Raw genomic sequence first — 118,378 nt, 5'->3', positions numbered from 1 at the left:
TTGGTCCCGCCCTGTTCAGCTCCCTCGCCCATTCTCGCATCGCCCAACGGTCCCCCGCCCACTTTGCTTCTTTCATTGAAAATGAATGAGCTTCCGTTGTTTCATCGCCCCCAATGTGTTATGTGGATCTCTTATGTGAGCTTACACGATTCTTGCCATTCTCCTTCTACCTCTCTCATCAACGAGCTGTTTTCGCCCACAGGACTGCCGCTGACCGGACGTTTTTTTTGTTTGTCACAGCGTTCTCGGTAAATCCTAGACACTGTTGCACGTGAAAATCCCAGGAGGCCGTTTCTGAGATACGGGATCTGACGCACCGATGATCATACCGCGCTCAAAATCGCTTAGGTCACTGGTTTTGCCCATTCTTACATTCAACCAAACAGTAACTGAATGCTTCAATGCCTGTTTGCCTGCTTTATATAGCAAGCCACTCCCATGTGACTCACTGTAAGAGTGATCCAGTTTTGTACCTAATAAACTGTCTGGTGAGTGTATATTCTTGTTCATAACAATTATGTAAAAGGTGAATTAATGATCCACGGGATGCAGGTTAGAACTCCCACTGTGGTGTTGGTTGGTTGCTGGAAGAGACATTCCAAACCTCTTATAATAGCGCTGACAAGATGTGCTGCAATAAAAGTGACTACTTTGTAACAATTGATGTTCCAGTATAGTTTGCAAGTGCTTTCTCAGTTAAAAAAAAGAACACACAAAAAAACATTTTGTTTGTCTGAGCACGTTTGAAAATGACTGTTCCAGACTTCAATACTTCTAGTGTGCCAAATTGTATTCAATGAATTCTGACTTTTCTTCTTTCTCATAATTATCTGTAATTAAAACCCAGGAAAAAAGCCAATAACACTATTCCATGCTCAATGGTGTAAAAGTACATCTATGTCCTGTCTGCGCCAGATGTGGGGCAGCTCTCCAATCTCTCTGCCGAGACCAACATGAGGTGATGATTTCATTATGTGGTTCGCAGTGGAGGGTGAGGGATAATGATTGGGGGACTAGCTTCTTGTTTACTCAATGTCATTGCAGTTAGTAATGTCATCTTACGCACGGTGCCACCTGGCTCTGTGGTCTCTAGAGGCTTTACAGGTGTGTGTGTGTGTGTGTGTGTGTGTGTGTGTGTGTGTGTGTGTGTGTGTGTGTGTGTGTGTGTGTGTGTGTGTGTGTGTGTGTGTGTGTGTGTGTGTGTGTGTGATTTCTATTTCAGACAAAGTCAGGGTTTTATATTCCCACACCTGTTTTATTATTCAGCTCTCTGTGGGTGTGAACGTCTGTTCAGGAGTTGTCTCTGCCGAGTCCCTAACAACCAGATGTTCCGGTTTTCAGGGGAAATGGAAAGAGAGCCTTTGACATGACTTCTGCTTTTGGACCTAAGCAAGGCGACACTCCATCTTACCTCCTCTCCACATTTACTGGATTGGTTGAATAGTGCAGAATACTTTTTGTTGTTGTTGTTCTAGTCAAGACCAGTATGTAGGGGATCTAGTTTCAGGTGTTTCTATTACACCTGCTATGTTACGTTCGTTTAGGAGTAGCTGTTTGTGCACTTTAGCTCAAAGACGTCCTTTGAGGGGCTCTGGGTGTTAAAGTAATGGAAGAGTTACTCCTGACATGTTCTAGCTTACTCCTGTAGTAGGATGTATGTTGAGGAGGTGCTTAGTAATATATGTGTAACAGTATAACTTTAGACCGTCCCCTCGCCCATACCGGGGCGCGAACCAGGGACCCTCTGTACACATAACCCACTAAGCATCGTTACCCATCGCTCCACAAAAGCCACGGCCCTTGCAGAGCAAGGGGAACCACTACTTCAAGGTCTCAGAGCAAGTGACGTCACCAATTGAAACACTATTTAGCACGCACCACCGCTAACTAAGCTAGCGGTTCACATCCGTTACATATGCCATTTAGCAGATGCTTTTATTCAAAGAAACTTACATGCATACATTTTACACATGGGTGGCCCCAGGAGTCAAACCAACAATCGTGGCATTGAAAGCACCATGCTCTATCAACTGAGCCATTAAATTAGATCATTTTTTCATGATTTTGATCATTGTCCTGCAACAGCACGTTGCTGATGAGATGAGTGTTATGTTGTCCTGTCCGTATTGAAAGGTGGCATACTAGGCAGCATAGAATGGGTAAAAGTCACTGACAAACCAGCAAATCAGTTGTAGCCTTGTGTGTCTATTGTGGCCTTATGGTTCAATAGTATTTTCCCCGGATGTTTATGACCGCGTGCGCGCGCAAACACACACACACACACACCAATAATCTTTGTGATGTGCAGAGAAAGCCCCAGCATAATGTGCTTAACCCTGCTGGCAGAGGAGCACTCTGGTGGGGTTCTTGTGGGGCTTGTAGTCCAGGCCTGGCCAGTCAAAGCTGACCAGTCAACCAGAGAAGCCAGACCTCAGATCTTACATCTGGATGCCTCCAATCCAAAATCTACGGTCACATACAGGGCTGTTATCTGTTTGGACATATGCCTTTTGGCAGCCTGGAGGCAAGCAGCTGCAGAAGCTTCCATCCACAAACCCAAGACAAAGGAGTAACAGATAGTGATATCACATCAGTTCCCTCCATCAGTATAGAATGATGTGTTTGCTCATAACAATTCCCCAAATCAAATAGAGATTATAAACTGGGTCGTTCGAGCCCTGAATGCTGATTGGCTGACATCCGTGGTATATCAAACCGTATACCTCGGGTACGACAAAACATTTATTTGAACTCTTCTAGTTATGTTGGTAACTAGTTTATAATAGCAATAAGGCACCTCAGGGGTTTGTGATATATGGTCAATACACCACGGCTAAGGGCCGTATCCATGCACTCCACGTTGCATGCACTCCCTTAGCCATTGTATATTAGCCATATACCACAGCCCCTCGGGCCTTATTTTTGTTAAATGTAGCCGTTCTTTAACTAGGCAAGTCAGTTAAGAACAAATTGTTATTTACAATGATGGCCAACCCCAGCCAAACCTGGACAATGATGGGACAGTTGTGCGCCGCCCTATGGGACTCCCAATCATGGCCAGATGTGCTACATCCTAGATTCAAACCAGGGACTGTAGTGATGCCTCTTGCACTGAGATGCAATGCCTAAAACAACTGCGCCACTCAGAAGCTCTTATATCTTAATTGAACAAGTGTTTCCATAACATAAACACGTTATGGGATAACTTCATATTGATATATTCTTGATTTAATGTGCAATTACATTATTGTAATGAATGCAGGAATATTCTGTGCTTCACATGAAATGGCTTCCGTGTTGGGCGGTAGACAGCTATGATGACAATGACAACTTGGTTTAATTACAGTAAACTGCTCCCTGTCGTTCCCTCTATCTTTACCAAAGTCATTTACATGGAGACTAAAGGGGTTTGTGTGTAGTACCAAAAGGCTCTATATCATGTAAACGGTCTTTTTGGAAAGAATCCTCTCCTAAAGTGCTAGGCTAGAATATGATGTAGACAGAAGTTGACAGAAGTTGTCTTTGGAGAAAGAGAACACTGGAAAAACAGGAGGGGAGAAGAGAAAGAGAACACTGGACGAACAGGAGGGGAGAAGAGAAAGAGAACACTAGACGAACAGGAGGGGAGAAGAGAAAGAGAACACTGGACGAACAGGAGGGGAGAAGAGAAAGAGAACACTGGACGAACAGGAGGGGAGAAGAGAAAGAGAACACTGGACGAACAGGAGGGGAGAAGAGAAAGAGAACACTGGACGAACAGGAGGGGAGAAGAGAAAGAGAACACTGGACGAACAGGAGGGGAGAAGAGAAAGAGAACACTGGACGAACAGGAGGAGAGAAGAGAAAGAGAACACTGGACGAACAGGAGGGGAGAAGAGAAAGAGAACACTGGAAGAACAGGAGGGGAGAAGAGAAAGAGAACACTGGAAGAAGAGGAGGGGAGAAGAGAAAGAGAGCACTGGAAGAAAAATAAGGAAGAAAGAACTGCGAGGTTAGCAGTGTGTGTAGAAGTAGGACTTGACCCTCTGGGCCCATGCTTTATTGACTCTCTGGGCCCAGGCTTTATTGATTAAAATGGGTTTGTCTCCCTGGGCCCAGAGGACACAGCTGTAGGATGATGTGTGGCTGTTCTATTTCAACAGCTACAGGAAGGGACAAAAGTCAGATTCATAGACTACAGGGACCTTGTGTTTCCCCCCTACTACACCATGACCCTGGAGAGAACAGATACATGCCAGGATATCCCCCCTACTACAACATGACCCTGGAGAGAACAGAGACATGCCAGGATCACTCCCCTACTACACCATGACCCTGGAGAGACCAGAAACATGTCAGGATATTCCCCCTACTACACCATGACCCTGGAGAGACCAGAGATATGTCAGGATCACCTCCTACTACACCATGACCCTGGAGAGACAAGAGACATGTCAGGATATCCCCCCTACTACACCATGACCCTGGAGAGACCAGAGACATGCCAGGACCACCTCCTACTACACCATGACCCTGGAGAGACAAGAGACATGTCAGGATATCCCCCCTACTACACCATGACCCTGGAGAGACCAGAGACATGCCAGGACCACCTCCTACTACATCATGACCCTGGAGAAGATGGCTGGGACATGCTAGGATTTGTTTTCATGTTACAAAATTTGATCTGAAAAAGGGCCAAGATGTCACAGACAGCTACACTCTGTGGTGACAAATTGACACTTACTTCCAGACAAGGACAACAGAAAAAAATAGAGAGTCTTGTGCCTGGATTTAGTCACGATGTGCTAGATGCCAAGAGTGAGTGCATATACTCACGCATAAAAGCAGTGTGACTGCCGCCTCTCTCTGTGTAAAGAGGCAATTTGCTCTCCCCTAAAACTCCTTCCTCTAGCGGTATGGCTCTGGGTATTTGTCTGACACTGGCCCCCACTGGTGATAACAGGTTCCGTTTCTTTGTTTTGAACCCTGCTGGTCTATACCAACATGGGTGCTCTGAGAAATACAACTCTTGAGAGCTGTACTTTTGCTCCTCTGACTTTCACAACTAAAGCCATTTCTCATGTCTCACTGTTTAAATATCAAATTACAGTTAATTATGTGAAGGAGACTTAAGAAGCTGTTAATGGCTATTAAATATAGATATAGAGTGAAATTGAGCTAAAAACGCAAGGCCTGTATGTCCATTTAGCATGAAAGGAGTACAACCATGTCAAAGCTAGGTAGCGTGACAACTGGCTTCAGGATTTAGCTGTCAACTGGATGAGGAGCCACTTTAGTCCACAGGGGGGCACTGTTGTCCTTTGCTCCTCAAGCAGAAATCTTTTGCTACATTTTCATGATTTTTCCCCCAGATAATATTTGACACAAAATGACAATATGTTTATTCCTATTCCTATTCCTTGGTTGAATTTAGCACCATGGTATGGGGAATCATTTATTGTCTCTGTGTGTGTTTTAGCGCATAATGGTCTGTTAATTTCATAGCTCAGTGGTAAGGCATTCATTATCTGAGAATGGGCATCTACAATGGTTCATTCTCCAGGGAAGGATTTCAAACAGAGGAGAAAATAATGCTATGGGCAAAATGCACCAAAACACAAACAGCCGTTAGACACTGCTACTACATGTTCTGTCATCTTTCTAAAACAGCAGTTAGACACTGCTACTACATGTTCTGTCATCTTTCTAAAACAGCAGTTAGACACTGCTACAGCATGTTCTGTCATCTTTCTAAAACAGCAGTTAGACACTGCTACTACATGTTCTGTCATCTTTCCAAAACAGCAGTTAGACACTGCTACTACATGTTCTGTCATCTTTCCAAAACAGCAGTTAGACACTGCTACTACATGTTCTGTCATCTTTCCAAAACAGCAGTTAGACACTGTTATTACATGTTCTGTCATCTTTCCAAAACAGCAGTGGTGATTTTGGTTCCCTCCAAAAAACAGTTCAAATTCAACTTGATCGTTTTTTGGGGTTTGCCATACTGGTTTAAAATGAGATTGCTGAACAGAGCAATTACATGGACAATCCTTTGTGAGGCTCATACTTGGCTAAATGCAATGAGAATGTCTGACTGCAGTCAGAGTGTGATGGCTGGTAGTCACAATTAATTATTGTTGGTAATTACTACTTTGGTTTCAAAGCAGCTTATGGCAAAGTAGTCTGTAGTGAAGATAAAGTCATCTGCAACATCAAAGGAAGAAAATAAGGGAATTTCAGTGCAGGAAACGTGACGTTTTGACTAAGAAACAGAGAGATCAGTGTCTTCAGAAAGTATTCATACCCCTTCCCCTTTTCCATATTTTGTAACGTTACAGCCTTATTCTAAAATGTATTAATTAAAAAAGGATTTTGAACAACAACAAAAAAGTAATGCCTAATTTACATAAGTATTCAGACCCTTTGCTCTGAGACTCGAAATTGAGCTCAGGTGCATCCTGTTTCGATTGATCATCCTTGAGATGTTTCTACAACTTGATTTGAATCCATCTGTGGTTAATTCAATTGATTGGACATGATATATAAGGTTCCACAGTTGACAGCGCATGTCAGAGCAAAAACCAAGCCATGAGGTCGAAGGAATCGTGCGTAGAGCTCCGAGACCGGATTGTGTCAAGGCACAGATCTGGGGAAGGGTACCAAACAATTTATGCAGCATTGAAGGTCCCCAAGAACACAGTGGCCTCCATTATTCTTAAATGGAAGAAGTTTGGAACCACCAAGACTCTTCCTAGACCAGGCCGCTCGGCCAAACTGAGCAATCTGGGGAGAAGGGCCTTTGTCAGGGAGGTGACCAAGAACCCGATATCAGACTGAGAAAACTCCAGAGTTCCTCTGTGGAGATAGGATAACCTTCCAGAAGGACAACCATCTTTGTAGCACTCAACCAATCAGGCCTTTATGGTATAGTGACCAGACGGAAGCCACTACAACGTAAAAGGCACATGACAGTCCGCTTGGAGTTTGCCAAAAGGCACCTAAAGGACTCTCAGACCATGAGAAACATGATTCTCTGGTCTGATAAAACCAAGATTAAACTCATGTCTGGAGGAAACCTGGCACCATCCCTACGGTGAAGCATGGTGGTGACAGCATTATGCTGTGGGGATGTTTTTCAGCGACAGGGACTAGGAGACTAGTCAGGATCGAGGGAAAGATGAATGGAGAAAAGTACAGAGAGATCCTTGATGAAAACCTGCTTCAGCGCGCTCAGGACCTCGGACTGGGGCGAAGGTTCATCTTCCAACAGGACCACGACCCTAAGTATACAGCCAAGACAACCAGGAATGGCTTTGGACAAGTCTCTGAATGTCCTTGAGTGGCCCAGCCAGAGCCCGGACTTGAACCCGATCTAACATCTCTGGAGAGAACAGAAAATAACAGAAAATAACCAACCGGACAGCGCTTGAGAGGATCTACAGAGAAGAATGGAAGAAACTCCCCAAATACAGGTGTGCCAAGCTTGTAGCTTCATACCCAAGAAGACTCAAGGCTGTCATTGGTGCTTCAACAAAGTACTGACTAAAGTGTCTGAATACTTATGTAAATGTGATATTTATTTATTTATTTATTTTTAACTAATTTGCAAAAATGTCTAAAAACCTGTTTTTGCTTTGTCCTTATGGGGTATTGTGTGTAGATGAATGAGGGGGGAATAAACAATTTAATACATTTTAGAATAAGGCTGTGACGTAACAAAATGTTGAAAAGTCCGGGGGTTTGAATACTTTCCAAATGCACTGTATGGTTATTAAGATCGTCTTCCGCTGCCAAGCTTTGATTCATAGTACCATAGAGAGACTCACTGTAACTTAAATGTGTCAACCTTTCTCTGTGAGGCTCAGAAGGCTAATATCCCCTCTGCCCTTCCATCAAAACCGGCCCTCTACTCCAGCATGACTCAGTTCTAAGGCAGCGACCTGACTGCATAGTGCTGCAGAGAGCAAGACCATTGGAATATGAACTGGTGGCAATGTGGCACTGCTGTAACCATATATTTGCCTATACTGTCTGGAAATGTAGATGATAAGTAGATCTGCCTGGTGCCTGGTCCAAGCTAATGATTATGAACTTACGTCAGAAATTGGCCTCCCCTTTGCCTGAATTCATCAGACCTGAGTGGAGAGGAATGCAGCTGTACCACATGTCACAGTCCCTCAAAGCTGCTCCTCAGGAACGGCTGATTATGCTAAACCCACCTCCAGCTGTAACTATTCACCATATCAACATCTTTAATACAATTTAATAGTTTAGATCAGTAGAAAAGGGAGGTGAAGTCTTCATGTCATGGCCTTGGATTAAGTATTTATGTGATTCAAAATATGGACATTCGGCTCCACAGAGAGAGACATCAACAGAGGAGAAAGATGTCAACAGAGGAGAGAAGTCTATCAAAGGAGAACATATATTTTCAAACAGGAAAACTGTCAGGAAAAATTTGGAGGAGGCAATTCAATAAAAACAAATGCCTTCTATGAGCCTTGTGTTTGGCCATTATTGCCTCTGACAGTTACCATCATCCTCCATTAACGGCAAACATCAAAAGGCATCATTTTTCTCAGTGATGCACACTTCACCTTGTCAATCGATTTTCTTCCTCCTACAGGAACGCATTATATATAAATAAATATATATTATAGAATTTTATAGAACCCCCCCACAGTCCCCTCCGAGGACCTCCTACTCCATTCCCCCTCTCCAAACCCCCCCCCCCCCCCCCCATCTCCACCCCCTCCGAGCCACCATCCCCATCCAACCTAGCCAAACAACTACCCACCCGATGTGCGAACGACCAATAAAAAATGTAAAACTGAGAAAAAGAGACAAGAACAAATAAAAACAACAACAAACAAAACAACAATGTAAAACAAAAGGTTTCAAGGATAATAAAAACAGCATTTTGGGTTACCAATGCGAAACCATTCAGTTGAAAATGTTGTGACATTTGCAATTTGATTTCCAGACTGCATAGTATGTGAACAGCACTTTTTAGAAAATGGGACATAGAATGGTTCAACTTTATCTCGATACAATCAGCAAACCCCTGGCCGAGTTCGAGAAGGGGGCGGTTGGTTTGACTTTGACGTGACATTTTGTTTGTCGGGCATGACCACATCTGTGCTGGAGACCTCTTCTGGGGTTGAAGTTGTTGATAGTGGAGCTGTGTTTGAATACAAACCTGGAGTTCACCCTTGGAAGGGCCTGCCCTCCACTCGGCCACTCCTCTATACCTCCATATGCCGGAGTGCATACATGGGCTGAGGGGAGAGCGAGTGCCCCGGGCAACAACTCACTTTGAGTTATTAAAACAGTATATAACCTGCTGATAACGTTAAATATCATTTTATTATGATAATACATTATCGATATGTCTGTCACCTCTCAGAACGTCATGGCTCACCCACTCTTCTGAATCAGTAGTCAATGTCTGTCAGTCAGTAAGTCAGGCAATGTCAGTCAGTGTTCAATGTCAGTCAATGTCAGTCAAAATTCAATTTCAGTCAGTTAATGTCAGTCAATAGTCAATGTCAGTCAGTCAGACAGAAGTTAATGTCAGTCAGTCCGTTAGTCAATGTCAGTCAATGACAGTCAATGTCAGTCAATGTAAGTCATTGTCAGTCAATGACAGTCACAATCAGTCAGTCAATGTCAGTCAATGTCAGTCAGTCAATGTCAGTCAATTTCAGTCTGTCAATCAGTCAGTCAGTCAGTCAGTCAATGACAGTGAGTCAGTCAATGTCAGTCGATGTCAGTCTGTCAGTCAGTCAGTAGTCAATGTCAGTCAGTCAGTCAATGTCTGTCAATCTGTCAGTCAGTCAGTAGTCAATGTCAGTCGGTCAGTCAGTAGTCAATGTCAGTCTGTCAGTCAGTCATTCAGTCAATGTCAGTCAGTCAATGTTCGTCAATGTCAGTCTGTCAATCTGTCAGTAGGTCAGTCAATGTCAATGTCATTCAGTCAGTCAATGTCAATGTCAGTCAGTCAATATCAATCAGTCAGTCAGTGAGTCAGTGAGTCAGTTAGTCAGTCAGTCAGTCAGTCAATGGCAGTCAGTCAGTCAGTAGTGAATGTCAGTCAGTCAGTCAATGTCCATCAGCATCAGTCAATGACAGTCAGTCAGTCAGTCAGTAGTCAATGTTAGTCAGTGAGGCAATGTCAGTCAGTCAGTCTGTCAATCTGTCAGTCAGCCAGTCAACGACAGTCAGTCAGTCAGTAGTCAATGGCAGTCAGTCAATGTCAGTCAATGTCAGTCAGTCAGTCAATGTCAGTCTGGCAATCTGTCTGTCAGTCAGTCAATGTCAGTCATTCAGTGAGTCATTCAATCAATGGTGTCATGACGTTGCCCTCTTTGGGTACAGCAAGCCCCATCCCCCTCTCCCTGCCTCCCCCTTGCCTCCTTCAACTAGGCTGCTGTGGTCAGAGAGGTCGTAAATTCCTGAGGAGAAGACCCTGCCTCATGGCCACACAGTAAAACGACAGATTGAATTTTCATAGAGAACAAAGGAATTTCTTCCACCTCACAGAACTTGAGGTCCGAACAACATTTATGTTCCGGAGAAGGTATAAAAGATCGGTGAAGAATCCAGCTACTTGTTACATTTTGGTGAGGCTCATGGGAGACGGTGTGGCCACATTACCATAACTAACGCTGTTTATATAATAGCATCAGATATGAGGTGTACATCTAATTGTTGTATAAGATTGAGTATGATACAGTTTGTAAAATTGTGTAATGTGATTTTGGACTGTTTAATGAATTCCATTTTGAGTTGAACTAAATCAGAGGACCGCTGATGAGCCTAGGTCAGGCATCCTGGGAAGGCCCCTTTTCTGCCATTCCAAATAAAACCCCAACTTTGAGAAGTTCTCAGTAGACCATGTTTTTCTCCATTACGAGGGGACAAATGTTGTAGAGGTATTGCTAAATCCTTTTAACCATGGGTCCCGGTTGCGATGGAGCCTGGGCGCGAACCCAGAGTCTCTGGTGGCACAGCTGGCGCTGCAGTACCTGGGAGGCCCCCTCCTATGATTTCTTGTAACCATATTTACTTTGTGTATTTGTTTGTTTATGCATTTCTGTGAATTACTTAGTTAGTAAATAAATGATTTAAGACAATTGATGTATGGATGACTCATAGTGAAGACTGGGTTCATGCAGATAACCAACAATTTACGACGTTTGGAATGAGACTAACGTGAGGTAAAGTAAATAATTCATTAATCAGAAGACTATTGATCAGACATGAAAATATCTGAAAGGTTATATTAGGAAATTATAACTTTGTAATCTGAATATTTTCCTTGGTGCCCCGACTTCCTAGTTAATTACAGTTACATGATTAATCAGTTTAATCGCGTAATACTAATTACAGAGAATCTTTGATAAAAACTAAAAGTCTTCATTTAATGATAGTAAAGACACGACAATGTCCATCAGCTAGTCATTCAGTAGTCAATATCAGTCAGACAGTAAGCAATGTCAGTCAGTCAATTTCAGTCAGTCAGTCATTCTCAGTCAATCTGTCAGGCAGTCAACAGTCAGTCAGTCAGTCAGTCAATCAGTCAATGTCAGTCAGTCAGTAGTCATTGTCAGTCAGTCAATGTCAGTCAGTCTGTCAATGTTTGTCAGCGTCAGTCAATGTCAGTTAGTCAGTCAGTCAATGTTCGGCAATGTCAGTCTGTCAATCTGCCAGTCAGTCAGTTAGTCAGTAAATGTCAGTCAATTTGTCAGTCAGTCAATGTAATTCAGTCAATGTCAGTCAGTCAATGTCCATCAATGTCAGTCTGTCAATCTGTCAGTCAGTCAGTCAGTCAATGTTTGTCAATGTCAGTCTGTCAGTAGGTCAGTCAATGTCAATGTCATTCAGTCAGTCAGTCAATGTCAATGTCAGTCAGTCATTCAGTCAATGTCAGTCAATCTGTCAGTCAGTCAGTCAATGTCAGTCAATATCAGTCAGTCAGTCAATATCAGTCAATCAGTCAGTCAGTCAATGGCAGTCAGTCAGTCAGTAGTGAATGTCAGTCAGTCAGTCATTCAATGCCCGTCAGCGTCAGTCAATGACAATCAATCAGTCAGTCAGTAGTCAATGTCAGTCAGTGAGGCAATGTCAGTCAGTCAGTCAATGTTCGCCAATGTCAGTCTGTCAATCTGTCAGTAAGTCAATAACAGTCAGTCAGTGAGTAGTCAATGCCAGTCAATGTCAGTCAGTCAGTCAATGTCAGTCTGTCAATCTGTCAGTCAGTCAATGACAGTCAGTCAGTCAGTAGTCAATGACAGTCAATGTCAGTCAGTCAGTCAATGTCAGTCATTCAGTCAGTCATTCAATGTCCGTCAGCGTCAGTCAATGACAGTCAATCAGTCAGTCAGTAGTCAATGTCAGTCAGTGAGGCAATGTCAGTCTGTCAATCTGTCAGTCAGTCAATGACAGTCAGTCAGTCAGTAGTCAATGACAGTCAATGTCAGTCAGTCAGTCAATGTCAGTCAATGTCAGTCAGTCAGTAGGCAATGCCAGTCAGTCAATGTCAGTCAGTCAGTCAGTCAGTCAGTCAGTCAGTCAGTTGATGTTCGCCAATGTCAGTCTGTCAATCTGTCAGTCAGTCAGTCAGTCAGTCCATGACAGTCAGTCAGTAGTCAATGGCATTCAGTCAGTCAATGTCTGTCAATGTCAGTCAATGGCAGTCAATGTCTGTCAATCTGTCAGTCAGTCAGTCAGTCAGTCAATGTCAGTCGGTCAGTCAGTCAGTCAGCCAATGTCAGTCTGTCAATCTGTCAGTCAGTCAGTCCATGACAGTCAGTCAGTAGTCAATGGCAGTCAGTCAATCTGTCAGTCAGTCAATCAGTCAATGTCAGTCTGTCAATATGTCAGTCAGTCAGTCAATGTCAGTCTGTCAGACAGTCAATGTCAGTCTGTCAGTCAATAGTCAATGTCAACCAGTCAATGTCAGTCAGTCAATGTCAGGCAATATCAGTCAGTCAGTCAGTCAGTCAGTCAGTCCATGACAGTCAGTCAGTAGTCAATGGCAGTCAGTCAATCTGTCAGTCAGTCAATCAGTCAATGTCAGTCTGTCAATATGTCAGTCAGTCAGTCAATGTCAGTCTGTCAGACAGTCAATGTCAGTCTGTCAGTCAATAGTCAATGTCAACCAGTCAATGTCAGTCAGTCAATGTCAGGCAATATCAGTCAGTCAGTCAGTCAGTCAGTTAGTCAGTCAGTTAGTGGTCGCGTCAATTCTGGATGACATACTTTTTTCCAGTATTTTGGTTTTGCAGACCACTTTAATATTTTCTCAAAGTTCATTAATATTATTTGCAGCCATGGTTATTATCTGACTCTTAACAGCAGGACATAAATAACGACCCCCGACAGTGCAAGTTTGCTGGAGCAGCAAAATACTACATTTTACAGTAATTGATGAAGCACCAGTGTACAGTATTTCATATCCTGGGTAATTTTCTAATTGGTCGAGAGGTTGGCTATTAAAGCGATGGCCTGTAGCATGTTCAGAAGGAAACTCTTACTCATTAGTGCATTAGTCTTAGTTTGACTTAAAAACATATGTAGTTGTGTGAATCCAAAAGCTACTTACTGTTTTTCATGGAAAGGTTTTGATTTCTTTTTAAAAGACTTGATGAACTACTTGCTTGCATGAGGCTTTGAATTAGTGATGCAGTTTATTGAGGTTGGCCTTCAAAGACTTCTCAGTCATTACCCAATGCTGCAGTCCTCCTGGAATATGTAAAGGCATGTAAATATGATTAGATATTTCTGAAGCGTCTCTGATGCAGGAGGTTTTGTACAGTATGTATATATCCACAGAGATAATGTAGAGACCACTCTCTTACTTTATTACCCCCCTTTCTATTCCAAGGAAAACAAAAAAAACTCTGGGTTTCCGTTAGGATGGTTAGGAAAATATGGTGCTGTACAATGTGACGGTCGGGAGCACAGTACTGGGCTATTTAGCTAAACAATCCAGTGCTCTGCGGGAGACCGGGGTTCAATTCCCTGATGGGGAGGATGGAATAGGCTGTCCTTGTAAATAAGAATTTGTTCTTAACTGACTTGCCTTGTTAAATAAAGGTTAAACTAAGAGCATAACATTTCTAAACCCTAATTTTCTAACCTAACCAATACCCAAACGAAGATTCAGTGAAAATAAAAATCTCATTGATTTATCAAGACCAGCCCCCATGCTTGTCTCAGAGCAGCGTGAAAAGGTGCTATAATAGTTGTAGGCTATTGCTTCTATCTTCAATATGCTCTTTAAATAAATAAGACCTACATCATTTTTAACAGCACATTACTCAACACTAGTGAGACTCATGTTGCCTACGGTAGGCCTACAGTATATTGAAAAATATGACATGACTCTCCGCCAATAATTACATATTGAGGATTGGGCGATTGGAGGATATTTCTGTAATTGAGTTATATTTATTCCCATAGTAAATCGTTATGGATCCATAACTAAATAAACAGTGGCATTTTGAAAGAGTATTTTTATCATTATTTTATTAATGAAAGCATAAAGATGCCATTATTAGTTACATTGTTTTAGTTTGAACGTGAGAGACTGGCACTAAGAACAGAGCAGCGAGAACGTTTCCCTAGTCAGCGCCATTATCAGTGCAATGCCCCTTAAAGAAGATTTCCTTTTCAAATAACGTAAAATGAGCAAGAAAAAGACCATTCTTAAACATGGGGTGAGACATTGTTACTAATTTGTAAATAAAGGCAGTTTGTTGTTTAGAATGATTTATTTCTGTTTTTAGAGGGAGAAAAACCTAGTCATCTCATGGGTCTCCAAGTCAAGGACAACACGGGTATTGAACCTGCATCTGTAGCAACAAAGCTTGCACTGCGATGCAGTGTCTTAGACCGTTGCACCACTCAGGCACTGCACAATGTTACTGGTCGGGAGTGTTCTACAGTACTACAGTAAGAGCAAAATAAAATAATGAAAACCTTAGTATAACAACAGTTTTATTACATGTAAGTAATACTGAAGTCATGCACAATTATCAGTTTCTATTTAGGTTTATGTCGCCCATTCATTGTCAGTTAGAGACACAGTAGGACCCAAAAGCATAATCAGTGTTCTAACTCCCCCTTGCTGGTCTGGAGCAATGAAGATATGACGCAGGGTACCGTACTAAACCACAAATTACCTCTTAAGTCCTGCAGCGTAAGCTCACCATTTTTAAAGGACGAACCACTGTATGATGGTAACATTATCATTAATAAATAAACAAACGTAAAAAAATATATACAGTGCCTTGCGAAAGTATTCGGCCCCCTTGAACTTTGCGACCTTTTGCCACATTTCAGGCTTCAAACATAAAGATATAAAACTGTATTGTTTTGTGAAGAATCAACAACAAGTGGGACACAATCATGAAGTGGAACGACATTTATTGGATATTTCAAACTTTTTTAACAAAGCAAAAACTGAAAAATTGGGGGTGCAAAATTATTCAGTTAATACTTTGTAGCGCCACCTTTTGCTGCGATTACAGCTGTAAGTCGCTTGGGGTATGTCTCTATCAGTTTTGCACATCGAGAGACTGACATTTTTTCCCATTCCTCCTTGCAAAACAGCTCGAGCTCAGTGAGGTTGGATGGAGAGCATTTGTGAACAGCAGTTTTCAGTTCTTTCCACAGATTCTCGATTGGATTCAGGTCTGGACTTTGACTTGGCCATTCTAACACCTGGATATGTTTATTTTTGAACCATTCCATTGTAGATTTTGCTTTATGTTTTGGATCATTGTCTTGTTGGAAGAAAAATCTCCATCCCAGTCTCAGGTCTTTTGCAGACTCCATCAGGTTTTCTTCCAGAATGGTCCTGTATTTGGCTCCATCCATCTTCCCATCAATTTTAACCATCTTCCCTGTCCCTGCTGAAGAAAAGCAGGCCCAAACCATGATGCTGCCACCACCATGTTTGAGAGTGGGGATGGTGTTCAGGGTGATGAGCTGTGTTGCTTTTACGCCAAACATAACGTTTTGCATTGTTGCCAAAAAGTTCAATTTTGGTTTCATCTGACCAGAGCACCTTCTTCCACATGTTTGGTGTGTCTCCCAGGTGGCTTGTGGCAAACTTTAAACTACACTTTTTATGGATATCTTTAAGAAATGGCTTTCTTCTTGCCACTCTTCCATAAAGGCCAGATATGTGCAATATACGACTGATTGTTGTCCTATGGACAGAGTCTCCCACCTCAGCTGTAGATCTCTGCAGTTCATACAGAGTGATCATGGGCCTCTTGGCTGCATCTCTGATCAGTCTTCTCCTTGTATGAGCTGAAAGTTTCGAGGGACGGCCAGGTCTTGGTAGATTTGCAGTGGTCTGATACTCCTTCCTCAATATTATCGCTTGCACAGTGCTCCTTGAGATGTTTAAAGCTTGGGAAATCTTTTTGTATCCTAATCCGGCTTTAAACTTCTTCACAACAGTATCTCGGACCTGCCTGGTGTGTTCCTTGTTCTTCATGATGCTCTCTGTGCTTTTAACGGACCTCTGAGACTATCACAGTGCAGGTGCATTTATACGGAGACTTGATTACACACAGGTGGATTGTATTTATCATCATTAGTCATTTAGGTCAACATTGGATCATTCAGAGATCCTCACTGAACTTCTGGAGAGAGTTTGCTGCACTGAAAGTAAAGGGGCTGAATAATTTTGCACGCCCAATTTTTCAATTTTTTATTTGTTAAAAAAGTTTGAAATATCCAATAAATGTCGTTCCACTTCATGATTGTGTCCCACTTGTTGTTGATTCCTCACAAAAAAATACAGTTTTATATCTTTGTTTGAAGCCTGAAATGTGGCAAAAGGTCGCAAAGTTCAAGGGGGCCGAATACTTTCGCAAGGCACTGTACATACGGTATATATTTGAGTTTTTTGTTGGTCTGTTTCGCTATGAAGAGGGCTTGGGTCATCTAACACAGTTTGGAATGTTCATGCGAAAAAAAATACAAAATAAATCCTGGATACCTATAACCCAAATCCCACTGTAGATATCACCACTGGCAGTTGGCATAATTAATGTTTAACTATGTTTACACCATGAGCAGTCCAAGTGCTGGGAAAGGAGCTGAATAATGAGTGTCAACACATTCTGTCACCATCTGAACGATTAGAGTGGATCTTTGCCTGGTCTCTCAAAGTAAGATGGGAGCATTATAGCATGTGGTCCTCCATTGATCAATAAATAGCAAATGTCTCATTCTTGCAAACACATGGCAAGCTTTTGCATTCAAGATAACTAGACCTGTCATGTGGATTTTCTCCACTGTCTCCTTTGTGCACCCTCTTTCTCTCTCCATTAGAGATGAAAGCTATTCTCATGGCTATGGCACATAGAATTCCAATCTGTATTGTGTTCAGAATTCCAATATATTTAATATTTACTTATTAAGATTACTTATTAAGATAAACTTTGGGTGAGCTGGTTTAGATTCTCTTCCCTTTAAATACAAAATAAACTCTGTCCTCTTGATGTATTCTATTTCTATGCTTAATTGTTTATCCATTTGGGTTGTTTCCTTCTGTATGTGGAGGTTCAATTGCGGAATGGCCATCTGGCATTTCGGGCAAATCCTTTTTTAGCCCAGTGGGACTGTCTCTGTCAGGTGCGTGAATGAGGACCCAAAAGCGAATTAACAAACAGAGTTTCTTTAATGATGAACACACGTGGGCTCAGATGGACAGGTAGATTCCGACAGGACAGGACAAGGTTGCAGCAAACACGATGATAGTCTGGTTCAGGCATGAGACACACAAACAAGAATCCGACAAAGACAGGAGCAGAAACAGAGAGAGATATAGGGACCTAATCAGAGGGAAAAAGGGAACAGGTGGGAAAAGGGGTGAATGAGGTAGTCAGAGAAGACAAGGAACAGCTGGGGGAAAGAGGGACAGAAACGGTAACCTAGTACGACCAGCAGAGGGAGACAGGGTGAAAGGAAAGGACAGAAAGACACAACATGACAATACATGACAGTCTCACTTGTTTTTTTTTGTGTGCAAAATGATCATTATTTAGCTAATAATGTTGAAAGAATAGCGTACAACAGATGGTGCCGACGGAGAAGAAAGCTTATACTATTATCACATATGTGACCCGATTCAGGAAACTAGGCATATGTCACAAGTCACGACTTCACAGGAGAGTCGTTTGAACATAAAAAAATATTTTTTTAATCAAAATGCGTTTTTGCGTAGAAATGCCTTTTCAGGAACATGTGAACTTTCATGTGCGTAAAAACAAATACAATTGTTGAATTGCTTGTTGGTTTAGCCACAGATAAAGGGAACAACCTTCCTGCTAGCCATGATTGGCTGAGATAATGACTGGGCTGGACATGCCAAGAGATAAGTTTTGATTAGTCTGCAGTGTAGCATCTGGTGTCTACAAAATGAGCTGCTCATAATGCATAGATAATATTTTCAACTGCAGTTTTTTCGATAGATATAATGTTAGCCATGGAGAACTGCAAATATATTGCTACTGCTCTCAATAACATTGCTGCCCTGAATTTATCCGGCGCTATCGACAAAGGTCCGTGGGAAGAATTTATGATGGACTACTTTCTGGAGGATGATCGTGCCATGACGGTTTGCTAGGGGTTGCAGTCTGCCATGAAGCTTTCATCCATGTATACAGGTAAGAATCTAACATTGAACCTATTTGGTTAACTTTAGCTAGCTATGACAATCGGGTTTGTATTGCTAGTTAAAGCTTACTGTTAGCTAGCCAACTGGACTTCGATTACTGGCTTGCTAACGTTACTCTATGAATTGGGATTTGAGTTAATTTTTTAGCTAACTAACGTTAACGTTATATGTCTAAAAAAAATACCCCAAGTTAAAGCTTGCTGTTTGCTAACGTTAGCGGAGGTTATATTGCTGGCTTGCTAGCTAACATTGAAACTATTTGGTTAACTTTAACTTTGCTAGTTAATTATGAATTGCTTTTGAAGGACTGGCACACATCAACACCATCATCCCAAACAACCTGGATCCCCAACAATTCGCATACCGCCCCAACCGATCGACAGATGACGCAATCTTAATTGCACTTCACACTGCCCTCCTCCTCCTGGATAAGAGGGAAATAACTATGTGAGAATGCTGTTCATAGACCTCAGCTCAGCATTTAACACCATAGCTCATCACCAAGCTGGGGACCCGGGGACTGAACACCTCCCTCTGCAACTGGATCCTGGACTTCCAGATGAGCCGGCCCTAGGTGGTGAGTGTAGGGAACAACACCTACACCATGCAGATCCTCAACCAACGGCGATGAGAGCCTACAGGGGAAAGTCAGAGACGGAGCAGTGTGGTGCCGGGACAACAACCTCTCCCTCAACATCAGTAAGACCAAGGAGCTGATCGTGGACTACAGGAGAAAGAGGTTAGACCACATCCCCATCCAAATTGACAGAGCTCTAGTGGAGCTCTAATTGAAATCCATTCCAGGTGACTACCTCATGAAGCTGGTTGAGGGATTGTCAAGAGTGTGCAAAGCTGTCATCAAGGCAAAGGGTGGCTACTTTGAATAATCTCAAATATAAAATATATTTTGATTTGTTTAACACTTCTTTGGTTACTACATTATTCCATTTGTGTTATTTCATAGTTTGATGTCTTCACTATTATTCTACAATGTAGAAAATAGTAAAAAAATAAAGAAAAAACACTGAATGACACAACATTTTGACTGGTACTGTATGTGAATGTTTTGGGGTTTTGTGTGAGTGAGTGAGTGAGTATATAGTGTGTACTGTATATATAGTCTTGTGTGCATAGAGTCAGTGCAAGATAGGGTCAGTGCAGATAGTCTGGTTAAGGGGTAACCAATTAATTAATTATTCATTGTAGCAGTCTGTATGGCTAATTAGTGTTCCGGTACCGTTTGTTGTATGATAGTAAGAGTCAACAGTCTATGGCTTGGGTGGCTGGAATCTTTGGCAAGTTTTCAGGCCTTCCTCTGACACCGCCCGATATAGAGGTCCTGGATGGCACGGAGCTCTGCCCCAGTGATGTACTGGGCTGTACACATAACCCACTGTAGTGCTGTAGTAGGGAGGTGCATTTGCCATAATAAGCGGTGATGCAGGAAGTCAAGATGCTCTCGATAGTGCAGCTGTAGAACGTTTTGAGGATACGAGGGTCCATGCCAAATCTTTATAACCTCTTGAGGGGGAAGAGGAGCTGCCGTGCCCTCTTCATGACTGTGTGGGGGTGTGTGGACCATGTTAAGTATTTAGTGATGTGGATGGATACCATGCAACTTGAAGCTTTTTTGGTTACTACATGATTCCATATGTGTTATTTCATAGTTTTGATGTCTTCACTATTATTCTACAATGTAGAAATTAGTAATAATAAAGAAAATCCCTTGAATGAGTAGGTGTGGAGCAAGTTCTGGCCTAACTAACAGCTACACATCCATATGCCCGGTTCTTGCCTCTGTCACCTTGGCTTGATCTTTGGGAAGTTAATTACCCAGGTTGTTCTTCAATACCTTGTAGGAATTGCATTTGTAAAGAGCACTGTACAAATACACTTTAGGTTGATTTGATTCAATTGGAATGTTCTCTGGAAAAACCGTATCAAATATTAGGAAACACTGTGTGTGCAAATGAAATATCATAAGTTCCCTAGCAGCCAGCACTTTAGGGGAAGCCCTCCACTGGTTACAGAGACAAAGCCACAACAGCAGTGTGTAATAAAACCACAACAGCTGTGAGAGACCAAGATCCCATCACCAAAAGAGTACAATTTTGTTTCAGATGTTCAGCTTTGGAGATGATGGCTCCATCAATAACCATCCCCGATGTGAAAGACAGGGAGTGGCGATGACGCAGTCACACTCAGACGGCATAGCAGAATCTATATAATTGCTTTAGAGCTTCTCTTTCCAATAGAAATGTCCAGACTTTCTTCAACGGAGCAGGGAATTACATCTCAAGTAGGGTGGTTCAATAGCTCTGTCCACTCCCCTGACAACACAGTTGCTTACTTAAAGGGATAGTTCATGCAAAATCTATATTTGGGTACAATTACCCTTACTTTGAGTTGTGTCTAAAGGCCCATGGTAACAGAATCCACAATAATCCATGATTTACTTTTGGCTACAGCCTGGAGTTAGCATATTAGCACTGTCAGATTTCATGAAAGATAACAGCAATGTTAGTAAAGCTGCATTTCCTGAAAAACACTTCAAACTAAATTGTTGGTGGAGTTATTGGGGAATATTTTTATCGTGCAAACGGCTGAAATAATCTCCGGAATATGGTTACTCAGAACTGGAACTATTACTTCACGTAGCCACACCACAGGGCAGCTGTATGCGTCTTGCAGTGATATTGTCATCCCCCTGGGGCAGGCACTTAGACGAGGATTGCTTTTCAGGTGTGATCAAAACTGACCGGTAAAAATAGGAAGTATCAGAGCGTTAGAACATTTGAATTTTATTGCAAAAATGACAACATTCTCGCGGGGAAGAAAACATGGACAGGTATCGACGCTACCAAACTTAGTTTGAAGTGTTTAAGCACCTTTCGGCTTGCAGTGCGGCTTTGAAAACATTAGTTCAGCTGTTTCCATTCATGAAATCTGACGATGCAGGCTGTAGCCAGGAGTAAATAATCAATTATTGGGGATTCTGTCATTGTGGGCCTTCAGACACAGCTCAAGGTAAGGGTAATTTGACAAAAACATAGATTTTGCATGAACTATCCTTTAAGAAAAGGCTCAGAGGGTTTTTGATTTTCTATTACTTTTTTCTCTTACCCAACTATGCTCAATTTACAAATTTAACCCTTTACAAAAAAGCCAGACTGTTCTTGACTTATGAGGCAGGCAGTTAAAAATTAAATTAAATAAAGATCAAGGGTAAAATTACAAAAATGAATGTGCACATGCAGCCTCAGTGCTCAATATGTGTGGAATATAGAGTATCAACAGTACCTTTGGGAAAATGTGCTTCATTTCCTCCTTTCCAATAACCTGCCTTGCATTTCCACTGTGGCTCTGCAAGAGCCATATACTGTATATAGAGAATTGGGCCAATGCAGTTTTTCTGCATTATGATGCATTTACATGACACTTCAATATTCTATGGCAGCCATGTTAGCTCCCTATTAGCATTACATGGGGAATATTTCTAAGTCGGCCTAACTCTCTCCATAGTCTATACAGTGCCTTCGTAAAGTATTCAGACACCTTGACTTTTTCACATTTTGTTAGGTTACAGCCTTATTCTAAAATGTATTTAATATCCCCCCCCCCCCCCCCATCAATCTACACACAATACCCATTAATGACAAAGCAAAACCAGGTTTTAAGAAATTTTTACTAATTTATAAACTAAACTAAAATATAACATTTAAATAAGAATTCAGACCCTTTACTCAGTACTTTGTTGAAGCACCTCTGGCAGCGATTACAGCCTCGATTCTTATTGGGTATCTAGGTTCCTAGGTTCCTGCCTTTCAAGGGAGTTTTTCCTAGCCACCATGCTTCTACATCTGCCCTGCTTGCTATTTGGGGTTTTAGGCTGGGTTTCTGTATAACACTTTGTGACATCGGCTGATGTAAAAAGGGCATTATAAAAACATTTGATTGATCGATTGATTGATGACGCTACAAGCTTGGCACACCTGTATTTGGGAAGTTTCTCCCATTCTTCTCTGCAGATCCTCTCACGCTCTATCATGACACCAAACATACCCTTGTAAAACTGAATATCCTACAGATCCTTGACTTTAGTGATCTCATTTACAAAAGAACCCCCAACACTCTACTCAGCAAACTGGATGTAGTCTATCACAGTGTCATCCGTTTTGTCACCAAAGCCCCATATATTACCCACTACTGCGACCTGTATGCTCTCGTTGGCTGGCCCTCACTACATATCCGTCACCAAACCCACTGGCTCCAGGTCATCTATAAGTCTTTGCTAGGTAAAGCGTCGCCTTATCTCAGCTCACTGGTCACCATAGCAACACCCACCTGTAGCATGCACTACAGCAGGTATATTGCACTGGTCATCCCCAAAGCCAACACGTACTTTGGCCGCCTTTCCTTACAGTTCTCTGCTGCCAATGTCTGGAACGAATTGCAAAAATCTCTGGAGCTGGAGTCTTATATCTCCCTCTAACTTTAAGCATCAGCTGTCTGAGCAGCTTACCGATCACTGTACCTGTAAATAGCCCATCTGTAAATAGCACACCCGACTACGTCATCCTCAAAGTATTACTTACCGTCTTGCTCTTTTGCACCCCAGTATCTCTACTTGCACATCATCATCTGCACATCTATCACTCCAGTGTTAATGCTAAATTGTAATTATTTTCACATCTAGGGCCTATTTATTTCCTTACCTCCCTACTCTTCTACATTTGCACACACCGTACATAGATTTTTCTATTTTTCTTTTATTTTATGTTAATGACTGTACATTTGTTTATGTGTAACTCTGTGTTGTTGTTTTTGTCACACTGCTTTGTGGATATAAAAAAAACTGTGGATATAGATACTTTGTACCTGTTTCCTCCAGCATCTTCACAAGGTCCTTTGCTGTTGTTCTGGGATTGATTTGCACTTTTCACACCAAAGTACGTTCATCTCTAGGAGACAGTATGCATCTCCTTCCTGAGCAGTATGATAGCTGCATGGTCCCATGGTGTTTATACTTCCGTACTATTGTTTGTACAGATGAATGTGGTACCTTCAGGCGTTTGGAAATTGCTCCCAAGGATGAACTACACTTGTGGAGGCCTACAATTTTTTTTCTGAGGTCTTGACTGATTTCTTTTGATTTTCCCATGATGTCAAGCAAAGAGCATTTAGTTTGAAGGTAGTCCTTAAAATACATCCACATGTACACCTCCAATTGACTCAAATTATGTAAATTAGCCTATCAGAAGCTTCTAAAGCCATTACATCATTTTCTGGACATTTCCAAGCTGTTTAAAGGCACAGTCAACTTAATGTATCTAAACTTCTGACCCACTGGAATTGTGATACAGTGAAATATAAGTTAAATAATCTGTCTGTAAACAATTGTTGGAAAAAGTACTTGTGTCATGCACAAAGTAGATGTCCTAATCGACTTGTCAAAACTATAGTTTTTAACAAGAAATTTGTGGAGTGGTTGAAAACGTGTTTTATTGACTCCAACCTAAGTGTTTGTAAACTTCTGACTTCAACTGTATGCCAACCCCTACACAAATGTCCATTAATTGTAACACACACAATAATTCACATTTCTTTTTTCTGCATGATTATTTTCCTCCTGTAGCAAACTAGCTCAAATTAAGATCCTACATCTTTATGATGTTCAGTGTTTCACAGTGACCCCCTCATGGTGTGAAACAAATCACACCAACCATGCCAAAGAGAAAACAGTCACACAGGCAGGTGTCACTGAAACAAGTGGAATTATGGGAAGGAAGTGGAGCTGTCTCTGATTGGAGGATCCCCAGTCTGGTAAACCTTACTGCTCTCACCAACATGTGCAGAGTGTTGATAAGAAACATCATCCCACTGGCTCATTAATCAAGTGTGAACGCACACCAACCTGCCGCTTTCTTATTTTCCCGTGCCCCCCCCCCCCCCCCCCCACCCCGGACTCCAGCCGCATCTTTATAAAACCGCACCTCTAGCACATTCCTGCTTTGAGATCTCGCACACACAGACATGCACACAAACACACATGCACACACACACAAGCACAATTTTGCCTCTCACACAACTTTCCTTCTCACTCTTTCAATCACTTATACACTCATACACACAGGTAACCATGACATCCCATCTTCGAGTTCTCCGCCTCTCTCCTTATTTAAGCTGCCACACGTGATGTATTTATTGTTTGGAACTACTTTGTGTGCAGTCTTTGTTTTCAGGGTTTTCAGTCTTCACTTCTATTGAGTGGTCATGTTTGCAGTAATAATTTTCTAAATTGTTTAGTTTTGTGTGAATCTTTCAGCATAAATTTAAGTTAACTGTATAAGAAATGCTGAAACCCCAATTTACCCTTTTACCCGGACCTACACTGTGTGAGGGGTGAATTGTGATCAGTTATATATTTACATTACTACATGACAAAACTCTTAATTTATCTCATGCATTTGATTGGCTTCATAGGAGGCCAGAGCCAATATTGTAATCAATTATAGACCGCGCGTCATGATGTCATTTGCAAGACTCAGCTACAAACTGACCAATCCAAAAAAAAGATTCATTGGGGAAAAAACTCAACACAGCAGAATGTGCAGCAGCAATAAACTGAGAGTATTTATAGACACCTCTGTTGGAACAGTCCAATGGAAACAGAAGGGTTCAATCCCAGGCATTTATGTAGTCAAATATTGATCTGATGGCTTGTGTTGTTTCGACATAAATCCATTTGAATGATTCCTTTGGTAAAGCGTCACTATGTGTTGCAATATCCCATGAGCTGGAGAATGTGGTACAATAGGTAAGGCCACATGTATTTGCACTGTACAAAGGACACTACAATACACTCAGGCAATGACTTTCCAAGCAAATGGAGCTAATTTAATTTCATCCCTCTATACATTATATTTGACTATGATCTGAACCTGTATAGACAAAAATAAATACAAATAACAAAGGCATACAACCAGTATCATTGGCAACTTTTTTCTTCATAGGTCGCAATTGTAAATGAGAACTTGTTCTCAACTTGCCTACCTGGTTAAATAAAGGTGAAATAAAAATAAATAAAAAATAAATAAAATAGACAGTGCCAACTTTGCCCTCAAAATTTGTTCTGCGTACTCAACAATACAGTGCTGTCATATCGCCTTGACCATAAGGTAAAACCAATAGGTAAAATTGGTTAATTGAAAGAAAACAGTTTATTTTTATACAGGTTCATTGAAAGAAAAGTTTATTTTTTACAGGTCGATTGAAAGAAAGCAGTTTATTTTATACAGGTTAATTGAAAGAAACGAGTTTATTTTATATTGGTTGATTGAAAGAAAACAGTTTGTTATATACACAGACGGTGTGGATATTTACTCTAACTCATTATCAACAATAAGAACCAGTTAACATTGTGTTTCATTTTTTTGTCTGCTGAAAAAATAGATAATGTTCACCGTTACTATACCAACATGGATACACTGAGTTGAATTTTAATTTAGGGCCGATTCAATCAGATCCGCTTCAGCCGACATCCGCATGGCTGATGTTTTGATGGTGTCAGAGGTGGAACTGTGTTACAGCTGTCATTGCCATTGGCTGCACAGAGTCACGTTAATATAAATCACATGCAGCCTTGTTTATAAGTTGGAACACTGGAATGTGAGATGTAATTTACATCTTCATTAGGCTGATAGAAATCCTCAGTATTTAGTTTAATGATTTTCAATTTGAGAGTAAATATATCTATATAGCCTACACTTTCTCGTTCTGAACTTCTAACGTGAGTGGGACATATGTGGGACATATGTGACTTCGTGACCATGATCACAAGAGCTCTAACGCAGTTCTACCTCCAACATGGCCAAAACCACAGCTATGCTATCACTGGTTAATGCTTGATCTGATTGAATCTAGGCCTTACACTTTTGAAAAGACACAAATATCATAATTCTTCTGTGTCTGCAAGTAATGGAAACAAAGTTTGAGGTTTGTCCCTTTAAAAAGGCAAGCACTGTTTCAAGAGGAAAACGCGTGACAGACAGCATAGCTCTCTCTCCTCTCTCTCTTTCCATTTCCATCTCTCACGCTCTCTCTCTTTCACTCTCTCGCTCTGTCTTTCTCGCTCTCCTCTTTGTCATGACAGCAGTGCAGAAGTCTTTGACATGATACTTTGAGTCTTTGTCAGTGTTACTGATGGGAAGACAGCCACTGCCAACGGCCACTGAGGCTTCACCACGATAAGGGTCCATAAGCCATTTTCTTGATCATAGTGGTCCTCAAAACCCAAAATGTTACATCAAATAAATAATATTTCAGTTTATCTCAGATTGTGTTCTCTCTGCCTCTCCTTTTTGAAATAGCATGACAATGCCTGGGAGAAAGAAAAAAACATCCTCGAACAAGCATCTGTGTTGGGGATCAGCTTGTTGGTCACCGACAACCCACGGGGAGGTTTATAGGGCATAGTTGGCCACGGCGGCGGTCAGGCTGAGCAGCAGCGCCCAGACACTGGCACAGACACAGGGTGACCCGTCTTCAGGAGGACCCTTGGGTCTGGTCAGGCCATCGTAACCACTGCTGGGCTCCAGTAAAGCCTGAGTGGAGGACAACATGTGGAAAGGTTAGCAATGACTCAGTGAATCCAAGTGTTGTGTTTTATACAGAACGGGTAAAACACTGAACCACAGCCACTCCAAGTGAATAAAAACATGAACACATTTGTGGCACATATGAAATATGTTGAAAGAGACTGTTTTTGCAGTCTTTTGGGTGCACTCTCTGCTTTTCCATGTATTGGCACAGTGCAGAGCTAAGGCTTCCTTCTCAATCCCCTTTAGGTAACGCCAGCTTAAACGTTTTAACCATTAGTTTCAAGGAAAGCACAAGCTATAGTACAGGCATAGCACATATGGGTTACTAATCTGCTTCTTAGCTATTTGGATATGTTTATTTCTGTACAATATTAGTCACATCGCTACGTGAAGACAGGACATTCAGTCATTTCACCATGGACAACAGCAGGCAATGTGAAAGGCAACTACAGTATGTTGTACAGTACATTAGAAGAAAGTATAGAAGCAACATGTTCTAGATATTGTACACCCCAGAGAGTTACTCAGTAATGCCCATTCTACTATGGCCTTATTATGTGCTTTTCCATAACATTGTAAGCATTTTGAATGTGTTTTCAATTTGCTCTCATTCCTGCAACACCTACTGTAGCAAACCTTTTGCCTTCAAGTACAGTGCCATCAGAAAGTATTCATACCCCTTGATATATTTCACATTTAGTTGTGTTACAGCCTGAATTCAAAATGGATTCAATCATTTTTTTTCTCACCCATCTACACACAATATCCCATAATGACAAAGGGAAAACATGTTTTTAGAAATGTTGGCAAATTTATAGAAAGTCAAATACAGAAATACAGTCTCTAATTTAAACTTAAGTATTCACACCCCTGACTCATATTCACGTATTCACACCCCTGGTCTTTCTGGGTAAGTCTCTAAGAGCTTTCCATACCTGGATTGAGTTAAAGTTGCCCATTTATTATTTTCTAAATTCTTCAAGCTCTGTCAAATTGGTTGTTGATCATTGCTAGACAACCATTTTCAGGTCTTGCCATAGATTTTCAAGTAGATTTAAGTCAAAACTGTAACTCGGCAACTCAGGAACAGTCACTGTCTTCTTGGTAACCATCTCCAGTGTAGATTTTGCCTGTTTTAGGTTATTACTGTTTTAGGTTATTGTCCTGCTGAAAGGTGAAATTATCTCCCAGTGTTTGGTGGAAAGCAAACTGAGCCAGGTTTTCCTCAAGGACTGTGCTTAGCTCTATTCTGTTTATTTTTATCCAAAAACACTAGCCAGTCCTTAACAATTACAACTAGGGATGATAGTGTCTACTTGGTAGTGGAAATAGAGCCTAGTTGGTAGTGTGTACTGTACCAGGGCTCGAGGTGCTCGACCAGTCAGCGAAAGCCAACATCATCCACGACAGAGAATGGCTGATTGTCAAAGGGCAATGAATTCCCTTATTTTGGTGTTAATGGATTACGCCTTTGAGTTGTCTTGCTGACATTTTCTTACTCTTTCAAATGACTGCTCAATTTGTTGACTGCTCGATCCACACAGCAGACATTGTGGGCTAGGTTAGGAATGCTGTGTTGCACGTGTAGCTCTATATTTTTTGCCGCGTCATTACGTCATCTACCTACGTTATATAGGTATGCACGTCATCTACCTACGTTATATAGGTATGCACGTCATCTACCTACGTTATATAGGTATGCACGTCATCTACCTACGTTATATAGGTACGCACGTCATCTACCTACGTTATATAGGTATGCACATCAGCTTTGACATCGGTTTTGCACATCGGCGGTAAACTAGACATTGGGCTGATGCCGATGTTGGAATTTTCAGCTAATATCGGCCGATTTCGCTATGCTTACCGATATATCGTGCATCCCTTATTACAACCATACCCATAACATGATGCAGCCACCACTATGCTTGAAAATATGGAGAGTGGTACTCAGTAATGTGTTGTAATGGATTTGCCCCAAATATAACACTTGGTATTCAAGACAAAAAGTGAATTGCTTTGCCAATATTTTTGCAGTATTACTTGAGTGCCTTGTTTCAAACAGGATGCATGTTTTGGAATAGTTTTATTCTGTACAGGCTTCCTTTTTTTCACTCAAATACGTTAGTATTGTGGAGTAACTACAATGTTGTTGATCCATCCTCAGTTTTCTCCTACCACAGCCATTAAACTCTGTAACTGTTTTAAAGTCACCATTGGCCTCATGGTGAAATCCCTGAGCGGTTTCCTTCCTCTCCGGTAACTGAGTTAGGAAGGATGCCTGTATCTTTGTGGTGACTGGGTGTATTGATATACCAATCAAAGTGTAATTAATAACTTCACCATGATCAAAGGCAAATTCAATGTCTGCTTCTTTTTTTTTTACCTCCCTGGTCAATGCAACTTATTATCTGTCTTGTTAAGCACATTTTTACTCCTGAGCTGATTTAGGTTTGCTATAACAAAAGGATTGAATACGAGTGGTTCAAGGACCAGTAACTGAAAGGTTGCTGGATCTAATCCCCAAGCTGACAAGGTAAAAATCTGTCGTTCAGCCCCTGAGCAAGGCAGTTAACCCACTGTTCCCTGGGCACCGAAGACGTGGATGTCGATTATGGCAGCCCCCCGCACCTCTCAGATTCAGAGGGGTTGGGTTAAATGCAGAAGACACATTTCAGTTGAATGCATTCAGCACTACAACTGACTTGGTATCCCCCTTTCCCCCTTACTGACTAGAGAGTTTTCATTTGTAAAGATTTTGAAAAACATAATTTCACTTCAACATTATGGGGTATTGTGTGTAGAACGGTGACAAAAAAAAAGTATGTCTGTAACACAACAAAATGTGGAATAAGTCAAGGGGTGTGAATACTTAATGAAGGCTCTGTAAGTGCAGCTTCCTCGGTTTACAGAGGCGCCATTTCCCCCTGCAAAACCATAGCACATCAACAGAAACATGAAATATTCCCTCCTTACTTACCTCATCTCCACCAATGTAGCCTTTTGAGAGATTCCACTTTGGTACATTTCCCTGTACACAGAGAAAAACATGGTCAGATGTTATCTTCCAACTCCTCATGTTCTAACAGCAGTATATACAAAACAAGGCAACACAACATGGCCAAACTGTTTTAGAAAAATACAATAATAATAATAAATAGTAAATGGTCAAGTTATATAAGCACTGAGAGATGTTTTTGTGTGGGCTTTAGGTGAAAAGAAAGGTTGTATTTATTAAGGAAGAGCTTGGTTTCAAATGTGTGACTGTACAGAGAAATGGTTAAACGACAGTTGCCAAAAAAGCAATCTTTGCTTGACAATGCAGCAAACACATCCGCAACTAAAAGCCAATTAATTAGCAGGTGCAGTGATGTGTGGCAGCAGTCTGTTGACATCGGTCCAGATCTTTGTCTGCAGCCAATATTTTTACACACACACATAGACATGCACGCACACACGCATGCACACACAGATACTCACACAGCCACACACAACATGTTTTTGGGGATAACAGGATATTATTCATTTTGTTTTGAAAAAGTAGCTAAACATGTAGCAGGAGTACGTTTTACAATTGATCAGAGCTTTGTCGAACAGTAATGTTCAGATGTGTTTTTCAGGGCTGGTTATTAGGTAACCCAGGGTTGGTCCACAATCAATTACATTCAATTGAGTTGAAAATCAACACAATGTACTGTACCGTCAAGGGCACAAAAGCTGAAATTGACTCTGAAGAGGGGGCTAATTCTCACTTATACAATGGTCCACTTACATAACACGACTATCCAAAAAGAATACAAAAAGGCATTATTTTCCTGATTAAAAAACCTGTTAAGATGTGTCATTTAAATTACAATCCGGTTTCTGCAGGAACATAGACACAGAAAAACAATATGTGGAACTCCCATTCCGTGAGTGCTACAAAGACATCATAGTGAGTTTGTCATTTTCTGAGTCACTTGTACATAGGCAGACAATTACAACGGAACATTTAAAACACCTTTTGATCCCCATTTACAAACAGCTGAAATGGCAGTGACATTAGGGGCTCTATTCTACACACAGCACCGCCAGGCAGTGAGCAATGACTAGGGCAACGACAGAGTTGGTATTTTCAGGTCGTGTTAAAGTGCTCGCACATATCTATGCAAAGGCTGCACCAACATAGTATTTACAACTATTGGACCACACATTTATCCCAATGGTTACGGCACAATGGATTCTTAAATAGATCTGAACACACTGAAACGCTTACAAAACTGTTGTGGAAAAATACAGAAGTAGAGAACGTTAGTAGAATCAATATAGTAATTCATATAATATAATAACATGTTCAATGGGAAATGTTTTTTTTGCTTATCCTACTTCCTCTTGTAGGCTAAATGGAATTATTTTACTAAACTAAATTACGTTTCATTTAGTGAAATGCTTCTTCCCAAACCTCTCCATTAATAAATGTTAGCACCACTCTTAAGGCCTGTCCACTGAATTAATTGAAATCCTGATTGGTAGGGAAAATGGCATCTTATCCACATTATTCATTCCCTCATACATTCAACAGCCCTCAACAGTTTCACTTCCTGAAACTTTCCAGAGGGTTGAAAATACAGAAGTTGTTAACAGCGATAAGACAAAGTGATATGTCACCTAGATATCTCCTCTCCTTCGATCTTTTGAGAACACATTTTGAGCACATAGTTATTGACTGAATAAGCTAGAATTTCCAGGACATTAGGCCATAGCTAACATTATTAAAGGAAGAATAAAGCTTTACAAGTCAACAAACTCACATAGCACAATTGACCTGTTACTGGTGATACCGAATACAGGGAAATTGACTTGAGAGGGAATTAAGCTTGAGCAGCACAGCCCAATTGGGTGTAATTCTCCACGGGCCTCATTTATCAATCAAAACTTCAGATTACTTATCAAATGTCTGGGAAAGCCTGTCCAGACATCAAACAGATAGCAGATTACGCAATTTCCTTTGCATAACAATTCCACTAACTGGACACCAGCATGCGTGTGGTCCTGCGCACACATGAGATTTACAAGGCGAGACAGCCAGTCTTTTTCCAAGAGGAGTCATATCAGCATTCCCCCAGCTAATCTACGATGGAAGTTTGACAAGTTTTAATTGCCAAGCATAGTTGCTGCAGAATGAAGGGCCACCCAAAATGTCCCCACCGGCTCCCTCTCTAATTATAAACTTCCTGCTTGAGTAATCACACGTCTTATTGTTTCCTAATTACCATTTTTACAATAAATTAAGCATTGCACTGCAGCGAGAGAGGCACAGAGCGGTGCATCAATACTGACATACATACAGAACCTTTGGAGAAAGCAATTCAACCGCTCCCCTCTACCTCCTACTGTTAATGTTATCGGTGTGGCTTATTCATTCATTCTCTCCCTCACACCATTTTTAAGGTATTAATTTGCTGTCTTTATCACAATGTGGGTTATGTACAGAACAGTGTAAGAGATGACCATTTAATGGATGTGAAAGACTTAAATTGCTCAGCATTCAACATCTTTATAGGAGTCTTTCCATATATAATAATGATGCCAAAACTATGTTGTTTCTCAGCCATGCATGAAACATGGAATTATAAATATCCCTATATAACTCATGTAATAAAACCAATTACTTTTCTTGTTTAAAGCCGTACCAAGGTCCCAATTCAGAATTCGATCAAACACAGTAACTGGGTCTATGGGATAGGTCAAAAACATCTTCATGCGCACATTTGGATTTATATACTCCACAGCAAATATGACTGACATGATTCTGTTTAATGTAGAACAGCAATTATTGTCAGCTCTATGAAATATCTGCAACATTCAAAATATTTCACCCCACTGAATATACCCATGTTTACCAGTTTTCATTGAATCTATAGCAAGGTGATAAATGGGTCACGTTCATTAGGCACCTAAAGGATTTATTTTTACTGAACAGGGAGAGACATCCTGGTATTGTCCATTAAAAAACATTCATTCGTTTTCAGTTACAAAATGCTTTTAAACGTTTTCTGTTGCATGCCCTAATAATGAACATGACCCTGGTAATTGGAATGTGGCAGCAGGTGCCATAGTAGCTGGTAATTTACCGTCCCGTTGGCCTCATCCTCAGGCTGGACATCATTGGGGTTATCTAGAGGCTCTGAGGTGCTGATTGAGGTCTCTAATCCAGGCTTCATGGAGGGGGTCGATGGGACAGACTCAGCTTTGTGGGAGAGACTGTCTGTTCCATAACCAAATGCTTGAATTGCATTTCCTGTGGGGACAAAGAGATAAAGTAATTTGTCTTGACTGTCTTCCCAGTGTTGGGGCAGCTAACAGTCAGCTCTAAGTCAACTTTTTGGTCCTTTGCCCAATTTTGGGTGTGGGCGTTGATCAACCTATTTTTTGGTCAGTTAGTCCATGTGCAGTTCCTTAACAAGCAAGGTAACAGTGTTTTGTCAGTTGACTATTTAGCTTAACTTTGTTTTTTTGAGAGTGCCAAAGCTAAGTATTTAGCTGGCTTAGTTTTTTATTGGAGCTTACCTACATCTCTCTACATCATCTGATTTTCACCGTATCATTTTGGATAACATCTTAGAGCGGAGAGAAAATATCAGCCACATGCAGGATGTTCATCCACAGACACCATGGCCAAAGCCCTTGACTCATAAGGGAACTCACTTGAACCTTTTTTTTTATCAATTTACAACAACAACATGACCTACTACTCCTGTGTTTGTTTGTCAGTAATGTCCAGCAGAAAGGCACCCCATGAGATGGAGTCTTTTAAAAGCAAATGAATGAACACAAAATACTTTCAGGGGGAGGGAGACAAATACATCTCCAGTCAGCTTTTCTGATGGGTGGGGGTAAACCAGGACAAAGTACCTTTTCATTCTGCTTGTCCATTTTAACAGAACACGTGTTTATTTCTGTTCAGGCAGAAAGAAAGCAAACCGTGTAATTGCTTGGCAACCACCTCCATTATAAGGTCACCACACAAAGATGACTTTGAATAGATTTGTGACTGATCAGACTCAGAACATTCTCAGACAAAGCAAAAACTGCACACATACCCCGACACATACAACATCACACACACACCGACACATACACCCTTACCCCGACACATACACCCTCACGCGCACCCCGACACACACACACTCACGCACACCCCGACACATACACCCCCACACGCACCCCAACTCATACACCCCCACACACACCCCCCCACACACACACCCACGCGCCCCCCGACACACACGCCCTCAAACTCACCTGACACACATGCACACATACTGTACACACACAGCATGTTGTAAAGACATATTGACTTCAGAAGACATTCCATGGGTGCTCGGATATCTTGGCCTTGGGTCGGTTACAATACAAATCTAGGAGGAATGGCAAATCTGTGAAGAATATAATGCTTGTGATTTCTGAAAGCCTAGTAAAGTATCTTAAGGTCTGTAATAAGATGCTGGTCAAGTCAAGAGAAGAGTGTTGTTTTCATGCATCTGCTTGCCGGGGTGGTAAGATCACCCAGAGAGGTGCTGGTGGAATAAAAATATAAATCACCAAAGTTGGCTAGAGGGCTCCTTCAGCGGATGCTTTACTGCACCCAAATGTTCCACCGAGACATTAAGCTCACTGCCGACAGCAATTCAATTTTTTAATGACTTCAGATACGTTGTTTTAACCCTATTGCTATTGCCTGCAGGGAGGAGGCTGACTACGATTAGCTTGTTATCTAATTTTACATAATACGTACCGTCTCTGTGGACTGTTATGTCCCCCCACTTAGTGTATAAGAGCAACGCTTAATCTATTTCACTTTATCTTCTCCAGTTCCTTTTGAATGCAAAGAGGAGATGCTGCATGTTGTATTATTTTCCAAGACGCCTCCTCAACAACAAGCCTCATCCCTCATCTTGCAGACTCAGCTAAAAGTGCACCATGGCAATCTATTGAAATGGTCTGAAAGCATTATCCACACAATGGAACATGTTAAAAGCAATGGTATCTTGTAATTCTGATGACATTGTATGGTATATCATAATGGTGAGGCGGTACCCCTGACATTTGACTACTAAATTGTGCCGTTAGGATGCTTTTCCTATTCTTTCGCATTCCCATGACAAGTTTTTTCATTAGATTATATTTTTTTCATAGACTGATAAACACTAATATCTAACGTAAAATGTGGAAATGACATGAAAATAATGGCCTTATCCCATAATCTGTAGAACAATTTGTATCCAAATGTTGGGGTATTGAGGTGTACTGGCTTTAGAGGTATCTTGTTATTTCAAACCAAACACAATAAGTGGTCAAAGAGGTTTGGTTGGTTTGTTATCAGACTTAGAAATTGATTCTAACAATGAGCTGTGGAAAGAAAGGACCATTGATCTAATATGAATGAAATAACTGCTACAAGACCAGCCAGTCAATATTACCCATACACCACACACCTCAGAGTGCTGCGAGACATCGCCTTTAAAAAAACAAAACACAGACCCCAAATCTGAAATCTAACTCAGAACAATTAAAATACATCAGATGTGACAGTTCACTTTCAGTTTCGAGGGAAACACACTGCCGATTTGAACGGTGGTTATTTTCAAATCAAATCAGTGGTGGTCTTGTATGTGTTACAATTTGTTTTTTAAATGCAAGTGTGACTCACTCAAGCACATGTTCTCTGTGAAGTCCTTCAGAAAGCTCTGACACTCCTCTTCCTGGTTCCCACTTCCTTTACAGGTGCACCATGGGGAGACAGTCCAGTTGGTGAAACTGGCGTCCACGTAATTGGGAGTCATATCTGTCCCTATAAAAGATGAGAATAACGCTACAGTTGCAGATCATTCACAGGCCACCAATGGATAATAATGGACTATATTTACTATAAAGAGTAACACTACAGTTACAGATCATTCACAGGCCACTAATGGATAATAATGGACTATATTTACTATAAAGAGTAACACTACAGTTACAGATCATTCACAGGCCACTAATGGATAATAATGGACTACATTTACTATAAAGAGTAACGCTTACAGTATGTTACTCATGGCAACAGGGACTATTGTACCATGGAGGCAGAGGTAAGATGAAGCCAGCTAACAGTAGTATGCTGATTGATTCTTGTTTCAGACGTGGAGTGTCCATCTGGAATGAGCTAGTCATATTAGTTTAGAAAGATGGAACCAAAAACAGCAATTCTGTCCGATAATGCCTTCAGGAGAGGAGTGCTTTATTTGTGGAAAGACACCTCATACTGTGTAGTCCAGAAGCACTAGCAAGGGTAATGGAATGTCTGTTTATTTACTTATTTATTTAACCTTTAATTAACTAAGCAAGTCAGTTAAGAACTAATTCTTATTTACAATGACGGCCTAACAAGTCCAAGCCGGACAATGCTTGCTTTTTATGGAAAGGTCTGCCTACCCATGTCAGAGACCCAAACTCGGCCTCAACCTTTAAGTCTTTACTGAAGACTCATCTCTTCAGTGGGTAATATGATTGAGTGTAGTCTGGCCCAGGAGTGGGAAGGTGAACGGAAAGGCTCTGGAGCAACGAACCGCCCTTGCTGTCTCTGCCTGGCCGGTTCCCCTCTTTCCACTGGGATTCTCTGCCTCTAACCCTATTACAGGGGCTGAGTCACTGGCTTACTGGGGCTCTCTCATGCCGTCCCTGGAGGGGGTGCGTCACCTGAGTGGGTTGATTCACTGATGTGGTCATCCTGTCTGGGTTGGCGCCCCCCCCCCCTTGGGTTGTGCCGTGACAGAGATCTTTGTGGGCTATACTCAGCCTTTTCTCAGGATGGTAAGTTGGTGGTTGAAGATATCCCTCTAGTGGTGTGGGGGCTGTGCTTTGGCAAAGTGGGTGGGGTTATATCCTTCCTGTTTGACCATGTCCGGGGGTGTCCTCGGATGGGGCCACAGTGTCTCCTGACCCCTCCTGTCTCAGCCTCCAGTATTTATGCTGCAGTAGTTTATGTGTCGGGGGGCTGGGGTCAGTTTGTTATATCTGGAGTACTTCTCCTGTCCTATTCGGTGTCCTGTGTGAATCCAAGTGTGCGTTCTCTAATTCTCTCCTTCTCTCTTTCTTTCTCTCTCTCGGAGGACCTGAGCCCTAGGACCATGCCCCAGGACTACCTGACATGATGACTCCTTGCTGTCCCCAGTCCACCTGGCCGTGCTGCTGCTCCAGTTTCAACTGACCTGAGCCCTAGGACCATGCCCCAGGACTACCTGACATGATGACTCCTTGCTGTCCCCAGTCCACCTGACCGTGCTGCTGCTCCAGTTTCAACTGTTCTGCCTTATTATTATTCGACCATGCTGGTCATTTATGAACATTTGAACATCTTGGCCATGTTCTGTTATAATCTCCACCCGGCACAGCCAGAAGAGGACTGGCCACCCCACATTGCCTGGTTCCTCTCTAGGTTTCTTCCTAGGTTTTGGCCTTTCTAGGGAGTTTTTCCTAGCCACCGTGCTTCTACACCTGGGTTTCTGTACAGCACTTTGAGATATCAGCTGATGTACGAAGGGCTATTAGAGTGGGTCAGCGCCTTAGACCGCTGACCCACTCGGAAGCAAACCCAGGGAGTTTGTAGGTTCACTCAAAGTAGTCAAAAAAGAACTCCTTTTGTCTACCTCATTGATCGTACTGAATAGTGTCAACTCATTTCCAAGGTGCTATCAAATGTCTACCGGTATGGAAGAATGTCTTTGCTGCACCAATTTTTCTTGTTCTATTTGAAGAACATTACTATATGTGTCATTAAATGTTTAAATGAACTAAACACTCTCTTACATCATCACCTCCATTTAGCCATTGAGCTGCAATGTGTTTGGGGGGGAGAATAAGAGGAGCGGTATGCGTATCACTTTACCTAAAGTATGCAGGTATAGTGCATTATAATGTGGTTATAATGAATTATTAGACTAGTCATGAGCATGTTTTAACACCCGAAAATGTATTATGTCTTAAGCCTTAAAATAATCCACTATACAAGCTCATACATGCTTATAATAACTAATAAAGCACTATTCCTCCACGGGGTATGTATAGATAAAAGTCCCATGCACTCACCAATGAGGCCGGCGTAGGAGGCCAGACAGGCCTGGTAGTTGTCCTCATTTGGGCAGCTGCTGACCGTATGCTGAGACACCATACAGTTCATGTGGAAATCTGCCAGTCTAGACCTGAACACAAACACAGTTGACTACATCAACAACACACACCCTGGAAGTGTGATATTTCCAATGAACTGATTCACTCATAGTTCAACAGCAGACTACTACGTGTACATTTGAGCATATATGCTGAATAAATGTCCAATTAGCTAAAGAAACATCTAATAAAATGTCACATTTTCACTTATCCCCACATGAGGGTGCATCATTCACATTGTTGGCACACAACATCAGACCTGGGTTCAAATGCTATTTGAGGTATTTAAACTACTTTCAAAGACATTGGAATTAAGTATTTGGATATTTCTTATTTGAAAACACTATTGGAATGTATTTGGAAATACACTTGGAAAGAGTTGGCACGTATTTGAAAATACTTAAAAATACATACTCCAATACATTTGAACCCAGGTCTGTTTGATATTTAAAATCATTTATTTGGAATTAAATATTTTCATAGGAATTTATTTGAAAAGAATTTAAAATACTTCCAATAGAAGCTGATTCGGGCCATATTATTAGAAAATACTCAAATACAGAGAAAATACAGTGCCTTCAGATAACCTTTTCCACATTTTGTTTGTGTTAAAGGGAATTTAAAATGGATTACATTTAGATTTTGTGTCTCTGATCCACACACAATACAGTGCCTTGCGAAAGTATTCGGCCCCCTTGAACTTTGCGACCTTTTGCCACATTTCAGGCTTCAAACATAAACCATTTTGCACGCCCAATTTTTCAGTTTTTGATTTGTTAAAAAAGTTTGAAATATCCAATAAATGTCGTTCCAGTTCATGATTGTGTCCCACTTGTTGTTGATTCTTCACAAAAAAATACAGTTTTATATCTTTATGTTTGAAGCCTGAAATGTGGCAAAAGGTCACAAAGTTCAAGGGGGCCGAATACTTTCGCAAGGCACTGTACCCCATAATCTCCAAGTGGAATTTGAAAAGCTGAAAGGTCTTCAGACATTCAATCCCTTTATTATGGCAAGCCTAAATATGTCCAGGAGTAAAAATGTGCTTAACAAATCACATCATACATTGCATGGACTCATTCTGTTTTCAATAATAGTGATAAAAAATGTTTTTGATGACTACCTCATCTCTGTACCCTACACATACAATTATCTGTAAGGTCCCTCAATCAAGTAGTGAATGTCAAGCACAGATTTAACCACAAAGACCAGGGAGGTTTTCAATGCCTCACAAAGGGCACTGATTGATGGATGTGTAAAAAAAACGTGACTGAATATCCCTCGGAGCATGGTGAAGTTATTAATTAGGCTTTGGGTGGTGTATAAATAAACCCAGTCACTACAAAGATAAAGGTGTCTTTCCTAACTCAGTTGCCAGAGAGGAAGGAAACTGATCAGAGAGTTCCCCATGAGGCCAATGGTGATTTTAAAACAGTTACAGAGTTTAATAGTTGTGATATGAGAGAACTGAGGATGGATCAACAACATTGTAGTTACTCCACAATACTAACTTAAATGACTGAATGAAAAGACGGAGGCCTGTGCAGAATATAAATATTCATCCTATTTGCAGCAAGGTACTTAAATCCATTTGAATCCCACTTTGTAACACAAGAACATGTGGAAAAAGTCAAGGGGAGTTAAAAAAAGTCACTGTAAGTATATAAATAACAAATAGTCAAATAGTAATGTATTTTAACCTGTGATTCAATCTATTTGCACATTGTCGACAATGCAGCTTTTAAGGGTAATTTCCAATTGAGACGGTTATCATGGTCATCTCAAGTGCTACCCAACTTGGCTCTTAACTGATAAAAATAGTGTGTTTTTGTTAATGTGTGTTTATCATAAATGCTTAAATGTATTCATACCTGGAGGGTGGCATCACTAATCCAGTTAAGTAGGTTTATTGGAGAAGCGTGTGCACAGTTGTCCTGTATTTCCAAAACACTGACACCCACTAAGATGGAGTGATTCACTAGCCCTCATGCCCTCCCTATCTAACATGGACTTATTCATGTTACCCTGCCCCGACCCTTCTTTTTTATTTCACCTTTATTTAACCAGGTAGGCCAGTTGAGAACAAGTTCTCATTTACAACTGCGACCTGGCCAAAGACTAAGCAAAGCAGTGCGACAAAAACAACAACACAGGGTTGCACATGGGATAAACAAACGTACAGTCAATAACACAATAATGGCTTGAAGGCCAAAGGTAATTTTATTTATTTAACTAGGCAAGTCAGTTAAGAATAAATTCTTATTTACAATAACAGCCTACCGGGGAACAGTGGGTTAACTGCCTTGTTCAGGGGCAGAACAACAGATTTTTACCTTGTCAGCTCATGGATTCGATCCAGCAACCTTTCGGTTACTGGCCCAACACTAACCACTAGGATACCTGCCGCCCCAATGATTTTGACTATGCAGCCCTTGCTCCACACCCTTGCAGCATAACAAAGTTGTTTCAGAATACTGTTTACTGCGGAATCTTAAGCAGAAGGTGAGATGTTTCTGGGACTTGAGATGGTTGAGGGGTGTTGGAATCCATCTCATATCCCTGTTAATGAATAATCAAAGAATACAGGACAACAACAGTCCCATGCTTATTATATTCTGTCCTCCACATCTCAATGAGAAGTGCAGAGGCTGAGGATTTGTCTGGAGGAAATGATCAGGTAACACTCTCTGCAGCCTGGATGCACAGAATAGGCCCACGAGCAAACCCACTCTTCCTCACTTCATTACTCTGGCTCCATCTCCTTCCGCTCCCTATCAAATCACGCAGAGTGGCTCTCAAAGTGACATGTTGCGAACATCACATCTAAGCCTTGTTTCAGGGACAAGGGCTTTGTGCACCTCTTCCCCCCTCTTCTCTACAGAAAGCCTCTCATCTTCTTCCTCTCTGACTGGAACAAATTGCTTGTTCCCTATAACATCCCATCACAGCCTTTGATAAAGAGAAACTGAGGTGTGTGGAGACTGAGGGACTTCTCAGCCTAGCCATAACGCATCCTCTCTGTTCTACATCTGCAAAAACGAACAGTCATCACTAACACTTTCCATGTGGATGTTTCCATGGACAACCTGTTCATTGCTCAAAAACACTTTGGACAATAATATGTGTCTGCACCAGGTGTAGAGGCTGTGGAGACGGACGGCATGTTTTTATTTTAAAAACAGTCATTTCAAGTTTAGAAAGGCGTCCGGAGTGTTTGGACAATAGTGTTCCAACATCGAGATGCAGCACATTTTATGGCTGCCACAGCTTTTCCATTATACCTTGGCAGACAGCTCACTACTGAAATGACAGGCTGTCTGCCTCTCAGATTGTTATGGCCATTTCAGACACTCAGCCCTGGGAAGTGGCAAAGGGAGCTCCCGTAGAGGTAGACTCCTTTGAAAAAGATTTGACGCTTTAAACACAGTAATTCAGTCAGTGTTGAGTGCCTATCCATCTTGCTCAACCGTAATAGAAAACTAATGGCTTTTAACATGGAATTGTATTCCTTATCGCCAACGATGACTAACATTGAGTCAAATCAGATGAATGTCTAAAAACCATTTCCTCATGAAGGAAGGGAAAATGTAAATTATCAACTGCTAAGACGTGGTGGCTATAATAGCCTCTCAAATATCTTGGGGAAATTATATCTTTGGAAAACATCCTCTCTACATTTGCTGACATGTTTGACCATTTCAGTAATATTGGACATATTATTTTTGATTTCCTGGATAAGCACTACCATTATCATTTTACATACCTTGATATAACACTCATTTTAAGTGTATTGCTCATAGATAACTCCCCCATCCTGGCTCTAGCCTTCATTTAGGTCTAGCGACGATAAATCAAACAATTTGACATTGAATGGGCACATGATTGCAGATGTGTCTTTGCTGAGTCATAGAAACAGGGTGATAAACTTGCTCTGTGCCTTTGTGCAAACTCACAGTTAGGAAATTTGACCTAAACTTTATCAATGGCAAAGGTCATTGGTCTTTTGTCAATTCATCAGTGTTAAATGCTGATTGAAATAATAGAAGCTGACAATAGATGGGTTGATGGAAACTGACCCCTCCTGTCTCAGCCTCCAGTATTTATGCTGCAGTAGTTTATGTGTCGGGGGGCTGGGGTCAGTTTGTTATATCTGGAGTACTTCTCCTGTCCTATTCGGTGTCCTGTGTGAATCTAAGTGTGCGTTCTCTAATTCTCTCCTTCTCTCTTTCTTTCTCTCTCTCGGAGGACCTGAGCCTTAGGACCATGCCCCAGGACTATCTGACATGATGACTCCTTGCTGTCCCCAGTCCACCTGGCCGTGCTGCTGCTCCAGTTTCAACTGACCTGAGCCCTAGGACCATGCCCCAGGACTACCTGACATGATGACTCCTTGCTGTCCCCAGTCCACCTGACCGTGCTGCTGCTCCAGTTTCAACTCTTCTGCCTTATTATTATTCGACCATGCTGGTCATTTATGAACATTTAAACATCTTGGCCATGTTCTGTTATAATCTCCACCCGGCACAGCCAGAAGAGGACTGGCCACCCCACATAGCCTAGTTCCTCTCTAGGTTTCTTCCTAGGTTTTGGCCTTTCTATGGAGTTTTTCCTAGCCACCGTGCTTCTACACCTGCATTGCTTGCTGTTTGGGGTTTTAGGCTGGGTTTCTGTACAGCACTTTGAGATATCAGCTGATATCTGTACGAAGGGCTATATAAATACATTTGATTTGATTTGATTTGTTCTCCATTCCATTTTTTCTTTATCTGGTGTACTGCATATGGACTATTCAACCTACAAAAGGATGAAGCATGCACATCTACAATGATGGAAAAGTCCAAAAATAAAGCATTTCAACCATATCATAACTGTCCATTTTCTTCTCAGTAAAATAAGCTTCTTCAAAAATATATGTCATTGTCTCAAAGTCCTGTGTTACAAGCCATTCTTGCATTGCCTTTTAGCTGGTTGCTGTTGTCCCTGGCCTTCTCTATTTAATCAGTGTCAGTGGACAGTTTCACAGCAGCTTCGGGCAATTGTCCTTTGATGGAACATCAAGAGGGCCCATTTATTTGGAAACACAAGGCTATTTGACTACATATTCATTGGGACAAGTTCTCAAGACTAAAAGGACATTTGGGCATGTGGCTTTCAGTCAAAGGCACTGCTGTGTTGCTGCAGTTCACTAAAGTTGCCTGTGCACTATAAGTACTGCTTGCAGAGAAATCAAAGTAATGAGGCTAACCATTTGATTTGACTTTATTTAATTAATCCTTTTTAATTTGGTGCTCTTCAAGTCTGATTAAACATTTATTTTGTGGTGACCAGGAAATCACAGGCAGTTCAACCTTTGTTTTCCTTCTCCCTCTGTTCGTTACTGACATCCTGCAACCCCCATATATTGTGATGTCATGAATGAATGCTAAATTAACTGTCACAAAACGCAGCAACGGCTAAGCTATTTGGTGAGGGTAAGTAGATTACTCAAGGTTATTGGCACTAATAGTCTCCAAACAAGGTAAACAAAACACTTAAACTTGGGTAAACAAATCTATTAATATATGAACTGTCCCTGAAATACAAAAGGGAGTTACACAGAATAATGATTATGAATAATTAAATAATTATCCAACACTTTAACAACATTCCTCAGTTAGGGCCCGATTCCGACCCGAGTTATGAGCACGTAAATGGAATGTAATTCCTTTTATACACTTTTCTCTCTATGCGTATTCTGATCTTGAACTTAAGCATGAGAATATTGTACTATTCACCTGCTATTCGTTTTGGGTGGAGATTGAATAAATGAAGGTGCCACAACTTCCACCGAAGGTGGCTCCTCTCCCTGTTCGGGCGGCACTCGGCGGTCGTCGTCGCCGGCTTACTAGCTGCCACTGTCTGTCTTGTGTTCACCTGTGTCTAGTTTGGCTAATCAGTGGGGTATTTAATCTCGCCCTACCCGCTAGGTTTTGTGCGGGATTGTTTGTGTTACTGTCGTTGGTTTGGGTTGCGTTTTTTTTACTGTTAAGCAGGTTTATTTTCGGGACTGTTTTTCCCTCACGTTAGTTTAGTAGAGGAGTGTTTCTCCTTTGTTTTTTTACTGGACTGCGTTGCTGTTTTCTTGTGGCTCCTTTTGTGGTCCTGTACCTGTTGTGTTCGTGGACCAGTAATAAAACGCCCTTCTTGGAATTCTTGCTCTCCTGCGTCTGACTCCACACCCACCTCTCCTCGGGAGATTCTGACAGCAGGTGTGGCGGATGTGTGTTTACAGATACCCCGTATTCTGACCTTGACTTCATTCCCTAATAATTCCACCACCATGTGTGAGGAAACCATGAATAAGGTCTAGTGAACCTACAGTACCGGTTCCAAGTGGAAAAAGCATCAACTTTCTTTTTTTCTGATAGAAATAACAGCATTCTCCAGGCACTGTAATTTACAACTTATAACAGCTATTGATAAGAGCTCGGTAAATGAGTAATCCGTTTGGATAAAGGTAATTGTAAATACAAATTATACTTGTTTTAGATATATTTTTCCTTATAATCGCTGGAGACAAATGTAAAACCATGTCAACTTTCCCACAGTAAAGTTTATGAAAAGCTGTGCCATTATGCAGAATTTCAATTGTACAGCCTTTTAACTTGCAGGGATGGGCACTCTCGAATGTCTACCTCGACTTTCTCTATTTCATATTTCTATCATGATAAATATTAGCCACTATCATTTTCGACCGTCAGTAGGGCTAATAACCACACATATTCAACTGTCAATTTACTGTTAGTCCCCTTCAGTTGGTATAGCCTACATTTTTATTCCATTGTTTCGTTTACCTTCATTTGCCTTCTTTATAAACGCCGTCACAGCCGTGTGTTTGTTGCTGAGGATCATTAGTAACAGATGATAATATAAAAAAGAGACCGTCTAATTAAATTGTTCTGGAGTGGAGCGCAGACCAAGCCATAAGAGTTTGAACCCGACAAATGGTACAATACTTGGCTGTGTCATCACAGCTCCATGGTTAGTGCAGGCAATAGAGGAGGATATATAATAGTGTACAATAGTTGGCTATGTACATTAATCTTCCAACATTACCATGGGTTAAAGAATTGAATGTTGAAATATTCAGAATTAATCAAACCACCGTTTTCTTTCTTTCATGGATAAAGCTTTCAAACCTGTTTTTTTATGATTCATAAATACTTTTCTAACCCTAAATAATCTACAAAATCAGAGTATTTATTAATCTATCAATTGGTGGTGAAACGGAGACGAATTAGCATATATTGAGATGTATTTCTTTCATTGGGCCCTAATATTCTGAACCTGTTCTCTCGCGGCAGGGTAGCCTAGTGGTTAGAGTGTTAGACTAGTAACTGGAAGGTTGCAAGTTCAAACCCCTGTCGTTCTGCCCCTGAACAGGCAGTTAACCCATTGTTCCTAGGCCTTCATTGAAAATAAGAATTTGTTCTTAACGGACTTGCCTAGTTAAATAAAGGTAAAAAAATATATATATATTCTAGTGAGTCTTGTCAAAATTCCAACTAAAAAGGTACACTGTATTTAAAGGGATGCCTTAAGATAAATGTACTGAAAACCCTACTGAATGAAAACTCCAGGAGAAAATCTGTTGGCCAGCAAGTGGGAGGGTTTTCAGCAGTTGAATTACATGTATTCAGAGCACGCAAGGGAACCACGCCTGCAAAGCACGTTACACACCTGCATAAGGTAAGAGTCGTGCTTAAGAAAGGTGTCATTTCCGAATTCCGAATTTGGCCCTTATAGAAGAGGTACTTTGAGTCAGGCTTAATCACCTTATTCCCCACGTGTACTATTTACATGAAGTTTTGGAAGCATAAATATTATATACAATTTCTACCATGACGATGAGACTGTGGGGGTGGCTTGGCCTGTAATGATTGTAGCTTTCTCTATCCGTTCCCTCAGCGATTACAGTACACTAACTGGGAATACGGTAATCCATGTATTGAAATGATCTGCACAGCTCTCTCCTGCCCTCTCTCCAATTCCTGCTCTTATGTACAGCCAACAAGCAGAGCACGTCCTAGCTTTTGCAGAGATCTGATTAAAGCAGTGTACTGCTGTATATGAGTCATTTGTTTGCCGTGCTTGTGCAAGCCAACATTTACAGTATTACAAGTAGGTGTACTTGATTGCTTTCGTCACTTCTCATTTTAGGTAAGGCAAAGATAGAAATGTGTCCAAGCAATACACAAAGGCCTTTAAAGCTAGTGGAGAACTAAGAAAAATGCTGCCTGTGTCCTGAACAGTCTTCTGAAATGCCATCTGGGCCAATCACTTTCCTGGTTTTGATTCCCCCTCAGTGGAAACCTCTGTTGTCCTATAAAGCAGAGCTGGCCTTTTCAGTTGGATGTTGAGGTGGGGTGGGGGCCTGATGTATTGTAAGCAAAGTCCCGAGATGTACAGTATCTGGGTCAGGCTAACTGTTCAGTGATCGATAATCTCTCAGCTCCCTGCTTTGAAACCTATTGGCCAAATAACTCAATCAAAGAGCACACAGTAAAGCAAGAGGAACAGAGGAAATAAATCAAATATAGAAGTGTTGCATTGATTGTTTGGCCAATCAATAGTGTACATACAAGACTCACTGAGCTCTGCAGGGCCTACTGTTCTGGACCTAGTGTACACAGCGCACATCCAAATATAACTATCGTCACTCAGCAGACACGGCAGAGTAAACACTGTATCCATCAGCAAGGCCGAGGCAACACAGGAGGAATGCTCTGTTTGTGCAGACTGATGAAAAAACATCCGCAATGGAACTAAAGCCAGGTGTGAGAGCAGGAAACAGTCAATGCCTAGTTCTTGTACAAAGCTCTTCAGCTCTACGTAGCTCCCCCAAAGATCCGACTATGCTGGTACTGGATGTCTGTTGGCCTCTGAAGACAGGTTAGACAATTATTGCATCTGAGCTCCTAGAGTGTGTGGCTCTCCTTTTCTTTTTAAAGTGTTCTCCTCCTCTAGCCAGCACCTCACCTACACATGTGTGCATTTCTTTCGCCTCCAGATTAGCCTCTGAAGACATGGCTGGAGATCTATACCGCTGTGGCCAAACCACTGGCCTCTCCTGCCGTAGCTACAGCAGGATTGATTCTCTATCCCCACCCGTCAACTTTCAGATGAAATGGGGCTGCTCATGTATCATGTTTGGAATCAGGCAGCACTCTTGGAAGTCTGTAGTTCAATGATACACTCCTTCCATCCTGTATCCACCCATCCTTGGTATGGGGAGGCAGGAAACAGCCAATGCCTAGTTCTTGTTCACAGTGAAGAGGGCTTGAGATATTCAATGATGTAAAGAGGCTAGGACGAGTGCGATGGCAGGGCTGCTTTACAACTGTCTTTACTTGCAGATTAATGCATATTATCTATTTTTATTAGGAACCCCATTAGCTACTATTTTATTAGCTACTATTTAATTTATTTAATTTATTAGTACTATTTTATTAGGAACCCCATTAGCTACTGCTAAAGCAGCAGCTACTCTTCCTGGGGTCGACACAAAACATAAAACATGACATAATACAGAACATTAATAAACAATAACATCTCAAAGGACAGAAGTGCATACATTTAAAATAATAATACACACATTCAAATGTTTATACCATAAAGTTCCATGCATCATACACTCATAATCATCATCAATGTTAAAGGCAATACTGCAGCCATTTACTTCCCCAATGCTTTATCTAAGCTGGCCCTGATCTCACAGCTTCAGGAAGTCCCACGATAAAATAACAGCAACAATCCCTGTCCTTGGTCCTTGTACCTTCAGCAGTCTGAAGCCAATATTGTCAGCAGATATCAAAGCTGATTTGAAAAATTAGAGTCTAAGATCCTAAACCGAGCACAAACAGGTCATGTGCAAATTAGATGGATCAAAACACAGGCATAGTACAGATGGGTAGGTGGGTAGAGATAGAGGTGACAGATCTGCCACTACCAGAATGCCTTACCGTGTGGCCAATTTGTATGGACACAAGGTTGAAATAAACAATGGGAATATTCAGTAAGACTGACTAATTGAATGAGCATCTTAGTGTCATGCTCTTGCATATCAGACATATTTTTCTTAGTAAGGGCATTGCACCCTTGTCCAGTATCTTATTATGGTCACACTGACCCACTCCTATCTTATTTCCACACATTGCACTATTGACCTCCATAGGGCGTACAACAGGGGAAGATAATAACCTCTAACAGAGTATTTCATACGCGTCACAATAAGGAAGTGCACAGCAGACACATGGGGGGTGAAAAGGTCACCCAGAGCAACTTCACCTGACCATAGATTACACAAAGCTGACGAAAAGCAATTATGAAGACAATCATAAATCGGAGGAGAGACGATGGACCTTCCACACACTAATAACACACTGCATGGATTTACTGTAAGAAAAGGGATTGGGAGTTTTTTTCTATTACGACTGAGCCTGGGAGGCCAGGAACCTCTATTCAAGTAGAATGAATGTAAAGTGACATTTCAAAATTGGACACTGCCAATTGGACACTGACAATAGTTTGAAACAGTAAACTTGAGCTAAACACAGAGGCATCATGCAAACTAACACTAAAGAGTTAAACAGCATGCCAAACTATGAATCTAACACAAATATTCTAGACTTTCAGGTACTCAACAAGAAGGTCTGATTTCATTACTACTAAAACAGGACTCAGGCGGTAAGCATAAATATCCAGTCCATTTCAAAAACTGGAGGCCTCTAACACTTCAATGTTTTGATGCGAAAATCCTGGCAAAATTCATAGCACATAGAATGAAAAAAGGTTTTTACCAGATGTTATTCAAACTGATCAGACAGGTTTTTCACATGGACAATATATTGGAGATAATATACGACAATTACTTGAAACAATTGAACATTATGAAACACCGAAGATACCAGAACTGGACTTCATAGCAAATTTAGAAAAGGCATTTGATAAAGTACAACTGGAATTTATATATAAATGCCTGGATTACTTTAAATTGAGTTGAATCTCTTATACAATGGGTTAAAGTTATGTACAGCAACCCCAGATGTAAAATAGTAAATAATGGTTACTTCTCAGAAAGTATTGAGCTTTTAAGAGGAGTAAAACAAGGCTATCCGTTGTCTGCATATCTATTTATTATGGCCATTGAAATGCTAGCTATTAAAATTACATCCAACAAGAACATTAAGGGGTTAGAAACAAAAGTGTCACCTCCCGGGTGGCACAGTGGTTAAGGGCGCTGTACTGCAGCGCCAGCTGCGCCACCAGAGACTCTGGGTTCGCGCCCAGGCTCTGTCGCGACCGGGAGGTCTGTGGGGCGACGCACAATTGGCCTAGCGTCGTCCGGGTTAGGGAGGGTTTGGCCGGTAGGAAAATCCTTGTCTCATCACGCACCAGTGACTCCTGTGGCGGGCTGGGTGCAGTGCGCGCTAGCCAAGGCTGCATGGTGTTTCCTCCGACACATTGGTGTGGCTGGCTTCCGGGTTGGATGCGCGCTGTGTTAAGAAGCAGTGCGGCTTGTGTATCAGAGGACACATGACTTTCAACTTTTGTCTCTCCCGAGCCTGAGTTGTAGCGATGAGACAAGATAGTAGCTACTAAAACAATTGGTTACCACGAAATTGGGGAGAATAAAGGGTAAAAACAACAATAATTGTGTCAATGTATGCCGATGACTCTAGTTTTTGTGTAGGGATCCGCAATCTGGATCCCTACACAGTCTCATTGAAGATCTTGATCACTATTCTAGCCTAATTACGACAATACATATTGTATTGTTAAAAAAAGTGTTTACATTACCTTGTAGTTTACCAATAAAATGGGCGAAAAAATATAAACTAACTTACCACAATTCATTTCAATAGAAAGTTGGCAAAAATAGATAAGATTCTGCAACCATGGAGAGGTTCTGCAAACATGTCTATTTATGGAAAAATCACATTGATTAATTAATTATTTGGTCTGTTCACAGTTTACTTACTTACTTACTTACTACTGCCTACTCCAGATGACTCTTTAAAAAAAAAAAATATTAGCAAAACATATTTCATTTTAATTGGAATGTAAAACCAGAAAAAATGTGCCTTTTTATATAATGAATATGAGTTTGGGGGGCTAAAACTATTAAATATTAAAGCTTTAAACCTCTCACTAAAATCTTCCCTCATACATAAGTTATACTTGAACCCAAAACCGTTCTCCGGTAGATTATTAAGAAAGGCTCATACTTTGTTCAAAAATTGCATTTTTGCCTTTATACAGATTACAACTGAAATGTTGTTTAAAGGATCGCCCTTTCTTAAACAAGCCATACAAGCTGGTGACAATTTCAGTTTAATCCTCCAGAAAAGATAGAACAAATATTACAATTAATGTTATGGTTAAACTCAAATATACTGATTAATACAAAAACATTCTTTATGGAAAAAGTGTTTAAAAATTGTATTATATTTGTTAATGATATTATGAATAGAAATGGAGGAGTTGTGTCACATATGCAGTTATTGAAAATATACGGGAATATCTGCTCAATCCAACTTGACAACCAACTGATTGCAGCACTACCACAAGCTCCTGATGAGGTGGTGGAGGGTCTCCTGAGGGATCTCCTCCCAGACCTGGACTAAAGCATCCGCCAACTCCTGGACAGTCTGTGGTGCAACGTGGCGTTGGTGGATGGAGCGAGACATGATGTCCCAGATGTGCTCAATTGGATTCAGGTCTGGGGTACGGGCAGGCCAGTCCAAAACATCAATGCCTTCCTCTTGCAGGAACTGCTGACACACTCCAGCCACATGAGGTCTAGCATTGTCTTGCATTAGGAGGAACCCAGGGCCAACCGCACCAACATATGATCTCACAAGGGGTCTGAGGATCTCATCTCGGTACCTAATGGCAGTCAGGCTACCTCTGGCGAGCACATGGAGGGCTGTGCGGCCCCCCAAAGACATGCCACCCCACACCATGACTGACCCACCGCCAAACCGGTCATGCTGGAGGATGTTGCAGGCAGCAGAACGTTCTCCACGGCGTCTCCAGACTGTCGCGTCTGTCACATGTGCTCAGTGTGAACCGGCTTTCATCTGTGAAGAGCACAGGGCGCCAGTGGCTAATTTGCCAATCTTGGTGTTCTCTGGCAAATGCCAAACGTCCTGCACGGTGTTGGGCTGTAAGCACAACCCCCAGCTGTGGACGTCGGGCCCTCATACCACCCTCATGGAGTCTGTTTCTGACCGTTTGAGCAGACACATGCACATTTGTGGCCTGCTGGAGGTCATTTTGCAGGGCTCTGGCAGTGCTCCTACTGCTCCTCCTTGCACAAAGGCGGAGGTAGAGGTCCTGCTGCTGGGTTGATGCCCTCCTACGGCCTCCTCCACGTCTCCTGATGTACTGGCCTGTCTCCTGGTAGCGCCTCCATGCTCTGGACACTACGCTGACAGACACAGCAAACCTTCTTGCCACAGCTCGCATTGATGTGCCATCCTGGATGAGCTGCACTACCTGAGCCACTTGTGTGGGTTGTAGACTCCGTCTCATGCTACCACTAGAGTGAAAGCATCGCCAGCATTCAAAAGTGACCAAAACATCAGCCAGGAAGCATAGGAACTGAGAAGTGGTCTGTAGTCACCACCTGCAGAACCACTCCGTTATTGGGGGTGTCTTGCTAATTGCCTATAATTTCCACCTGTTGTTTATTCCATTTGCATAACAGCATGTGACATGTATTGTCAATCACTGTTGCTTCCTAAGTGGACAGTTTGATTTCACAGAAGTGTGATTGACTTGGAGTTACATTGTGTTGTTTAAGTGTTCCCTTTATTTTTTGAGCAGTGTACATTTAAACTCAGTTTTAAACAATTCCTGACATTTAATCCTAGTAAAAATTCCCTGTCTCAGTTCAGTTAGGATCACCACTTAATTTTATGAATGTGAAATGTCAAAATAATAGTAGAGAGAATGATTTATTTCGGCTTTTATTTCTTTCATCACATTCCCAGTGGGTCAGAAGTTTACATACACTCAATTAGCATTTGGTAGCATTGCCTTTAAACTGTTAACTTGGCTACCCGGAACGTTTGACACTTCCACAAGCTTCCCACAATAAGTTGGTTGAATTTTGGCCCATTCCTCCTGAAAGAGCTGGCCTCCTTGCTCGCACACAAATGTTCAGTTCTGCCCACAAATTTGTGACATCTTCCTTGCTGAGTGGCCTTTCAGAATATGTCGATATAGGACTCGTTTTACTGTGGATATAGATACTTTTGTACCTGTTTCCTCCAGCACTTGAAGACACTTAAAGTTCTTGACATTTTCTGGATTGACGGACCTTCATGTCTTAAAGTAATGATGGGCTGTCGTTTCTCTTTGCTTATTTGAGCTGTTTTTGCCATCATTTGGACTTGGTCTTTTACCAAATAGGGCTATCTTCTGTATACCACCCCTACCCTGTCACAACACAATTCATTGGCTCAAACACGTTAAGAAGGAAAGAAATTCCACTATTTAACTTATAACAAGGCATACCTGTTAATTGAAATGCATTCCAGGTGACTACCTCATGAAAGTGGTTGAAAGAATGCCAAGAGTGTGCAAAGCTGTCATCAAGGCAAAGGGTGGCTTCTTTGAAGAATCTCAAATATAAAATATATTTGGATTTGTTTAACACTTTTTTGGTTACTACATGATTCCATATGTGTAATTTCATAGATGTGGTGTCTTCAATATTATTCTGCAATGTAGAAAATAGTAAAAACAAAGAAAAAACCCTCAATGAGTAGGTGTGTCCAAACTTTTGACTGGTACTGTATTTGGTCAAGGATAGTGTGGTTTCATGAGTTAAGTGCTGTGAAAAAGTATTTGCCCCCTTTCTAATGTTCTCTTCTTTTGCATATTTTTTATACTGAATGTTCAGATCTTCCGATTTTCAACTAAAACCTAATATTAGATAATGGGTACCTGAGTGAAAAAATAACACAATTACATATTTATTTCATTAACAAAATTATACAACACCCAATGTCCATGTGTGAAAAAGCAATTGCCAGATTTTACTGCAATGACTCAAACCAAACACTTCCTGTAGTTGTTGATCAGTGTTTCATGTCGCTGGGGAGGAATTTTGGCCGACTATTCCATGCAGAACAGCTGTAACTCAGCAAAAGGTGTGGATTTTCAAGCATGAACTGCTCGTTGCAAGTCCTGCCACAACATCTCATTTGGGATTAGGTCTTGACTTCCAAAACGTAAAATTAGTACATTTTTTGCCATTTTCATGTAGATTTGATTGTGTGTTTTGGATCATTGTCTTGCTGCATGACCCAGCTTCAGCTCACAGACAGATGGCCTGACATTCTCCTGTAAAATTCTCTGATACAGAGCAGAATTCATGGTTCCTTCTATTAAGGCAAGTCATCCAGGTCCTGAGGCAGCAAAGCAGCCCCAACCCATCACACCACCATGCTTGACTGTTGGTATGAGGTATTATTGTGGAATACAGTTTTTGGTTTTCGCCTGGCATAATGGGACCCATGTCGAAAAAAAATATGTGTTTGTTTTCTTCCAGACCCCCCAAAAAAAGGTATTCTGATGTGATTTAATCATTGACATGGACTCAGAACATCCAATTTCGTTGTTTCTCTATGAACAATTGTACAAACTTCAAACCAAGAAAAATTAAAAACTGAGAACATAATTTGGGAAAAGAAAAACCATAGTGCACTACTTTCTCTTGTACACTAAGGACCCAGGGAAGAGTTGGAGGGGAGAGGAGCTCTGTCAAGTTCTGTCAAGGGTCATGTCAGGATGAGCCTGCAGGAAGGGTACCACATGAGGGAGGAGGATGTCTTCCCTGTAACACACAGCATTGAGATTGCCTGCAATGACAACAAGCCCAGTCCGATGATGCTGTGACACACCGTCCCAGACCATGACGGACCCTCCACCTCCAAATCGATCCCGCTCCAGAGTACAGGCCTCGGTGTAACGCTCATTCCTTCGACGATAAACGCAAATCTGACCATCACCCCTGGTGAGAGAAAACCGCAACTCGTCAGTGAAGAGCACTTTTTGCCAGTCCTGTCTGGTTCAGCGACGGTGGGTTTGTGCCCATAGATGACATTGTTGCCGGTGATGTCTGGTGAAGACGTGCCTTACAACAGGCCTACAAGCCCTCAATCCAGCCTCTCTCTGCCTATTGCGGACAGTCTGAGCACTGATGGAGGGATTGTGTGTTCCTGGTGTAACTCAGGCATTTGTTGTTGCCATCCTGTACCTGTCCCGCAGGTGTGATGTTCGGATGTGCCGATCCTGTGCAGGTGTTGTTACACGTGGTCTGCCACTGTGAGGATGATCAGGTTTCCGTCCTGTCTCCTTGTAGTGCTGTCTTAGGCATCTCACGTACAGACATTGCAATGTATTGCTCTGGCCACATCTGCAGTCCTCATGCCTCCTTGCAGCATGTCTAAGATGCAATAAAACTGTCCTTCTTTAGACTAGTTGAGTATCTGGAGCATCAGTATTTGTAGGTTCGATTACAGGCTCAAAATATCCAGAAACAAATACTTTTCTTCTGAAAATCGTCAGCCTATTCCTGCTCTCAGAAATTAAGGCTCTTCCATGCGAGAAATCGCCAAGAAACTGAAGATCTTGTACACACCGCTGTGTACTACACCCTTCACAGAACAGCGCAAACTGGCTCTAACCAGAATAGAAAGAGGAGTTGGAGGCCCCGGTGCATAACTGAGCAAGAGGACAAGTACATTAGAGTGTCTAGTTTTAGAAACAAATGCCTCACAAGTCCTCAACTGGCAGCTTCATTAAATAGTACCCACAAAACACCAGTCTCAACATCAACTTAAGGCGATGCTGAACACTGAAATCTAAAGTTTAGGATGTCACAGGAGGAGATTGCAGTCCAACATTCTTTATCTGATCTTCTTTTCCTATTTACCATATATAAGGGTATATAAGAGTATGATAAATTCATTTCAGCAATACCTGCATTTGGCCAATAGCTCGCTCACTGAGGCACGTACGCACATATGCATGTAGGGCAGCAGATAGCCTAGTGGTTAGAGCGTTGGGCTTGTCAAACAAAAGGTAACTAGTTCAAATACCTGAATCGACAAAGTGAAAACCCTGACAATGTGCCAGTGAGGAATGCACTTAACCCTAATTTGTTTCAGGGGTGCTGTATTACTATGACTTACAACACATTTCCCTGCACCTATTTGGTGTGTGATAATGAAAACATATGTTTTGATAAGTGGACGCTGCACCCCTCAAACACATTAAATAGATGCCTGAAAAAGACAGATCCTCTGGTGGGTGGGGCATGTGCGCTGCTAGTTTATACTGTTGTGGGGCAGGCCAGTAACCAGAGGGTTGCCCGTTCAAAAAGCTAGGCTGACGGCTGCACCCTTGAACAAGTCACTTAACCCCTAACCTGCTCCAGAGGCGCTGCTCTTCGGCTGCTCCTATGCTTCTTTCAGCTTTGTGTGTCATGTCGTGTCTGGACGATTGGCAATTAAAGAACAAAAATAAACCTTTCAGTTTTTAATGGACAACAAAGTTGTACCAGTATGTTAACATTTGTTGATGTTACACTTTAAGATACAGTGCCTTCAGAAAGTATTCACACCCCTTGACTTTTTTTGTGTTGTTTTGTTACAAGGTGGGATTAAAACTTATTTAATTGTCATTTTTTTTGTAAACGATCTACACAAAATACTCTGTAATGTCAAAGTGGAAGAAAAATTCTAATGTTTGTAAAAAAATATATATGAAAAATAAAACACTAATATATTTTGATTACAAAACTTTCAACCTTCTGAGTCAATACTTTTTTTATATGGAAGTATGGACACACACACACAGACAAATCCCCACTCATAAAACTATTACCTGCAGAGGGGGTCTTGGCGGCAGTTCTTCCTTAGCTCCAGGCAGTAGGGTTTGACTTTGTCCTCGAAGGAGCAGAGGGGCACGATGGTCTGCCTCCTCCGTTCAGCACAGCCCAGGTCCTGGCAGGGGCAGAAGAGCAGCTGGTGGCTGTAGTCGGTGGGCACACGGTCCAGGAACTGCCTCAGGGCCTTGTGGCAGCGCTTACGGTTACACGGTTCCCCTTTGCTGCAAGTGGCAATGTAGGTGGAGCGCTGTTTCTTACAGGTGTTGTTGAGGTTGCAGGCCTTCGCTGCGTCCAGGCACGGGTTACAAGTCTTGCTGGGGTCAGAGCAGGTGTTGGCTTTAGGGGTGACAGTGTGCATCCCTGCAGAGAAGGGGGAAGGGGAGCATTGGAAAAATAATATGCACTTAACTACAATGCCTTGCGAAAGTATTCGGCCCCCTTGAACTTTGCGACCTTTTGCCACATTTCAGGCTTCAAACATAAAGATATAAAACTGTATTTTTTTGTGAAGAATCAACAACAAGTGGGACACAATCATGAAGTGGAACAACATTTATTGGATATTTCAAACTTTTTTAACAAATCAAAAACTGAAAAATTGGGCGTGCAAAATTATTCAGCCCCTTTACTTTCAGTGCAGCAAACTCTCTCCAGAAGTTCAGTGAGGATCTCTGAATGATCCAATGTTGACCTAAATGACTAATGATGATAAATACAATCCACCTGTGTGTAATCAAGTCTCCGTATAAATGCACCTGCACTGTGATAGTCTCAGAGGTCCGTTAAAAGCGCAGAGAGCATCATGAAGAACAAGGAACACACCAGGCAGGTCCGAGATACTGTTGTGAAGAAGTTTAAAGCCGGATTTGGATACAAAAAGATTTCCCAAGCTTTAAACATCCCAAGGAGCACTGTGCAAGCGATAATATTGAAATGGAAGGAGTATCAGACCACTGCAAATCTACCAAGACCTGGCCTTCCCTCTAAACTTTCAGCTCATACAAGGAGAAGACTGATCAGAGATGCAGCCAAGAGGCCCATGATCACTCTGGATGAACTGCAGAGATCTACAGCTGAGGTGGGAGACTCTGTCCATAGGACAACAATCAGTCGTATATTGCACAAATCTGGCCTTTATGGAAGAGTGGCAAGAAGAAAGACATTTCTTAAAGATATACATAAAAAGTGTTGTTTAAAGTTTGCCACAAGCCACCTGGGAGACACACCAAACATGTGGAAGAAGGTGCTCTGGTCAGATGAAACCAAAATTGAACTTTTTGGCAACAATGCAAAACGTTATGTTTGGCGTAAAAGCAACACAGCTGAACACACCATCCCCACTGTCAAACATGGTGGTGGCAGCATCATGGTTTGGGCCTGCTTTTCTTCAGCAGGGACAGGGAAGATGGTTAAAATTGATGGGAAGATGGATGGAGCCAAATACAGGACCATTCTGGAAGAAAACCTGATGGAGTCTGCAAAAGACCTGAGACTGGGACGGAGATTTGTCTTCCAACAAGACAATGATCCAAAACATAAAGCAAAATCTACAATGGAATGGTTCAAAAATAAACATATCCAGGTGTTAGAATGGCCAAGTCAAAGTCCAGACCTGAATCCAATCGAGAATCTGTGGAAAGAACTGAAAACTGCTGTTTACAAATGCTCTCCATCCAACCTCACTGAGCTCGAGCTGTTTTGCAAGGAGGAATGGGAAAAAATGTCAGTCTCTCGATGTGCAAAACTGATAGAGGCATACCCCAAGCGACTTACAGCTGTAATCGCAGCAAAAGGTGGCGCTACAAAGTATTAACTTAAGGGGGCTGAATAATTTTGCACGCCCAATTTTTCAGTTTTTGATTTGTTAAAAAAAGTTTGAAATATCCAATAAATGTCGTTCCACTTCATGATTGTGTCCCACTTGTTGTTGATTCTTCACAAAAAAATACAGTTTTATATCTTTATGTTTGAAGCCTGAAATGTGGCAAAGGGACGCAAAGTTCAAGGGGGCCGAATACTTTCGCAAGGCACTGTATCTATTGCAAAGCTGTGTTGTTATTACGAGTCTGACCTATAGCATTTCTTAACTGGCTCGTGACAAAATTATTTGGACACCATCATGATATCACATAACACAAGTTAAATTGATGTGCTCCGACTACTTATGACCATTTATGTTGTCAAGTTTGTGAGTGCTGAAAGTGGGCTTCATGATGATGGTCTTAGTGCTCTCCCTATGCTAGGGGTTATTCAATATCATATATTTTTTCCAAGCCAACGCCAAGCCATCTGAGACTTGGATAGCTCACCTATATCCATTCTTACTGAATAATTGATTTGGAGAGGCCTTGAGTGAAATGTGAATGAATAAAGTTGATTCTGCTCATGTGATTGCTTCATGTCTCCCTGGATTCTTCCCACCACTAAGAAAGAACATGATGTACCACTGTAACTAAACACCATGACACAGACCTTGATACTGTTTACAACATGTGAATTAGATGTCTTGTTGCTTATTGACATGTGTAATTGGTTTGTGAGTATGGAATATTAAACCCAGGAGCTCAAGGACATGGGAAAGGCTCACTGTGCTGCAGTATTGTGGCCTATTGGACAGTTTAAGTGGCAGATGAACCATTTCCTTTACTTACTGTGATCACACCATGTCATCTAGATATTGTAGAAAACAGAAGTCAATAAATGTGCATAGTCTGAGAGCAGTTTGGACTGGTGGTGGTGGTACATGCCCATCTGCTTTTGAGATATCACTAATAAAAGAGTATCACACTCACTCACATTCCGCTTCCCTTGTACTTAGACTGTATCAGAGAACATAACCTCCCTCTTCCTGTAGATTATGGTATTTCAGAGGGTGCGCTGGCTTGGTGACATCCAGGGAGATTCATCTCTTATTCAACAGAACCAATCTCACTCTGTGTCTATCACGCAGCAATGAGGAAAAACCTTTCCGATGGACTGCATGAGCAGCTGTACTGTCTGTAAGTGGTGAATCACAGATGATCAATCCTAGAAATGCCATGCACAGAATCGACATCACACAAACACGGAGCATTTATATCCAGGATTAACCACATGTTTTACCCAAAAGGCTCAGGTTTTTCTGTTTCCATCTAAGCAGGCTGGCACCCGTGTCTCACTGGACCTGCTCTCACCTGGGGCCAACGCCAGGCCACTGGTACATTCCAGCTTGCATTTACATAACAATGACTAACTTTAACACCTTCTCACAAAGCAACCATTTTGATTATGCAGAGGTTGTTGTCACCCCTAGCTATGGAAACACAATTTCATTAGTATAACTTATAACATCAAATCAAATTGTATTAGTCACATGCGCAGAATACAACAGGTGCAGTAGACCTTACAGTGAAATGCTTACTTACGAGACCCTATCCAACAATGCAGTTTCAAAAAAATACAGATAAGAATAAGAGATAAAAGAAACAATTAAAGAGCAGCAGTGAAATAACAATGAGACTATATACATGGGGGTACCGATACAGAGTCAATGTGAAGGGGGCACCGGTTATTGGAAGTAGTATGTACATGTAGGTAGAGTTATTAAAGTGACTATGCATAGATGACAACAGGGGTGAGTGGGGGGGGGGGGGGGGGGGGGGGGGGGGGGTTCACTACAAATAGTCAGGGTAGCCATTTGACTAGATTTTCAGCAGTCTTATGGCTTGGCGGTAGAAGCTGTTTAGAAGCCTCTTGGACCTAGACTTGGCACTCTGGTACCGCTTGCCGTGTGGTACTAGAGAGAACAGTCTATGACTTGGGTGGCTGGAGTCTTTGACAATTTTTAGAGCCTTCCTCTGACACCGCCTGGTATAGAGGTCCTGGATGGCAGGATGCTTGGCCCCGGTGATGTACTGGGCCATTCGCACTACCCTCTGTAGTGACTTGCGGTCGGAGGTCGAGCAGTTGCCATACCAGGCAGTGATGCAACCAGTCAGCTCTCGATGTGTATAGAGTGTATACACTAGTGGAACAGGTGTTACAGTCAAAAGAGCAACAGAACCCCAAAAAAGCAAATTCTCTTTTTCAACCACATGGACACAACTTCCTGTCGATAGGGGGAAAATGAAAAGGGGGATTCCATTTAGTAAAGATTGGAAAACATTTTTGCTTTGTTAGCTTCGTCTTTATCCCTCATTCACCAAGGCTGCCCCCAGGAGGAGAACATGCTAGGTCAAGGGCTGTGGGATGATCTGTGATGATCTTTATGTACGCCCATGAATCAACATCATACACATCAGCTACCACAGCAAGAGAAATCACTGCAACACTTAACAAAGAGCTACTGTCAGTTTTAGAATGGATTATTAGTAGTAAGTGATAAATAACAAACTAAAAGCATTGTATTTGGGACAAATCATTAGTTAAACCCTAAACCTCATCTAAATCTAGTAAAGTATAATGTTCCGATTGAGCAAGTTGAGGAGAATAAACTGCTTGGTGTGTAACTCTCAATTGTAAGCTAACATTGTCAAAACATATTGATTCAACAGTTGCTAAAATATGGAGAGGTCTGTCCAAGATAATGTGCTGCTCTGCTTTCTTGACATCACAATCAACCAAACAAGTCCCATAGGCTGGACTACTGCCCACTTATATGGTCAAGTGCTGCAACAAAGGACATAGGCAAATTACAGTTGGCCCAGAACAGAGCACGGGGGGCTAATATCAACAACATGCATATCAATTTCTTCTGGCTCAAACTAGAGTAGAGATTGGCTGCATCATTGCAGGTCTTTGTAAGAGGTATTGACGTACCGAACTGTCTGTTCAATCGCAGCTCAGACACACATACATAACCCACAAGACTTGCCACCAGAGGTCTCTTCACAGTCCCCAAGTCCAGAACAGAGGCTAGGAAGCACACTGTAATATAGAGCCATGACTATATGTAACTGTCTTCCACCTCAGGTAATTCAAGCTAGCAGTAAAATCGGAATTTAAAAAAACAGATAAAACAACACCTCACAGCACAATGCGGACTGTGAGAGACGCACACTAACACACATACTCTAAAACACCCACTCTACACGCACCCACACATTATTCTTAGTAATGTAATGTAGTATTGAAATGTAAGAATGGAGCAATGTACATTTGTATAATGCACAATGGTTTGTATAATGTTTTATCTCTGTTTGGACCCCAGGAAGAGTAGCTGCTACCTTGGCAACAGCTAATAGGGATCCTAATAAAATACTAATACTAAATACTAGATTGGACTCCAAAGAAATGCTGATATTAGCAGCAGGGAATGAGGCCAAACTGGGCCAAACCTGGCCAAAGCGGTCCAGAACCAGGCCAGTCCAGCTGGAGGGGTGTTTTGGGGGTGCTGTCCAAAGGCGCTACACATAACAGTGATGGATTGCAGCACCTAAATCTCCTCTGGCCATCTGCAGCCTGTAATGTGGGGCACAGGGGTTCCAGGATAAAAACTAAATAAGAGAAGGAAGAGGCACAAATATTTATTTATTTATCTGACCAAGCAGTGAGGTTTTACTTTTTCTGATTGGGGAGAAGAGATTGAATTGGGTACTCAAAGCAGAGAGATATCCTGACACAAAGGTCCTCTACATATAATCAGAGAGAGTAGCTGGATGGAAGATATATTGTTACAGAAAAATAAAAAATGTCTAGTGCATTATGAAAGGTTTTGCCTATACACCTTTCAGTAATGCAAGAAGGGTGATTCTGATATCTCTTTCGGTGTAGTCCCATTGCTGCACACAGCAGATACAGCCAGTCTTGGGAAACCTCTTGGAATGGCCTCACCATCACAATACCCAGAGCCTTCTGCTGTATTAAGTCCAGTATTAAGTCCAGTTCATCGAAGATATTCACTGTGGGACAACAACTGTTTATCTGCATGTTGCTGCATTGAAATAAACCTTTGTTGGTGGTGACTGTTACAATGTGGCTCGGTTGATGCATCTTTGCATGCAAGTCAGAGGCATGTTTATCATGCAGTGCAGGCTATGTAGCAACATGTGTGACTTTAATTGGTTTTTGGCAAGCACAAAAATATACACTGAATTTCTTTTATGATATCCCCGCTCTTTGACTGGGCTATAAACAGGGTTATAATAGGGCGTTCGTCCACAGTGCTCATAAATTAAAACTATGTGATGGCCATCTCCTGAAAAGCACAGTGCAGTAAGTACAGCCCAGTCAAGGGATCTGGATTTACACATTTTCCAGAGTAAGGGATCTTCCTTCCACAGTAATTGCTCTCTCTCTCCATTATTTGAAACCTGCATTTCATATATCATCCTGGACTCCGGGGAGCAGGAGTTCAGTACAGGTTAGAGTGGGGCTCTTGGCTTCAGGTATGCTCACTGTAATTAGGATGGGTGCCAAAGTTTGGATTTAATATAGCCCTTGGTGAGTGTGCAGGGGCTTGCTAGAAAGTCTTTAGTCCATACCCCTGGGAGCATGTCAAGCATTTCCATGTCAAAGGATTCATCCGTGTTTTAGCTCAGGCTTGTGTCACAGCAAGGTTTCCAGTGGCCAGGGATTGCCTTGACTACACACTACTACATTTGCCTACAGAAAGCCTGACTGCCCATGTTTGGGATCTGCTATGGTATCAGTAGGAAAGCTGTTTTATAAGATGTATTATGTGCTCTAAGAAGATAATGGCTGCTTTACCAGTTCAGAAATGTTTCCCAAATTTGACAATCATTCATATCAAACCTGAGACAAATATCATTGCAGCAGAAATATGCAAGTTAGTCGATTCACGTATTCCCCAAACATTAGTGTAGAATGTCTAATTGTACCAACAAAACCGACTAATGAGGGTTGCCAGGCCTTTGTTTGGAGGATTATTCAGTATTCTATTTAATACCACCTTCTTAGAATAAAGCTGACTGCACAAACAACTAATACGTTACCCTTAGACCCCCAACACTCATTAAGTGTCCATGGAGAAAACAAAGAGGCAACTGTGAGCTAATTGTAAATGTAAACGGATTATAACTACACATAGTACAGCAGCGGAACAACGACAGTACTCTAGCACACATCAGGGCAACATTGTCTTTGACAATGAAACAGTCATTGTTATGAGGGTAAAGTGAGGACGTCTAGCATTGGGCTGCATGCTGATCCTTTTTCCCCAGCTGTAGAAATAGGTTTCTGAACTGAATTAGTTGATGGGCATGTGGAACAGAGAGGTGAGAGGATTATTAGGCCGAGTAAGAAGGTCTAACTAAGGGGAGTCAAACTCAACTTCTGGAGGGCCGGTGTGGGCTGCTTTTTTTTTAATCCTGGAATCTGCACAGAAAAGTGAATTAACTCAAAATTGGGTCACAAGGACAGAGTAATTTGTGTACAATAAAATAGAAATTACATTCAATTATATACTTGTATGCTATGGGATATTTCATAATATGACAATCATTTTCATCTGGGCTTTGATTAGGGGCCAACCGGTTGAGGTGGAAAAATGATACGAGTGCTATCCAATATCCATCACAATGCCCAAGAGTAAGACTATGTTCTTGTACAACTTGAAGTAAGAAAATGGTGGACTTGTGAGAGTTGACTTGGTAAAGCAGACTGGCATTCTCCTCTCTGTCAGTCGCTTTGTTGCTTTGCCCTGTGTTCATTTGGAGATACAGTGGAGTGGTTTTTTTTCTCATCAATGTTTTCCCCCCTTATCTCTCTCACTATAAACTCTTGAAGTTGTAGAGATTATTTTTCAATTTTCTAACCTTCCTCCTGGAGAGTGTTTTTCACCATCCTCATCAACACAGCAAGATATCACATTCCCTGAGCTTCGGTTCAGTTTACCGTTTTATACGTGATTAAGCACACTTTTGTGCAGTTGAAATCAAAGGGAAAAGTATTTCAGAGAACAACTGTGTAATTACTTATATGTTTGCCAATGGGCTTTTACCACTACCACAATCAATGATTTTGTCCTCAAATGATAAATAATAAGTAACCTAGGGCTAGAGGCTAAATGGATTTAGGAGAGCAAATCAGATTTTTCACCTTTGAAAGAGTGTAGGAAACATTTGTAACAAAAATTGACATATTAATGAGTCTCAGACACATTTTAACATGTTTCAAATGAGCTGAAAAATAACCAAGACGTAAGCTACCTGAGCTCCAACAATTTTAGTACTATAGAGTAAAGAAAAGCAGATGGCCTTCTTAACAATCTAAAACGCCAAGGTATTCAAAGCAACTTCCAATTTATATTTTGTCTGGTGCTCTCCTTTTTTGATATATCAAACCAGTATATTTTCAAACAACCATGTCATTTGCTGACTTCAAGCTAAAGGGATTATGCAAAAAGCATGTCTTTCTTGTACCTCCAAGATATGAAACAAAGCATGAGGCATCGGCCAGGAAAAGCAAATGTGGCATCTCTGCTGTATACTGCTTTTGGCAAATGAGGCTGGATCATCCTCTGGCAATTTCTGTAGGAACTGGATGAAAGAAAATGATTGGATTTTCAAGTGACTATATCCTATATCTCCTATAGCTGTGGCAATGGCCCTGCGATCCTCCAATCTAACCTTCATTTTTTTTTTGCTATGTCTTATAATAAGATCTGCATTGATTAGTAATGCCCTCTCAGTAACAACCAGTTAATTAAATGTGAGCAATAGTTCCCATGCTGAATAATTGCTTTGTAATTAGTAAACCAAATAGGAAATCAAACTGAAAGGAAAATCTATAGATGGGAATATGGAGGCAAATACATGGGTTTATGTAAGCAAGACCCCCCCTTGGAGAACCAAGGAATATAAAGAGGATAAAAGCCTTAAAGAGGCTGAATGGAACTTTTGGCTTTGGGGCTGTTGAGACAGAAAGGAGTCGCCCAAATGGACAAAAAATGTTATCCATAAAATACCTAATTGGAGAGAAACGGGCAAACCGCTTCCCTCAGCCATGAGCAATTTTTTTTTCTTCATGAAATAAGAAATCCTTCCTGTTCTATCTTTTATCTTTAAGAGTATTAGTGTTGTAATTATACTTATTACATGTCATTGTATTTTTATAGTCTTTTCATATGGCATAGTCATTTAGTTTTACATAAAATGGTCGCTCTTACCTGAGATAATGGAAGCGAGACGGAATGCATCAGGGTGGCGAACAGGCATCACAGGTTCATAAGGGGATGTTTCATAAAACTCTCGACCTGGGAAAACAGTCAAGTTCAAGTTTAATTTGTCACATGCATAACTACAGTGAAGTGCTTAACTTGCAAGCCCTATCCAACAGTGGAGTATTCAATATAAAATATTATAACTAATAAAAATAAGAAATGAAAAAAGGAGAAATAAGAGAGGAAGCCAGCCACTGCTCATGACCTGGCTTATACCATCCCTACGGTGAAGCATGGTGGTGGCAGCATCATGCTGTGGGGATGTTTTTCAGCAGCAGGGACTGGGAGACTAGTCAGGATCAGGGAAAGATGAACAGAATGCATTCGGAAATTATTGAGACCCCTTCACTTTTCTACAATTTGTTACGTTACAGCCTTATTCTAAAATGTAAGAAAAAAATCCTCATCAATCAACACACAAACCCCCCTAACGATGAAGCAAAAAATTATTTTTAGAAATGTTTGCAAATTTATTAAAGATAAAAAACAGATAAACCTAATTTACATAAGTATTCAGACCCTTTGGTATGAGACTCGAAATTGAGCTCAGGTGAATCCTGTTTCTATTGACCATCCTTGAGATGTTTCTACAACTTGATTGGAGTCCACCTGTGGTAAATGTAATTGATTGGACATGATTTGGAAACCTGTCTATATAAGGTCCCAAAGTTGACAGTGCATGTCAGAGCAAAAACCATGAGGTCAAAGGAATTGTCCTTAGAGCTCAGAGACAGGTTTGTGTCGAGGCACAGATCTGGGGAAGGATACCAAAATATTTCTGCAGCATTGAAGGTCCCCAAGAATACAGTGGCCTCCATCATTCTTAAATGGAAGAAGCTTGGAATCACTAACACTCTTCCTAAAGCTGGTAGCCCGGCCAAACTTAGTAATCAGGGGAGAAGGACCTTGGCCGATGGTTTCTCTGACAGAGCTCTAGAGTTCCTCGACCCTAAGCACACAGCAAAGACAATGCATAAATGGCTTCAGGACAAGTCTCTGAATGTCCTTGAGTGGCCCAGCCAAAGCCCGGACTTGAACCCGATCGAACATCTCTGGAGAGACCTGAAAATAGCTGTGCAGCGACGTTCCCTATCCAACCTTTCAGAGCTTGAGAGGATCTGCAGAGAAGAATGGGAGAAACTCCCCAAATACAGGTGTGCCAACCTTGTAGCGTTATACCCAAGAAGACTTGAGGCTGTAATCGCTGCCAAAGGTGCTTAAACAAAGTACTGAGTAAAGGATCTGAACACTTATGTAAATGTGACATACACATTTTTTTGCAAACATTTCTAAAAACCTGTTTTTGCTTTGTCATCATGGGGTATTGTGTGTAGATTGATGAGGTAAAAAAACAATTGAATCAATTTTAGAATAAGGCTGTAACATAAAATGTGGAAAAAGTCAAGGGGTCTGAATACTTTCCGAATTCACTGTATAGGGTCAGTGCCAGTACCAAATGTACAATGTGCAGGGATACTGGAGTATTTGAGGTAGATATGTTCATGTAGGCAGGGATTAGGAGAAAGTGACTAGAAGCCGGATATATTTTTTTCATAAAATAATAATAAACAGTATGATGAAAAAGTTTTTGATAACACTGAAAATGAAAGTATGCTCACACCCACATAATATAGTGGCACATGAATTACAGGGTATGTGTAGAGGTGCATTAAATAAAGGAATATGCAGACACAGTATGATCTCAAAATATATAAAAAGTTGTTGACCTTCACATGTTTCTAAGGCAAGGAGTCATGGTTTTAGAATCATTGCACAGGATAATACCAGTTTTTTTGTGCTATAGCAATGAGCAATTATCTACTGTATAGTGTACCTAAAATGTTAATAACAGAAACCAGTGAAGGTTGAATTCTACAGATGTTGTCAACTTGAGTTTTTGGCTCTTAATTGGTCTGTCTGACCAATAACACATTTTACACCCTGAAGATTTCAATAGTGTGAACAGTTGGCCAATTTTGTGATATGCAAAGCAGATCGTTCACCACGGTCAGATAATTTCCTTTTGGAAAGAACATTTGGCCATGGTGTTCTGTGGTTTGGGTCAGGCAGCCTCCAACGCTGAACTGCCAGGGCTATGTTTGTAAAAAATGTCAAATTAGCACTCAACTGACTGCACTACTCCCCTGTGACTCTCTCTCAGAAGCCCCTAATCCTGCGTTTAAAATTCACAGCCATTCGGTGTGATTCAGACAAACCCTCCAGTGTGTAATAGCTTTTGCATTTTGATCTTAACAGAAACACAGCAAGGCTGTTGTGGGACAGACAGGGAGCCCACCGCAGCAAATGAGAAAATCAAAAATCTGTGGGGAGATGTGAAGCTCAGTGGATAACCCTCCAATCAATAGATATCACAATTTTGTTTATCACACCGCTCCGTGCTGATGCTACTTCAATGGAAGGTAGTGTGTGCTTCACTTATGTATGCATGCACTACTGTAAGTTGCTCTGGATAAGAGTGTCTGCGAAATGACTGATGTAATTGTATAATGTGTTGATCATGTTATACACTACGGTGCATATTTCATTATCAGGCTGCGGATCAGGCGGAATAAAAAACATAGCCTTGAAAATGTCACTTACATTTTTATTTTACCTTTATTTAGGCAAGTCAGTTAAGAACAAATTCTTATTTTCAATGACGGCCTAGGAACAGTGGGATAACTGCCTGCTCAGGGGCAGAACGACAGATTTGTACATTGTCAGCTCGGGGGTTTGAATTTGCAACCTTCCGGTAACTAGTCAAACACTCTAACCACTAAGCTACCCTGCCGCCCCAATTAATAACACAGTCTTATGTGGGTTCACAGTACGTTTGTTGAAAGCAAAACCGAGGCATTGTATTACGATACGTTATCTTAGTATCCTAAAGAACAAAGGGAGAAACTACAGTAAAACAGCTATGGAAATACATCCCTTTATAGAAGTCAAACTAAAGATGGTTTACAATAATGCCAAATGTCTAAAAGACAGGGGTGGAAGTCACGCAACGCCATCTCCTCCCAAGGAGCCATCGTTAGTAGACACGAGGAGTTGCTTCGCGGTCTGATAGAAGGGTTCCAGGATGTGGCCAAACGTCACGACCTAACAATGGACGCATTGTGGGAAAAATTCTGTGTGTTTCCTACCATGCAGCCTACCACGACTGAAACCTCCCAGCCCCTCAGTAACCCAACTGGGAGCAGCGCCATCACCCCGGTTTTCCGGGAACCCTGCTTACCTCCCTCGGAGCGCTACGATGGTGATTCCAGAACCTGCCTGGCCTTTCTCTCCCAGTGCTCCCTCGTTTTCGAGCTGCAGCCTTCTTCATTCCCCTCGGACTGCTCGAAGATAGCGTACATTATCACGCGGATGCCCGGGAGGACACTCGCTCCCACACCGCCGTGGCCCAGGCAACAATCTGCCATCTGCCTCAGTTTGGAGATATTCGTGGCGGAGGTGAGAAGTTTGACGCTCCGGTGTCCGGGAGAGAGGCTGCCTGGAAGATACTCCAGCTTTGGCAGGACTCCCTCAGTGTGGCAGAATATGTGGTGGGGTTCCGCACGCTAGCAGAGGATGGTACTTGGAACCCGGAAGCGCTGTTCAACACGTTCCTGCATGAATTATCGGAGGAGGTAAAGGATGAGCTGGCAGCCCGAGAACTTCCGACTGATCTCGACTCACTGATCACTTTAACCATCCGGATCGATGGTTGGCTATGGGAACGTAGGAGGGAGAAGAGGTCCGATTGTGGTCCCAATCGCTCACTCAAGGATCCCACCTTGCATTTGAACTAAGGAAGTCCCCGGCGTCTACGTCCTCGAGAGGATCCGAACTTACCCAAGTCCCTCCAAGAGCCTCCGGAGACTGCAGATTCAGCTCTTCCTAAGCCGATGCAGCTCAGCAGGGCTAGGCTGTCTCCAGCTGAACGGGTACGCAGACTTGAGACCCAGAGTTGTCTATACTGCAGTACTGCCAGTCACTATGTGTCTGCCTGTCCCTTCAACAGACCTAGCTCATTCGTTGGAGTGAGTACTCTGGTGGGCATCACAGATAATTTTTAATCTCCCCTAGCTCACTCCCCTCTCCATGCCATACTGCGGTGGGGCGGCCAGTCCAAGGTACTCATCGACATGGGGGCCGAAGTGAGTCTCATGGACCTTACCCTGCATCCGAACTGGGCATCCCCACTCAACCCCTCTTCATTCCCATGACTGAATGCCCCTTGTATCCGGTTTCCAGGCCCACCCCTCTCCCCAATCTCATTGACGGACGACCGGAGCACATGGTGAGATGTCTCCTGAGGGTTCGACCTCGGGGCAGGGGATTCCAGTACCTGGTTGACTGGGAGGGTTATGGCCCAGAGAGAGGAGAGATGCTGAGTCTCTGTTAGGTACATCCTGGACCCAGGCCTCATCTCTGAGTTCCAGCGCCGGCACCCTGCTCAACCAGGTATGCGCCCAAGTAGGATGCCAGGTGACGTCCCTAGAGGGGTGGTACCGTCACGCCCTGATCTGTTTCACCTGTCCTTGTGCTTCTCTCCACCCCCCTCCAGGTGTCGCCCATCTTCCCCACTTATCCCCTGGGTATTTATACCTGTTTTCTGTCTATGCCAGTTCGTCTTGTTTGTTCAAGCCTACCAGCGTTTTGTGTCTCAGCTCCTGCTTTTTCCAGTCTCTCTTTTCTCACCATCTTGGTTTTGAGCTCTGCCTGTCCTGACTCTGTGCCCGCCTGCCTGACCATCCTGCCTGACCCTGAGCCTGCCTGCCGTTCTGTACCTTTGCCCCTACTCTGGATTACCGACCCAAGCCTGCCTTGACCTATCGTTTGCCTGCCCGTTACAATAAACATTGTTACTTCTACACCGTCTGCACTTGGGTCTTACCTGAAACCTGATACACCTGCTCTTTCCATGACTGACCAGGTGAATCTTTGTGAAAGCAGTGAGCACTTATTGATGTCACTTGTTAAATCCATTTCAATCAGTGTAGATGAAGGAGAGAAGATTTAAGCCTTGAGACAATTGAGACATGGATTGTGTATGTACAGTGACTTGCGAAAGTATTCGGCCCCCTTGAACTTTGCGACCTTTTGCCACATTTCAGGCTTCAAACAAAGATATAAAACTGTATTTTTTTGTGAAGAATCAACAACAAGTGGGACACAATCATGAAGTGGAACGACATTTATTGGATATTTCAAACTTTTTTAACAAATCAAAAACTAAAAAATTGCGCGTATCAAAATTATTCAGCCCCTTTACTTTCAGTGCAGCAAACTCTCTCCAGAAGTTCAGTGAGGATCTCTGAATGATCCAATGTTGACCTAAATGACTGATGATGATAAATACAATCCACCTGTGTGTAATCAAGTCTCCGTATAAATGCACCTGCACTGTGATAGTCTCAGAGGTCCGTTAAAAGCGCAGAGAGCATCATGAAGAACAAGGAACACACCAGGCAGGTCCGAGATACTGTTGTGAAGAAGTTTAAAGCCGGATTTGGATACAAAAAGATTTCCCAAGCTTTAAACATCCCAAGGAGCACTGTGCAAGCGATAATATTGAAATGGAAGGAGTATCAGGCCTTTATGGAAGAGTGGCAAGAAGAAAGCCATTTCTTAAAGAAATCCATAAAAAGTGTTGTTTAAAGTTTGCCACAAGCCACCTGGGAGACACACCAAACATGTGGAAGAAGGTGCTCTGGTCAGATGAAAACAAAATTGAACTTTTTGGCAACAATGCAAAACGTTATGTTTGGCGTAAAAGCAACACAGCTGACACCATCCCCACTGTCAAACATGGTGGTGGCAGCATCATGGTTTGGGCCTGCTTTTCTTCAGCAGGGACAGGGAAGATGGTTAAAATTGATGGGAAGATGGATGGAGCCAAATACAGGACCATTCTGGAAGAAAACCTGATGGAGTCTGCAAAAGACCTGAGACTGGGACGGAGATTTGTCTTCCAACAAGACAATGATCCAAAACATAAAGCAAAATCTACAATGGAATGGTTCAATAATAAAACATATCCAGGTGTTAGAATGGCCAAGTCAAAGTCCAGACCTGAATCCAATCGAGAATCTGTGGAAAGAACTGAAAACTGCTGTTCACAAATGCTCTCCATCCAACCTCACTGAGCTCGAGCTGTTTTGCAAGGAGGAACGGGAAAAAATTTCAGTCTCTCGATGTGCAAAACTGATAGAGACATACCCCAAGCGACTTACAGCTGTAATCACAGCAAAAGGTGGCGCTACAAAGTATTAACTTAAGGGGGCTGAATAATTTTGCACGCCCAATTTTTCAGTTTTTGATTTGTTAAAAAAGTTTGAAATATCCAATAAATGTCGTTCCACTTCATGATTGTGTCCCACTTGTTGTTGATTCTTCACAAAAAAATACAGTTTTATATCTTTATGTTTGAAGCCTGAAATGTGGCAAAAGGTCGCAAAGTTCAAGGGGGCCGAATACTTCCGCAAGGCACTGTATGTCATTCAGAGGTTGAATGGGCAAGACAAAAGCTTTAAGTGCCTTTGAACGGGGTATGGTAGTAGTTGTCAGGTACACCAATTTCAGTGTGTCAAGAACTGCAATGCTGCCGGGTTTCTCACACTCAACAGGGGTTTGGACCTGACCATGGAACCAAGTAAAACTGAAATGATAACTTAACACAAAATATAAATATTCATTAATATTCATTAACAAACTTATAGCTTATTAGACACATTTCCACTTCCTGAACACATATTACTTAAATAAAAAGCATACATCAGACAAAAGTATGTGGACAGACATTCAAATGACTGGATTTGGCTATTTTAGCCACACCCGTTGCTGATAGGTGTATAAAATCGAGCACTCCGCCATGCAATCTCCGAAAACAAACATTGTCAGCAGAATGGCCTCACTTCCTACGCCGACAGAGATGGCTGCCTCGCTTCACGTTCCTAGGAAACTATGCAGTATTCAGTTTTTATACGTGTTATTTCTTACTTTGGTACCCCAGGTAATCTTAGGTTTCATTACATACAGTCGGGAGGAACTATTGGGCATAAGGGCAACGTCAACTCACCATCATTACGACCAGGAATACAACTTACCTGAAGCTGATCCTCTGTTTTTCCCACCACAATGGATCGGATCCCAGCCGGCGAACCAAAACAACGTAAAAGGGGCAGACGAAGCGGTCTTCTGTTCAGGCTCCAGAGACGGGCACATCGCGCACCGCTCCCGAGCATACCACTCGCCAATGTCCAGTCTCTTGACAACAAGGTAGATGAAATCCGAGCAAGGGTTGCATTCCAGAGAGACATAAGAGACTAACGTTCTTTGCTTCACGGAAACATGGCTCACTCGAGACATGCTATCGGAGTCGGTACAGCCAGCTGGTTTCTTCACGCATTGCGCCGACAGAAACAAGCATCTTTCCGGTAAGAAGAAGGGCGGGGGTGTATGTCTTATGATTAACGAGACGCGGTGTGATCATAACAACATACAGGAACTCAAGTCCTTCTGTTCACCTGACTTAGAATTCGTCACAATCAAATGTCGACCGCATTATCTACCAAGAGAATTCTCTTCGATTATAATCTCAGCCGCATATATTCCCCCCCAAGCAGACACATCGATGGCCCTGAACGAACTTCAATTTGACTCTGTGTAAACTGGAAACCACATATCCTGAGGCTGCATTCATTGTAGCTGGGGATTTTAACAATGCTAATCTGAAAACAACATCAGCATATCGATTGTGCAACCAGGGCTGGTAAAACCCTGGATCATTGTTATTCTAACTTCCGCGACACATATAAGGCCCTCCCCCGCCCTCCTTTCGGAAAAGCTGACCACGACTCCATTTTGTTGCTCCCAGCCTATAGACAGAAACTAAAAAAGGAAGCTCACACGCTCAGGTCTGTTCAAACCTGGTCCGACCAATCTGATTCCACTCTTCAAGATTGCGTCGATCACGTGGACTGGGATATGTTCCGCATTGCGTCAAACAACAGACGAATACGCTGATTTGGTGAGCGAGTTTATTAGCAAGAGCATTGGCGATGTCGTACACACAGCAACTATTAGCGTCCTCAGAGCATGCGCAGACCAGCTGGCTGGTGTGTTTATTGACATATTCAATCAATCCTTATCCCAGTCTGCTGTTCCCACATGCTTCAAGAGGGCCACCATTGTTCCTGTTCCCAAGAAAGCTAAAGTAACTGAGCTAAACGACTATCGCCCTGTAGCACTCACTTCCGTCATCATGAAGTGCTTTGAGAGACTAATCAAGGACCATATCACCTCCACCCTACCTGACACCCTAGACCCACTCCAATTTGCTTACCGCCCCAATAGGTCCCCCCTACCCCCCTGTCCACATTGACGGGACAGTAGTGGAGAGGGTAGTAAGTTTTAAGTTCCTCGGCGTACACATCACGGACCAACTGAATTGGTCCACCCACACAGACAGCATGGTGAAGAAGGCGCAGCAGCACCTCTTCAACCTCAGGAGGATGAAGAAATTCAGCTTGTCACCAAAAGCACACAAACTTTTACAGATGCACAATCGAGAGCATCCTGGACACCTACACACGATGTCACAGGAAGGCCATAAAGATCATCAAGGACAACAACCACCCGAGCCTGTTCACCCCGCTATCATCCAGAAGGCGAGGTCAGTACAGGTGCATCAAAGCAGGGACCGAGAGACTGAAAAACAGCTTCTATCTCAAGGCCATCAGACTGTTAAACAGCCACCACTAACATTGAGTGGCTGCTGCCAACATACTGACTCAACTCCAGCCACTTTAATAATGTAAAAATGTATGAAAAATGTATCACTAGCCACTTTTAACAATGCCACTTCATATAATGTTTACATACCCTACATTACTCATCTCATATGTATATAATGTACTCTATACCATCTACTGCATCTTGCCATCTTGATGTAATACATATATCACTAGCCACTTTAAACAATGCTACTTCATATAATGTTTACATACCCTACATTTGTAGCGGTTGTTATCGGGAGAAGGAGAATAGGACCAAAGAGCAGCGTGGTACATATTCATAATGATATTTTAATAAAGATGAATACTGGAACAAAAACAACAAACAAACAGTTCTGCAAGGTGCAACAAAAACACTAAACAGAAAATAACTACCCACACTCATAGTGGACAAACAGGCTGCCTAAGTATGGTTCTCAATCAGAGACAACATTTGCCAGCTGCCTCTGATTGGGAACCATACCAGGCCAAACACATAGAAATAGAAAACATAGAACACAAAAAATAGAATGCCCACCCCAACTCACGCCCTGACCAAACTAAAATAGAGACAATAAAAAGGACGTGGTCAGGACGTGACAACATTACTCATCTCATATGTATATACTGTACTCGATACCATCTACTGCATCTTGCCTATGCCGTTCTGTACCATCACTCATTCATATATTTTTATGTACATATTCTTCATCCCTTTACATGTATAAGGTAGTTGATGTGAAATTGTTAGGTTAGATTACTCGTTGGTTATTAGTGCATTGTCGGAACTTGAAGCACAAGCATTTCGCTACACTCGCATTAACATCTGCTAACCATGTGTATGTGACAAATAAAATTTGATTTGAAGAGCTCAGTGACTTTCAACGTGGCACAGTCATACTGTAGGATGCCACCTTTCCAACAAATCAGTTCATCAAATTTCTGCCCTGCTAGAGCTGCCCCGGTAAACTGTAAGTGCTGTTATTGTGAAGTGGAAACGTCTAGGAGCAGCAACGGCTCAGCCGCAAAGTGGTAAGCCAGACAATCTCACAGAATAGGACCGCCGAGTGCTGAAGCGTGTAGCATGTAAAAAATGTTGTCCTTGGTTGCAACACTCACTACCGAGGTCCAAACTACCTCTGGAAGCAAAGTAAGCACAATAACTGTTCATCAGGAGCTTCGTGAAATGGGTTTCCATGGCCGAGCAGCCGCACACAATCCTAAGATCACCATGCGTAATGGCAATCATGGAGTGGTGTAAAGCTCGCCGCTGTTGAACTCTGGAGCAGTGGAAACGCGTTCTCTGGAGGGATTAATCATTCTTCACCATCTGGCAGTCCGACAGACAAATTTGGGTTTGGCGGATGCCAGGAGAACACTACCTGCCCCAATGCATAGTGCCAACTGTAAAGCTTGGTGGGTGAGGAATAATGGTCTGGGGCTGTTTTTCATGGTTCAGACTAGGCCCCTTAGTTCCAGTGAAGGGAAATCTTAACGCTACAGCATACAATGACGTTCTAGACAATTCTGTGCTTCCAACTTTGTAGCAACAGTTTGGGAAGGCCCTTTCCTGTTTCAGCATGACAATGCCCATGTGCACAAAGCAAGGTCCATACAGAAATGTTCTGTTGAGATCGGTGAACTTGACTGACTTGCACAGAGCCCTGACCTCAACCCCATCGAACACCTTTTGGATGAATAGGAAAGCCGACTGCGAGCCAGACCTAATCGCCCAACATCAGTGCCCAATCTCACTAATGCTCTTGTGGGTGAATCGAAGCAAGTCCCCACAGAAATGTTCCAACATCTAATGGGTAGCCTTCCCAGAAGATTTGAGGCTGTTATAGCAGCAAAGGGGGGACCAACTCCATATTAATAGCCATGATTTTGGAATGAGATGTTCGACGAGAAGGTGTACACATACCTTTGGTCATGTAGTGTACATTGCTATGGGAAAGTGGTCAACCTGTTGTAAGGTGTTGCAGAGATGTGCCAGCAGTCATACCACCCTACATCCCATTGCTTGCTTGTCCCTGAAACTAAGCCTGGTCAATACTTGGATAGGAGACTAGAATATGCTGGATGAGACGGAGACCCAGTGTGCGGGTCTCAATCTCTTCCAGTATTGTCAGTTGTGATACTGGCGTACCTGGAACGACACTATTTGGTATAAACGGTGTTAAAGAGCGCAGACAGACTCCTATGCTTTCTAAGAATAGAATATGCTAAATGTGGAGTTGGAGGGCAATAATACGGTACTTGTCCCTCTGGGAAAGGGAGTTCTTGATGAAACTACACAGCATAAGCTGCCCTCCTTCAGATGAGACATTAAATGGGATGCCCTGAATCTCTGTGATCATTAAAATAGCCATGGCATTTGTCACAAAAGTAGGAGGTTATGCCCAGTGTCTGGGCTAGTAAAAAGTTAAGCCCAGTGTCTGGGCTAGTAGAAGGTTAACCCCAGTGTCTGAGCTATTAGGAGGTTAACCCCAGTGTCTGGGCTAGTAAAAGATTAACCCCAGTGTCTTGGCTAGCAAAAGGTTAACCCCAGTGTCTGGGCCAGTAAGAGGCTAACCCCAGTGTCTTGGCTAGTAGAAGGTTAACCCCAGTGTCTGGGCTAGTAGGAGGTTAACCCCAGTGTCTGGGCTAGTAGGAGGTTAACCCCAGTGTCTGGGCTAGTAGGAGGCTAACCCCAGTGTCTGGGCCAGTAGGAGGTTAACCCCAGTGTTTGGGCTAGTAGGAGGCTAACCCCAGTGTCTGGGCCAGAAGGAGGCTAACCCCAGTTTCTGGGCTAGTAGGAGGTTAACCCCAGTGTCTGGGCCAGTAGGAGGCTATCCCCAGTGTATGGGCTAGTAGGAGGTTAACCCCAGTGTCTGGGCTAGTAGGAGGCTAACCCCAGTGTCTGGGCTAGTAGGAGGTTAACCGAAGTGTCTGGGCTAGCGGAAGGTTAACCCCAGTGGCTGGGTTAGTAGAAGGTTAACCCCAGTGTCTGGGCTAGTAAAAGGTTAACCCCAGTGTCTGGGCTAGGAGAAGGTTAACCCCAGTGGCTGGGCTAGGAGAAGGTTAACCCCAGTGGCTGGGCTAGTAAAAGGTTAACCCCAGTGGCTGGGCTAGGAGAAGGTTAACCCCAGCGGCTGGGCTAGTAAAAGGTTAACCCCAGTGGCTGGGCTAGGAAAAGGTTAACCCCAGTGTCTGGGCTAGGAGAAGGTTAACCCCAGTGTCTGGGCTCGTAGAAGGTTAACCCCAGTGTCTGTGCTAGTAGAAGATTAACCCCAGTGTGTGGGCTAGTAGAATATTAACCCCAGTGTCTGGGCTAGTAGAATATTAACCCCAGTGTCTGGGCTAGTAGAATATTAACCCCAGTGTCTGGGCTAGTAGAATATTAACTCCAGTGTCTGGGCTAGTAGAAGGTTAACCCCAGTGTCTGGGCTCGTAGAAGGTTAACCCCAGTGTCTGTGCTAGTAGAAGATTAACCCCAGTGTCTGGGCTAGTAGAATATTAACCCCAGTGTCTGGGCTAGTAGAATATTAACTCCAGTGTCTGGGCTAGTAGAATATTAACTCCAGTGTCTGGGCTTCCTGACAGACATCAGATTCTGCAACACACTCTGTTTTTCTGAGACATGATTTATCTCAACATCTAAACAGATGCTATACAAGCAGCGGGTTTTACAGTTCATCGAGCGAATAGGAAGCGGGCTCTCTCTGGCAAGTACAAAGGCGGTGGTGTCTGCTCCATGACCAATACCAAGTGGTACGATCGGGGATACACAATTTGCGAGCTTCTCCTCTTCCGACTTGGAATATTTTGTCATTAATGATCTCCTTTTTTACATTCCAAGAGTTCTCAGGGATTATCACCACAGCTATGTAAATCCCTCCCCAAGTCGACATCAAAAATGCTCTCAATGATCTTCATTGGACCCTGAACAAACTGGAGACTGCGCACCTGAGGGCGACATTAGTTGTTGCGGGGGTACTTGTAACAAAAGGTCCGTGCTCCCGAATTACTATAAACACGCAGCTCACAAGTGGCGCAGCGGTTTAAGGCACTGCATCTCAGCGCTAGGGGTGTCATTTTACACCCTGGTTCAATCCCGTGTTGTATCACAACTGGCTGTGATCGGGCGGCGCACAGCATCGTTAGGGGAGGGTTTGGCTGGGGTACGCCGTCATCGTAAAATAAGAATGTGTTCTTAAGTGATTTGCATGGTTAAATTAAGGTTAAAACAAAACACTGACTGTCCAACTCATGAAATTTCCACTCTTGACCACTGCTACACACCTTTTTAACAAGGGTATAAGGTCCTCCTTTTGGCAAATTTGACCACGACTCCTGACTTTTTCAGCCCTGCCTATAAACAAAGATTCAAGGGGGAAATTTCGGTGGTCAGGTCAGTACAATGCTGGTCTGACCAATTAGAATTCCAAGACTGTTTTGACCATGTGGACTGGAATATGTTCCGGGGCACTACTGGGGATAACATCAATGAATACACCGACTCAGTCACCGTATTCATAAAAAAATGTATAGATGATATGATACCGATGGTGTCTTTCAAAACTTACCCGAATCAAAAACAGTGGATTCATGGAAGCCTTGAAGGGAAACTGAAGGAGAGAGATGCTGCTTATAAAAACGACAAGGAGACCAGGGACAATTGTATGGTTAAACAGTACAGTACGCTGCCCTACCGGATGAGCTAAAGCCCTTTTTTTAAGGGTTGAGCATAACGACACTGAGCTGCCCGAGGAAAGGTTCTGAAGATAACAAGGGCTATGGGCTTATGGTCTCCACAGAGGACGTATGTATTTCATTCAATCATGTTAACCCTCGCCCGGCTGCTGGCCAAGACGGCATCCCTAGCCGCACCCTCAGAGCATGTGCAGACCAGCTAGCTGCTGTGTTTTCTGACATTGTGTTATCCCCACCTGCTTCAAGATGTCCACTATTATCCCGTGCTCAAAAATGGGAAAGTAACTGAACTGAATAACCACTGACCCGTAGCACTCACTTCCGTCACCATGAAGTTCTTTGACAGGCTAGTCAAAGACCACATCCCTTCCTCCCTCCCCGACACACTCAACCCTCTTCAAATCGCCTACCACCCGACAGATCCAATGACAACGCAATCGCCATTGCACTGCAAACTGACCTCACAATGCAAACTGCCCTCACCCACCTGGACAGACAGAATGAATACAGTAGAAGTCGGAAGTTTACGTAAACCTTCGCCAAATACATTTAAATTCTGTTTTTCACAATTCCTGACATTTAATCCTAGTAAAAATTCCCTGTTTTAGGTCATTTTAAGAATGTGAAATGTCAGAATAATAGTAGAGAATTATTTATTTCAGCTTTTATTTCATTCATCACATTCCCAGTGGGTCAGAAGTTTACATGCACTCAATTAGCATTTGGTAGCATTGCCTTTAAATTGTTTAACTTGGGTCAAACCTTTTGGGTAGCCTTCCACAAGCTTCCCACAAAAAGTTCGGTGAATTTTGGCCCATTGCTCCTGACAGAGTGTAACAATGTGCTGGGTTCGTTGTCTGAGTCAGGCGCAGGACACAGGTTTGAGGAACAACACAAAAGTCTTTACTCAAAATATTAATACAAAAAAACCCGGAATATCTCCAACAAGGAAACATCACGTATAGAGAGAACCCTCCAACACACACGGTAACACAATACAGAAAGGTCGACGAGAGATTAAATAAGGAACATAATAAGGGAATAGAAATCAGGTGTGCGTAACCAAGACAAAACAAAAGGAAAAAGGAAACATGGATCAGTGATGACTAGAAAGCCGGGGATGTCGACCGCCGAACGCCGCCCGAACAAGGAGAGGAGCCGACCTCAGCCGAAGTCGTGACACAGAGCTGGTGTAACTGAGTCAGGTTTGTAGGCCTCCTTGCTCGCACACGCTTTTTCAGTTCTGCCCTCAAATTTTCTATAGGATTGAGGTCAGGGCTTTGTGATGGCCACTCCAATACCTTGACTATGTTGTCCTTACGCCATTTTGCCACAACTTTGGAAGTATGCTTGGGGTTAATGGCCATTTTGAAGACCCATTTGTGACCAAGCTTTAACTTCCTGACTGATGTCTTGAGATGTTGCTTCAATATAACCACATAATTTCTATACCTCATGATGCCATCTATTTTGTGAAGTGCACCTGTCCCTCCTGCAGCAAAGCTCCCCGACAACATGATGCTGCCACCCGTGTGCTTCATGGTTGGGATGGTGTTCTTCGGCTTGCAAGCCTCCCCTTTTTCCTCCAAACATAATGATGGTCATTATGGCCAAACAGTTATATTTTTGTTTCATCAGACAAGAGGACATTTCTCCAAAAAGTACAATCTTTGTCCCCATGTGCAGTTGCAAACCGTAGTCTAGCTTTTTAATGGCGGTTTTGGAGCAGTGGATTCTTCCTTGCTGAGTGGCCTTTCAGGTTATGTCGATATAGGACTCGTTTTACTATGGATCTGTCTGTAAAAATGTTTGGGAAAAATGACTTGTGTCACACACAAAGTAGATGTCCTAACCGACTTGCCAGAACTATAGTTTGTTAACAAGAAATTTGTGGAGTGGGTGAAAAACGAGTTTTAATGACTCCAACCTAAGTGTATGTAAACTTCCGACTTCAACTGTATGTGAGGACCCCCCCATTAAAGGTTGCTTTGCTATTCCTAGACAGCGGAATGACCATTGCCTCCCTCCAGCCCTGAGGGTACACACCGTCTTCTTGGTTTAAATTGAAGATGTGGCCAACAGGAGTCGCAATGTATTCCGCTACCAACCTCAGCAATTTACCATCCAGGTTGTCGGTAACAGGTGGCTTCTCCTTATATATAAATAGCAAACAAAATCCCTCTTCTGCACCAACATTGCGGAACTCAAAAGTACAGTGCTTGTGTTTCATTACTTGGTCCGATATTCATGAATATGAAGGCTCAGCGTTTGTTGTTTGCATGTCATGCCAAAGTTAGCTAATCTTGTCAACAGAAAAGTTATTAAAGTGTTTGGCAATATCAAAGGGTTATGTTATGAACAAGCCATCTGCCTCAATGGGTAGTAGAAGGTTAACCCCAATGTCTGGGCTACTAAAAGGATAACCCCAGTGTCCAGGCTAGTAGGAGGTTACCCCAGTACGGGATAGTAGGGGGTTACCCCAGTATCCGTTCTAAATTCTAGCTTCTCATACTAAAGTGTGGCCACCTTATCCTCCCTAGCTTCCAAATGACTCATTCAACCCCTCTCGGATATCATGGATATATTGAAACTAGTGGATATATGGAGGCTTAAATATCCTGACTTAGTGAGATATACATGGTGGAGGCTTATGGTGGAAATTCAATCAAATCCTATTGGATGATAACTTGTTTTTAACTAGGACAGAAAAATTAGCATAGGTACAGCAGATCCCCTTATTGTATGGGACACTTTTAAATCACACAATTTAGTAGTCATTTCTAAAACAAAAGCAATTTAGGTCAAAAGAGTCCATATTAACAAAGGAAATGGAAGGACTAACAGTACAGATCGATAGCAACAAAAACTGTACCATAGAGGCACAGAATAAGTTAGATGAAAGCTCAAGTATAACATACATTACCATTCATTGGGCTTGGGGTCACTTAGAAATGTCCTTGTTTTTGTCCATTAAAATAACATCACATTGATCAGAAATACAGTGTAGACATTGTTAATGTTGTAAATGTCTATTGTAGCTGGAAACTGATGATTTTTAATGGAATATCTACATAGGCATACAGAGGACCATTATCAGCAACCATCACTCCTGTGTTCCAATGCACGTTGTGTTAGCTAATCCAAGTTAATCATTTTAAAAAGCTAATTGATCATTAGAAAACCCTTTAGCAAGTATGTTAGCACAGCTGAAAAATGTTGTGCTCATTAAAGAAGCAATAAAACTGGCATTTTTAGACTAGTTGAGTATCTGGAGCATCAGCATTTGTGGGTTCGATTACAGGCTCAAAATAGCTAGAAAGAAATAACTTTCTTCTGAAGCTCGTCAGTCTATTCTTGTTCTGAGAAATGAAAGCTAGTCCATGTGAGAATTTCTAAGAAACTGAAGATCTCGTACAACGCTGTGTACTATTCACTTCACAGAACAGCGCAAACTGGCTCTAACCAGAATAAAAAGTGGAGTGGGAGGCCACGGTGCACAACTGAGCAAGAGGACAAGTCCGTTTTATTTAATCCGTTTTAGAATAGGGCTGTAATGTAACAAAATGTGGGAAAAGTCAAGGGGTCTGAATACTTTCTGAAGGCACTGTATGTAGTGAGAAAGCAAAGACAGCCAGACAAACATAGTATACTCTGTCCCTCAGCATGCCCATGTACAACAATTTCCCATTTTACAAGTGCTTGGAAATCTCAGGGGAACTACAGATACTACTGAGAAAGGTTATTTTCCCAGAGACTTGCCATGAAGTATGTTTATCCATCCTAACTGGACATTGTAAAATAGTGTAATCTTCAAACAAAGCCAAATGTTCTAGCATTGAAAGTGTTGTGGCCAGTCTCCGGGACAGCTTACAGAGGATCATGGATGATGAAGCTCTATTCTATATCTGTGGGGACTGTGGGGAAGTTGAGGGATCCAAACCATTTCAGTTTAACCCAAGCGGCCGAGAAAAAAGTGTACCTGCCTCTCATACAAGTAGAAAATCATGTAGCCTCATCCACATATAATAATTAAATCAAATCAAATTGTATAGGTCACATACACATGGTTAGCAGATGTTATTGTGAGTGTAGCAAAATGCATGTGCTTATAGTTCTGACAGTGCAATAATATCTAACAAGTAATCTAACAATTCTAAAACAACTACCTAAAACACACAAATCTAAGTAAAGGGATGGAATAATAATATATAGATATAAATATATGGATGAGCGAAGACCGAGCGGCATAGGCAAGATACAATAGAGGGTATTTACATAAGGGATGAGTAATGCAAGATATGTATACATCATTATTAAAGTGTAATTGTTATAGTGACTATTGATCTACAGTGGGGCAAAAAAGTATTTAGTCAGCCACCAATTGTGCAAGTTCCATAATTTGCAAATAAATTCATTAAAAATCCTACAGTGTGATTTTCTGGATTTTTTTTCTCATTTGGTCTGTCACAGTTGAACTGTACCTATGATGAAAATTACAGGCCTCTCTAATATTTTTAAGTGGGAGAACATGCACAATTGGTGGCTGACTAAATACTTTTTTTGCCCCACCATATTTGTTAAAGTGGCCAATGATTTCAAGTCTGTATGTAGGCAGCAGCCTGTCTGTGTTAGTGATGGCTGTTTAACAGTCTGATGGCCTAGAGATAGAAGCTATTTGTCAGTCTCTCGGTCCCAGCTTTGATGCACCTGTACTGACCTCGCCTTCTGGATGATAGCGGGGTGAACAGGCAGTGGCTCGGGTGGTTGTTGTCCTTGATTATCTTTTTGGCCTTCCTGTGACAATGGGTGCTGTAGGTGTCCTGGAGGGCAGGTAGTTTGTCCCCGGTGATGCAGTGTGCAGAGGTTGTTGGCGTATACGGTTGCCGTACCAAGCAGTGATACAGCCCAACAGGATATTCTCAATTTTGCATCTGTAAAAGTTTGTGAGGGTTTTTGGTGACAAGCTCGAATTTCTTCAGCCTCCTGAGGTTTTTATTGGCGCTGTTGCACCTTCTTCACCACACTGTCTGTGTGGGTGGAACAGTTCACTTTGTCCGTGATGTGTGCTCAGAGGAACTTAAAACTTTCCACATTCTCCACTGCTGTCCCGTTGACGTGGATAGGGGGGTGCTCCCTCTGCTGTTTCCTGAAGTCCCCAATCATCTCCTTTGTTTTGTTGACGGTGAGTGAGAGGTTGTTTTCCTGACACCATACTCCGAGTGCCCTCGCCTCCTCCCTACAGGCTGTCTCGTCGTTGTTGGTTATCAAGCCTACTACTGTTGTGTAGTAATAACAGTGCATCTTAATGTAAGTCAAAGAGGAAGTAATACTGCATTAACAATAATATTGTCAAACATAAAACGATAGCGTGAACAAAGTTAGTGAATTAATTTTGAAAGTGTTTTACAATGTTATCACATGCCATACAGAATTAGAACTGCACAAATACAGCGTAATTGTACTCTCGCTTGAGGGTTAAAAGATTCACATTGGCAACACATTCGCCATGCCACTCTGTTTTTCAAGAACTATGCTATTTGACAGTCACCCAATCAATTATGCATTAATCAAGTAATACAAATTCTTCCCAGCTGTTTAGTGTACGATTGTTTGCCAGAGGGCAACAACTTATTGTGGTAATTAGGACTATTTGACTTCCTTTGTTCTGACAGTGTTGCGCATGGCGAGAGTGGCACAGACAATCAGGCCTCCCTTGTAGGGGATTCTGCTCTTCAGTGGATTCGGGGATGACTGCCTAAGGGTTTTAAACTGTACAGAATCTCAAATCCATAACGTATTCATTATCAATAGGAGTACATTCCTGAGGTGATGGAAGCGTCCTATGGATTTTCCGGTCTTGGTAAACAGCTTATGGCTTGAAGCAAAGTCAATTTTAATAGCTGTCATTCATCTTATTTGTTTAAAGGTGGCCTAGTCTATTTGCATAAATGTAGAATATTGATTCCGTATTTCTCGTTAGTTGAGGACTATCTGTGGAGAAGAAAATTGCACAGGCTTTGATAGCTAGTCCACTCCCATGATTTCAAACATGCACATTCAATCATCCTAAAACCTTCGTGGCAGGACAAATCCAAATCCCAACATGCCCGTATTAAGAAGGCAAAACAGGCTGTCTCTTCCTGCCTGGGTAAGAGTGGAGAATTTCCCAACAATAGCTGCCACACTGGGTGTCATTTTAGTAATATTGAAAACTGTTTGGTGGATCTTCAGATATAGTAAAGGAAATCATTAGAGGGATTTGAAAGGACATAGAGAACCATCACTGTCATCATATTTCACTGATCCTTTTCACAAGTTTTGGGGGACCTGAAAAGATTTTGATCTGTTCCAGAAAAATATTGACAGGTCTTCTTCCTTGGATGATGAAGCACCCACCTAGTGAGCGTGGTCAGATCAGGAAAAATAGAGTACACATTCAGCATGCAGAGGCAAACTCCCATTGCCTCAGAGGACAGTGGATGGCTTAGGTAATGGCCAGTGACTACTACCATAGCTCATGGTAATGATGGGTTCACTGAGGAATACTGTGTACCTCTGTAACCCCATGTATGTTCTCCTTTTAACTCTGCTTGGGTCCCCAGTATAACATACTCAAGCTGGCATAAGGTTCCTATTTCCCCCTCTCTAAATTAGCTGCCTAGCGATATTATCATAGAATACTGACAAATTCGGCTCCTGACCTTTAAGAATGCTGGCATTCATAAAAATGGAGGGGAATAAATAATTTAAAAAAAAATTGATTCTTTGGTTATTTCATGTAAGATCTCCCAATGGCCTGAGACAGACTCACGTATTCTCCCTGCTGTAGAAGTCTGTTCTACTAATTAAACTGCAAGGAAACCGCCCACATAAAGGCTTTCAATTCTCTTTGCTATCTGCTCAAATCACTTTCAATTTAAAGAACAAACCAGCGATATGTGAGGAATGGGACTTACTGTTAACTGACTGGTTGGAACTGCCTCAAACCCTGGTGCTCTCCCCATGAGGTTTAAGGCCCAATCGAAAGAGAAATGCAGCTGCCTTTATGTTTTTAAAGAGCATGCTCCCACACATGCCTTTTGTAGATTCAGACTCTTAACCCCAGTTGTCCGACAGTGAAAATGACCTATTCAAAAGGCGAGCCATTACCCGCCAAAGACAGGTACATTGACACATTGAATTCAGCTGGCATTTATTTTAAAACTTCAATTAATGGGTCACATTTACGACTGCCAAAGACGGAGCGTGAGTAGCCCAACAAAAGCTTGTCCTTTTCACAGCGGCACCACCCTTGACTGTGCCACCTAAACTATCCTATGCACAGCGAAACAGTCTAAGCACTCACCAAATTACCTTGGAAAACAGCAAATTGGCCGGCTTATTCCAAAGTGCACATTACAAAAATAAGAGCAAATTCATTAGCAATGTGAAGGCTGCTACTGGGTTGGATGTGCGATTATCCTTGCACTAGGAGTGTACGCCCTTATCCCTACATTACACTCAGAACATTTCATTATTGAAAATTCACATACTGTATCAAAATAGAAGATGAATAACATACAAGGACATGTAGGCTACTTACAGACGATTTTTACCTTCGCTTTTGTTTTGTCATATTTAAATTCTACACTTGCATGACATGTATACTTGTTGCTCCTGTCTCTTTCACTATACTCCACCCATATGTTGTGCTCAACTCTTAAACCTGCCTACAATACATTATGAAAAATGCCTAGAACTGCAATTGTTGCAATTAAGCACATACAAACCTTTAAAATGGCCATGCAGTCAAAATTCAGTTTTGACCCAATAACAAAGAGTTCCAAACCTCTGCCAATAACAGCTAGTTAAGGTTACATATCATTCATTACATTAGGCCTCTCCAATTAGGTGCCTCATTCAGACCACTCCTAGCAAAATACATTTGAGAAATTATTTTTGCTGAAAAGCAATGAAAAAAATATATACAGTGCATTCGGAATGTAGACAGACCCCTTGAATTTTTCCACATTTTGTTACGTTACAGACCCATTTTTATCCTCATCTACACACAGTACTCCATAATGACAAAGCAAAAACAGATTAACATTTTTGAAATGTATCAAAAAAATAAATGAAATATCACATTTACTTAAGTATTCACACTTTACTCAGTACTTTGTTGAAGCACCTTTGGCAGAGACTACAGCCTCGAGTCTTCTTGGGTATGACACTACAAGCTTGGCACACTTGTATTTGGGTAGTTTCTCCCATTCTTCTCAGCAGATCCTCTCAAGCTCTGTCTGGTTGGATAGGGAGCCTCGCTGCACAGCTACTTTCAAGTCTCTCCAGAGATTTTTTGATCGGGTTCAAGCTCGAGCTTTGGCTGAGCCACACGAGGACATTCAGAGACTTGTCCCAAAGCCACTCCTGTGTTGTCTTGGCTGTGTGCTTAGGGTCGTTGTTCTGTTGGAAGGTGAACCCTCAATTGAATTTACCACAGGTGGACTCCAATAAAGTTGTAGAAACAGCTCAAGGATGATCAATGGAAACATGATGAACCTGAGCTCAATTTTGAGTCTCATAGCAAAGGGTCTGAATACCTATGTAAATAAGCTATTTCTGTTTTTTATTTGTAATACATTTGCAAAAAAATATAAAAAACCTGTTTTCACTTTGTCGTTATGGGTTTAGATCGTTGAGGAACATGTTTGATTTCATCCATTTTAGAATAAGGCTGTGACGTAACAAAATGTGGCAAAAGGGAAAGGGTCTGAATACTTTCCGAATGCACTGTATACCATTTTAATGGGAAATTATTACAGTAAGGTACATAATTGTTACCCAGAAATGATTTGATATTGAAAAAAATGGGTTGCGATGGGCCTTTAATAAATCTGCCCCAAAGTTCCTTAATGACTTGCCACTTTAGTCAACAGCAACACAGGCGGGCTCTTAGGATTTATCTACATAGCCCGTAGACATCTCCCTATCTGCTGAGAAAACCTTTCAAAGCTGGTGATCTTCCTACAATATCCCAACTTTTTCCAGTTTTTGTCCACAACAATTTTTTAAGTGGGTTGCAGCGTTTTTGAGGGTCTGTGGGGAATCAGCCCTTGTGTTTGTTTCCAAAAAAACAATGTTATACACAGATTTTTACCAGTTAACAAAAGCCTGGTTGACTGCACAATGGATCGTGATCAGATTAAAGCTGCACTGTAAGAACTCTGGCATCCATTAAGGCCCGTTTTATCTCCCTGGACAGTGCCTAAATGGGACAGTTGCATTCTTCGGTTAAGTATCCTCAGTGAAGGACACACGGGAGGTCTGTATTTGTCCAAACAACTTATTGAGGCGTAATGTATCATAAAATGTTAACTCTGTTCAAGAAGGTCTGCTTCAGTGTTCTAACATTCCACTTAAACCTTCTATCATAAAGCATAGAGCTTAGAGACTGACATCTCCAACTGCGGTTGACATTTTTATTTGACCTTTATTTAACTAGGCAAGTCAGTTAAGAACAAATTCTTATTTTCAGTGACGGCCTAGGAACACTGGGTTAACGCCTGTTCAGGGGCAGAACGACAGGTTTTTACCTTGACAGCTCTGGGATTTTATCTTGCAGCCTTTCAGTTACAAGTCCAATGCTCTAACCACTAGGCTACCTGCTGCCCAATAGCATATGAAATGTCAAACGTTTTGACTACATTAGATCTTATGATCTGATTTGACATCAGCTGCAGGGATGTTTTAAGATATTCATCATACCACGTTTATGACAATGTAAAGTAGCCTTTTGAAGGGTTAAGGTTTAAGTGAAACATTACCTCCTGCACTGTACAGTGCAAGTGGCCGGCTCCAGGTCATTGAACGGTGGGTTTATAACCTAATAATATGGAACTCTTGTGGTGAAAACCAATAGTGCTCTCATAACAGGTCTCGCTGCTGTAATTTCATTATTGCTCCATTATTTCACAGAGAATGGAAAGCATATATTTTTCATCAGGGGTTTCAGGGTATCACTATATCCTGTAGCAGATACAGCATAGAATGCATGAGAAATTATTTCCATATGTTCTGCATATTGTACAGAGACCTGCATGATCACTATCTGATGATGTTTGTTTTTTATCAATGTGATATAGGTACAATTCATAATAGCAGAGTCATCTTTGCACATAACAGCAGTTCTCAATTTGTAAGTATCTCTCTAGCTGAGTATGTTGCACCAGACACAAACAGGAATTCATTGATTTCAGTCTCACCTTCAGTCAGGCCCATGTGGATGCTCCAGTAGCTCTGCAGACACTGCAGCTCTTTCTTCATGCCCCTTTTACAGCGACAGTCATACAGCGGGCTGACCAGCAGCACCTCCAGGGCAGCCTGGCACTCCCTGTTGGCCAGCATGGTGTCCCTTTCTCTGCCCACCAGGCACTGCCGCATCACCCGGTAGCGGGAGCTGCACTGGGGGTTCTGGTTGCACATGTCACTGGCCCTCACGCAATCCACCCAGCCATGGGCACCCGTCGCAGCCAGGCCCGAATAGGAACCGCCCGAGGAGTACGTAACTCCGTCTGAGGGAGAGAAAGGAGGCTCTCTCATTCGTCTAACTGAATAGAGTTACACATGCATGGACATATTTGATGGATTTGCTGTAAATACCACTGGTGCTGTATAAACATTTCACATGGTGTAAGGTAGTGTTTCCAAAACCTCTCCTTGAGTACCCCCAGCTGTTCCATGTGTTTGATATATTACAGAATTAGCACACGCAACATTTTTGACAACTACACCAAGGATCCACAAGTTGGTGGCACCTTAATTGTGTGTGTGTGCGTGTGTGTGTGGAGGTGGGGGGGGGGGCTTGTGGTAATGGCTGGAGTGTGAATAAGTGGAATGATATCCAATACATCCATGTGTTTGATGCCATTCCATTCGCGCCGTTTCAGCCATTTTTATGAGCCGTCCACCCTTCAGCAGCCTCCACTGCCAGGAACAGATCCAAATATGTTAGACTTGTTTGACAATATAGGTTCATAGCACACACACATTTGGCACATCCCCTAGTTATGAGATATTATTCAGTCAATTATCTGTTATGCTTCATGGTCATTGATCTCAATGCACTTACCTTGGGAATATTAACGTTGTACCATATTGTTACTGTACATGACAGTAAAATCAATAAAACCAAACTATTGAAGGCAAAATAAAGGCTTCTCTCTTGAATGGAGTAGACAAACACAAACTCCAATATAGGTGGAAAGAGTGATATGAGCAAAACCTTCAGTTTGTTCTAAACCTGCAAACTGCTGAAGGGGGATATTGCTAGAGACTTTGCAATAAAGTAGAGGGAGTATGCAGTAAAACTAAATTATGCAAATAACCATTATCCTAACAGATAAATTTAACATTTTCTACCACATGCAGATCATCCTCATCATCATGTTTAGGCTATTCCTTCATTTTATGTGGGTTATTTGACTATCTCAATCTTAATCAAATAAACAGATGAGAATGAGATGCCAAGAGACAATACATATCTGCTCTAAAAACAATTTGGAGTAGGTAAAATGTTGCACCTAATAAACTCTAACATGCACACTATGGGTAATTACGGAAATAATGTCAATGTAATTTAATGACACTAAAATGTAAGATTGATTTCATAATGAGTAGGCTATAGTCGAAATAGCATTAAATGAAAGAGCCTACTGAATGTATTATGTTCAGAACAATTACTAAACTATCCACACCCATGTAATGTTATGGAATTAATGGTTTTATCTAATTTTAAACTTAAGAAACATAAAAATATGAATGTCTCACCTAATAGAAAAAGAACGAAGTAGAAATAAATCCACATCACGACGAATTAAAAGCCTTTTTAGATTCAGAGTCAAGAATCTGTAAAAGTGGGGATCCGATTTAATTATCTTCCTCTTGTAAACGTGTGGTAAATCCCTTTCCAAATGTTTTATTCCGGCGTAACTAAGTGTGAGAATTTGAATATCCTCTGAAAAAACTCCAGTTATTACCGAACTCGGCTTTACAATTTCCACGTCTCAATAATCCATCAATTTCAAAACACAAAAAATAAAATGTCAAAATCCTCTTGGAAAAGGAATTCAAATCCCTTTAAGAAATGATTTCAGGTATAAACTGTACATATCGAGTGGCATCTCTCCGCATCAAGATCTCTACTGATCCAGTTCGGAGCTCCCTGGCTTGAAACGAGATGCAAGGAAAATTATTCGGCAACGATATTGATGTCAAATAACTTTTCACATTGACATTTCTCTGGAGGTTTATGGAAACTACAGCTACTAGCCTACGCAGGAGGGTCCCTGGTGAGTGCAGACTTGACCAGACTTGACTCTCCAAAAGCCGCGCGCGTCTGACTTTAGTGCGAGTCTCTGCGCTTCATTTTGAGTGTTCTGGAATCACTGGAGTTCATTTAATGAGCTTCGGAAAACCAGAAGAGGGCGATGCTGACTCACTCGTTTACTGAAAAACTATTAACACCGCTATCTTTGCAATAATGGTTTCTCTCAAATGATTATGAGAGTCCATCTTCCTGTTGACACAGCTCGATTAGGTCTACTCTGTTATAGTCTGCACATGGAAATAATGTTCAGTGGATTGTGACATTTCGGAATCGGTATTTTATGTTGTGCTTCCACAATCTGCTAGCTCATTCACTATAAAACGAATGTCCTCTTTTAAAGTCAAGGCAGGACATGTGCCTTTTCCTTCACATCGCTAAATGCGTAATAAATGTTGATTTATTTGTCAGTTACTTTCATGAGATCACATTTTTACCCTACGTTTTCTATGTCAATGCCAGCTCATAACGTGTAGGGCTACACATTAAACTAATGCAGGCCTACCAGTCAAACAGATATGAAATGCAGACTTGTCATATAGCAGAGATGATAACAAAAGCGTCATTCATTTCAGCTATATCCCATAATTTCATTTCATGTCGCATTAGAATGTTGGTCTCAAACATAGAGGGTTAAGGGACACAATGTATTGTATTGTGCCAATGCCAAGGATGCCATGAAGTAAACGTTGATGCTCCATTTTTCTAAATATTCGAATTTTCAAGTCTTTCAAAGATATGACTTGGTTGTGCTTCATTGCTTAAATAGGCCCTGGCCATCATACATGTTTTTTTTTTTTTTAATTTACAAATCTTGAAAACAAAGTCTCTATTTAGAGACATGCACACTGACAAACTGCATAGCCAGTGCCTAGTAATGATGGTAAACTGTCAGGTAGGCTAATATCCCAGAAAGAATAGGCTGTGTTATCTGAGAATCAGGTTCATTTTGACCTGTTGGCAAGGCTGATCTCCTTTCAGAGCTTTATTCCACTTCCAGTGGTGTGATGTGGATTAGCCCCACATTGCAAATCAGTGACTTAGCCCCACATTGCAAATCAGTGACTTAGCCCCACATTGCAAATCAGTGACTTAGCCCCACATTGCAAATCAGTGACTTAGCCCCACATTGCAAATCAGTGACTTAGCCCCACAATGCAAATCAGTGACTTAGCCCCACATTGCAAATCAGTGACTTAGCCCCACAATGCAAATCAGTGACTTAGCCCCAAAACTGTGAATGATCTTTTCTCTCATAAATTATCAATTTCTAATGCTGCACACACAAATCCTTTTCATGCAGTGCTCTGTCAGGCTGTCAGACTCCTTAGTGGGAGTTGGTTCTTGTTGACATGGTACACCATGGCTATCTCCATGGGTATATAATTGCTCTGTAGCATCGCAAAACATCTGCAGTGTGTACAATTAGAGAAAACAGAGTTATACTAGATGTTGCCTAGTTTTCCAGACTTATAGGCTAGCTTTCCCATAACACGACCAGGAACATTACTACACAGGCCATAAATCAAACTCAATTGCTGAAGGGTGGATGGTCTGTGAGTTCACTCCTCCCTTGTACATTATTGATCAATTAATGTCACTAATTAGTTAGACAACCAGGTAAGGGGAGTTCCTAAGTCTAATGCTGTGTTCATAACCAAGAGGGAAGGAGCTAATTTCCAGTTGTGAAGTAGTAAATGCGAGTTGGATGCATTCATATGCTTTGAACTCATTGAGAAATGCTTATTGGCTAATGGCAAACAAGCTGCATCAACAATAAGCTAAACATAGCTATCATGCTCGCAAACAAATTAAAGTGTTCAAAAACCATATTAATAGATTGCTTTTAATAAATAATGTTTTGTTGTTGCATTTAACTGCTGAAAATGCTGTTTTCGAGGTAATTTCCTTAGTAGGTGATGTCAGAGGTCAGCATGTGGGAGAAGTTGGAGCTCAGATAGAGGAGTTTCACACTAGTAATTATCAGTTCGAGGGGCACTCAAGTGGATTTTTCTCAGCTGTACGTGGTAAATACCACCTTCCCACTTGGTTAAGAATGCAGGGTAAATTGGCACACGAATCGAAAGGAAATAACGAAAACCAGGAGACACATGGCCTTCCAGAAATTGAGTTTGACACCCCTGCATTAAATGTATCTAATTATGAGAATGAGTAATATTTCTCAAACTTTTCTCCACCACAAAGTGTGAGTGATATAAAATGAACATGGGGGTGTTTCGTAAATATTATTCACAAAATCCAACCATTTGACAATATGCAAATTAGTGCCACATTTATTCAAATGTCGATACAGGCGGTCCCTGGCGGCCTCCCCTCATACCAATGTTCCTGCCCTTTGGATAGACCACTAATTAATTTGAATATTTGAGTACAAAGAGTAGTTAAGCATGACTGATTAGATTAGGAATTATGGGGTAATTAATAAGTAACCTAGGGAGACCTGGCTTGAATGGAAAATATTATTAAATAGGCAGCCGTTTGCTACTTCCACTGCTCTTTCAGTCTTACTGCTCTCACTAATGTGTGTGCAACCCTCTGGACTACATTCCCTTCAGTGATCCAGCTAGCAGCTAAATTATGACAGTGACAATGAGAATTATAAAGTATTGAGAAACTAATATAGATTTGCAATGCATTCTACAGTTGTATTGTAACAATTAAATCTGTTTCAGTCTATGAAAATAATGTATTTGTAAGTCACCCTTACAGTGGGCCATGACAATGGGATAAAATCCAATCTGAGTTGTCAATGTGACCTTCCTTTGGCTCTCAGTGGTGGCTATTGAATGCTGAAAGCCATTTGTTTTACTGGCATTTTAGACCATGTCCATTTTATATCACATTACTTAAACTGAAATGACATTTCCTGGAGGCATTTTCATGTTTTGTAAGTGCACTGCACGGCTATGGGACTATAGTATTTCAAATGCGTACATGTTATGAAACACTTTGAAGATCGGAAATTAAACAAGTAAAACTCATTTCACTTCAGAGCCTCAGTTGACTTCTTGTAATTTGCTGTAGAGAAAATGAGTTGCCGCAGAAATATTTGATCAAATATTGACACTGATTGTGAACACCAAAGTAGTGAAAAGCCATCCCAAGTTTTAGTCTAAGGTCTACAGTTAATGTCCATGAAAAAACACCAGATCAGTCACCAACATCAACATTTACTTTACAAAGCAGAGGGCACCTTCTGATAAGGATATGACATAGATAGATGTGTCTACAGACTGACATTTTAAAAGGGTCTGAGGAACTGGTTATCCTCAGTTCTGTGTTATCAATAAATCAATTAGATGTATTTATAAAGCCTTTCTACCTTAGCAGTTGGTACAAAATACTTCATAGTGCTGTAAAAATCCAATGTATTACTTCATTATTATTGTTATTATTATTATAGAACCCGAGCCTAGACCCCAAATAGCAAGCAGCAGAAGTACAGCCAGCGGCAGGGGAAAACTCCCTAGAAGGAACAAACCTCGAGAGTCTTAGCCTCAAGAGGAACAAGACTCAGAGGAGTGGGCCTTCCTCCTCTGGCTGTACCAAAAATGCTCCAAGAGTACTGCAGTAGTTAGAGATGTTATCTTAACAGCTTTAGAAAATACATACATGGACGGAGTAATTTCATAAGCAGAATTCTGAAGGGGTTGTGACGTTAGCATTTTCATTGCATCTCATTGAACACTCCATGAGTTCCAAATGGAATGTTGACTGGAACCTCTGCCCGGCCCAGCTCCGTGAAAGTCTTGGCATCCAGAACCAGCAGGAACGTGCTTTTCTCCTGGAAACAGAAATATAGAGATTATTATACAATGTTGTGTCAAAGGTAATTAATCAATGGTGAATATACATTTTTGTTGTTGTTGTTGATTATGTCGTTGTTGTTGTTTACAGTTCTGGGTGTGATGATGATGGACATGACCACACCATCGTCCTCCTCTGTTGCGTTGGGCGCAGGAACAAACACAGGCTCAGATGGGAAGAGACCAGGGTGACGCCATGCCTACACAGAGAAAATGTCAACATGTCCTTAAAATTAGACACAGCAGTAGGTCACTAAAAGCAGGCCTAGCAGTCTAGCTGATTCACCATTGACTCTGAAGGTGCTATTGAGCTGTGGATAATTGGAGAGTTAGAAAAATAAAAACCTTAAGTTTCTTGGTCTCCAGATCCATCTTCAGCAGGGAGTCGCTGAACAGGTGTCCGAAGCCGCATGCGTAGTAGTAGCGGTAAGGACGCGCATTGTAATGGGCATAGTTGATCTGTGGGAACTCCAGGCCACCGTACTGGAACAGCTCTTCATCATAGAGTTCCTCGTGTGTACAAAGCACCTGCAGCACACCCCAAAGAGAGTCATGTCAGGTAGCCATGACAACAAAAACACATTTTCTTTTCATCAGCCAGAACACATGCGTCACAATGCCAGGGGTTAGCATTAGCAGACGTAGTTGCCATTTACAGAATTATGAGTAAAGGGTTGCTGGTTCAATTGTGCTTGAGTGCTGTGCTTCCCCTCTGGGAGCAACAATACTGAGTTTGTGTTTCAGCCTAAACAGCAAGCCCATCACTTAGGGCCCTATTCAATCCGCATCGCGGAAGTTCAACACTAAAGCCCAATTCAAATTTTAAGGCAATGTTCCCGTGTTGGCGGAGACTGCATTTACGGTAAACGCTGCATATTTCGGCTTAATCGGAAATTGCTCTTACATTTCAATCGTACAATCTGAAACGCTTCAGCAATACAGAAAATAATATAGCCCTTAGTTTGCTATAAAAAGACTGGTATGAACATGTCAATAAAACATCAATGGAGTAAAACAATAGTATATATAGTGTCATAAGATAAGACAGTTGTACTAAGCTCATCAATTGATGTTATATTCTTCAAGAATCAATGGTTGTATCATTAATTGAAATTACAATTCATTGAACAGCAGGAAATATCCCACATTTATTCATGCATAAATACACACACACACACATATACACACCTTTCCACACCCAGTCTTGACCGCTGTTGCTTGACAGAAAGGCAGAGTGACAAGGTTTTGGTCACTGGGTGTGTCATCAGTTACGGTCAGGGGTAGGACGTATCTCCGTGGAAGGTTTCTGCACATGGAGTTATAAAACTGACATAGCAAAAAACAAAACAGACATTTTACAAAACAAAACCAATTGCCTATAATGAATTATTCTTCACATATCGGTCAGCAGCTGTAGTAAGATAAATGAACTTAAAGTAACAACGAACCACAGTATGTGTGAACAGCATGTCAGCTAATCTGTTGCATATGTTCGCAGTGGGCAGGATATCATTGTGAAATGTTCTTGTAGTTTTATATCTACTCAGTGGTTGAGATCTAGTGCAAATCAAAGCAAATCAAATTGTATTTGTCACATGCTTCGTAAACAACAGGTGTCAACGAACATTGAAATGGTTACTTACGGGCACTTCCCAACAATGCAGAGAGAAAGAAAATAGAGAACTAATAGAGAAGTAAAACATGTAATAATAAAAGTAATAATAAATACACAACGAGTAAAGATAACTTGGCTAAATAAAAAGTTGAATCAAATGTTATTTGTCAGATTAGCCGAATAGAACAGGTGTTTCACCTTACAGTGAAATGCTTCCTTTACAAGCCCTTAACCAACCATGCAGATTAAGAAATAGAGTTAATAAAATATTTACAAAAAAAACTGAGGTAAAACCATTCTAATCCATCTCAAGGTAACACAAGAAATGTACATAACAATAACGAGGCTATGTACAGGGGATACCGGTACCAAGTCAATATGCAGGGGTACAGGTTAGTCGAGGTCATTTGTAAAGTGACTTTGCATAGATAAACAGTGAGTAGCAGCAGTGTAAAAAAAAATGGGGAGGGGGGGGGGGGGGGTCAATGTAAATAGTCATTTGATTAGTTTAGCTGTTCAGCAGTCTTATGGCTCAAGTCTATGACTTGGGTGACTGGAGTCTTTGACAATTTTATGGGCCTTCCACTGACACCGCCTAAAATATAGGTCCTGGATGTCAGGAAGCTTGGCCCCAGTGATGTACTGTGCTGTATGCACTACCCTCTATAGCGCCTTCCGGTAAGATGCTGAGCAGTTCCCATACCTGATGGTAATGCAACCGGGCAGGATTCTCTCAATGGTGCAGCTATAGAACTTTTTCAGGATCTGGGGACCCATGCCAAATCGTTTCAGTCTCCTGAGGGGGAAAAGGGGTTGTCATGCCCTCTTTACAACTGTCTTGGTGTGTTTGGACCATAATAGTTTGTTGGTGATGTGGACACCAAGGAAATCTTGGCCCTCTCCACTTTTGTCCCGTTGATGTTAATGAGGGCCTGTTCGGCCTTCCCTTACCTATAGTCCACGATCAGTTTCACATTGAGAGGTTGTTGCCCTGGCACCACACTGCCAGGTCTCTGACCTCCTCCCTGTAGGCTGTCTCATTGTTTCGGTGACCAGGCCTACAACTGTTGTGTCATCAGCAAACTTGATGGTGTTTGAGTTGGGTTCACCGACGACTGCGTGGCCAAGCAGGTAGTGCAGGAGGGGACCAAGCATGCACCCCTGAGGGGCCCCAGTTTTGAGGATCATCGTGGCAGATGTGCTGTTGACTACCCTTACCACCTGGAGGCGGCCCGTCAGGAAGTCCAGGATTCAGCTGCAGAGGGAGGTGTTTAGTCCCAGGATCCTTAGCTTAGTGATGAGCTTAGTGGGCACTATGGTGTTGAATGCTGAGCTGTAGTCAATGAACAGCATTCTCACATAGGTGTTCTTGTTGTCCAGGTGGGAAAGGGCAGTGTGGAGTGCGATTGAGATTGTGTCATCTGTGGATCTGTTGGGGCGGCATGCGAATTGGAGTGGGTCTAGGGTTTCTGGCATGATGGTGTTGATGTGGTAGGATATTCTTAATAGTAGATCGTCCAGTTTGTTTTCCAATGATTGCACATTGACCAATAATACAGAGGGTAGTGGTGGTTTACTCACTCGCCGACAAATTCTCACAAGTTACCCAGGCTTCCGCCCTCTGTATTTCCGTCTTTTCTTCAAGTGAATGACTGGATGAGAGCCTGGTCTCCGGGAAGCAATATATATCCTTCGCATCAGACTCATGAAAGAAAAAATATAATATAATCGCTGTTCTGATGTCCTGAAGCTCTTTTCAGTCATAAGAGACGGTAGCGGCAACATTATGTGTAAAATTAGTTACAATTTACACATTTTTACAAACTAAATAGCAAATAGGATATGTACAGCTTACGTTGCTCGTAATAATGATGGTCGGACCAAGGCGCAGTGTACGTAGAGTTGCACATAATTTTAATGAATAAAGTGAAACTTAAGCAAATACAAAACAAATATAAGAAGAATACAAGAATAAACTAACCGTGACGACAATGCAGTACTAACAGACAACTAAACATAAACAATATCCCATTACCCACAGGTGGACAAAATGCTACTTAAGTATGATCCCCAATTAGAGACAACGATAACCAGCTGCCTCTAATTGGGAATCATACAAATCACCAACATAGAAAATATAAACTAGAACAATCCCCCAGTCACGCCTTGACCTACTCTACCATAGAAAATAAAAGCTTTCTATGGTCAGGACGTGACAACTATTTATTTTCTGAAGGCACTGTATTTTATTAAATCCCCAAAACTAGGTTTTAATTTGCTAAGTTAAATTAGGGCTGGTGAAAAGCATCAAAAGTACTATAGCTATGTTGGTCTACTGCCCTTCAAGCCACATGTATTTACCACTGTTTCAAACAACCTACTTTTACACAGAGTACCAGTATAATATAGTATATTTGTGTGTGTTTGTGTACAGTTGAAGTCGGAACTTTACACACATTTAGGTTGGAGTCATTAAAACTCGTTTTTCAACCACTCCACAAATTTCTTGTTAACAAACTATAGTTTTGGCAAGTCGGTTAGGACATCTACTTTGTGCATGATATTAGTAATTTTTCCAACAATTGTTTACAGACAGATTATTTCACTTAGGTTCAGGTTCAGAAGTTTACATACACAAAGTTGACTGTGCCTTTAAACAGCTTGTAAAATTCCAGAAAATGATGTCATGGCTTTAGAAGCTTCTGATAGGCTAATTGACATCATTTGAGTCAATTGGAGGTGTACCTGTGGATATATTTCAAGGCTTACCTTCAAACTCAGTGCCTCTTTGCTTGACATGATGGGAAAATCAAAAGAAATCAGCCCAGACCTCAGAAACAAATTGTGGACCTCCACAAGTCTGGTTCATCCTTGGGAGCATTTTCCAAACGCCTGAGGGTACCACGTTCATCTGTACAAACACTAGTACGCAAGTATAAACACCATGGGACCATGCAGCCGTCATACCGCTCAGGAAGGAGACGTGTTCTGTCTCCTAGAGATTAAAGTACTTTGGTGCGAAAAGTGCAAATCAATCCCAGAACAACAGCAAAGGATCAGATACTGGAGGAAACAGGTACAAAAGTATCTATATCCACAGTAAAATGAGTCCTATATCAACATAACCTGAAAGTCCGCTCAGCCAGGAAAGAATCCACTGCCAGACTACGGTTTGCAACTGCACATGGGGACAAAGATCGTACTTTTTGGAGAAATGTCCTCGTCTGATGAAACAAAAACAGAACTGTTTGGCCATGATGAACATCGTTATGTTTTGGAGGAAAAAGGGGGAGGCTTGCAAGCCGAAGAACACCATCCCACTATGAAGCACGGGGTGGCAGCATCATGTTGTGGGGGTGCTTTGCTGCAGGAGGGACTGGTGCACTTTACAAAATAGATGGCATCATGAGGTAGGGAAATTATGTGGATATATTGAAGCAACATCTCAAGACGTCAGTCAGGAAGTTAAAGCTTGGTCACAAATGGGTCTTCCAAATTGACAATGACCCCAAGCATATGTAACGGATGTGAAACGCTAGCTTAGTTAGCGATGGTGCGCGCTAAATAGTGTTTCAATCGGTGACGTCACTTGCTCTGAGACCTTGAAGTAGTAGTTCCCCTTGCTCTGCAAGGGCCGCGGCTTTTGTGGAGCGATGGGTAACGATGCTTCGTGGGTGACTGTTGTTGATATGTGCAGAGGGTCCTTGGTTCGCGCCCGGGTATGGGCGAGGGGACGGTCTAAAGTTATACTGTTACACATACTTCCAAAGTTGTGGCAAATGGCTTAAGGGCAACAAAGTCAAGGTATTGGAGTGGCCATCACAAAGCCCTGACCTCAAACCTATAGAAAATTTGTGGGCAGAACTGAAAAAGTGTGTGCGAGCAAGGAGGCCTACAAACCTGACTCAGTTACACCAGCTCTGTCAGGAGGAATGGGCCAAAATTCACCCAACTTATTGTGGGAAGCTTGTGGAAGGCTACCCGAAACATTTGACCCAAGTTAAACAATTTAAAGGCAATGCTACCAAATACTAAAAGAGTGTATGTAAACTTCTGACCCACTGGGAATGTGATGAAAGAAATAAAAGCTGAAATAAATCATTATCTCTATTATTCTGACATTTCACATTCTAAAAATGAAGTGGTGAACCTAACGGACCTAAAACAGGGGATTTTTTTTACTAGGATTAAAGTCAGGAATTGTGAATAATTGAGTTTAATTGTATTTGGCTAAGGTGTATGTAACTTCAACTGTGTGTGTGTGTGTGTGTGTGTGTGTGTGTTCGTTGTACCAACAAACCTTGTCCATCTCTTCCCCTGGACCCCTTCGAAGGTTCTCTAGTGTGAAGTCTCCAATGACGTCCCCATCGTCCCCGCAGCACATGTCCATTACAAGGAACCCTTTGTCCTCGTAGGCGTTGATCTGGTGAAGGGTGAACATGGGTGGGGCGCTGTACTTTACCTTGCTTTGCTATTGGATGAAACAGACCAAAAAGTCTTTAGACATATTGGTGACAAACAAGCCAATTAGAGATGAAATGGGCTGGTCCTATATGTACAAATGCTCCTGGAAATGTGTAAAATCTGGAAAAATTATGGATTTCCTTGATAAATCTATACATTCCCTGTCGCACTGGTTAATGTACAGATATTCCACAGAATCTATACATTTACCAGTGCTTTGGGGATTGAGTCGATTTCCTGGGTAATGCATAGATTTCCTTATTTTATAAATTTACTGTAACCACGTAGATTGTTTGGGTCATTAACACACACCTCGCCTGTGTGTCTGTGCACCACGTGGAAGATGGTGTCATACTGTGGCTCCCAGGTCATGACCTTGTCGAAGCTCTTGCCCTGGATCCTGAACAGCATAAACTTGAGCAGGTCCAGCTTGATGGGCTGCTCTATGAACACCACATAGTTCTCTGACATGGCTGCAGTCACACAACACAGGGATAGAGGTAGAGCTGAGGGTATTATGGCTGCAGTCACACAACACAGGGATAAAGGTAGAGCTGAGGGTATTATGGCTGCAGTCACACAACACAGGGATAGAGGTAGAGCTGAGGTTATTATGGCTGCAGTCACACAACACAGGGATAGAGGTAGAGCTGAGGGTATTATGGCTGCAGTCACACATCACAGGGATAGAGGTAGAGCTGAGGGTATTATGGCTACAGTCACACAACACAGGGATAGAGGTAGAGCTGAGGGTATTATGGCTACAGTCACACAACACAGGGATAGAGGTAGAGCTGAGGGTATTATGGCTGCAGTCACACAACACAGGGATAGAGGTAGAGCTGAGGGTAATGGCTGCAGTCACACATCACAGGGATAGAGGTAGAGCTGAGGGTATTATGGCTGCAGTCACACAACACAGGGATAGAGGTAGAGCTGAGGGTATTATGGCTGCAGTCACACAACACAGGGATAGAGGTAGAGCTGAGGGTAATGGCTGCAGTCACACAACACAGGGATAGAGGTAGAGCTGAGGGTATTATGGCTGCAGTCACACAACACAGGGATAGAGGTAGAGCTGAGGGTATTATGGCTACAGTCACACAACACAGGGATAGAGGTAGAGCTGAGGGTATTATGGCTACAGTCACACAACACAGGGATAGAGGTAGAGCTGAGGGTATTATGGCTGCAGTCACACAACACAGGGATAGAGGTAGAGCTGAGGGTATTATGGCTGCAGTCACACAACACAGGGATAGAGGTAGAGCTGAGGGTATTATGGCTGCAGTCACACAACACAGGGATAGAGGTAGAGCTGAGGGTAATGGCTGCAGTCACATCACAGGGATAAAGGTAGAGCTGAGGGTATTATGGCTACAGTCACACAACACAGGGATAGAGGTAGAGCTGAGGGTATTATGGCTGCAGTCACACAACACAGGGATAGAGGTAGAGCTGAGGGTAATGGCTGCAGTCACACAACACAGGGATAGAGGTAGAGCTGAGGGTAATGGCTGCAGTCACACATCACAGGGATAGAGGTAGAGCTGAAGGTATTATGGCTGCAGTCACACAACACAGGGATAGAGGTAGAGCTGAGGGTAATGGCTGCAGTCACACAACACAGGGATAGAGGTAGAGCTGAGGGTAATGGCTGCAGTCACACATCACAGGGATAGAGGTAGAGCTGAAGGTATTATGGCTGCAGTCACACAACACAGGGATAGAGGTAGAGCTGAGGGTAATGGCTGCAGTCACACATCACAGGGATAGAGGTAGAGCTGAAGGTATTATGGCTGCAGTCACACAACACAGGGATAGAGGTAGAGCTGAGGGTATTATGGCTGCAGTCACACAACACAGGGATAGAGGTAGAGCTGAGGGTATTATGGCTGCAGTCACACAACACAGGGATAGAGGTAGAGCTGAGGTTATTATGGCTGCAGTCACACAACACAGGGATAGAGGTAGAGCTGAGGGTAATGGCTGCAGTCACACATCACAGGGATAGAGGTAGAGCTGAGGGTATTATGGCTGCAGTCACACAACACAGGGATAGAGGTAGAGCTGAGGGTATTATGGCTGCAGTCACACAACACAGGGATAGAGGTAGAGCTGAGGGTAATGGCTGCAGTCACACAACACAGGGATAAAGGTAGAGCTGAAGGTATTATGGCTGCAGTCACACAACACAGGGATAGAGGTAGAGCTGAAGGTATTATGGCTGCAGTCACACAACACAGGGATAGAGGTAGAGCTGAGGGTAATGGCTGCAGTCACACAACACAGGGATAGAGGTAGAGCTGAGGGTAATGGCTGCAGTCACATCACAGGGATAGAGGTAGAGCTGAAGGTATTATGGCTGCAGTCACACAACACAGGGATAGAGGTAGAGCTGAGGGTAATGGCTGCAGTCACATCACAGGGATAGAGGTAGAGCTGAGGGTATTATGGCTACAGTCACACAACACAGGGATAGAGGTAGAGCTGAGGGTATTATGGCTGCAGTCACACAACACAGGGATAGAGGTAGAGCTGAGGTTATTATGGCTACAGTCACACAACACAGGGATAGAGGTAGAGCTGAGAATATTATGGCTGCAGTCACACAACACAGGGATAGAGGTAGAGCTGAGGTTATTATGGCTACAGTCACACAACACAGGGATAGAGGTAGAGCTGAGGGTATTATGGCTGCAGTCACACAACACAGGGATAGAGGTAGAGCTGAGGGTATTATGGCTACAGTCACACATCACAGGGATAGAGGTAGAGCTGAGGGTATTATGGCTACAGTCACACATCACAGGGATAGAGGTAGAGCTGAGGGTAATGGCTGCAGTCACAACACAGGGATAGAGGTAGAGCTGAGGGTATTATGGCTGCAGTCACACAACACAGGGATAGAGGTAGAGCTGAGGGTATTATGGCTACAGTCACACAACACAGGGATAGAGGTAGAGCTGAGGGTATTATGGCTGCAGTCACACAACACAGGGATAGAGGTAGAGCTGAGGGTATTATGGCTGCAGTCACACAACACAGGGATAGAGGTAGAGCTGAGGGTATTATGGCTGCAGTCACACAACACAGGGATAGAGGTAGAGCTGAGGGTAATGGCTGCAGTCACACAACACAGGGATAGAGGTAGAGCTGAGGGTATTATGGCTGCAGTCACACAACACAGGGATAGAGGTAGAGCTGAGGGTATTATGTGTAGCTAAAAATACTGGCCTCCAACCGGCAACATACATTATCTCCTGGGCAGGTAACATACAATACAGTGCCTTCAGAAAGTATTCACACCTCTTGACCTTTTCCACATTTTGTGTGTTACAGCCGGCTTGAAAAGATGATTCTAACATTTATTAACTCAGGGGTGTGAATATTTATGTAAAGTATATATTTATCTTTGCAAAAATGTCTAAAAACTTGTTTTCACTTTGTTATTATGGGGTATTGTGTGTTGATGGGTGAAAAAAAATCATATTTAATCCATTTTGAATTCAGGCTGTAACACAACAATGACTTATGTGGAAAAAGTCAAGGGCTGTGAATACTTTCTGAATACACTGTATTTTATTAAATCCCCAAAACTAGGTTTTAATTTGCTAAGTTATATTAGGGCTGGTAAAAAGCATCAAAAGTACTCTAGCTATGCTGGTCTACTGCCCTTCAAGCCACATGTATTCACCACTGTTTCAAACAGCCTACTTCACATTGTGAGCGAATAGATTTTACCTCCAATAACGTGCTCAGACAGACAGACAGACGGACAGACGGACGGACAGACAGACGCATGCACACACACACATGCATGCACAGACAGACAGACAAACACACATATACACACAACCACTGAAACACACACATGCATAGAGCACACAAACCAACCTCCACAATTTCTCACTTGGAGAAACAGTCAGAGAGAGGGACATACAGATGGAGATAATACAACCATCATGGAGATGTTTTAGCTGAGGTAGTAAAGAAAGAGGAAGTTAGGAGAGTGAGAACCAGTCATTGAAATTCAGCACCGCTGTTGTAGAGGGAGAAAGATACAGGGGGAGGTGGAGGGAGGAGATTGATGGATACTGACCGAAGCTGTGGTAGTAGGATGGTTTCCTGGAGTCAGAGGCTGGGATGGAACAGAGGACCTGAGCTCCACTGAAATCAGCCTTGTCTTCCCCCGCTACCTTCTCAGGCGGGGGCACACGGATGATGTTGTAGAAAAAGCCTGGGGTGAGACACAACGATGGGCCAATAGAGGGTCAATTTACATTACCAATCAACATATCAGAGGTATCATACATGATAATAGTGTTTATCATTAAAGTGGCCAAAGCAGCCATCCTGCCACTGATTTGGTAAACAGTTGAGGGATGGGGCTATAGAGTCATACTGAGACCAATGTCTCTTTTGCACATGAATTACAAAAAAAGTATTAAAATGTATTCAGTCACTACTGTAGGTTGCTACACAGTGTTTGTTTACAGACATTGGAGGAATGATGGGGCATGACAGTTGAACTAAGATCTTTAGGTATTTATAAGTTATATTCTTCAAGAATCAATGGATATATACAGTCAGTTCCAAAATTGTTGGCACCCTTGATAAAGATTAGAAAAATATATAAATAAATCATACAAATACTGAGCTATTTGTATGCTAAACAAAATCGGGAAATTATATTATTTTATACTAATACAGTTGCTAAAAAATATGATTTTGTTTAACAAGTACTAAAAAAATGATTGCATTAAGTGCATTGGCACATGGATTGGAACTGGTGCTATGGTCAGATGACACGAAAATAAAGCTATTTGGCCACGCACACCAGTGGGGGGTTTGGCATCGATTTAGGGATTCGTATGCAGAAACGTACCTTATCCCTACTGTAAAATATGGTTGTGGATCTTTGATGTTATGGGGCTGTTTGGTTCCACTGGTTCTGCAGCCCTTGTTAATAAGGTCGACGGCATCATGAACTCTACCAAGCACCAGGACATGTCAGCCAAAAACCTGGTTGCTGCTGCCAGGAGGCTGAAACTCTATCCTCGCAAGGGGAGGGTGTCGGAGTATTGAAGACAGGGGTGGCAAGAATTTTGACAACTTTTTTAGATGTATTTTTGTGTCATTTGTTAAACAACATCTCTTTCTCTGAGCAGATGTATTAGTATAAAATAATATAATTTTGTAAAAAATGTAATAGCTCAATATTTGTATTATTTATTTTATAGTCTTTTTTGCTCATTTTTATCAAGGGTGTCAATAACTTTGAACCTGACAGTATATATAATTCATTTCAAAGTAAAACATGTCTTAAGCAATCATAGATTGCCGCTTTAGATAATAATTATTATTATTAAATCAAGTGATTAAATTATTGTGAAACATTTGTGTTTGTATTACCGTAGTTCATCAGCATGTATAAAATGTGCAAATTTGGTTTGATAATAAGCCGACAAACCGACAGTAAGTAAGTAGGTAGGTACAGTTGAAGTCAGAAGTTTCCATACACTTACAGTAGGTTGGAGTCATTAAAACTCGTTTTTCAACCACTCCACAAATTTCTTGTTAAAGACACAGTCAATTTAGTGTATGTAAACTTCTGACCCACTGGAATTGTGATGCAGTGAATTATAAGTGAAATAATCTGTAAACAATTGTTGGAAAGATTACTTGTTTCATGCACAAAGTAGATGTCCTAACCGACTTGCCAAAACTATAGTTTGTTAAACAGCTTGGAAAATTCCAGAAAATTATGTAATGGATTTAGAAGCTTTTGATAGGCTAATTGACATAATTTGAGTCAATTGGAGGTCTACCTGTGGATGTATTTCAAGGCCTACCTTCAAACTCAGTGCCTCTTTGCTTGACATGATGGGAAAATCAAAAGAAATCAGCCCAGACCTCAGAAAAAAATTGTGGACCTCCACAAGTCTGGTTCATCCTTGGGAGCAATTTCCAAACGCCTGAGGGTACCACGTTAATCTGTACAAACACTAGTACACAAGTGTAAACACCATGGGACCACGCAGCCGTCATACCGCTCAGGAATGTGACGTGTTCTGTCTCCTATAGATGAAAGTACTTTGGTGCGAAAAGTGCAAATCAATCCCAGACCAACAGCAAAGGGCCTTGTGAAGATGCTGGAGGCAACAGGTACAAAAGTATCTATATCCACAGTAAAACGAGTCCTATATCGACATAACCTGAAAGGCCGCTCAGCAAGGAAGAACCCATAAAAAAAGCCAGACTACGGTTTGCAACTGCACATGAGGACAAAGATCGTGCGTTTTGGAGAAATGTCCTCTGGTCAGATGAAACAAAAATAGAACTGTTTGGCCATGATGACCATCATTATGTTTGGAGCAAAAAGGGGGAGGCTTGCAAGCCTAAGAACACCATCCCAACCGTGAAGCACGGGGGTGGCAGCATCATGTTGTGGGGGTGCTTTGCTGCAGGAGGGACTGGTCCACCTTACAAAATAGATGGCATCATGAGGTAATTATTAAATTATGTGGATATATTGAAGCAACATCTCAAGACATCAGTCAGGAAGTTAAAGCTTGGTCACAAATGGGTCTTCTAAATGGATAATGACCCGAAGCATACTTCCAAAGTTGTGGCAAAATGGCTTAAGAACAACAAACATCAAAAAGTCCTGACCACACTCCTATTGAAAATTTGTGGGCAGACCTGAAAAAGTGTGTGCGAGCAAGGAGGCCTACAAACCTGACTCAGTAACACCATCTCTGTCAGTAGAAATGGGCCAAAATTCACCCAACTTATTGTGGGAAGCTTGTGGAAGGCTTCTCGAAACATTTGACCCAAGTTAAACAATTTAAAGGCAATGCTACCAAATGCTATTTGAGTGTATGTAAACTTCTGACCCACTGGGAATGTGATGAAAGAAATAAATAAATAATTCTCCACTATTATTCTGACATTTAACCTTCTTAAAATAAAGTGGTGATCCTAACTGACCTAAGACAGGGAATTTTTACATGGATTAAATATCAGGAATATTTAGGTGTATGTAAACTTCCAACTTCAACTGTAGGTAGGTAAGTAGGTAGATAAGTAGGTAGGTAGGTATGTAGGTAAGCAGCTAAGTTGGTAGGTAGGGGTAGGTAGGGAGGGAGGTAGGTAGGTAAGTTGGTTAGTAGGGGTAGATAGGTAGGTACATAGCTAGGTAGGTACGTAAGTAGGTAGATAACATACCGCCTTTGCCATAGGAGTTGCCCATGTTGTACGAGGCCCCTTCACGGTCATAATGAGGATGGGCTGTGGCGGAGTTTACTGCAATGTATTCAGACCAGTCCACCTATGAACATAAGGACACACATCATCATTATAGTCACTATATTCATCATCATCACTGCAAACATCCTCATAACAGTAAGATCAGGCTCCCGAGTGGCGCAGCGGTCTAAGGAACTGCATCTCCCCCACACCCCCCCCTGAATTCTGTAAAATATGTTCAACTCCATCCTTGGTGTGATAGTTGTCATAGACAATAGCTGTACCTTCTCCTTGGTCTCCAGGCTCTGTGGATCCACCCGCCGCATGTAGTTGGTCTCCGTGCTTACGTAATAGTCACCCTTGTACTTCACAAAGTTCACACTGGCATTGTCTGTGGCCTCTGTTAACAAATCCAGATATCAGGACTGGAGCATACAGAACATGTTGCCAATCAGCTGTTGTTTCTCAGTGATCACAATAATATGTGTAGAGAAACTATACAGCATCCTATTGCAGCAACACCTTCCAATACTTTTCAATATGTTTTTTTTTGTTGGTTAGTACAGGACACAATGTTCACGTGTCAATTTCCTTTTAGGTCAGGCTAAGCTAGAAATCACACTCATCTAAACAGGAAGGAGGGGACACAGACATTGTGTGACTATTAAAGTAACTTGTTGTGGCACAAGTATCTGTGGACTTGCCCCAGTATCTGTGCGTTAGAGATTTCTCTAATGCCCAGGAAGTGCCGATTCTGACTCCCATTAGACAGCTAAGTGTTTTATTGTCAAATATGGGGTTTCGCTGAGCAACTAAACTTAAAGACAGACCATATAAACAATATACGGCAGTACAATAATGACAAGATGAACATTCAATTCTTATAGACCTTTTTTGGAAGTACATACCGGCTGTAAGAGGAGTAAATGAAGAAACCCCATATTTGGTGAGTAACTAACGTATTTTGACATTAAAACGCTTGCAGAGCTGTCTAATAGGAGTTTGAATCAAAGCTTGCTGGGCATTAGAGAGGAGACCTGTCATACTCATCATCGACATCTCTAACACACAGATACTGGGGCAGTGCTAGTGGAGGGTGCTGAGGGGAGGGCCACAAACACTCTTGAGTCTTCAGAAATGTGGTGTGTTATAATGATGCTATTTTTTCTATTGACCCTAATCTCACTGTGCTGGTTTACAATCGGTTATGCTTTGAAGCAGCAAAATACTTCTCTAGATCAATGTTTAAGGCTCTTCAGTTTAGTTACAGAAATGGTTGAATACTGAGCTTTTAAAAGTCAGCCGTTTCTCTGTCTCTCTCTTTCTCGTTCTATCTGCTCAGGTAGCCCACACAACAATCTGCTCTCCTGATCGCTAAGCATTGCTACACTCAGAGAAACATGCACTAGGTTTCAACCATCATATTTATAATCTCAACACAATACATACATTGTGAGCAACACAATGCATACAGTCAACAGCCCTGGCCAATGCCACCAGCCGCAACCAGAACAACGGGGAATGTACTGTACTGCACACAGAGGGGCACAACTCTGAAGACACTTACTGGGAATCTTGAAGCGGGATAAGAATCGAGAAAAGAAGTTCTTGCAGGGGTCAGGCATGGCCATGGTTCCAAACTCACACACCACAATGCGGTCTTTCTCAGAATTACGCACGTAGGAGTCGCTGCGCAGGAAGCGGCTGCTGTAGGTCACCTCACCGTCATGGATGTAGAAGCGGTGCATCAAGGCCATTCCGTCAAACCAGTGGTTGAAGCTGAGGACAGAGACAAAGACAAATGGGTGTAAGGGTGAGTCTATGGGTGTATGAGTGGGTCTATGGGTGTAAGGGTGAGCCAATGGGTGTAAGGGTGAGTCTATGGGTGTAAGGGTGAGTCTATGGGTGTAAGGTTGAGTCTATGGGTGTAAGGGTGAGTGTCTGTGCATATGAGTGTGTGTATGTTATTTGTGTGTGTGTGTGTATGTGTTGATTATAAGTGGTGTGTGTATACAATGTATTAATTTTATTTTGTACTTGTCTTTTCCGAACTCAAACTTTCCGGGCCCATTCCGCAGGAAGCTTCCATTGATCCAGGATGGGATATTCCCCTTGATCACCGTGGTGATGGGCTCAGGGATCTCCTCAACAGTGCGCACCAGGGGGGCAATGTCCTCCAGCCCCATGGCCAAGGGGCACTTCTTCTTGGATGCTTCCATGGAGAGAGAAGACAAATGTTCAAGCTTTCTGATATCACAGATCCTAAATGGCATTTTTACATGTTTGGAGGAAGAGATAGGTTATCCACTCAGTCAATCAACACACACAGGGTTCGATCTTGCGTTCACATCAACATTTGGTCTTGAAGTCGACACTTCAGGTCTCAGAGAATGTGACGTCATTGCACGATGGGTTATTACATGCTATACACAAGCACAAGGGGCACGTTCCTCTGTTCAGACTTTGCTGACACATGGCAGATCCTACAACGCCTGGATAGGTATTTTACGTATTAGCTAACCACATCATATGTTATACCAATCTAGTGCCCGATTGTGCAGTCGATGATGTGGCACACAACCATTGGTTGGTGCATGCATGGTGTGAACAGGGGAACGTGACCTCACCATTGCCTCCGCTCCTGTTGTTGAGTTGTTTGGTGCTGCTCATGGCTGGGCTGCAGTGTTGAGCCTGGTGGTGCAGTGTTGAGCCTGGTGGTGCAGTGTTGAGCCTGGTGGTGCAGTGTTGTAGCTGTGGGGCAGTGTTGTAGCTGTGGGGCAGTGTTGAGCCTGAGTTTGCTAGAGGAAGACACAGACCAACCAGAATTTATACAGTTGTGCTCACACATAGGACACACACGCACACACACACACACACACACACACACACACAGAGGATGTTGAATCATCTGATGTTTTATGGCTACATGGGTCTTTGGATGAGTATGAATCCGTCGAGTTGAGAAATAGGTCAGGGAATATCATTATATAAGGTTGTCATCGGTAGTGGCTGTACAGTACATCATGACTGTGAACTCGTATCAGACATGGTAATCCAACAGGCTAACATAAATATATATATATATATTTTAATTTATTTAACCTTTATTTAACTAGGCAAGTCGGTTAAGAACAAATTCTCATTTACAATGACAGGATATCAGCTACATATCACTTGTTATAAACTGGGTGGGTCGAGCCCTGAATGCTGATTGGCTGACAGCTGTGGTATATCAGACCGTATACCACGGGTATGACATTTATAAACATTTATTTTTACTGCTCTAATTACGTTGGTAACCAGTTTATAATAGCAATAAGGAACCTTGGGGTTTGGTGATATATGGTCAACATACAATTTTTTTAACTAGGCAAGTCAAATTCTTATTTTCATTGATGGCCTAGGAACAGTGGGCTAACTGCCTGTTCAGGGGCAGAATGACAGATTTGTACCTTGTCAGCTCGGGGATTTGAACTTGCAACCTTCCGGTTACTAGTCCAACGCTCTAACCACTAGGTTACCCTGCCGCCCCATGGCTAAGGGCTGTGTCCAGGCACTCTGCGTTGTGTCATGCGTAGGAACAGCCCTTAGCCGTGGTATATTGGTCATATACCACACCTCCTCGGGCCTTATTGCTTGAATATACCACATCTCCTCTGGCCTTATTGCTTAAGTTAACAATTCAATTATGATAGTTCAAAAAGCATGTGAAACATTAGCACCCCCTTAGACAGGAATGCTCTGCTGGGGTTATGTTTACACAGCATTTTTCTTAAATCCGATTTATGTCTGACTGTCCACACTCAGTTTGAAATGAGACCCATGTCAGAGTTGCGTATTCACACTGATGTTGTCTCTGAAATAACACACAGACACAATGATCATTTACTGTCAGTGTTCCTTTAAATATTTGCTGGGTAGGCACTTGTTTTTTTAAGATGAGTTTTTTCTGTTTTATTCCTAACCATTGCCCTAACCTTAACCATAATGAATGAATGTCCTCAAGGTCCTGGCGTCCTAGAAGTAATCATTTTGAAGACTTAATAAATAAAGAGTGAAAAGGGTGCTTAGGTTGCAGCAGATTGTGACAGTTTGAAAGATATTGGCGGCGGCTTCTTAAAACAAAGTATTAGAGAGCTTTGCTTAGAATTCGATAAGCAGTCGTAATGGGTTTGCTTAGAATGCGACGTGCGGTTGTAATTCTGGAGTTTGCATAACATTTCAGGGGTGGTTGTCATGGAAACGGAAGGATGTGTGTGTGTGTGTGAGTTTGCCTGGCTGGTGAGAGAGAGACTAGCAATGGAAAAAAGTTGACTCTAGCAATGGAAACAAACTGATCTTATATCCAGACTCGCATGCAGAGCACCGTAATTGTATTGGATTTTAGAACCAAATACTAATGTTACAAATTAAAACTCCAAAGATCAGATTCAATGTAGTTGTTTTGTTGTTTATACGTTTGGGAAAAAAGAAGGGATCTGTATCTGATTGGCCAAATAATCTGAATTGAGCTGGCTGTGTAAATGGGCACTTTAGCTCTACTACCTTTAGTAGGTCACTTATACAAGAGATTGTAGAACCAAGAGAAAGTAACAAAGGTCTTTACACAAGAGCACTCATTACATAACTGTCTTCAGGTATCGTGAGGTGATCCCCTGACGGTGATATTGGTGGTGGAGACATACTCCTCCATCTGTGTTGTCTTATTTAACACATATAGGTGTGAGAGTATCAACAGGTACAGAGGCCATAATCTATCGATAATGAGGACAGTAATAGCGAGTGATTATTAGGTGCCAAACAGAAGACAACGGTATACAGTATACAACACAGTATACAACCATATCATCACAAAGACACTGCCTCTCACAGGCAATATGTGTATAGTCCTTCAAATACGATCAAAGACAAAACACAATGACCTCATAACATTGATCTCCTCTGGAAAAGATTCTTAGGTGCATTGAGGTACATAAACTGCTGTGTTATCTTTGATGGTTTTTCGTACGCATACAGTATGTATCACTATGATTACACATGAATGAATGAATGAATGAAGATGTTCATCAGTTCATGATAATAAATATGGTAAAATCCCAATAATGCACACAATGTCTGTCTTGTGTATTATTTCAACATGTCAAAATATGTGTGTGTGCTTACCACTCTGTGTTGCGGTGAAGGTTTGGAAAACACCACGCCAGTTGTCCTGTCTGTCTGTCTGTCCTGACTGTCTGTCTGTCTATCTGACTGTCCTGACTGTCTGTCTGTCTGTCCTGACTGATTGGGATTTAAACAGTCTGAGAAGGAAGGGAGTCACTGACGACCTTTGAAGCGTGGAACTGTGCTCAGGCCAGCCTCTGACACTGTTGCTGACACCCTCTTTGACATGCCCGGCTCTCAAAACACACACAGATGATTTGTTTGCCTTATTTGTAACTTTACTGCATAGACATGCCAATTCAATACAGGCTTTTTAACTGCATCTCTCTGATAAGAGTGCCATGGTCATTTTAATTTAAAGGGGATAGTTCGATGAACTCATGGATACCAATTTTTATGTCTCTGCTTGCAGTTTGGAGGTCATTTCTGAAGGTCGTTTCTGGAGCGATTGCTACCTAGCGTTAGTACAATGCCTGGAAGTCTATAGGATCAACGGGCACGCAGAAACATCCTTCAACTTCCTTCAAACTGCACGCAGAGATCCATGTGTAGCCATGTGTTTATCTGACTCAAAATCTCAAACTGTCCCTTTAAGTTTAGCCTCCATAAACAACCACACTCAGGTATACACAGTAGAGCTGCTGGTGAACTGTGATTGAACCTTTCACCCACTTTTATGGCAGCTTTAAGTCATAGCAATTAGCAGGACTTGGATCATTGACGGTGAACAGTCAGTTAATCTACCGCGGGCTGCACACCTTATCTGGAGAAATAGGCTAGTCATTATTGAGTAACAAAGAACAATATCTGTGAAATAATTATACCACATACACCAGCCACTGAATGTACCTTATATGACACCGCAGTTATAGTCCATTTTATAACGATTACAAACCCATTTCCATGACAAACAATGCAAGATAGTTTAAACCGTAATTCTTCAAACATGTACAATATACTGTTCAACAACAGGACATAGAGAACTGTAAATTGTGACATTATGTAAACATTCTGAGTAAACGATTGTGAAACGATTGTCCTTAGAAAACCTGAACAAATGTTGTCATCCAATTCCAGATATAATGCTACAGCTTCAGCTTAGCGAGCAAATATGACTTGGGTTCAATAACACCAGGTTGGTTATGGATTCCCTTTTTGATGACAATTGTGACATACATTGTGTTATAAGTATATGAACAATCACAGATTTGTTGGTGTGGATAGTAGATGCTTTGCCAGTACATCACTTCTGTGTCTATGGATAGAGTGCCTCATCTACTGGTTAACAAAGATATTGCATTTCTTCTTCTATCAGAGAAGTTCAACTGATCAAGTTCAGTTTGCCACAAATGTTAACTAGAGATTACAGCATCACCTAGTGTTGGTTCTTTAGATCAGCATGCAAAACAGCACTTAGGCTGCGTGCATGCACACACACACACAACCTTTGCCCTGTATATAAAACATGAATAAGATGTGCCCCTCTCTCTTTCCTCCACCAGAATATCTTATTGTTTAATATTACTTAACCTTGCAAGTCAGTTAAGAACAAATTCTTACTTACAATGACGGCCTACACCGGCCAAACCCGGACGACGCTGGGCCAATTGTGCACCGCCCTATGGGACTCCCAATCACAGCCGGATGTGGTACAGCCTGGATTTGAACCAGGGACTGTAGTGACGCCTCTTGCACTGAGATGCAGTGCCTCAGTCCGCTGCGCCACTCGGGAGCTAAATTAATAAAAATGGATGTGTCAACAATAGTCTTTGATGAGAAATCCCCCTCCACCAACTTATTTAAACACTGACTGAATACATTCATATGTATAAAACAAAGTTAAAGACTTAGTTGTCTCAGATCAATGAAGGGGAGTGAACGAGGGCAGAGGGAAGGGAACATCCTCTTAAAGTGAAACGCTGCCAGGGTGTTATCAGGGCAAATGGAGGTTGTTCCAATTTATATCCAGAATCCAGTGTATGATGAGAAACGCAGAAATACACATAGATTGGTGAAAGGTGGGTGGACAGTAATCAGAAGGCCATATGAATTGTTCCAGGAAACACAGCTGTCGCGGCGGTCTGCCGGCGATTAGGCTTCAGATATTGATTGGCAGTTTAATGTATTCTCCTTCATCCACAGAGGTAATGAGGCATCCCTGAGGACTAGGGTTTAAAGTTGAATGTGTCACACTGTTTCCCAGCATGCAACCTATTAATCAACATGATCCCGATTGTTCTGGCCTCAGTGATCCTCGCTAGCGCTAGGGGTCAGCCTCTATGTGTGTGGATGTTAGACAGAGACTCCTGGAGAGCTGAAGGGTGTGCAGGTTTTTTGTTCCAGCCCAACACTGACACGCCTAATTCAACCTGAGTCAACTATTAGCCCAGACTGGCAACTATGATTAGTTAATCAGTTGAATAAGGTATGTTTGTTCTGGGCTTTAACCGGAACCTACACTGTAGCACTCCAGGACCGGAGTTGGAGACTCCTGTGTGAGAGAGAAAGACCTGACACTGAACTGTCTCTCTGTCTACCCCCATAGCCCTCGCGTGACCACCCGTGTGGTCAACGGAGTGGACGCCAAGCCCCACAGCTGGCCCTGGCAGGTACACTGACACCCCTATCTCCCTGTCTCTATAATCAATTACTATTATACTGGGTTGCATTTACTGTATATAGAGCACTTTTCACCTTAGGTCGTACTTCACATATCTTGTGAATTTGTATGGAGTAGCTCGCTCAATCCACCCTCAGTCTTTCTCACAATCACTTTCTTTTGGTCAAATGTCACCAATTCACATTTATTCTTTCTTTGTTTCTCTTTATTAAAATTTCTTTCTGACCATTTTACCTTCTCCAACCCTCCTACAGAGTGTTTGTTGGAAAGCTGGTTATTGACTATGGAAGGCTCCTAGGCCATCATCCCTAAAAAACTTGTTGTCCATACGAAGTGGAGCCCCATCTTTGTGACCTTCGGGTAGGAGTATGGCCCAAAATAGACAGGCTAGCACAACAAACCCTAAATGGTACACTAAGAAAACAGTGTCGTGTCTTTAAAATCATTAACTGAAAACGGATAGTTTTTTTCAAAGATTCTCTGTAATTAGTATTACACGATCAACTGATTAATCATGTAACTAATCAACTAGGAAGTCGGGGCACCAAGGAAAAATATTCAGATTACAAGGTTATAATTTCCTAATATAACCTTTCAGATATTTTCATATCTGATCCATAGTCTTCTGATTAATAAAATAATTGACTTTACCTCACTTTAGTCTCATTCCAAACGTCGCAAATTGTTGGTTATCTGCACGAACCCAGTCTTCACTATGAGTCATCCATACATCAATTGTCTTAAATCATTTATTATTACTAACTAAGTAATTCACAGAAATGCATAAACAAACCAGGCAAATGTGGTTACATGAAATGAGAATGTGCCCTATTGGGCTAAACCGGCATGGCGGCTTGTTAGACAAAAGGCGAAGTGGGGTCGACTAAGAAGTCACTACAAAGTTAATAATTATAACAATTGAAATGCTAATCCTTTACACATGAACGCTCATTCATTCGGGAACAATTGCAATCAATATATATATATTTACGCTCAGTGTGTCGTCTTGATCGCTGGGTGAAAAGTTTGTTTCTTTTGTATAATTGTCCGTCTCTCCCGCTCTCTATCGGTTGTGGTTATAGTGGGTAGTTCAGAGTGACATTCATTCGTTTCGCTATAGTATGGATGTTTCGGCGGTTGTCGTTCTTCGCGTTCAATGATACCGAATTCCTAGCTGCGGACTAGTAATTAATATCAAAGACTTCTTCTTATTCTGTCGGTATCGATAGTCTAATAGTTTAACCACGTGGTATGGTTAAAATATTCAGCAATGGTCTACAACCTTTGTCCCCCTCCTAATGGAGAAAAACATGGTCTCGTGATAATTTCTCAAAGTTGTGTTTTATTCGGAATGGCAGAAAAGGGCTGTCCCAGGATGTCTGACCCTAACTGGGCTCAGGGGCGGTCCTCTGATTTAGTTCAAATCCAATTACCTTTTTGAGTTTTCCTTCATTAAACATTCCAAAAGTATATTACACAATTTTACAAACAGTATCATACTCACTCATTCATCTTATACAACAATTAGATGTAAACCTCCATAACTGAGGCTATTATATAAACAGCGTTATGGTAATGTGGCCACACTGTCTCCCATGAGCTTCCCCAAGTTGTAACAAACGGACCAGTTCGTAGCTGGATTCTTCACCGATCTTTTATACTTTCTCCGGAACATGTAATTTGTTCTTACCTCAAGTTCTGTGAGGTGGAAGGAATTGCTTTGTTCTCTATGAAAATTTACTCTCTCTATACTGTGTGTCCATGAGGAGATCCTCAGGAATTTACGGCGTATCTCTGACCACAGCAACCTAGTTGAAGGAGGCAAGGGGGAGGCAGGGAGAGGGGGATGGGGCTTGCTATACCCAAAGAGGCCAACGTCATGACAACAGGTATTGACAATATAGGTCTGATGTGTTTATGAGTAGCCATATGTGCTTGCAGTACATCATATATATCTGGTCTGACTATCCTTTCCTTCCAGCTCTCTCTCTCTCTCTCTCTCTTTCTCTCTCTTTCTCTCTCTCTCTCTCTC

At 42.0% G+C, this 118,378-nt stretch overlaps 2 protein-coding genes across 3 annotated transcripts; both read right to left on the bottom strand.

Annotated features, from left to right (window-relative positions):
- Positions 1–25,562: 25,562 nt before the first annotated feature.
- LOC110525417 (GDNF family receptor alpha-2) lies at positions 25,563–91,426 on the bottom strand. The gene is made up of 9 exons (XM_021605496.2): positions 90,851–91,426; positions 89,287–89,595; positions 65,532–65,618; positions 56,422–56,785; positions 38,401–38,513; positions 35,984–36,124; positions 33,405–33,571; positions 30,272–30,322; positions 25,563–27,294 (listed from the first exon to the last, which is right to left on the bottom strand). Exons 1-9 carry the CDS (start codon positions 90,885–90,887, stop codon positions 27,154–27,156), a joined length of 1,410 nt encoding a protein of 469 aa, XP_021461171.1. The 5' UTR covers positions 90,888–91,426; the 3' UTR covers positions 25,563–27,153.
- Positions 91,427–93,246: 1,820 nt separating this feature from the next.
- On the bottom strand, positions 93,247–117,642 carry LOC110525113 (beta,beta-carotene 9',10'-oxygenase). Of its 2 annotated transcripts, XM_036979560.1 has the most exons (14): positions 117,338–117,642; positions 115,291–115,459; positions 111,191–111,361; positions 110,601–110,775; positions 110,131–110,342; positions 108,848–108,963; positions 108,543–108,645; positions 105,415–105,552; positions 101,625–101,785; positions 101,149–101,319; positions 96,422–96,559; positions 95,579–95,761; positions 95,323–95,433; positions 93,247–95,211 (listed from the first exon to the last, which is right to left on the bottom strand). In XM_036979560.1, the coding sequence occupies exons 3-14, from the start codon at positions 111,231–111,233 to the stop codon at positions 95,095–95,097; spliced, it is 1,668 nt and encodes a 555-aa protein (XP_036835455.1). In that variant the 5' UTR covers positions 111,234–111,361; positions 115,291–115,459; positions 117,338–117,642; the 3' UTR covers positions 93,247–95,094. The 2 variants fall into 2 exon arrangements, with proteins under 2 accessions (XP_036835455.1, XP_036835454.1); XM_036979559.1 differs by lacking the exons at positions 115,291–115,459; positions 117,338–117,642 and adding an exon at positions 113,727–113,818.
- Between the last annotated feature and the right edge of the window lie 736 nt (positions 117,643–118,378).

This window comes from Oncorhynchus mykiss, chromosome 6 (genome assembly GCF_013265735.2).
Source record: "Oncorhynchus mykiss isolate Arlee chromosome 6, USDA_OmykA_1.1, whole genome shotgun sequence".
Lineage (NCBI taxonomy): Eukaryota > Metazoa > Chordata > Actinopteri > Salmoniformes > Salmonidae > Oncorhynchus > Oncorhynchus mykiss.
The sequence above is the reverse complement of the archived record's forward strand: the minus strand, read 5'-3'. Positions and strand labels throughout refer to the sequence as shown.

Coding starts and splice junctions, on each gene's coding strand:
- LOC110525113 (XM_036979560.1), bottom strand. CDS start 111,233: ATGAGCAGCACCAAACAACTCAACAACAGGAGCGGAGGCAATG. Junction 105,553..108,542: donor CAACTCCTATGGCAAAGGCG/GTATGTTATCTA, acceptor GTCTCACCCCAG/GCTTTTTCTACAACATCATC. Junction 95,212..95,322: donor TCATCATCACACCCAGAACT/GTAAACAACAAC, acceptor TTCTGTTTCCAG/GAGAAAAGCACGTTCCTGCT.
- LOC110525417 (XM_021605496.2), bottom strand. CDS start 90,887: ATGTGGATTTATTTCTACTTCGTTCTTTTTCTATTAG. Junction 65,619..89,286: donor CCACATGGGCCTGACTGAAG/GTGAGACTGAAA, acceptor CTGTTTTCCCAG/GTCGAGAGTTTTATGAAACA. Junction 56,786..65,531: donor TCTCGCTTCCATTATCTCAG/GTAAGAGCGACC, acceptor CCTTCTCTGCAG/GGATGCACACTGTCACCCCT.